The sequence below is a fragment of the Heloderma suspectum genome, chromosome 6, assembly GCF_057233095.1.
Source record: "Heloderma suspectum isolate Gila_16-S chromosome 6, 16-S_ref, whole genome shotgun sequence".
NCBI lineage: Eukaryota > Metazoa > Chordata > Lepidosauria > Squamata > Helodermatidae > Heloderma > Heloderma suspectum.
In genome coordinates this window covers 115378342-115481111 of record NC_139463.1, presented here as the reverse complement: position 1 = coordinate 115481111, position 102770 = coordinate 115378342, and the positions used below count along the sequence as shown (strand labels likewise).

The 102770-nt window shown below is 47.3% G+C and overlaps 5 protein-coding genes, 8 non-coding genes and 1 pseudogene across 16 annotated transcripts; 8 read left to right on the top strand and 6 right to left on the bottom strand.

The window, feature by feature from the left end:
- The first annotated feature begins 12613 nt into the window (after positions 1-12613).
- On the top strand, positions 12614-29984 carry CLDN15 (claudin 15). The gene is made up of 5 exons (XM_084806242.1): positions 12614-12990; positions 22084-22248; positions 24836-24917; positions 27480-27590; positions 29218-29984. Exons 1-5 carry the CDS (start codon positions 12774-12776, stop codon positions 29339-29341), a joined length of 699 nt encoding a protein of 232 aa, XP_084662368.1. The 5' UTR covers positions 12614-12773; the 3' UTR covers positions 29342-29984.
- Positions 29985-31435: 1451 nt separating this feature from the next.
- LOC146342671 (dnaJ homolog subfamily C member 3-like) lies at positions 31436-51127 on the bottom strand. 2 transcript variants are annotated; one of them, XM_084806237.1, is made up of 12 exons: positions 50942-51127; positions 49543-49653; positions 48260-48384; positions 46503-46577; positions 45831-45974; positions 45064-45245; positions 43293-43412; positions 41169-41274; positions 40547-40667; positions 39557-39689; positions 37669-37817; positions 31436-36609 (listed from the first exon to the last, which is right to left on the bottom strand). In XM_084806237.1, the coding sequence occupies exons 1-12, from the start codon at positions 51027-51029 to the stop codon at positions 36467-36469; spliced, it is 1497 nt and encodes a 498-aa protein (XP_084662363.1). In that variant the 5' UTR covers positions 51030-51127; the 3' UTR covers positions 31436-36466. The 2 variants fall into 2 exon arrangements, with proteins under 2 accessions (XP_084662363.1, XP_084662362.1); XM_084806236.1 differs by having other exon boundaries at positions 31438-36609; positions 50770-50947.
- Positions 51128-51241: 114 nt separating this feature from the next.
- On the top strand, positions 51242-56638 carry ADAT3 (adenosine deaminase tRNA specific 3). 3 transcript variants are annotated; one of them, XM_084806239.1, is made up of 2 exons: positions 51242-51351; positions 52567-56638. In XM_084806239.1, exon 2 carries the CDS (start codon positions 52595-52597, stop codon positions 53645-53647), a length of 1053 nt encoding a protein of 350 aa, XP_084662365.1. In that variant the 5' UTR covers positions 51242-51351; positions 52567-52594; the 3' UTR covers positions 53648-56638. The 3 variants fall into 3 exon arrangements, with proteins under 3 accessions (XP_084662365.1, XP_084662364.1, XP_084662366.1); XM_084806238.1 differs by having other exon boundaries at positions 51242-51355; XM_084806240.1 differs by having other exon boundaries at positions 51242-51563.
- Positions 56639-59014: 2376 nt separating this feature from the next.
- LOC146342668 (uncharacterized) lies at positions 59015-61989 on the top strand (annotated as a pseudogene).
- TRNAM-CAU (transfer RNA methionine (anticodon CAU)) lies at positions 61286-61357 on the top strand. Its single transcript has one exon. It is a non-coding gene; the product is annotated as a tRNA-Met (tRNA).
- Positions 61990-62183: 194 nt separating the features above from the next.
- On the bottom strand, positions 62184-62256 carry TRNAK-UUU (transfer RNA lysine (anticodon UUU)). Its single transcript has one exon. It is a non-coding gene; the product is annotated as a tRNA-Lys (tRNA).
- Positions 62257-62526: 270 nt separating this feature from the next.
- On the top strand, positions 62527-62609 carry TRNAL-CAG (transfer RNA leucine (anticodon CAG)). The gene has a single exon. It is a non-coding gene; the product is annotated as a tRNA-Leu (tRNA).
- Positions 62610-65032: 2423 nt separating this feature from the next.
- Positions 65033-65541, bottom strand: LOC146342665 (histone H2A type 2-C-like). Its single transcript, XM_084808628.1, has one exon. It carries the CDS (start codon positions 65467-65469, stop codon positions 65080-65082), a length of 390 nt encoding a protein of 129 aa, XP_084664754.1. The 5' UTR covers positions 65470-65541; the 3' UTR covers positions 65033-65079.
- A 274-nt stretch (positions 65542-65815) lies between these two features.
- On the top strand, positions 65816-67509 carry LOC146342663 (histone H2B 7-like). The gene has a single exon (XM_084808627.1). It carries the CDS (start codon positions 65931-65933, stop codon positions 66309-66311), a length of 381 nt encoding a protein of 126 aa, XP_084664753.1. The 5' UTR covers positions 65816-65930; the 3' UTR covers positions 66312-67509.
- Positions 67366-67438, bottom strand: TRNAM-CAU (transfer RNA methionine (anticodon CAU)). The gene has a single exon. It is a non-coding gene; the product is annotated as a tRNA-Met (tRNA).
- A 368-nt stretch (positions 67510-67877) lies between the features above and the next one.
- Positions 67878-67951, bottom strand: TRNAI-AAU (transfer RNA isoleucine (anticodon AAU)). The gene has a single exon. It is a non-coding gene; the product is annotated as a tRNA-Ile (tRNA).
- Positions 67952-70994: 3043 nt separating this feature from the next.
- On the top strand, positions 70995-71067 carry TRNAM-CAU (transfer RNA methionine (anticodon CAU)). Its single transcript has one exon. It is a non-coding gene; the product is annotated as a tRNA-Met (tRNA).
- Positions 71068-71479: 412 nt separating this feature from the next.
- On the top strand, positions 71480-71552 carry TRNAK-CUU (transfer RNA lysine (anticodon CUU)). The gene has a single exon. It is a non-coding gene; the product is annotated as a tRNA-Lys (tRNA).
- Positions 71553-71918: 366 nt separating this feature from the next.
- Positions 71919-71990, bottom strand: TRNAM-CAU (transfer RNA methionine (anticodon CAU)). Its single transcript has one exon. It is a non-coding gene; the product is annotated as a tRNA-Met (tRNA).
- Positions 71991-102770: the final 30780 nt, after the last annotated feature.

The following is a 102770-nucleotide window of genomic DNA, read 5'->3' as shown; positions in this document are numbered from 1 at the left end:
TAGGGGTGAAAAAAGAAAAAGGAAATACTTCGCCAAAAAAAGAGGGTAAAAGAGGACACCAATTTGCATAAAATGTGCTAATGTAGATGTATAAATGTAAATTTAGAAATAAATACTAAAATTTAAATAGACATACAATACATCTCTCCATCGTGGAGAAGACTAACCAGGTGACCTGTATGCCTGGTTAGTTTGCCATTCAAGTACTAACTGCTGACAGGCCTCTGCTCTCCTTTCTTATCGTTCTTTATCTTTCAGTCAGACTTGGACTGGAGAGGCCTTCAAAAAGAGGACACCTCTGACAATTCCCTGCATCTAAGATGTAGAGCTACGGTGGCCATATGTCCTACTTCACAGAAGACCATCCTGTCAGTCTCTTCGTCATAGAAAGCAACAACTGTGGAACTAAACTAAAGATCTGGGGCTGTAACCCAGTGGTAGAGCACATGCTTTGCATGCAAAAGGCCAAGAGTTAAATCTCTGGTGTTTCCAAGTAGAGATTAGCAAAATTCATGTCCGAAACCTTGTGTAGAGTCAATGCATTAGGTGTGGAGAGTTGCTGCCAGTCGGTGTATGCAACACTGAACTCGAAGGGCCGATGGTTTCCCTCAGTACAAGACAGCTTCGTATGTGCAGCGCTCATGATAAGAAATATGATTTTATTGCAGTGGTAAAAGGGTGTTGTCTTGTGACATCTTCATATATTTGGGGTGATAGTGGTATTGAGACTGGACATGTGCAGGCCACCACATATACCACAGCACAGCAGGCTTCTAAGATTTCTAGAACATTCCAGATATGCAGGGAAGGCACTCCTCAGGCCAATGTATATCTTGCTACTATTGATATAGATAATGGGTTGGACATGGACTAAGGGCGCAGTTCTCCGCCCACTTACCTGGGAGTAAGCCCTAATGAACGCAGTGAAACTTACTTCTGAGTAAAACTGCATAGGAGTGCTATCAATTAGTTATACTTGGAATTCCCATTGGAACCAATGAGACGTAAGTCATGACTAACTTGTCCCATTGATTTCAATAGGAACAGAGTGCAAATAACTTAGTTTGGGTCTGTGTGCGTGCATGCATTCCTGTGCAAACTTTCCTGAAAGTGTGCCCCTTTGAACACAATGGGAATTCCTTCTGAATAGACATGCATAGGAGTGCAAAAGCTGGCTTCTGTGACCTGCATAAAAGATGCAAATTAATAAATTTGGCGTATCGATTGTTTGGAACACACGGATCTTTCCTTTCTCTGCATCACGGACTCCCTCAAGGCAGCGAAAGACAACAAAAACAAGATCCACAGTGCCAAGTTAAAGCTATAAAAACTGATAAGCCATAAAGCGGCAGATAAGGGAAAGGCAAGAGCTAATAAGATTGAGGGCAGGCTCCGTTCATGTACTAACCCCAGATGCTGTCTTGAAAAGAAGCGTGTCCACTGAGCACTGTTGTGGGTCTCCGGGAAGTGTTGGGTTGGCCATTATGGGAAACAGGATGCCGGATAAAGGACCATAAGATCTGTTGCCCGTCAACAGTTAGCTCCTGGACAACAGACTGATGTGGGTCACCTAGTAACAGTCCTCCACATTATCGTGAGATGTACTGTATTTCTATTTAAGTTATCATTTCTACATTTGCAGCTAGACATATAAATTAGCAAATGCAAATTTGTGCTGTTTGGGGGGGGGATTTGTAACTGGTGACCCTAATTTTGCCTAGCAGCCTCCCCTGTAACTCTGTTCCCCTGTGTTCAGAAAGCCTCTTCCATGAGGCATCAGTCACGTTGCTGCTTTTCCTGCTGCATGGATAATCTGGGCCCAAGCTAATAGCGATGCTTAGAAACATTAACTCCCAGGAGATTATCCGTGAGACCTTTTCTCTTCAGGCTTCTTCAGTATTGCTGTTACTTTAGTACAGGGGTGTTAGAACTCAGGCCTGTGGACTAAACCCAGCCCTCTGGGGTTCATTAGGTGGCCACACGCACACCCATTTTAAAGGCCAAAATCCCTCCCTTAAGGGTTCATTACTGGCAGTAAGCACTTTATGCTAAAAATATGCTGGTACTTTTGGTATTTTGAACCTGCCCTTTTTGCCTTTGGCTCCACCCGCTACTGGAATGTGGTCCCCACAGCTTCTCCAAAATTAAACTCAACCTTGGGCTGAAAGGGGCTCAACACTTCTACTTTAGTACTTAAATTGGTAGTCTTTATTTTCAATAATACATAATAAAAACCCAGCCCAAACTAACCAAACATTTTGTATTAGTTTAAAAACACACACAGGCCAAACGCCAGTCGCCATTGATAGGGCTTTCTGCCTTCACCCCTTTGGAGTTTGAATCGATGCACCAAAGCCAACTGTGCCCGAATCTTCCATGTAGTTGCACCCCCAGGTGTTGTGGGTGAGGAGTGAGTTTTGTGTTACCTGGATATGTCCACAACCCATTGCTTGACAACTGCTTGGGATTTGTCTTGAAAAACCCGTCTTGGAGGGAGGATTCCTACGAAGGCCTTCGATTTGGCCTTGGTAGAGGCAACTAATTATTAACTTACTTTTATTTATTAGTTATTAACCTTGACTGACGCAGACATACTTTCTCACCTGTTGAGTTTTCCAGAATTTCCTCCACACCCCCTGAAAAGGCAGGATAAAGCTAAACAAAAGAATCATCCCTGTGTGTAACCTCTGAGGGGATGGGGTGGTGTTATGGTTCGATCATGGTGATGGCACGGCAAAGTCCAGGGGAACTGGTGTAACATTAGCCTCACCAAGGGTAAGGTTTATTCTGACAGCCCATGGTGGTGTCTTTGCAACAAAGAGTTGGATGTGGTGGTCCCTTAAATTGGGCAGGGGGAAAGAGGAAAGCACTTTAATCCCCTATAACATGCAGGTTTGAAGATTCCAAATAGAGTTGGTTCTGGCTGAACTGCAGAAGTGCTGGACAGAGGGCACCTGACCAGCCAATCACAACTCTTGAACTGAAGACATTGGAGCAACTCTGCCAATGGCAGCCCAGGACCAATATGTCTAGCCAGGGCTACTCTGACATCAGAGCAGCAAGACCAATAGCAGCCAAAGGGGGTGGGGCCCTTATGTCTAGCCAGAGCCACTGTGACATCAGAGCAATCAGCCAATAAGAGAAAGGCAGACCTGAGAAAGAGATTGCAAGAATTCAGGAAGATTTGATAGTACTCATGTTCCTTTCCACAGGCAGGACCTTAACTAGAGGTTACATAGCAGAGGAACAACAGTTTAAATGGGCAACAGCAAATATTCACATGCGAAAAGCAAAACAAAAAAACCACCTCCCTCAAATCTGGCACCAGCGCACAGGGAAGGAAGCATCCTGTTTCACCCCTCCTGTGCTATTAGAAATGTGATGCCCTTCAAGTGGTTCTTCTTTCTTTTTGGCTTCTGCTCTGTTCAAGGCCTAATCCAGTGGGGGAGCTGAGCACTTTCCCTCCAGCCACAGGCAGCAGCAGGAAATCTTAGAACCCAGCATATCCAATTGGGAGCACTGGTTGTGCAAAAGGGGCAGTTTCCTTGTTATTTTAAGCTTCTGATTGACAACACCTAAACACACAATGTGGGTAAGTGTACAACCAGAGTTTTTCACTAGGGCCGTCTGAGAACAGAAGTTTGGGATTTAGCTGTATGCCACTTTGGGAACCAATCTTGTCTGTAGATCGAGCTGCTGTTAAAGGCACAGGAGCAGACCAGTCTTTCTTTTTGGGGTCAGTGGGCAACCTTGTAAAACAGCCAGCGGAGCGATCTCTTCCCCAAGACTGAAAAGGTTTGGGCAAAAAACACTTTTTCCTAAAGATCACACAGACAGACATACACACACACACACACACACACAATATTTAACTAACTTTTTCCCATACGTGCCAAATTCATATTGTGCCAACATCAGACCTATTATTCACTTGGGAGAAATTAAGATCCTTCTGTTTATCCAGTGTGTTTTTCAGACTTCCCGGCTTACACGTTTGTTTTAAACACAGACATTATGTTTACCTGGAAATGTTCCAACATTTGTCTCCATCCTGAATTGGGCTGACATGTGGGAGGACTGGAGGAGTATCTAATCCTCTTTTGGTAGCTGGCTAACTTTGAAATATGTTGCTGCTAAAATATAGTTGGGTGGAAGTATCCATTGGGGTGTTCTTGCCAGTCATGAGCATGCTTAAAATTCACTTGAGAAGCAATATTTGGGACAGGTGCTATATTTTCATCCAGAAGTGATGCAAAAGGAAATGGTGAAAATACACTGCAGTGTTTTGTTAAAATCTTATAGGCTGGATTACATCCCATGACCTGAACCTAAGTAGAGGCAAGAGAGAAACTCCTCAGCCTTGCCACACAATCCTAAATGAACCATTCGATGCATTTGACAAAGTCGATTGCTGCCTGTATGAAAGCTCATGCAATTCAATCATTTAGGACGTGTGCCATTTGGGTCTGTTTTCTGTCTAAGTGGTTCTCCCTACCATGAAGACAGGCCCACACACAGGGGAGTTAAATGCTCCCTCTTTCCTGCAACGCTTTTCCTGGTTACCGTGCAAGCTTTTTGCCAGTGCAGTATCGGGAGATGTGTTTCAGAAATGCGATGTATTTAAACCCCTTTGTCCATGTATAGTAGGACGCATCCAAATCCACTCGCTTTGTTTTGGCCCCAGGATCACGTATTTTGTGTCTCAAGAACCAACAGGACAATTGCACATACCTGTCTTCCAGCAATTCTTCTGGCTACTTGAACAGCTCCCTTATTGTCTGAAACCTTCTTCCTGCATAGGTCCTTCTATACTTCAAGTCATTCCTTTCTTCCTCTTCTCTTAAGTAAACATTGCTAATGCCTTTGGGATTGTGCAATGCACCTCTCAATGCCCTCATACGGGAAGCGGATGTCTGCGGAGGAGTCTGCCATTGGCACCCATCCTTCCCCTGGCATATCCCAAGAGGAAAGGAAAACAAAATCGGTCATCCCTCCTCCACGGTGCTCCAGTCCTCAGCCAGGAAAAGGACGTGATGTGTTTGCTTAGTGCCTGTGCCAGCCTGACGAGGAACCCAAAAGGAATGCAAACCCATCCTCTGCTTGTGAGATAGCGGTGCATGGCAAGCAAGCAAGCAAGCCTCTCTCCCCCCCACCCCACCCCACCCCAAAATATTTTGAGATGGAATGGTGAGGATTGCTTTCCCCACTACTCAGCTGTAAGGTGGCCACGAGGCCCCCCCCCAAAGAGGAAATGCACCACCCTCCCAAAAAAGAACACCAATTTGTATAAAATATGCACGTGCTAATTTTAGGTGTAGATGCACATTTAGAAATAACTGCTCAAATAGGAAAAGAAATGCAATACACCTTGCCATAGTGAGGAAAAAGGTGGCCAAGTGACCTGTGTGCCCTCCTCAGTCTGCCATCCGGGTGATGACTGTGGATGAGCAACTTCAAGGCTCCTGCTGTCCCGTTTGGTAGTTTTTTATTGTTACACCAGACGTAACCCTTCAAAGAGGGGATAACTTCCAGTTGAGGACTGGTCTCTGACAGCCCTTCAGATACAGGCCTTCCTCTCTAAAGCAGGACACTTGGCAACCTTACTGTGCTGTAATAATGCCACCATAGCATTGCTATCCCCATGTACATCCCCAATATCCACCTTCAGTGGCCTCTACCACTTTCCAAGCTCCGAGTGAGGCATCAAACCACCTTGGGGACTTCAGGGGTACAACGTAAGAACATAAGAAGAGCCCTGCTGGATCAGACCAAAGGTCCATCTAGTCCAGCATTCTGTCCATGCAGTGGCCAGCCAGCTGTCGACCAGGAACCCACAAGCAGGACATGAGTGCAACAGCACCCTGCCACCCATGTTCCCCAGCAACTGGTGTACATAGGTTCACAGCCTATGGTCCTGGAGTTAGCACATAGCCATCAAGGCTAGTAGTCCTTGACAGCCTTCTCCTCCAGGAATTTGTCCAACCCCCTTTTAAAGCCATCCAAATGGGTGGCCATCACCACATCCTGTGGTAGCGAATTCCATAACTGTGCGCTGCATGAAGAAGTCCTTCCTTTTATCTGTCCTGAATCTCCCACCAATCAGCTTCAGGGGATGACCCCACTGGGTTCTAGTATTTTGAGAGAGGGAGAAAAAGGTCTCCCTATCCACATTCTCCACACCATGCATAATTTTGCAGACCTCTATCATGTCTCCCCTTACCCTCTTTTTTTTCAAGCTGAACAATCCCAGCTGTTGGAACCTTCTCTCAGAGGCGAGATGCTGCACCCCTGGATCATTTTAGTTGCCCTTTTCTGCACAGTGTAAGCATGCCCCTCTGCTGTGCTGCCTGTGCCCCACCCATAAGTCTGCTCCCTTGTAGCCATTCCACTGATGGACTGTTCTGCCAGCATTTCTGGGGGAGTTCCGCTGGCATATTTTTCATGGATGTGGTTGTATTCTGCCAGCACAGCAGGGCTTCCACCCAGTCCTAAAACTTCTCAGCCAGTGGATAGACTGTACGACAATGAGTGGTATAGAAGTGTAATAAATGGAATGAATGGTAAAAATGAATCTTGACTCTAGGATCGTGCCCTGAATTTGCTGAGGAAACTGTAATGATAATGAAGAGTCTTATGGCACCTTGAAGACTAACAGACTTGTTATTGCACAAGGTTTTGTGGAGTGTGGCCCACTTCATCACGTGGATGAAGTGTTATCTTAAGTTACTTACGCACGCGCGCGCACACACACACACAGAGAGAGAGAGAGAGATGGTTAAGGGGCAGAGGGAAGGGATGTAAACATTGAAGGCAGAGGGAATTGAAATGAAGAAAATACAGACAGTGATAATTATCTTATTTACAACAGTCATTCACAAAACAGTTGTTGGGTGATAACACAGATATCCTTGCATTGGTGAGCTGATTAACCCAGGTAGTGTGATAATAAAAAACAACCCACCTTTGTCCCTATTGAATCCATAGAAGATAGTTAAACCTCTTGCTGAATCTTGATGATGTACCTCAGCTGTTTCAGATTGAATATGTTTTTCAAGTTCCTTTGTTCAAGAATGACCACCTTAATATCAGTCCCAGGCTATCCTGGGAGGCTGAAAAACTCCCTCTAGTTTTTGAATATTGCCATTTCTGATATCAAATTTGTGTAGTATTATTATTATGAGCATAGCGACAGGCCCTTTGTCCTATGTGGAATGCAGAAGGGCATTGCTGGCAAATGATGGCACATATCACATGGGAAGATAAGCAGGTGTTTGAATAATGGTGATGCAAAACGTGACAGTTTTGCTGTGACCACAGAATCTAGTCTTGATGGCTAAAGCCAAGACCAAATGCTAGGATGAGGTGAAATTTGGATATGAAAAGTTAAGATATTCAAAATGTGACCCTCCATCACTGTTTCCCTGGCAAATGTTTCTTGTGGATAAAGGGCTGGCCCAAGACATTCGGCAGCCTGAGGTGAAGGACAAGATGGCGCCTGTCCTCCCATTCCATGGACAAAAGCTGAGATGACTGGAAGCTGAATATTTCTTCTACACTGGTGATGGGACAGTGTTGTACCTGAGGGCAGCTCCACACAGCTCCACCCTCCAACACTTTGTTGCTGCTTGCCACCCCCAGCATCTGCCACCAGAGGCAGCCACCTCTCTCTACCTAATGGTAGCGCTGGCCCTGTGTGGAAAAGGGCCTCAGGTCTCAGAACCCTCTTCAGATGCTGTGATCTTCAGGCATGTGGCTTCAGTGCTAAAATGAAATGGAAACACCCCCTGCATTGGGTTAATTTTTCTACTGGGCATATGGCCTTATTGATCTGGGCTAAGGTTCAGGCATAACTGGAAGTCCTGCTGTGGTGAGTCAGCAAGGAGGGAAATTCTATCTGCACTCACTCAGAGGCACCCTGTCAGTCTGGAGGCAGTCTGGAGATGGAGGTAAATCAGTACCTAATGGTACTGATTTATGTCATAATAGAAGCCTGACATTGCAGGCAGAGATGTGCCTGAAAAAGGTTAAGCGTTGGTAGCCGATTAAAAAAGAAGAAAAGAAAACATAAGCATGAGAGGAAGAAATCACATGGCAAACAGCACAATTATCTGGAAAATGCATGTAAAAGCAAACACAACTTCAGTGCTAGGTTGAAACACTAGGAAGCAGATGGTCACACACACCCAGCCTAGATGCTGTGCACCAGGTCACCGAACATATGTGGCTCAGTTCTAAGAAATGCTGACCTGCTGACCCACCACCCACCTCCCCCTGAAAGAGAGAGGGGGAGAAGAAAAGATAAGATAATCCAAAACAGCAAATGTGGGACTCGATCCCGCTAAAGTTACACCTGTAAGCCGGCTCCAGGTTTTTGAGGGCCCTTGGCCAAGACAGACTCCATGATCGCCCTCCCTCAAGAGCCTACCTTTTCATGGCCATGATCACCAGCTGCTCTTGCTCTTTGTCCTCTTTCTCATCATTGCTACCACTCGCTTGCCTGACAGGCAGGGAGCCAGTGAGCAAGCAGGCCATGGCATCTGCTGCTTCTCACCACCACCACCACCACCACCACCGTCTGGGCCAGAGTGAGAGACAGATGAACAACCAGGTAGCAGTGTTGGAGGAGCAAGTCTAAGGGGCTGTGGGCAAAGGACGCTGCTGGGGTGTGGGCCCTTGGCAGGTTCCCCTATGCCTACTCTTGATGCCATCCATGGCTGTAAGGACACAAGGAGAGCCCTGCTGGATCAGACCAAAGGTTTATCGAATCCAGCATTGCATTTCTCACCGAGGCCAACCAGATGCTTGTGGGATGCCTAAAGGCAGGGCTTAAAATCAACAGCTCCCTCCTGCTGTTGTCACCCTTGACTGGTATTCTACCTCTCACTATGGAAGTCCCCATCCTTTGCTCATCATGACTACAGTATCCCTTGATAGACTTCTCCATGAATTTGTATTCATCTCCCTTTGGAAGGCATCTAAAGCAGGGCTGGGGAGACTTCAGATTTGCAGGATCTGCTTTGTCTTTCTTCTAGGACGCCGAGATACATCAGTTGGAGCCAAGTGCAGAATAGAGGTTTTGGAAGCAGGGCTGTGCATGGCGGGGTGGAGAGACACGCGTTCCTAGAATTAAGGAACGGGGGTGTATCTGAACACATGCTCAGCCCATGAAATTGTTTTGCATACCAGGCCTGAGCTCACAGCCCGGTCTGACAAAAATCCCCTCCTGGTTTCATGCCCATGCTGACTTCCATCTCAGCAGCCTAATTTAGAAAAGTGGCTGGGAGCCAGACACCTTCCGTGATCCACTGCAAACCATCATGAGATCTACTAGTAAAACCTGGACTTTCTTCACACGGAGCTTTTATCCTGTGATTGAGATTGCTTCCTCACCCAAGCTTGTGGGCTCTTTACATGATACTATGACCCTCCTGCACTAAATGCCCTTTGTTCCGTTTTTAAACAGATCACAGATAATGAGCTATCAAATTACCCCCTGTGTTCAGCTTCAGTTTCCTCTGTGCAAAGAGTTAAAGCGGCAAGAAGAGAAGCAAGATCAATGGAAGATAATGGAAGACTCAGATACTGGGAGAAGCGGGTTGCGGGGGAGGAAGTGTGTGTAAAGGGGGTCAGTGGTGATCCTGCATTTAAAACGGAAGCAGAAAGCCCCGTTTTAAATGCAGGATTTTAGGCTGGTGTAGAAATGCCTAATGAAAGATAATGGAAGACTCAAATACGGGAAGAAGGAGGGGGAAAGGAGAGGGGGGAAAGGAAATGTGTGAAAAAGGGAGTCGTTGTGATCCTGCATGTAAAACGGAAGGAGAAAGCCTCATTTTAAATGCAAGATTTTAGGCTGGTGTAGAGATGCCCCTGATCTGCCTTCTGCCAACCCTGATCTAAAGCAGTGCCCATCAGCATCACTTCCGCTGACAGTGAATGCCATAAATTCATTATAACCATATAATGTGTATACTTTTGTCTGTCTTGAATCTCCCATCAGTCGGCTTGACTGAATGAACCCTAGTATTTTGAGAAAGGGAGCGGCGCGGTGCGGCGCGGCGCAGCGCGAGGCTGGGGACAGCCAGAATCTGTCCACTCTCTGCACCATGCTTAATTTTTTCTAAACCTCTCTTATGTTTCACTCCCCCTGATCTATTCCCCAAACTTAAAACTCACAACCAGGTTAGCCTTTCCTCATCAGCATGGTGCTGCAGGCTCATGATTCTTCGTGTCGCCCTTTTCTGCACCTTTTCTCTGAGAGAGAGAGAGAGAGAGAGAGATGAAATGGGATGACCAGAATAACTGTGTATTGATTTCAAAGGATGGGAGGTTGATCTGTTTTTCTGACCTTCCCCAGCAAGGTAGCCTCCAGATGTGTTGGACTACAACTCCCATCATCCGTGGCCAGCATGGCCAATGTTGGTTGGACATTATGGATGTTGCAGTCCAACACATCTGGAGGTCCACAGGCTCCAGATGTCTGTTCTATTTAGTCTTCTTCCTTTAAAAAAAAAGTATACTGCTCCTTTCTTTAAAAGTTATCTCCTAGGCAGCCTAAAGTGAAAACTGATTACAACAATACAAGAATAAAATATATCCACATGTACATTATTGCTCGTTCAGCAAAAGGCCACCACACTCCATAGACCAAAAGAGCAATGCCATAAAATGTCACCAAAATATAAAGTACTTAAGGGTGCAATCCTATGTGTGTTTAGACAGAAAAAAGTCCTACAACTCCCAGCACGCTGGGAGTTGTAGGACATTCTTCTGTCTAAACATGCATAGGATTGTGCCCTTATTTATTTAAAGTATTTCCTGGGCACCTTTCAGGTCAGAAACCCTTCCAACACAGCGTACAACAGTAAAGCACATAATAACCAATATGGTCTTAAAAAGCAATAAATACATAGTAAAAACAGCAAAAACACGATGAAACAGCCATAAAACAACAGTAAAAGCAGCAGCAACAGCAGTCATACCAGGGGAAGGGCAAAGTAAAACAATTGTTTTCAGGGCCTCCTTAAAAGCCTACAATGATGGGGCCTATATCCACTTACCCTGGAGTAAGTCCCATTGACCTCAATGGGACTGACTTATGAGCATAAATGTACAGGACTGTGCTGTGTTCATCTGCATTCCTAGGCATATACTTACACGGGAGTAAGCGCCATGGACTACAATGGGACTTATTTCCAAGTCACCTTCATAGGGCTGCGCTGTAAGTCCTCGGTGAACAGGACAGCATCTGAGCCATAAGCGGCACGTTTTCTAGCGCCTCTAGTTTTTCAGGAGCGTGCGCAACCAAAACAGCGACCTGTGGCGAGCATCATGCCTTACTCTAGTGAAGAATTGCTGGATCATCACCACCGTGTGGCACAGGACTGTGAAATACCCGCTGCTGTTTGCTAAATATAGCACAGGGCCCTGAAGTGTGGAACAGTCGAATATTAATGCTCTCTGTACTGAGGTGACTCACGCCGCCCACACGTTTCTTGCTTGGAAAGAAGGTGCTTGTGTGACCCCTCAGAGAAAGGCAGACAGAGAGCGAGAGAAGCCGGGGCGGGGGAGGGCAGAAGAGGAAGTGAGAAAGATGGAGATGCAGAGGAGGGGGTGCGGGGAGGGGAGGCGAGAGAGGGAGGGAGGTAGAAGAGGAGAGGAGAGAGAGAGAAGGTAGGAGAGAGGGAGATAAAGGGAGAAAGAGAAGGAGGCGAGGGAGACAGAGAGAGAGCCAGAAGAGGGGAAAACGAGAGAGAAACGGAGTTACAGGGAAGGGTGGAGGGGGGGAGAGAGAGAGAGAGAAAGAAAGAAAGAGATGGGGGAATGCTGGGGGAGAAAGGCACGGGGGGGGGGAGAAAGAGATACTGTGGGGTGGTAACGGGTAAATTGAGAGAGAGAGAGAGAGAGAAGGGGAGAAAGAGATACAGGGGGAAAGAAGCGAGAGAGAAGGGGAAACTGAGAGAGAGCCAGAAGAGATGAGAGAAGGGGTGGGGGAGAGAGCGAGAGAGAAGCGGGAAGAGAAAGAACGAGAGAGAGAGAAGGGAAGCAAGAAGAGGAGAGGTAGATAGTAGAAGAGAGAGAAAAATGGGGAGAAAGATGAGAGAAACGAGAGAGAGTCGATATATATAGATGCCGGCACCCACCCACCCACACTCGCCCACACGTATATATCAGGGAGTGGGGAGCGTTAAGGGGAGGGGACGTTTAAATAGCTGTGTGTGAATGGGCTGGGTGAGCGATGTGTGCGAACCTGGCCCGGTCCATGTGGATGGACGGATGAGTCAGTGTGCTTGTGAGGCACCTTGCCCCAAAGATCACTCCTGAGCATGAGCTCACACCTCCGCTCGGTTTCTCTCTGTCGCCCTCCTTGCACCAACTCCGAAGCACTAGCACATGTGGAGAGATGGGGGGGAGCGCTGGCTCCCCCGCCCCCTCCCAACAGTCACTGTCCTGCCCCCCTCCTCACAACACCCACCCCCAGCGCCTGCCCTCTCGCTCCTTCCTCCTCCTCTCCCCCATCCCCGTTAGAGGGTGGACTTTGGTCCAGAGGCTGACGTCATGGGGGGGGGGCGCTGCCGCCTCTGCCTTTACCTGCCGGTCCAGCCCGCCCCGTCCCAAAGGAAACTCGAGGAGAACCCTCGCTCGCTCGCTCGCAAGCGCGCGCCGGCCGTCGCTGCGGGGCTGCTTTCTTCCTTTGCCCGCCTGCCCAGCACGCCTCTGCTGCGTCCGCCAGCCTCCTCCTCGCCGTCGCCCTCGGCAGCAGCGTCGCCAGCGCCATGTCCGCCTTGCTGGAGACCGTCGGCTTTTTCCTGGCTACCATCGGCTGGGGCATGCTGACGGTGACCCTGTTCAACAGCTACTGGAGGGTCTCCAGCGTGTCTGGCAACGTGATCACCACCTCCACCATCTTCGAGAACCTGTGGCAGAGCTGCGCCACCGACTCCACCGGCGTCTACAACTGCTGGGAGTTCCAGTCCTTGCTCGAGTTGCCAGGTGTGTGGGGCACCGCGGGGCGCGCGCGCGCGGAGCGGGATCTGGGGGGCGATGCCCTCCGATCTCCCCGGTTTCGGGGTCGGGGAAGGCAGCGGAGCGGGAGGCGCGCGAAACCAAGCGGATGTCACCGAATGGCCGCTGGGTTGCGCCGGCTGCTTCCGAATGGCCCCGGGGATGCGCAGCGATTCCGAATGGAGGTCCGCACGCCGGCGGGAGATCGGCAGCTCGCGTGGAGAATCCGCGAGTGGAAAACACCCGTTTCTAAGGGTGCAATCCTGTGCGTGCTTAGACAGAAAAAAAAAAGCCCCGCAGCTGCCTAAGCACGCGAAGGATTGCACCCTACACAGGCCTGGGATTCGGACGGTCTCCTTCGTTTTCGTATCTCCCGTGCGGAAAGGGCCTTCTTCTGGCAGGTGCTTTGGCGTAAGGAAGGCCCCTGCCACAGTAAAATCCCATGCGATGCAAGCACCCACCCACCCCGGCCTCTGTTTTCTACACACCTCGCAGTGCCTCTGGGCATCCCAGAATAATTCCTCTCCCACCCTCCGCACCTGCTACGTTCAGTGGGGGCTGGTGGCGCCGACGTCAGCGGGGCTGTGAATGCGCTCTGGGTTGCAGTCAGAACTCGAAAGGAGCTCTCTGGGTTGCAGTCAGAACTGTAAAGGAGCTATCCAAGGTGCTGAACCCTATCCCCAACACGGGTTCAGCATCTTGGATAGCTCCTTTACAGTTCTGACTGCAACCCAGAGCGGATTCACAGCCCCAATGACGTCGGAGCCACCAGCCGCCACTGGCGACAGTCGTTGTATTTTCGCCCCCCCCCCCATCCCACGCCCCCCGCACAGGGCGCCTTCTCTCCGCTCGCCAATCTTGCAAACGAACAGGGAAGCATCGACTGCATTTCTCCTAGGCAAAACTCCCCTGCGCAAAGTCCCTCCTCGCCCCCGCCCCATACCTGCTCCCCGTTGAACCTGCAGCACAAGCAATTCCTTCTTCCCTGCCTTGCCCCCCTCCCCTCAACTCCTTTCCTCCTGCCTGGTTCTTTGGGGTGGGGCGGCAAGATGCCTCATTTTTAAATGAAATATAGTGGCAAGAGCCAGACCTGCCTGGAACTGGCCATGCCATCTGCCCCAGAGATGCTGGGCTGGATGCAAACGCCAAAGGTTGGTGGTTATTCAGTGGGCAGGATGGTGGTTATAACCACCAAAGGTTATAACCACCAAAAGGTTATAAACCACCATTTATAAACCACCAAAGGTTATAACCACCAAAGGTTGGTGGTTATTCAGTGGGCTGGATGCAAACGCCAAAGGTTGGTGGTTATTCAGTGGGCTGGATGCAAACGCCAAAGGTTGGTGGTTATTCAGTGGGCTGGATGCAAACGCCAAAGGTTGGTGGTTATTCAGTGGGCAGGTTCAACCACTTTGCACGTGCTCAGAGGTGCTGTTTTACTTGTTAGGATCTCGGAAGCCAAGCAGGGTCCGCCCTGGTTAGTACTTGGATGAGAGACCGCCTGGGAATCAGGCTTCTTGCACTGAGCAGGGGGTTGGACTCGATGGTCTTGTAAGCTCCTTCCAACCCTATGATTCTATGGTAATTGCGAAGAGAAACCTTGCGAAGTGAAACCGAACTCTGCCCCTGGGAGAAAGTGTCAACTTAGCAACCCCTGTGGCCAGTTGAACTATATATTCTGTTAGGCCATATAACTGACAGTCACCCCCCCGCCCCAACCCCACAGTGCGCAGGGCTTAAACTGAGTCAAGGGATCAGCTGAGGATCATGATAAGAATGCTTGGGTCATTCCCGGGCACGCAAAATCATAACAAACATTCCTCTGAGCATAGGCAGAGTAATCTTTTACCACTGAATAGTCACAGCCAGCTCAGAGGATAGGGCTTCTGTGCAAGCTTGAGACTTTCTATTACATCTTTCTGTTGAGGTTAGGTACCATCCTGCCTCTCCCCCCCCCCCCCCCGTGTATCTTTAAAAGCTGCACAGTGGGCAGAAATTCAACAGTTGCAGTTTCCCAAAGCATAAATCTACAGTGATACGAAGTTTTACTGGTTGAATTTCTGAAGGCACAAGAGACCACCTAGGGAATCCTCTTTCCCTTTCCAAGCTGAGTGTTGTGTGAACTTGCTTCCTTTGCCGTCTGGGAACAGAGATGCTTTGGACTTCATTTGCATTGGATTGGCCCTTAGTTTCCAATGCTAATGCTCAATTGTGAACCATGTGACATTGTGATAAAGTGTTCTGGGGCATGTGCAGAGTGCAGTTTCCCCCACTACAGCAGAGTAGCCCATCACCCCCCCCACACACACACATCTGGGATTGTTGGAGCAGGGGAAGCGTCCAACCTAGAGGTTGTTTCTCTAGGCTAGACAGAGTGCCACCATGTATGTGTACATATGAAGGAAGGAAGGAAGGAAAACAAGACCACGGATGCTGATTGTGAACATTTCTCATAACATCCTGCAGGGGGCAGTGATGAGCAGTGAGCAGATTGCTGATAGAAAATGGTTACGAATACCAGTAAACAAGCCTCCTGGCTGTACTTGTGGCCCCACATGCCAAGGGGTTTGTTGTGCTTGTCAGCATCCTGGTCGGTTGTTTGCAGAAGGTTTCTGCTCATTGCAAAGTTTCAAAAACAGCTGTGTTCCAACTGCCACATGGGCAGGGGTAGGGTGACATCCTGAAATCCCAGGCTCAAGGCTTAGGTTGATTGCAAGCACGCAGACCTTGCCAACTTTTGGAGCCAACATGGAGTAGTGGTGAGAGTGTTGGACTGGGAGTCCGGAGATCCGGGTTCTGGTCTCCCCTTGGCCACGGAAGCTCACCGGGGACTTTGGGCCAGTCGCAGACTCTCAGCCCAACCTACCTCACAGGGTTGTTGTTGTGAGGATAAAGTGGAGAGGAGGAGGAGAAGGATTATGTACGCCGCCTCGGGTTCCTTAAGGATGAAAAAAGGCGGGATATAAATGTAAGAAAATAATAATAATAAATAAATAATAAACTTTTCAGCCGGGCTCTGTAGCCGTGGCACAACCATGGCTTGACAGAGCAGGAGTTTCCAACATTTCTCCAAGGAAAACATGGGCATGGCAGTGATAGATCCCTAGTGCTTGCGTGTACCCCCCACCCCCTTCACACCCAATTATTTCATATTGCTGACGGTCCTATCGGTGGATGCATGAACTTGCTCTGCAATGGCCCCTCCTGCACTACCTTAAAAGCAAAGTGAGGATTTTAATTTCTTTTGGGGGGGGGGGCTGGTGGGGACAGTCCAGCTAGAGCAAGCTGTTGGTGGTAGATGGTCCTGCATGTGGGGTGTGGAGGGAGGGACAGTCCAGTGGGACCCTTGGTCTCCGGTTCCGTCCCGGGGGGCGTCTCTTACCAACTGCACTGTGGGATGGGTCGGACAGGCAGGGGCACCAGTCTTCAGCTTCAGTGATGCTGTTAGTTTTGAGTGTGTGGTTCTTAGTGTATCAATATAAATCAGAATCGTCCTACAGTATATTATCAGCTGTTCAAAACAGAGGGCTCAGCTGCTGCAATTTGGGAAAGGACGAGCCATGCGACAAATGTGATGTCTTAGTGTTCATAAGAGAATAAGAAGAGCCATGATGGATCAGACCAAAGGCCTCTCTAATCCAGCATTCTGTTTCCACAATGGCCAGCCAGATGCCCAAACGGGAAGCCCACAAGCAAAGACAGGGGAAGAATTTAGCGACCTCCTGGCCATGTTCCCCAGCCACTGGTATTCAGGGGTACACTGCCTCTGTTACTGGAGATAAAATGTAGCCATCAGGACTAGTGGCCATTGACAGCCTTCTCCTCCAGGAATTTGTCCAACCCTCTTTTAAAGCTATCTAAATTGGTGGCCATCGCTACATCTTGTGGTAGCAAATTCCATATACTTTAACTGTGCGCTGCGTGAAGCAGCCTTTCCTTTCATTTGTCCTGAATCTCCCACCAGTCAGCTTCAGGGGATGACCCCGGGGTTCTAGTATTATGAGAGAGGGAGGAAAATGTCCCCCTGTCCACATTCTCCACACCATGCATAATTTTCTAGATCTCTATCATGTCTCCCCTTACCCTCCTTTTTTCCAAGCTAAACAATCCCAGCTGTTGTAACCTTCTCTCAGAGGGGAGATGCTCCAGCCCCTGGATCATTTTAGTTGCCCTTTTCTGCACAGTGTAAGCATGTAATTTTGTACACCTCTATCATGTCTCCCCCACCTGCCCCTCACCTGCCACCCACTTTTTTTCTAAGCTAAAAGGGCCAACACTGCAAATTGTTCCTCATAGGGGAATTGCTTCAGTCCCTTGATTATTTTGCTTGCCCTTTTCTGCACCTTTTCTATCTCCACAATATCCTTTTCGAGGTGCGGCAACCAGAACCACACAGTATTCCAAATGTGGTTCCATCATTTCTATTTGCATGTTCACTGGAAATAAAATATGAACATCCTTCTGAGATTTAGCAACCCAGTGGAGAAAGCTGAACCCTGACAAACAACAGCTTGTAGCAACTCATGCCAACGAAAGAGGGACAAGAAATGGATGGTGATTTACCAAGGACAGCTACTGGAAAACAGGGACTATCCCCTTGGTAAATAAGGAAAGCTGGACTGTATGGAATTTGCAGGCGAGGCTTTTCACAAAATGGAAAGAAATGTTATCATTCCCTCTATTTCTGATGATCAGAGGTGAGTGTCGTTGTTTATGTAACCAAAACGGCACCATCCATTCCCAAGAGGGAGGTATCAGAAGGCTTGGGGAAGACCTCAAGGCTTGCAAAAGTAAAAAACAAACATGGCACCTAAATCAGTGAAGGCTGGTGGCTCCTATTTCAGTGGGGCAGTTAATTCACTCCGGGTTTCAATCAGAACTCTAAAGGAGCTATCCAAAGTGCTGAACCCTGTCCTCAAATGGGTTCAGCACCTTGGCTAGCTGCTTTAGAGTTCTGTCTGGTTCTGACTGAACCTCAGGGTGGATTCACTGCCCCACTGAAATAGGATCCACCAGTCTCCATTGACCTAAGTGCTGTGTGTTTGAGGAACCCTAAAACAGCCCGATGAGGACTAGAATGGTGACTGACTGCTGGGGGAGGGGGAGACAGGAAAACCCAATGGGAGATGGAATAGCATGGAATATCCTGGAAAAGGCCATGCTGACAGCACCATCTTATATTTGTCTACTCAGAAGGAACCATTGTGGGTATAGGATTGCTGCCTGAAACTCTGAGCAGGAGCATTCCACATGCTGCAACATTTTGTTGCAGGTGTCATGGTTCACTTCCCAATTGCTGCAGCTCAAGCTGCTGTTAAGAGGCATAGTGGTATAGCCTAGTCGAAAAGTTGGTGGTCCTTGGCTCCTTCACATTGAGCTTTTATCCTGCACTTGAGATTGCCCCTTCACGGAAGTTTGCAGGCTCTTTACATGATGCCCTGATCATTCAAGGCATCTCCTGCACTATAAATGCCCTTTGTTCCGTTCTTTAATAGATTGCAGATAACGAGCTATCAAATTACCCCATTGTGTTGCGCTGCAGTTTCCTCCCTGAAAGGAGTAAAAGTGGCAAGAAGGGGGGCGAGATCAATGAAAGATGATGGAAGACTCAGATGTGGGGAGAAGGGGAAGGGGAAGGGGAAGGGGAGGGTGGAAAGGAAACACCACAATTACAGCAGTCCGTTGTGATCCTGCATTTAAAACGGAAGCAGAAAGCCCCGTTTTAAATGCAGGATTTTAGGCTGGTGTAGAGAATCTCCTTGTCAGCATTCACTGAAATGGGTGCTCAACATATGTGTGAGTCAACCACAGTATATTTGAAGCAGGAAAGAAGGGCGTGGGGAGATGGCAACATGTATTTTTAAAATCTTTATGCGGCTGCTGGTTTTTACTTTGGTTTTGTACTATTGTTTTAAACTTTTTAAAATTTAAGCCACAGTAACCCTATATGGTTCTGGCCCAGTCTGTCTTAAGGAGCGCCTCCAACAACACCAGGAATGCAGCTCAACGAGATCGGCCTCAGAAGGACTTCTCTCTGTCCCATCAGCCAGGACAGCGAGGCTGGTGAGGACTAGGGAGAGGGCCTTTTCTGTGGTGGCCCCCACTCTGTGGAATTCCCTCCCTAGTGACCTCCGCCATGCCCCCTCTTTGATGAGCTTCCACCGGGCTTTAAAAACCTGGCTGTTCAGGTGGGCATTTGGGGTGAGTTAGGGTTTTTTAGAGCAGTGTTGTTTTGTTATGTTGTTTTGTTCAAATTTACATAAATTTGTTGCTAGTATTGTATGCCGCCTAGAGTGGCCGGGTAGCCGGCCAGATGGGCAGCTAATAAATCTAATAAGTAAATAAAATAAATAAATTTAAAAATGTAAATTGCTGTCTCCCTGCACCCTTCTTTCCTGTAAGTTTCCTATCAGTTTTATTTTATATTTTATTGTGCTGTACCTTTATGGCTTTAATTGCTGTGAACCGCTCAGAGAGCTTCGGCTCCTGCGCGGTATAGAAACGTGATAAATAAATAAAAGTCATACATCAGCCCTGCGACCAGGAGTTGGGAAGGGACTGAAGATGGCAGAGCTGGCCACCGATGGGTTGATACTAGAATCCGGGCCAGAGGAGGAGTGCTGTTGGTGCCAGAGGATGGAAGCATAGGGCAAAACCTGTTGGTTGCTTCCTTGTTTATTTTCATTGTCATGTCATCTCCAGCACAATGAGCCTCTTCTTCTTCCTTCCACAAAGGGATGGAATTGAAGCAGAAACCGTTCTGGAAGGGGGTGTGGATCTCTCATGGAGCAAAGAGTGGGGCTGACTGCCAGTGCCAAACAATGGCCCAGAAATGCACTGGTTTGGGACCTTTGTCATACATCAGGGTTCCATAAAGGCAGGACTTTGGGGCAGAGGTTTAGGGCCCAACTCCACAGAAAGGAGGCTGGCTTACCATGGTTTTAACTAAGGGCGCAATCCTATGCATGTTTAGACAGAAAAAAGTCCTACAACTCTCAGCATTCCCCAGCCAGCCAATCTAAAGAGGGAGCCCGTATGAGAACATTATATCCAGAGTTTAAAATTACTGAACTGCAGCTGTGCAAGACTTAGCTTTCTCTCCAGAAGTTACATCTCTGTCTGTCCATCTGCCTGCCTGCCTGCCTGCTTGCCTCTGTGTGTGTGTGTGTGTGTGTGTGTGTGTGTGTAGGGTAGCCTTTCCTAACATGGTGCCCATCAGATGCTTTGGACTACAACTCCCATCAGCCCCATGCCCCACGGCCAGTGGGCAGGGATGATAGGAGTTGTAGCCCAAGACATCTAGGGGGCACTAAGTTGGAGAAGGCTGGTGTAGGAGGGAGATAATCCATCTTGCCTCTAACCCACAACCCTGTAAATCCCGTGAACCCTAAGGCTGCGATCCTCAGTTACTTGGGAGGAAGTCCCATTGGACTGAGTGGGACTTTCTTCTGAGTTGAGACATTCATAGGATTGCACTGTGAGGCAAACAGAGAGTGCACATCTGGACGAGGCTTATTTTGAACAGTGGATAACAGATTTTTGGACCTCAAGGTTTTGCCAGTATAGTTTTAACCTAAAGAATAAAACGCCTTCTTGGTCTTTGAAACAGAGCAGGGCAAACTAATGTAGAGTAAATGGAGGCAGCAGATATACAACTGCCTTCAGTGGCATTTTATTTATTTATCTGAAAGATTTATATAATACCCTTCAGTGGAGTTTCTAGGGCAGTTTACAAAATCAATATCAAATACACTAATTAAATATAACAACACATTAAGGGCACACTCCTATGCAGGTTTAGACAGAAAAAAGTCCTACAACTCTCAGCTTTCCTCAGCAAGCATCTGGCTGGGGAATGCTAGGAGTTGTAGGACTTTTTTCTGTCTAAACCTGCATAGGATTGCACCCTAAAATACATAATACATTTTTTAAAAAGCCAGCTCCACTAAGGAGAATAAAAAACAAGCCAGGGAAAATAAACATATCTTTGTCTGGTGCTGAAAGAATAACAATATGGGAGCAAAGATGCTTTCTCTGTGGAGGGAATTCCACAAGTGGGGCCACCACAGAAAAGTCTCTTTCTCTCTCTGGTCTGGTCACCACCTGCCTTACCTGGGGACACCTGGAGGAGAGCCTCTGAGATGACCTCAGTATATGGGCAGGTTGGTATGGGAGCAGGCGTTCCTCAAGCCACATAGGGCTTTTAAAAGTGAGCAGTGAGCAACAGCGTTTTGAATCATGCTTGAAAACCAGCTAGAAGCCAATGAAGTTTTTTCAGTACCAGCAAGATATTTTTGCACTGACCAGTTCCAATCAACAGAGTAGTGGTTGCATTTTGAGCTAGCTGAAGCTCCTGAATAGTCTTCAAAGGCAGCCCCATGTACAATGCATGACTGTAGTCAATCCTAGATGTCACCAGAACATGGATAAGAGACATGCCTATTTCCACCTGTGAAACGTTAGACACTGTAAGTATCTCAGCCATGAATGTAGCCAGGGTCGGCCTTACCACGGAATAACATGAAGCGGTTGCTTTGGGTGGCAAATTCCTGAGCAAGAGGCCATTTTGCGCATGTGATCTCCATCTCTTTTAAAAATGGAGATGTGCCAAAAAGAAAAGCAAGAAAAACAAAAAAGAGAGAGGACATTTCGAAGAGCATTGCTTGTATTTATTTGCTTATGTGACATGCAACAATGTTATCAACAAGGGCCAAACAGCCATCACTCTTCAATAAAGAAAGGTAAAGGGATTTGTGGTTTTGGCATGCACAGGTAGTACACAGGTCCATTCTCATTGTTTATAGCACCAACTAGAAACAGTGCGGTGGGCCACAACCTCCAGTGCTCTGAAACACTCCCTAAATAACACCCTTCCTCTGAACCGTAGCTTATTTTTCAAGACTGGGGACAGGGAAAATGGCGCTCTGTCTCTCCAGAGCCTGTTGCTCGAAGCGACTGCTTCATGTGCCTCCGTGATAAGGCTGGTCCTAATTCCAGGACTGAGTTCTCGACTGTGCTGAAAGCTCTGGCTGAGACAGTGCTGATCATCTGGGTTCACGACTCTCCCTTTTCCCTCTCTAGCCTACCTTCAAGCTTCCCGGGCACTCATGATCAGTGCTTTGGTGCTGGGCTTCTTAGGGATCCTGTCCAGCATGCTGGGGCTGCAGTGCACCAAGGTGGCAGAAGACAACCCCAATGTGAAGGCCAAGATGGCTGTTTTGGGGGGCTGTATGTTCGTCTTGGCAGGTAAGTGGAGCATTGAGGGACTCCTTGGGGGAAACATCCGAGGAAACGCAGACAGGCATTGATCATATTACTGTGGTGTGTAGGGTTGCTAGGTTCAAAGCCAAAGAACGTTCATCTGCCTTTAAATCACTCTGAGAGCCAGTGTGCCATAATGGTTCAAGTGTTGGACTGGGACTCGGGAGATACGGGTTCTAGTCCCCAGTTGGCCATGAAGTTCACTGGGTGACTTTGGGCCAGTCACTGACTCTCAGCCTATCCTACTTCACAGGGTTGTTGTGAGGATAAAATGGAGAGGAGGAGGAGGTGTACCATGCAAGCTGCCTTGGGCTCCTTGCAAGAGGAGAAAAGGCAGGATATAAATAAATAAATAAATAAATGTGGCAGGGGATAAGATAGCCACAGCATCTCTTCTGCTTGCTGTGTGGCATACCCAGAGTAGGACTGGCCCAAGATATTTTGCTGCCTGGGAGGGGTGGGGGAAACAATAAATGGTGCTCCCACCCCTTCAAGTCAAGGTGCATCATACCTAAAGGTCAGCCAGGTTATTTTGGCACCTGACACAGACAATCCCACAAGCACAACACCCTGGGAAGAAGAAAAAGGAATGACTAAAAAACAAGCAAACAATGTGCTCTCCTTTCATGGCACCTACGATCAGCCACCTGAGGTGGCCACTTCAGTCTGCCTCATGGCGGGAAGGCTGGCCCAAAGTCGATAGCCCTGATAATTTACAGCAGGTTCTGTGTTTGGGATAGACAACAGAGTGAGGAGGGAGCAGACAGGAGAGGCTGTGGCTGTCTTACCTCCTGCCACATAAGGAGATGGAAAGGTATACGAACGTTCCCTGGCTTTCACTCTGGCAACCCTAGTGGTGTGCACATAAAAGTTTGATCGACTGGTCACTTGTGCTGCCTTGTCAAGTGCTGAGGAGAGCGTTACCAGTTCCCTGCCCCTTCCTGGGATCTCAGGTCAAGTGTAGAAGTGTGGTAAAATTTTCCTCAGTCACCAGTGGGCAGGACTGTACAGAGGACTAACACACCGTGGTAAGTTATCCCTTGATAAACAGCCACCTGCATGGGTCCATAATTCCTCTCTAGCTTTGTTCAGGTGTTAAGCCTGAAGAGGGCACAGAAACCCATGAGTTGGGGAATGGGGATGTACATGCTGGCCCTGCCTTCTACATCCCAGTACACATCACCCGCCGTCTCCCCAGTTCCCGACATCCCCATGTTGAGTGACAAGGTCTGAAGAGGAGTTCTACTCTCATTCTCTCGAACCCAAGTAGGACCTTGAATGATCAGGGACCTTGATAAAGCAGGGGCCCGGATCATGCAGAGAGTTCTACTCATGTGTAGAACCCCTCTTCAGACCCAGGCTGGGACTTGGGGCTGGGGGGTAGGCCAGCGTGTGTGGCCCCATAACCCTACACACCCCTTTGGTCATGCTTAACGCCTGAACAAGGCTCCATTCAAGTCCTGACCAGCAAAGGATTTTCTGCACAACAGAACAGCATGCCCTGTGCGTGTGTGAGATATATATTCCCAGAGTGATACTCCCACAAGCCCTGATCCAATGCGAGTTGTGTGGTTTCTTCATGCTGTGGAGAAGGCTGGGTGGCATTTACCTTGCTGTGGGATCGTGTTGATCGGGGTTGCAGCGATTATTTGCCCATTTTTATTTGGGGCCCCGAACCAGACATTTCAGGGGGAGGGTATCAAATGTTTCCTGAATCCTCCTCCCTCATAATTCTTTGAGAGCAGTCACCGTTTTTTCTCAAACCTGTTTGTTTCCTCGGTCTGATTCTGCGCCACTGTCTCCCCGCCCTCCCCATCGGTTAAGGTTCCTTTTCTCTTCATAGAGTGATCCCGGTGCTCAAGGATTATGAAAGGAACACGAGGGTGTCAGACCTCCGTGTGGCCAATCAGATTTAGCCACATCACAGAACCAGTGGTGCAGCCGTAGATTTTGACGTGCAGGCGCTCATCGTGACAGTCGCCTTAGCCATGCCCCAAGGAGAGGCCAAAACTGCAGGCAGCCAGGTTGATTCATTTCAACGAAGTCGTTCCAGCAGTTTTCATTTCGACTGGGATCAGCTTTTATAAAGCTTTTAGTAGCTGTTAGGTTTGATAAGGCTACTAGAACTTAATTGCCGTTCAGCATCAAGACCAAGACACATCAGAATACTTTACATTACAACAGGAATAGTTCAGAATTATATATTGTGGCTGAAAAAAAATCACCTCCCTCCCTGCCACAGCTACTGTGAGGACTTAAATCCCATTCATTTCACTGGGTTTACTCTAAGTAGGGCTTATGTTGGATTTTGTCCAATGGGGCCTATGCTATCCAATGCTTACTCCGTAAAAATTATTTCAAGGGGGATAGTTGACTTGCTGGGGAAGCAAGCCCCGTGTTCTGGTGTCCAGAAAGTTCCCATTGTTTCTTTCCCATGAAGGCTTTGTCCCCGTCTACTGTTGACTATTGGCTCATGCACCTATTTGCTTGAGCTCCCAAAGCCAACTTTAAGCTCACCTGGGCGCATGCATCTTATCCTGATTAACCTTTCTTCTTCTTTCATCCTGCTCAGGTCTCTGTGGGATGGTGACGGTTTCCTGGTATGCCTTCAATATCACCCGTGATTTCTTTAACCCGCTCTTTGTCGGCACAAAGTAAGTTTGCAAAGCAGTGGATGATGGGGGTGGGATGTCAGACCAAAGGACTGGACAGCCATCTGTCATGGATGCTCTGACTTGGATTCCTACATTGAGCAGGGGGTTGGACTCGATGGTCTTATAGGCCCCTTCCAACCCTACTATTCTATGATTCTGTGACTTTTAACAATACTGAACTAGGGGGATGGAGGTAGCAACATATCTAGGCTGTCCGTGCCTGCGTTGGTTTCTCTTCTCTTCTCTTCTCTTCTCTTCTCTTCTCTTCTCTTCTCTTCTCTTCTCTTCTCTTCTCTTCTTTATAGCACTTTACAATACAAGCATAAAATTAACTGCAACCCAACATGTTAAGTCTTGATCGTTCAAGCCTTAAATGGCTCGGGATCTGGGTACTTAAATGGCCACCTTATCTCCTATAAACCTGCCCAGAATTTAAGATCTTTTAAAGATTTTTAAGATCAGATTTAAGATCTTTCTACCTATCTTTCATTCAGAGGTTAGGTAGGAAGGTGATCAGGGAACGGACCTTTTTAGTGGAAGCTAAAAAGGTTTGGGAAGTGCTAACCCTTTATGGGTCTCTCTCTCTCTCTCTCTCTCTCTCTCTCTCTCTCTCTCTCTCCCTCCCTCCTACCTCACAGGCTTGTTGTGAGAGGAAGAAAAATGTGGTGGGGAGTACTGCATATGCTGCCTTCAGCACCTTGGAGGAAAAGTGGGATATACAGTACTGTGCAAAAGTCTTAGGCCACCACCAGCTTTGTTGTTTTAGCAAGTTTTAATGACCATCCATAATTATTTTTTTGTCTCTGTATTAAGATACAAACAGAAAATACAGGAAATATGTACAGGCAAAAGTCAGTATTGAGGTCAGTGTGACCTCCCTTGGCTCTAAGCACATCTTGAACTCTTTTGGGGAGACTGTCCTGAAGTTTTCTGAAGTAATCTTCTGGTATATTATACCAGGCTTCTTTCAGCACTTCCCAGAGTTCTTCTTTAGATGTAGGTTGTCTTTATTTCTTTCTCTGTCCAGGTGATCCCATACTGCCTCTATAATATTCAGGTCTGGACTCTGTGGAGGCCAGTCCCTGACTGTCAGTGTTTTATCAGCTGTTTTCCTCGCTAAATATGATTTTACTGCAGTAGCAGTGTAGTGGGATCGTTATCATGCTGAAAAATGAAGCCATTCCCAATCAGGCGCTTTCCAGAAGGAATGGCATGATGAATTAAAACCTGTCTGTACTTTTCAGCATTCATGATCCCATCAATATGGACAAGATTGCCAACACCACTGGCATAAATGCAGCCCTAAACCAGGACAGACCCTCCACCATGTTTCACTGAAGGCTGCAAACACTCATTCATCCATCTCTCTCCAACTCTTCTTCTCACATGTTGTCGACGATTGGACCCCAAAATTTCAAACTTGGATTCATCACTCCATAATACTCTTTTCCACTGATCCTCATTCCAATCTTTGTGAGCTTTAGCATATCTTAGCCTTTTCACCCTGTACCCCTTCCGCAAAAGTGGTTTCTTGGCTGCTACCCTTCCACGAAGACCATTCCTGGCCAGGCGCCTGCTGTTACTCTAGTGTAAGGGGAGGTCACGCTAAATACTTGCCACTTTAGCCTATGGAAGCTGGTTTTTCTGATTTTTTTTCTGTTGTTGAATACTGCATACAAATTTCCTGTATTTTCTAGTTGTATTCTAAAGAAGAGACTGAGAAATAATTATATATGGTCATTATACCATTGCTAAAACAACAAATCTAATGGTGGCCTAAGACTTTTGCACACTACTGTACATTAAATAAAATCATGAGATTAGGGGAGATTCTTCTACGGTTTGGACTGTGTTTTGCCACTGCTAGATTTTTTTTATTGTATTTTATGTTGATGTTGAAGATAGGTAAATAATAGATCCTTCACTCAAGGAGCTGACAATCTACATTTCAGAAACAGGGGAAGATAATAATAAAGAGAGGAAAAGAAAAGGCTCTGTGTGTTCAAAAACAGCCCCCAAACATCTCTTGGCTTTAACACAGCTTTCCCCCACCTGAGGCCCTCCAGAAGTGTTGATTACAGCTCCTAGCATCCCCAACCAGCCTGGCTGAGGATGCTGGGTGTTGTAGTCCAACACATCTGAAGGGCCTCAAGTGGGAGAAGGCCGCTTTAAAAACAATAAATTTTATTCAGCAACATAGAACTTACTCAGCTAACCATCTGGACCGGAGTGAATGCTTCTCACCCCCTCTGGTAGCTTTATTCTCGCCCCCTCTGGTAGCTTTAGACAACGCACTCTCGGCATCATCTGAATATTACAGAGGCGAGAGTAATGGATTTTTAAACAGGGCTTTTGTGAACAGGCACCTGATTCTGTTGGCTTACGAAGCTGATGCAGTCCTTCGGGAACAGAGAGGGTTAAAAGTCAATCTCTCCCTCTTTGCATAGGACTTAGATCTCCCTCCCCATCTGCCACAACTAGCTAGGTGGAAAGAAGCTGCTCCAAAGCAAATTTCCTTTGGGATGGCCTCCATTTTCCAACGTCTCTTCTTTGGCTGCACAGGTACGAAATTGGACCTGCCCTCTACCTGGGCTGGAGCGCATCGCTGCTGGTGATGATTGGGGGAGGCTGTCTGTTCACTTCGTGTAGGGCGCCATCATCGCAGGACAAGAGGTGAGCGCGGTATTGGCTCGAGATGTTTATTGGTGAGCAAGATGCCATCAATGCCCCCTTTCCCTCAGTGGGTCCACCCATTGCCCATTGTCTTGCTCATGCCCTCTGGGCCCAATCTGCACCACTGCTCAAAAGAAGAAGACAACGGGAGCAGGACCAAAGAGGAGCGGGGCCAGGTCAGCACTGGACCCCAGCGATGGCCACACTCGGTGCTGACCATGATTGAGATATCTTCTTGTGTAGTTGCGGGTGCAGGAGGTCTGCATAAAACAGGGCACAGAACCCCTTTCAACCCAAGGGCCAAATTCCATCCCAGAAAAGCTTTTGGGGGGCCACATGCATTTACCCCTTTTGGTTGGAGGGACTGAAAGTAAAAGGGGAAGAGCCAAAATCCCCAAAATACCAGCATATTGTAGATTAAAGCTCTTCTTGCCAGTAACGAATCCTTAGGAGAGACATTTTGACCTTTTAGAATGGGAAAAAAATTAACAAAAGCCGGAAAACCAGCAAATGACCGGTGGTTAAGGGGAAAGGGGGTGGGGCCATAAGAAGGGGCATGGCCATAAGAAGGGGCGTGGCCATCTGGGAAACCCCCTGAAGGCCAGATTGGGACCCTAGGAAGGCTGGATTTGGCCCCCAGGTCTCAGGTTCTGCACTATAATAGAGCAACCTGTGTGGGCAGGGTGACCAGGTGCAAAAGGGGACATGACCAGTGGAGGCTGGTGGTTTTGTTTTTGGTGGAGCTGTGCATCCATTCCAGGTTTCAGTCAGAACGCTGAAGGATCTATCCAAAGTGCTGAACTTATTTTGGGGATAGGCTTCAGCACCTTGTATAGCTCCTTTAGAGTTCTAGCTGGCTCTGACTGAAACCCAGAAGGGATCTACAGCCCTACCAAAACCGGAGCTGCCAGCCTCCACCGGACAGGACTCTTTAACCTTCGACAATTGGGTTCAAGATGGAAGAAAAGGGGCATGGGGCTTATGCCCCACTTCTGGCTAGGTTGACGCCCATAGCCAAACGGAAAGGGCAGCTCAGAACCCTTTACGTTGTTGCTGTGCCAAGGCCCCTGACGGCTCTGTGGGCCCCGCTGCAAAGAACGCAGCCGTCTAAAGCAGGGGTGGCCAAACTACCGCCCCAGCCTAATTTGGCCCCACCCACCCCTGGCACATGGACCCCAACAGACCGCTCCTGACTGAATGAGGCCTTTGACAGAAAAAGAAAGCAGTTCCCCGCCCCTGGCCTAGATCTTCATGCTGGTTTTGTCACAGGCAGCACCAAAGCAGACAATCTTTATCTAGTTTAACACTTCATTAAATACATCAATAAAATATCCAGCCCTGTCCAGTTATCCATTTTATAGTCCAGGCTGACTCCCCCACTCCCCCAAAGGGTGTGAAGCAAAGGGGAAAAGGTGTGGGGGCAACTGTGAGCGGAGGCAGAGGCCCAAAGGGGCTGGCCAGCCCTCTGAGGCCTTTTCACCAGCTTTTGAGGAACGCAAGCCCTAGTTTGTGCAGGGTGGGGGCTCCTGCCACCGCCACGTCTTTATATCAAAAAGTTCTCATTGCAAATACAACACTGGAATGTATTGAATGGCAATGCTGATGTCCCGCTTTTGTGTCTCGACAGTTACGTGTATCCGTACAAGGCCTCCAAGAGCGCTATGTCGGCCCCCGCCACTGCAGTTCCCCGGCCCCGCATAGACTCGAACGCCAGCAGCAGTGGAAAGTATGGCAAGAATGCTTATGTTTAAGCCTACACAGGAAGGGGGTGAGCCCCCCTCCACAAAAAAGACATTTTCAGATGCTTTTCTGGTGGCCCAGAAGGCTCTTAGAGAGATGGCAAGTTACAGGGGTAACGTACTCCCTCTTGCTTCGGACATTTCTTGGAGTCCCGATGATGCTAGGAATCAGATGGAGGGGTTGAATCCACATTCCTGAGTCTGACCCTGACAGATGCTGCATGGTGTGAGGTTATTTATTGCTGAGGAGAGCTGTCTAGGTGTATAACGGTTTTGCCCTCTTTCTCTGCTGCACGGGTCGAACCAACTGGTTTTTGGTTGCCCTGTGGTCAGGAGTAATTGATTTTGAAAATGAAAGGTGTCAGGGCTCAGTCAAATCACATCTTTTCAGCCAAGAGCCGCTCTCTTAAATTCTGTGTGTGGTTCATCACTGATCGGGGGGAGAAAAATACATTGGGAACATGCTCACTGGATGGAATTGATTTTATCATTACTATATGCCTATACTCCAAAGCTGAGAACCAGCATTGATAAAGTGAGGGGGAAATCTGAACTCAAATCTGCTTGCAAATATTTAAAATGCTATTTTCCTAATATTACAGTGGTTTTGTGTGTTTGTTTCCTACCCACCTCCCACCAAGATCCCCCATTCCTGATGTTGCTGCACTGTGAGATGGGATGGAGAGCTTTGTGGGGAAAATGGGGTGTACCCATTTTGAATGGAATGAGCTGATACATAAACACGATTTCCTCTGAATTTTTAGGGCAGAGGTGGGAACCTGCAGCCTGCCAGATGATGTTGGACTACAACTCCCATTATCCCTGACCACTGGCGCTGGTGGGAGTCCAATACCATCTGGAGGGTCATAGGTTCCCCTCTCCTGCTTTAAAAATTTATGAACAGTTTAGGCTGGTATCCTATAAACACTTTCTGGGGAATGAGTCCCACTGAAGACAGTAGACCTTATTTTTGAGTAGACATGCATAGGAATACGCTGCCAAGGCCTAGTTTTTTAAGAGAAAAATCCCCCAAACCACAGTAGGGTAATATCTGTATTAGGGCTAACCAAAATGCCACCACATATTGAGCAAGCTTTAGAGTTCCCTAGCACTCTTCATCAGGCTCAATGTTAGGTAAAATGTGTGTGTGGCAAGGAAGCATTATAGAGAACTCGAAAGCTTGCTCACTTTTGGCCCTAATAATGGTATTCCCCATCTGTGGATTTGAGAAGTTTTCTTTTGGACCAACACTGCTGCCTTTGCTTTTTTAAAGAAGCATCCCATAAAGTCCACTTTCAAAAGCAAAACATGAGGGGTTGAAACATCAAAGACAAATCCCAAGATTCTGTAGAGTTTCAGGCAGGTGCAAAATTTCACGTCTCATTGAAAAACAACCCAGCCTCTCTTCTGAATCCCCCTTCCTGGGCCCTGATTGCTAGTCTTAAGAGGCTATTGCCTTTTTGTCTCCCGATAGGGTCATCTGGTAGAGGAGCTTTCCCCCCAGATGTCTTTCTAACTGCTAACGGCTAGCCTGCTGTTCACAGAGCTGTCAGCCGTTTATCCATCCCTTGCAGCCTTCCCTTTAACTGCAGCCTCCATGGCATGGAGATCCATATTATCATCAGCTCACACTGCTGTTAGAGGCACAGCTACAGGGACTGGTGGGAAAGCTGACAACCCTAGCTGCTCGATATTCCTTCTTCTTCGAAGACAACATGGATTTGTCAAAAACAAGTCCTGCCAGACAAATCTGATCTCATTTTTTTATCAAGTAACCTCCCTTGTAGACCGTGGGAATGCTGCAGACATCATATACCTCGACTTCAGCAAAGCTTTCGACAAAGTGCCCCATGATATCCTGATGAGCAAACTAGCTCAAAGTGGGCTAGATGAAACAACGATCCGGTGGATCCACAGTTGGCTACAGAATCGGACTTAAAGAAAAGAGTGCTTATCAATGGGACCTTCTCAAACTGGGCAGAGGTAACGAGTGGGGCACCGCAGGGCTCAGTCCTGGGCCCAGTGCTCTTCAACATTTGTATTAATGACTTGGAGGAGGAGGTGCAGGGAATGCTGATCAAATTTGCAGATGACACAAAATTGGGAGGGATAGCTAATACTTTGGAAGACAGAAACAAAATTCAAAGTGATCTGGATAGACTGGAGCGCTGGGCAGAAAACAACAGAATGACATTTAATAGGGACAAATGCCAAGTTCTGCACCTAGGAAAAAGAAACCAAATGCACAGTTACAAGATGGGGGATACGTGGCTCAACCACACTACAAGCAAGAAGGATCTTGGAATTGTTGTCGATCACAAGCTGAATATGAGCCAACAATGTGATGTGGCTGCAAAAAAGGCAAATGCCATTTTGGGCTGCATTCATAGAAGCATAGCTTCCAAATCCCGGGAAGTACTAGTTCCCCTCTACTCAGCACTGGTTAGGCCTCATCTGGAGTACTGTGTCCAGTTCTGGGCACCACACTTTAAGAAGGATGCAGACAAACTGGAGAGGGTTCAGAGGAGGGCAACAAAGATGATCAGGGGACTGGAAACAAAGCCCTGTGAAGAGAGACTGAAAGAACTGGGCATGTTTAGCCTTGAGAAGAGAAGACTGAGGGGAGATATGATAGCACTCTTCAAGTACTTGAAAAGTTGTCACAGAGAAGAAGGCCAGGATCTCTTCTTGATCATCCCAGAGTGCAGGACACAGAAGAATGGGCTCAAGTTTCAGGAAGCCAGATTCCGGCTGAACATCAGGAAAAACATCCTGACTGTAAGAGCAATACGACAATGGTGGTGGGCTCTCCCACACTGGAGGCCTTCAAGACGAGGCTGGACAGCCATTTGTCAGGGATGCTCTGACTTGGATTCCTGCCTTGAGCAGAGGGTTGGACTCGATGGCCTTGTAACCCTACTATTCCATGATTCTATGATTCAGTACCTTGTCGTGGCCGGGCTTCCGAAACAGGGTAATGTAGAAATCCAAGGAACTGCCTTATTCTGAGTCAGACCATGGGTCCACCTAGCCCAGTATGATCAACACTGATGGGCAGTGGCTCTCCAGGGTTTCAGGCAGCAGTTTTTCCAGCCCTACCTGGCGAAGGAACCTGAAATCTTCTGCTTGCAAAGCAGGTGCTCTACCCCTGAGGCGCAGCCCTTCCTCAAGGGAAAGTTAGTTTGACCTCTACATTTTCTTCTCTTTCTTTTAAATGGTTAGTTCACTCTTTCAAAAGGGATGGCAGTGCGGAGATTGGGAGTGTGCATGTATACACAACCATCCCATCCCGTAGCAGACGCGGGCTGACTGCTGCCCCCATCACGCGTGCTGGTCGACCTGTTTGAGATTTGAGCTAAAAGGCCCCGTGTTGGCCTCCATCCCTGCAGGAAGGGAATTGAAATGCAGCCTGTGGCGCGTAGCACCGCTTCACATTTCCAAGATCTGACATGCCAGCCATTGAAACACCTCGCTGGGCCCTAGTTTAAAGGGAGTTCTACTTCTGACAGTTATGCACAAGGAGGTTAATCCTACATCTAACCCTTGGCCTGTACAGAAAGTGCAAAAGCACCCTTTCTTTATGAGTGAAGAATTACTCGAAGAATTACTCAGCGTGGAGACACAGTGGCAAGTGGAATTTGGCCTCCCTCCACCCAATGCCCAAGAGGAGGAGCGCCTGGATTCCCACAGATAAGGAAACTTGAACTTTGCTGTGGCTTTGAGCTAAGAGTCTTTGCTCACTTGATGCCGAGAGGTACAACTCGAGGCTTTTTTTTAGAACAAAGATTCTGCTTGCCCTTGACCTGTGTGCAAGAAGCAGTAGCTTGTGTGTTGCGGACTGTTTTGTATAAAAAGGAACTTCGTTTGGCACTGCAATGGCCAACGTGCGCCGTCTTTGACTTTCAACTAGTTGCATTAGAGCACTAAAACAAAACAGCATTTTGGGGGAAACGGGGGGTTTCTTATGAACAGTGCTGGCCTCAAAGCCAGGCACGGTTGGGCACTTGCTGAGGGTCCCCACACCACAGCAGGGCCCCAAAGGCAAGAGCCCCCTGGAGATGTGCCCCCTCTTTGTCATCACAACCTGCATGTTCACCTGCCTCTCACTCTGGCCCAAACGGCGGCGGAGGTGAGGAAGGTGCTACTGCCTACTTGCTCTCTGCCCATCAAGCAAAACAGTTATCGCAATGATGAGAAAGAGGATGGGGACCAATAGGAGCTGGTGACAACGCCAGTGAGAAGGTGAGCCTTGCTGAGAGAGGGGGCTCATCGAGGATGTCTTGCCCAAAGGCCTTAAAAATCTGTGAACTAGGCCAGCCCACCCACAGGCCAAGTCCTACAACCAAGTGTTTCTAAAACGATAATTTCACAGAATCATAGAATAGTAGGCTTGGAAGGCGCCTACAAGCCCATCGAGCCCACCAGTTTCATTGGTGATGTTCTACGTGCAGGTTTTAATCTCAAGAGGCACTCCCAGGCCCATATTTACCATGCACGTTAACAAGCACACACACCTCAGCATGTATAAAGCACGTGAACAGCCTAAAGTGCCATGTTCTGTAATCCTAACTGCCACCCTGCAAGGTAGCACTGGCATTCTCCGCTTCCTACTGTGGAATAGCTGGGGAAGACTTGAAGCAGGCCACAGAGACATCCTGCTTCCTCACAGCTTGATTCTCTACGCTGCGATACTACACTAGTCTCCAAGGAGGAGAATAAACGGCTTGCTTAAACAAGTAGTTTGACTCAATCCTGCCTTAGCCCTTGCATGTAGGACAGAGGTGTGCAATCTGTGGCCCTCCACTTGTTGCTGGATTCCAACTCCCATCAGCCCCAGCCAGCAGGGCCAGTGGCAGGGATGATGGGAGTTGCAGTCCAACAAGAGGTTCCTCACCCCCTGATATATGGGGGAAAGCCTTCTTGCAACACAGCTTCCAGCTGGTACAAAAGCTCATCAGGTAAAAGGTAACCCTAGAAGAGGTATCTGTCTACCTAAAAAAAAGTCTAGCGACTCCCACTCCTGTGCTGCATGTAGGCTTCTGGGTAGACTCTGCTCCCAACCGGGGTCAGGCTGGTATCCTCTTGCACCAGTGCAGAGTGCAAAGCCTCCCTCTGATTTGCTTCCATTGGCTCACGCAGAACTAGGCCTTGGAAGGTATTCCGCGTTCCCTAACACACATAGGTTGTAGTTCAGAGAAGAGCACACTTAAGTTATCTGAGTTTTAATGACACACAGTGCACTATTGTGCATGTCTACTACGAAGTAAGTCCCACCAAGTTCAATAGGAGTTACTCCCAGGTCAATGTATAGGATTGCAACCAAAGGATCGGATCCAGATTTACGCTGGGTGAACTGCGCTGACAGAAGTGGACTCCTCCCCACCCCCTGAAAATGTAACAGAGAGCCATGGGGTGAGCTGTGGTATGGGTGGAAAGGCCTAAAAATTGGTCAGAAAGACCTTCCAATGAGTGGAACCCTTCCTCTTGAGGAAGGCCAATCCTGGCTCCAAGCCAGCCCTCCGTTGCAAACAACCACACAGAAGGCTTGAGCAGCACTCATGAGAGGGAGGGGTCACAAGAGGCCCCTCTCTTCCTAGTCTACGCTAGCTAAATGATGCTCGATACCAGCCTTTGACTCCTCGTGAACACTCATCCCTTGATTTCGATCTGACTTCTGCACAGTCCACTTTCTCTGGCTCAGGGCCAGTCCACAGAAAGGGATGAAGAGGTGGTGGAGGTGGTAAGACAGAGCCCTGGCCAATGTGGCCTACTGTTGCTTCCTCAACCCTTGCTCCAGCAAAACAGTAAAGGTGACGGAAAGAGTGTCAATGGTTTTGCAATACAAACGTTTAATCTTGACACTTTTGGTGAAGGTGGAAGTTAACGCCCCTCCTTCATGTTCCTTCTCTCAGGCGCTGGAAGATAACTGGCGCACACCAGGCTTTATAATAACTACTGTGCTGGGAGGGTGGGGAGCAGGAAAAAAGAAAGCACTTAATTTTGCCTAACCGTAAAAAATTGTGGGGAGTGAGGCCTCCCTGCTCCGTTGTAGAATATTAGTCTTGCAAGTCACATATGAACACAGTCAAACACTGGCAAGGAGGGGAACGTCATGGGATAGTGGGGTGGAAGGAAGCTCCGGTCTCCCAAATCCAGACTGGCTTCTTGGGTATTATATCTCCCCCGTGTTTGAAGAAGAGAGCAGTCAATGTGCAATACCAGAATCCACCCTACGGTGATAAGACAAATCTCACCACTTCAGAGGGTGACTTACAGCAATGAAACCAAGACAGCAACCTCCGTTTGGCTTTTCTGCCTAACCAACATGGTCCGGTAAGGGTGCTGCTCCCTGCCTTTTCAGTATTAACAGTCATATCAACTCCAAACCCCTACAGAGACAACTCCCCCGCCCCAACACACCAGGGATGTTGCAATGGAGGAAGATATTTTCAGGACTCCATTGTGCTTTGGCCATCAGCATCATCGACACGAGATGGTCCCATACATCGCATGACTCAAAGCCTGCATTTTCTGCCAAGGGTTTCTCGGGAAGGTGAACTCAAATGGCATATATATGTGTGCGTGTATATATATATATATTTTTTTTATAAAGAAGGGAATCTTGGACGGAAGATGAGCTGCTCAACTGGGGTTATAGGGTGGCGAAGGGTTTTGGACAGATGGCTGGGGGAAATAATCATTTCACCAGCTCACGCAGACAACTCACGAGAGGCATAACCGGGGTCCTGCCGAGTGAGGGCACAAAGTCAATTAAACTCAGCCTAGCTTTTTGAGGATCGCTGTGAAAGGTAGGATTTCAGGGAGATCTTTAAAGCTCGTCATGCATGGTACATCCCACACCTCAAAGCCGCCGCTGCTTGGGAACCACGGCTAGGAGCAAAGCGTCACCATCTTTCTTGAGGCCTCAGCTCTGTTAAGCAAGGAGCATCCGGAGAGCTGACAAGGGACGCCTGAATATAGACGGGAAGTCACCCTATCCCCCCCGTTGTGTAGCGGTTGTTTCCAGCAGGGGCCCAACACTCTCATAGTCGCTGCACCGCTTAAGCGTTGCCCAGAGGTCGAAGCATCTGTTCACTGACAACAGTTTTTGCCTCCCCTGTTCTGGGCTCAGCCGAGTTAATTGAAATGGAACTTGAAGTGGAAGTTCCCAGACCCAAAGGGGTTGAATTCAAAGGGCCACTGGTGTTGGTGGCCGCTCCCGCCCTGCTGATTCTCTGGGTCCAGGGGGTCTTCACCAGAGTCGAACTTCTGACGCATTTCTGGAAGGGGGTAAAAAAAAAGGAGAATGAAATGTTGCAGGGGGGGGGGGAGGGGGAGACAGAAGAGATCATCTGTACCAAGAGGAATGGGCAGGCCTGTCTGGGCATGGACACGTGGATGGGAAGAAAAACAGGGAGGCTTTCATACCTCTCCCAATTATTCCTTGCTAGTTTTAAAAGCTCTATTTGGGGATGTCTCAAAATATGTCATAACGTTAGATATGTCCTTTGTGCTAGGAGCTGTACACAAAACTACAAGCCCTGTCCAGGAAGGCTTGCAGTCTGTGCAAACCAGTGTGGGACCGGGCAGATCCAGGTTCAAGTGCCCACTCAGCCTTGAGGCGCCTTGGGTGACCCTGGGCCGGCCACCACCTTTCAGCCTAGCCTACCTCACAGGACTGTTGTGAGGCTAAAAGGAAAGGGGCACATACACCGCTTTGAGCAACTTGGAGAAAAGGTGGGGTGAAAATACAATAAATGTAAGGTTATTAGATGCAATCGCTTTTCCAAGCCACTGTTAAGCCCACTCTCTAACCCCTTGTGCTTTTACTCCACCTCCTCTGTCTTTGAATAGCAGATAGTGTCATTACTAGTAAAAGGAAAGCCGGTGGTTATGACTATACCCTACGTCTATTTCTTTTTCACTGCTTCTGTGGATGCGTTTTGCTCATGCTCAGGGGCTGACTGATTGCTGTATTTGCTATCAGGAACAGGACCTGGCATTCCTGAGCAACTGAGCTTTCACTGGAAAAAAAAATTAAGTTCCTAGCCCTTTTAAGTGAGAAGATGTGTACTACAACGTCAGAGGAGGTGTGACCAAAACAGAGTAACTTACACCAAAGATGCAGCCTTATGTGCTGTGTTCAGATCACAGACGACAAGTTATTGCAGCCTTCCCCAACCTGGCGCTCTCCAGATGTGTTGGACGACAACTCCCAGCATCCCCCTCCTGGGGGATGCTGGGAGTTGTCGTCCATCACATCCGGAGGGCGCCAGGTTGGGGAAGGCTGGTTTACAGCAAAGCAGACATGATCCTGAACTTAATCAGAGGGATTTTACCTGGATCTGTTAGGACCTCTTTAGCAGCGGCAATATCGATGAATTTCTTCTCAGCTTCCTTTTTCTCATCCTCTGACTGGAAATTGTCAGGGTGCCATTGCTGAGCCAGCTTCCGGTAGGCCTTGATGATTTCCTGCTTGTTTGCATTCCTGGAAAAGGGAAGGACCGGGGAGAAGAGACACAGACAGGATTTGTTCCTGACTGTTCAACGAAACATGGAAAAACAAATCTAGGCGAGAAAGCGGCAGGAATGTTTTTGCAGGCAACATGGCATGCAGTTCAGACTTGATTACCATGTCAGTTCCAGAAGCACAGGAAAAACAAAGGAGGCAGGTAAAGTGATCTTTTTTGTTTGGCCAACTGAGCTGGACATGTGCATATGTAAACTTTTGGTATGCACAGAGATCTTCACTGTGCCTGGCAAAGACTTCAGTGAAAACCCACACGTTTTCATATTCCGACCTCAGCCTAAGTAGACCTGCACAGGATATCATTTTTCCCCTCTGCTGCCATGTGATAAAGAACTTTTTTGCAAACATACCCATTCATCCAGCTTGCTGCACCAAGCTTTCCCTGAACCCAACCAGGCTCACAACTTTGAGTGAAAAAGAGGTTGAGCTGGTGGTAATGTTTTACCACTCTGTGATTTAAAAAAAAAAAGGGGGGTCAAGAGTTGATAAGGCTAGCTGTAGTCAAGATTGACATCCTGGTCCAGTCAATGGTTAGTCTCCTTGGTAATCAACAGACCGGTGGTGGATGTGGTCTGGAGCCCTACTGCCTGGTTTCAGCTGGTGTGCCAACTGCGGCCTTTAATGGGGAAAGCTGATCTTTCCAGTTGCACAGATCCAGGTTACTTCTAGATTAGGTTGATGGAAAGAGCTCTACGCACAGCTGCCCTTGAAAACCGCCCGGAAGCTTCAGGAAATGAAGTACCCAGGGTTTGTTCGGAGCCCAGTAGCACAATGCTGTATCAATTACACTCATTTGTTTCTGGGCCCAGTTCAAGATGCTTCTTCTTCCTACCTTTCAAACCATAACTGGTTTGAGCTCAGGTTATCTGACAGACCCTCTCCTCCCACATAAACCTGCCCACAGAGGTCCCGTAACGCTTCCCTCTGTCTTGCGAGACGCAGAGGGCACGGACGTGAAATCGGGCCTTCTTCTCAGCAGCGCCCAAGGTTACGGGATTCACTGCCCCAGGAGATCTGGTCATCTCACTGAGCGTGTTCAGATGGCAGATTAAAACTGCCTTTGCATTTTACGGTATTTCTGGTATTGCTCATGGCTCTTGATGCCATCTTTCCTGCTGTTTCATTTTTAGGGGTTCCTGTTGTTTGTGTGTACACAGACAATATAGGTGGAAGGGGCAGGATAGAAATATTAAAAACTGAACTGAAAAAGCTGTCCACATTTAATGAGACAGTGCCCATAACAACATGATGTCTCGGTATTTACAGTCGCAAACTTTTAACTCAGTAATTCTTAACGTTGGCCTGGTCGGTATCATTAACTCCCATATTACAGATGGTGAGGGCTCAGGCTGGACGTGACCACCTAGGAGAGCCTGGGGCAGAGGAAAGACTTTACAGCTCAGCTCCTACATGACACTAGCACCTCCCAAAGGGCCTTCTCACGGAGTCAGGCCAGACAGCGCACCATAGCCTTGCTGGCTGCAGACTCGCTGGGGTACAGAGCCCTACAGAGTCACAAACAGGGGCACTTCCTGGCCCCGCTGTCCAAGATGCTTTAAATTAGAGACTCAACTTTATGGGCAAACTGGCCAATCCCCCTCTGCAACTTTCACTAACAATGTACTAAGAAAGTGTTTGTAGGCCTGGGTGGCTCCCCCCCGGGCTACAAAAGAGCTACAGAAGGCGGGATGACACACCTCCGGATCCCAAGGATTTTGTAATAGTCTCGCTTCTTGGACTGTTTCAGCAGCTTCTGTGCCCTCTCCAACCCTTCTTTTAATTCCTCATTTTCACCATCGAACTCTTTGGCTTCTTGATAGTCCTCGACAGCTACAAACAAGACAGAGTTGGTTTTAACTAAGAATAAAAATATAGCCAGCCTTTTCAATTTTGCAACCTCTTTTCCAGTGTTGTCTCCGAGGGCAGGGCTGGTAGCTCTTTGCGTCTGGAAACTGGCAGAACGGAATCGAGAGAGCACCAGTTCCTGCTTTTTTGTTGGGGTGGGGGGAGATACACAGCCAAGTTTCTAGCCCTTATGATTAAAATACAATAAAACTGAAAATGCTCGGGCAATCACCCCGTGTTTGGTCCAGTGTGAAAGGGGAGCTTCCATAACAAAGTACTGGGTTGGGGTAAGCGTCTCTAAAAAGTTCTCACATCCAAGAGGTGGGAAGCCTGTGCCCCGCAGGAACAACCCCACCCTCCCCATCACTTACAAAGATCAGATGCTCCATATACCATGCCTACATAGATTAGACACAGATCTGGAAGTGACCTTCTTGGTGACCCATATGACACTGGAATGACAATCCAACTACTCCAGGTTTTTTACACTTGTGATCACTTGGGGGTGGGGAGGAACAGTCCAGGATCTTTCTCTACCCACCGCAATAATTACATGTGACAGATAAATAGGACCTACAAGTCTGGGAGCAATATATCACTGAATGCCACTTGCTCAGGAGCAAGAGTGGAAAAGGGCTATCGCTTTCATGTCCTGCTTCCTTGCGATATCTGGCTGGCCGCTGTGAGAAGCAGAATGCTGGACTGGATGGATCTTTGGGGGTTGGACTCAATGGCCTTATAGGCCCCTTCCAACCCTACTATTCTATGATTCTATAATTCTTCCAGGAGGGCTCTTATATTCTTATGAGACATGCTCCCCTACCAACAACTGACCCTCTCACCTTTATCAAACTCCTCGTTCAGGATGTAGGCTTCAGCTCTGTCACGCAGAATGAAGACATTCCTGGGGTCGAGCTGGTGAGCTTCTGTGCAGATGTTGATGGCTTCCTGAGGTTGCTTGCTCTGGGGCAGGAAAAGGGGAAAAACAACTGCATCTGCAGCACTCTTTCCCAGGAAACAGCTTCCCCCCCCCCCCCCCCCCGTGTTCTGTACCATCAGTCATTCCAGCCCACTGGATCATGAGCAAAAGTGGTTCAAATCTTTCCTTAGATATAGGCCAAATAACCCCACTGTTACAGGCAGGAAGCAAAAAGCCCAAACAGGCTGGAGAACATGACCAAGGATGGACAGAGAACTGATGGAAGAGCAGGAAACCAACTGCAGGTAACTGGATTTCAAATGAGGCCTTTCTTTTCTGACCTCTAAGGCTGAGGCTGCCAAAACTCACTCAAAATGTCAACATTACATTGTGGTTAAACTAAGTTTTACGACTTCTTTATTCATTTTAAAGACTATTACATTGAATACTCAACTTACAAGAAACATACATTCCCTTTTTTTACTAAGACAAATTGGTTTTAGTTCTACCCCTCTTCCTAAACATGCTGGGTGCTCCTGCCTCACCTTGGACAAACAGTGGCAGATGCGTCCTTTGGCCTTAGTGGTATAGATCTCCACACTGGGCTCCGTTTTCATGGCCGCTTTATACTTTCCAATGGCGTCTTCATACCTGTTGCCAGGCAGGAACACAGAAAATAACAGCATTTGGACGGAAATGCCCCTAGCTAACCTCGAGGGCCCACAGTGCTCGTGTCAAAGAAGGCGAGAGAGCACAGCCCGATTTTGTGGTCTAAATAGTAGAAGAAAGGCAGTGTGATCACTGAATAAAAATAACCTATGTGCAGAAAGGGGACTAACAGCTGCCAGGCTGCATAGGTTCGGTGTGTATGTACAGGATTAGAATCTACTGGAAGTCCCCTTAAGGCTCATTTGACTGACATCTTCTAAATAAAAGAGAACCTGCTACTGGACCCAGAATTCAGCACCATTACATTCTCAAGAGAAAAAAAAAAATCTCCCATGTGGAAAGAAAGTAGAAACCCTGCCATGGTTCATCCCTATAGCCCACTGAGGGATCTGTCCATGCCATTCCGCCGAAGGCAGGTGGTGGCAGTCCCATGTCAGGGGGGGAAGGCATGTATAACTCTCAGACTACCCCGCTTCTCCCCCACCCCCCAGCTTCAAACTATAACGACTGCAAAGCCCTGCACTGGTTAAGGACCAAAAGACGGTACCGTAGGCTTCAAACACACAGACACGTTTAAATGAACTGAAATTAATTAATACGTTGTAAAAATCAAATAACCCAGAGCTGCGCTCCCCTAGGGTCACCTTGGTATGCATGCCGATTTTCAGGTGCTGTGGATTCATGGTTTTGGAGCTATGGTGCTGACAGACAGACCTGCTCCATTATTACAGAACAATGGTACTGGAGAGAGGAGATATTCCTTCTTTCATAACACTAGAAACACAGGGACACCCAATTAACTAAACTACCGGGCAGCAGGTTCTGGATGGGAAACAAAGTACTTCTTCAGGCAACACAAAAAATTCATTGTCTAGAATTTATTACTACAAGATGCGGAGATGGCCGCAGGCTTAGAGAGCTCCGTAGCTAGCTGATAAGGCCTTTTCCTCCACAAAGTTGTCTAATCTCCTCTTTTAGAGCCACAGACAGCTGCCTTATACCAAGGCACGTGGGTCTTGGTTGCAGAGCATGCGCTTTGCATGCAGACAGCCACAAGTTCCATTCTGTCCACCTCCAGTTCAAAGGATCTGGGGTTGCCAGGATGGGGAAGACCCCTCTGCCTGAGTTCTCAAGGGAGCCACTGGAGTCTGCAGTCCAGGGCGAGATGGCGCTATGGCTGACTCAGCATAAGGGCAGCTTCAAAGGGCTTTAAAAAGGCATCAGGCAAACTCCTGGAGGATAGGTCGGATCCATAGCAGACCTCCATCTTCCATGCTCCAGTTACTGGGAACGGACAACAGGGAGGGCTGTTTCTTTCAAGCTTCCCAGAAGCAACTGCTGGCCGCTGTGGGAAACAGGACGGTCGACGGGGTTGGATTCGATGGTCCCTTCCAACCCCACCATTCTATGATTCTATGACTAAATGGATCCTTGGTTGGACCCAGCAAGGCGGCTCTCACCCCAAGCACCTTGGCTTACATTTTCTAGCCTTAATGTGCTGCACATATAAGCTTGAAGGTATAATCATAGAAAGTTTTGTAGAATAATAGGGTTGGAAGGGGCCTGCAAGACCATCGAGTCTAATCCCCTGCTCAGTGCCGGAAGCTTGATTCCCAGGCGGTCTCCCATCCAAGTACTAACCAGGGCTGGCCCTGCCTAGCTTCCGAGATCAGACGAGATCGGGCGCATCCAGCCCTTTGCAGCACCTGCGAAGACCTCAGAAGCTGTCTGCACAGGTGTGGAACTGGCACAAACGAAGAGCTTCAGTATCTCGCAGGGATCTCTTTCTTTCCCCATGGAAGGGGAAAGAAAATGTATCTATACAATATATACAAACTGGTTTAACCCGCATGTTCACAAACGCTGAAGAATTCAGCTTCTCTCAGCATGCTGTTGGAGCAACTTTAGCACATCATTCTTTGTGTGCAGAGGGCGCTCCGTATAACCTGCTAGCGTAGCCCCAGCACCCTTGCGAGCAAGAAACCCGGGAAGGTACGCACCTCTGAGCTTTGACGTGCTCCTCGGCAGATTCCAGCTGCTTGGCCAGCTTCTTGACTTGCTTGTAGTGCGAGAAGCAGTCCTTGTCATCCTGGTCCAGCTTCAGGCACTCCCGCACTTGGCTGCGGAGAAAAGCACCAGGTCTAGCTGTGGCAGGAGGGGCCCAAGGCAGCATGCCCTTCCCAAGTCTCTACTGGGCAGAGTGGGGACCGACGCTGAGAGAGAAAGCAAGGCAGCCACGGACACCCTGAAAGTTAGCGGGCTGAGCTGGATTGCTGCCTGGAAGCCCGATGTCGTTCTTTCCCTTGTACGTGGTTGAGTGTGCTTGCATCCTACCTTTCTTCCATCACGGAACTCAAGGCTGCGTACACTGAAGTTCCCAAGCGGTCTCCCATCCAAATGCTAACCAGACCCGGGCCTGTTTTGTTTCATCAAAGCTTAGCTTCCACCACAGCCCTGGGCCAGTACCCCTTCCCCTAGGACCACATGGAAGCAGCAGCGTGGCTACGTACGGGGAAGGTAGCAGGCCATTCCATGCTACATAACCTTTTCTCTCTCTCTCTCGGGTGCTACCTGCCCTCTTCTGCCCCTCTTGCCTGCTTGCTTTCCACAGGAATTGGGGTGGGGGGAGACAACACCTCTCAGGGTGCTGGATTTAGCACAAGGGGTGGTGGATGCTCCCCTCGCCCTCTAGTAACTGGCTTAAATTTTAGCTCATCGGGCTCGTCCTCCTTCTACCACAGTGCCACGCCTGCCTCTGGCTACTGCCCTTCTCCACGCACGCTCTGCTTTAGACAGAAAACTACAGGAGATACCTTCCAGCCATTTGACCTGGGAATACGTTGCACCATTTAAGAACATGGTGTGTGTGTGTGTTTTTAATATACGTATAAATAAGGCTGGGCTGAAATGCTGTCCCATTCCCCCCACCCCCATTTTACTGCCCCATTTGTAAGTGGTAAAATGTAGGGGGGATTTCTGGGGGTGGGGATGCAAATTTAGGTTGCCTGTAAAACTCAACGCTTGTGGAGTTTGTCCTCCCAACACAAACCCAGAGCATGCCCTAGGGCAGGGGTGCAGAAGCCCTTTCAACCTTACGGCTGAATTCTGTTTTGGAGAAGCTTTTATTATTAATTTAATTTAATTTCTATACCACCCAAGAGCCGAAGCTCTCTGGGCAGTTCGCAACAATACACAGATAAAATAATTAAAATATACAAAATGTAGAACAACGTAAACAGCTAAAAACAAGTATGACAGAATACTGGATGTGCTCAGACAGCAGGCACAGATGCCCCACCATATGCCATGAAATGCCTGGAAGCAGACGACACGTCTTAACCTGGCACCAAAACGGTGACAATGTTGGTGCCAGGTGGGCCCCATTAAAGCGGAGAGTGGGGCTGAAAGCAAAAGGGAGTGGAGCCAAAGGCAAAAAGACCCTAGAATACCAGCATATTTTAACTAAAAGATGTTACTGCTGGTAACCAAGCCTTAGAAGAGACATTTCAACTTTTAAGAAGGGGGGGGGGTAACTACACAAAAAACTGGGAAACCACCAAACAATTGTTGGTTTGGGCCAAGGGGTGGGGCCAAGGGAAGGGGCGTGGCCATCTGGGGAACTCGAGGGTTTGACTTGGCCCCTGGGTCTAAGGTTCTGCGCCTCTGCCTTGGAACGACGCTATGAAATGATGCAAGAGTTTCTGGATAAAAAATAAAAATACCCCCCCCCACGTGTGCATATACATATATATACACCCCCCCCCCACTCACTTTAAGGACTCCTCGTGCTCTCCCAAGTTGTAATAGAGCTTGCTGAGCTTAAGGAAAGCTGCCCTATTATCGTTACGTAGCTTGGTGGTGGGTTTCAGGTCCAGGATGGCTTTGCTGTAGTCGCCGAGGTACAGGTAGCACTCGGAACGGAGCTCTTTCGCTTCTGGGTCCCAGGGAGAAATCTGAAGCAAAGCAAGGAGGCAATTATAGTCCTAAGCCCCTCAAACTCCATTGCTGTTCCTTTAAAACTTCAAACAGCAACTCATTTTTCCTTGGAGCCACTCTGATAAAATAATTGTTTTAAACCCCATGGCTTGTTATCAAGCTGTCAACATTTTGCTACTTTCTCCCTCCATTTCATGGAATGTGTCAGAAGAGAAGCAGGTCAAGGAGTGGGTTTCTCTTGCTCGCACCATCATCTCTCCTCCCCAGCTGTTTCAACTGAGGGACAGGTAACACCCCTAAATTGTAGCTGTGCTTCAAAATGGCCAGATGTGTTCAGATGCCTTGGCAACCTCATACCACAGGCATCTTTCTGGTCTAGTTTCTCAAGAGGGAAACTACCCTATGTCGATTATTTCATTCTACAGCAATGTTAAGTATGATATGGAAAGTTACTCAGGCCAAGAGAGCAACCAGTCCCAAGGCCCCACAAACTCGGTCCCTGCTTAAATGAGAATTTAAAGCAGGATATCCCAGAGCTGTCACACAGTGCCCTGTTGGCTAGGCCAAACTAGCTTAAAGAGGATGAATTAAGGACGAAGTACCTCAATTGCTTGATCCAGATAACCAATTGCTCCCAGGTAGTTTTGCCCCTGAAAGGCAGTCCGAGATGCTTGCATAGAAAGTTCTAACTCGGTGACACGTGCAAGCTGGTTTTGGGCCTCTGTGTTATCCGGATTGCTCCTGAGCTGATGAAATCGTTTTTTTTTTTAAAGCAAGAACAAAAAGTTTCATATTAGGTCACTGCTTACATTAAAGGCAATTCTAAACTTGAGCAGATCTGGAAAGGCTCAGGTAGGTGGTGAAGGGACAAGAAGTTGTGCCCATAAAGTCGAACCTCTAATTTTACTAATCATACGTAAGCCGCTCCAGGAGCCTTTTGGCTGAGGACAGGGATAAAAATGCTATAAAAATAAACTGATATTTGCACAGCTAAGATCTGAATCCAAGAAATGGAAGTGGTCCCTCTCTGACAGTGTTGGTTATTCCAAGCGCCTGTCTAGCTAGAATGTATAGCTGGAGAGTGTGTGTGCGCGTGCGCAGAGAGAGACTGAACTTGGAGGTGGGCACTGCTGAGGGTCACTCTGTTGCTGATGGACCAGAGATGGGTTTGGAAGGAGGCTCCAAAGCATCTTTCACCGAATGTCCATTCCTAGCCCTGGAAAAACGAGCCTGCCTCAAAAGCCACTATTTCTAGATGCAGGCATGTTGCTTACCACTGCTTCAAAGTCCTGCCTGGCCTCCTGCGTGCTTCCTTGCTTCAAGAGGATGTTCCCTCGTTGCAGCCGGGCCTGTGGAGCAGAAGAGGCCAGACCCTTTAGAAGAGGGCTGAGCAGAAGGTAAATCTGGATCTACTGATAGATCTTTGAGTGATTTGTGGTAGATTGGCAAGGATTTAACTCACGATTGTTTAACAGTAACAGCCAACAATAGGACACCCCCCCCCCCCCAAGCTCTAAATTATACTGGTGAAATGAAGAAAGCTTGGGACAACCAGGAGTGGATTTTTGTGTGAAAGGACTGTCACCTGCATTCAGTTCTACACGAACTCCTGGGCTCAGAATTCTTTAGATATGTGTATGCCGTTTGCACTTCAGGCTCTGGTTGGTGGATTTCGGGGTTCTAGTAAAAAGCAAGTCGATCCTGTGAGCCTGAATCTGCCCAACCCTGCTTTAGAACACAGCAAAGGTGATGCAGACGCAGACTCTGGGGCAACAGCAATCACTTCCTATTTGGAAACAGAAAGCTGATGAGTTCTCTCTGCGCACTAACAATCCCCAGGGCTTTGATTATATATAGCACAAGAGTGCAGAAACTCTTTTAGATGGCGGGCCAAATTTCATTTCAGAGAAGCTCTTGAGGGCCATATTCCAGTGGTGGGGCAACACCCCCCTCAAAGATACCAGCATATTTTAGCTTAAAACTCTTACTGTCAGTAACTAGGAGCCTAAGAAGGGGGCATTTCAATGTTTTAGAATGGTGAAAAAAACGCACAAAAAACAGGAAACCATCAAATGATTGGTTGTTTGGGAAAAGGGGGAGTGGACTTCTGCCCCCTGCCCCCAGGGCTGGATTTGGCCCCTGGGCCAGAAATTTTGCACCCCTGATATGGAAGAACAGGGGCTCACACTAATCGACCCACCACATCAAACTGTTTCTGCAACCTCCTTTTCAGGAAGCACACGACGGCAAAGGGAAGACCAGCCTGGCCCCAGACATCCTGCCACAAGAACAGCAGCTCCAGGGACCTTTCTTCCCCCGGCATCAAGAAAAAGCTCTACTCTAACAGCCAGGACTGCAGAAGTGACGGGAAGAAGGGCATTCTGGTCTCTATGACAGAGAATCAAAGGCTGCTGGGAAATTTTTTAAAAAATGTCTTTTGTATGGTTTTAATGTGCCATAGGTTGCTGTGCGTGAGGCGCAGAGTGGTAGGCAGCGGTATTGCAACCGAAACTCTCCCCATGACCTGAGTTCGATCCCAGCAGAAACTGGGTCTCGGGTAGCCGGCACAGGTCGACTCAGCCTTCCATCCTTCCGAGGTCAGTGAAATGAGTACCCAGCTTGCTGGGGGAAAGGTAGTCACGACTGGGGAAGGCAATGGCAAACCACCCTGCTATAGTCTGCCATGAAAACGCCAGCGTAATGCAGGTGTCTCTCTAGGGGTCAGTAATGACCCGGTGCTTGCACAGGAATGTGCCATAAGTCAACCTTGCCTTGATTGAAAGGCAAGATGTAATACCTTTCAAAATTTAGATAATGACCACAGATTTGTTATTAATGCAGAATGACAACACCCACCTGGTCTGCATGTAAACCCTCTCACATTTCAAAGCCACCTAATAAAACAAGCACTGCAAGAAGGAGGGAAATCAAAGCCTGGTCTTCCCCCTGCATCCTCCCCCCCGCCCCCGAGGTAGCCTTACTGCTTCACTCAGAACTGCAGGGGTGAAAAAGAAAAAAGAACACGCCTTACCGCCAGGAAATCTGGCTTGAGCTCAATTGCCTTTGAGAGGTCTGGCAGTGCTGCTTTGAACTTGCCCATGGCCAAATAGATGGTTGCACGTTTGTAGTAGGTAAGGTAATTTTTGGGATCACTTTCTGGGAGGGATGGGGAAAAAAACAGGAAAGACAAACAAATTAAAATAGTGGCATTTATTTCTGTTATCAGGAATAGGGATCTTCACCTGTGCCCCTGCTGCTACAGCCTTCTTAGCAGCCTTGCTAGAGTTCCAAAAGATGATACACCTAAAGGAAGTTTTACTAACTGACAGGCCTACACATCTCCATTAGGGACGTACCACACGTGGGCAGCACGAATGAACCATCAGCTCTCCCCCACTTTGCAAAAGCCTTTCCCGCCTATTCCCCTTGAGGAGATACTTCCCTGCCACGGGCAAGTGGCTACATTTAGAAGCTGGCCCTGAGCTTTAACAGTAGTTGCGACAGCCACAAATCCTACAGAATAGTGGGGACCTGGGTTCGAATCCCTGAGCACCCTTAAAGTTCACTAGACGTCCTCGGGCCAGTCACTATCTCCCACTCTGACTTCCCTCACAGGGTTGTTGTGAAGGTAAGAGGGGGAGAGAGAGAAGAGAACTACATACACCGTGCCAAGCTTCTTGGAGGAAGTACAGGATTAAAATGTAAATAATAAATACCAATTAGAGCAATCAACCAATTAAAGAAATCTGGACTAACCAGATGAGTCTTAGTTAATTGATTGCTGTTTTTACATATGCAAATATAATCAGTCTTGAAGCAAGAAATGTACTCCTCTATGTAGGTGGTGCTTGTAGCCATACAGCATATGCTGTAGGACCATCATGTTAGAAAAGGCATTTTCCCCTATGCGAGAGCTTTGTTTAAGACGTTGTTATAAGTACTTCTGTTCTTAAAAAACATGCCTGCAAATTCATCTGGGCTAACTGTTCAGTTGGTTATATGATTTTAAAAATGGCTTAATCTCACTGATACACCAATTAAAAGTTGCAATCAAAGTAACAATCACAGCGCCAGGCTCTACCTACCAAACCTACATGTATTTTTCTGAACTAACTGCAGCTGGTTCAGAGAGTTATACCAAAAATAATGGTAACGAATCTGGTAGTTCTCCTTCAGTGGCCTCTAGCTGAGGCCTTGAGAGTGCTTGGGAAGTCAAGCGAAGCTCCTGTATTAATATGCATGTGTCAGCCAATGCGACACCCACCATTTCGGTGCCTGCTCAAGGAGTACAATCAGACAGGCTGGGTTACTCACCCACTGCAGAGTGGTAGTGAGACAGTGCCTCTGCCAACTGCCCAGCTGCCAACAGCTTCCGCCCCATTTCCAGGTGGTTTTCAATCTCAGCTTGCCCAGCAGCCAACAAACCTGTAACACATAAAGCATTTTTTGCAAGACCAATCACTGATGTAAAGAGCAGTGGCAGAGCACCTGCTTTGCACAAGGCTGGTACAGTGGATAGAGGGTTCAAATGGCTGGTTCTATATAGACTGTAGTTCTCTCACAAGGACAATCCTAAAGTTCTTCTCCTCTTCTGGTTCTACCCAGTAACTAACCTCTACAAGTCAACCATCAGTCATTTTGTTTTGTTTAGATTGCATAGGTTTCTGCTAACCCAGAAGGTGTGTGCTTCAGAAGAAAGCTAGCAGAGCAAGATTTTTTTTACTGTATTCATGAATCACTTACCTATAAGAAAAATAGAAGGACTAAAGGCTACCTATAATAAAAGCAAAGAATGTATATATAAACATGCATATCACGGCAGCGGGGAGTGGGTGGGAATGACAACTTTGTGTACAATAGGTGGCTTCCATCTCTTAAAAGTAAGCTCTTGCCATGCTGATCCCTTCAATCAGGTTATTTGACAGATCCTGCTTAGACTCTCCTTCCTTCAGGTCAAGGATGATCCTCACGCATCCTTATAGGGGTGGGCAGGGATGGGAAACGTGCGGCCCGCCAACTGTTGTTGGACTGCAACTTCCATCATCCCTCACCATTGCCTATGCTGGCTAGAGCTGATGGTAGATGCAGTCTAACAACATCTGGACACGTCCCCCAGCCCTGGTGGCCTGAGGGACCACTCCAGGTGGAATCACTGAGAGCTGGTTCATGAGCAGCCCTTAGCAGAGCAAACTGTCAAACTCACGAGGAGAAGTTGTGGGAGAAAGAGAATGTATGCAAAATATAAGAACACTGAGGACTAGAAACAAAGTAAGGCTGAGTGGGAGGGGCCAAGTGCGAAAAGGCGGAGAGGAATGTGGGCGGGGTCGCAAAGTGCATCAGGACGAGCGGGAGGGGCCGAAGGGCACGCGATGGGCGCGGCCTGGGGAGTGGGCGGGGCGTTCGTACAAGAGAAGGCCTGCAGCGGAAGAGAAGCGGCAGTGACCGAGAGTGACCTATAGCGACGAGGGGGCGGGGCCAGCAGAAGCGCCGTTGCCAAGAGCCTGGAGGAAAAGCGGTTGGGCTCGCGGTTACCATGGTTACCTGGCAGCTGCAGATCCAGCAGGACGCACAGCAAGGACGCGGCCCACAGCAGCCGCCTCTCGCAGCCGCCAGGGCCCAGCCCGGGGCTCTCCCCGCCTCTCCCAAGCAGCCCCAGGCCGCGCCACACCGGCTGCTGCCCGGACTCCATGTCCCAGCTCCGGAACCAACTCACTTCCGCATCCGTTCCCTCCTCTGCGAAAACGACTTCCGGCCGCTCTAGTCTCCTGCTTGTCTTTCCCCCGGTCGCCTGATGTCTTCATTCAGCGTGGGGGGGGGGAAGAGAGGGGAGCGACCGCTCTAGGAGGCTCTGTCCCCATGGGCTTGTGGAAGCGTTGTGACGCTGTCACTCCCTCACCCAATCGCGGCAAGGGAAAGGGGAGAGAATTAGTAGCCAATCAGTTCCCTCATCCAGTAGGCCGTAGAACTTCGCTAGCCAATGAGCGCTAGAGGACGTCACGCCGCTCCCGCCGGCGGGGGCTGCGGGGAGCAGCTCGTCGGCGAGCGCGCGCCGCGGAGCCGAGTCGGGCCGCGATGCCTCCGCGCGCGGGCCGGGGCGCGGCCGGGGCGCGGGAGGCCGTGATAGTAGGTAGTGCTTCTGTGGGGTCGGTGGATGGGCACCGTTCCTGGTATTAATATTGCTAATAATTGTTCCAATAATGCTCATCATCATCATCATCATCATTAATTGCAATATTAATTACATTAAGCATCCACGTGCGTATCCGCAGCGGGAGAAAGGGGACAAGGAAAACGGTGCAGCAGGGCTCCTCTCCCCTCCCTGCGCATCGTGGGAGGTAATCCTAAAGAGCGTGCTGCTGAGCGTGTGCAGAGTGCCTCTTGCTTGGGGATGAATAATTACATCTTCTCCGCCACATCTGAGGGGCTGGAGCCTCAAGTATCTCTCATTAAAAGAAAAAAATAAAATGAAAACTAAGCACCGCGTATGTCTGCGTGCGTGTCATAAATATATATATATATGAGAAATAGGCAGGAGTATTCTTCTTATATTGTTCTAAGGGTCCTACAACTCCCAGCATTCCCCAGCCAACATGGGCGCAATCCTACGCATGTTTAGGGTGCAATCCTATTGCATGTTTAGGCAGAGAAAGTCCCACAACTCCCAGCATTCCCCAGCCAGCTATATTATACTGGCTGGGGCATGCTGGGAGTTGTAGGACTTTTCTCTGTCTAAGCATGCATAGGATTGCACTAAATGTATTTGCCAGTGACTGGCAGTTAGATGAGCCACTGGCCCAGGAGGTGAGAGTCTACCTGCCCCGGTATCGATTTGCTGACAGTTCTCATTTCTGTTAGATTGTAAGTGTGCAGACAGGGGCTGTGTTATTTTTTAATCTCTGTGCAGCATCTAGAAAATGTTAATATTAAATATTAGAAAATATCTATGCATCCAATGAGTAGTGACTGGATATTAATTGGGAGACACTAAGGTTAAAATATTGAAGTTAGACATCGTAAGTGAGGAATAAGTATAATACATAATATTGGCCTGTTGCCTACTCTTAAAGAAGAATGAGACTGCAGGGACTGCAACTTTTGTGGCTTCAACCATTGTGCATTTATTTATGTCATTTATTTATTTTCAGCATTTCTCCCCCGCCCCGCCGCCCCCAACTTTCTGCCAAAAAAGTTGACATCAGGGTGCTGGCTAGGGAATGCTGGAAGTTGTAGGACTTTTTTCTGTCAAAACATGCATAGGATTGTACCCATACAAAGACGAATAATAAGGCATTTGTTAGGCCCCTCTATTTTGATACCCTGCTCTTCTCTCTCTTCCAGAGGGTGTGCTGGGAATGCATCTAGCCCAATGGAGCCAGACTGTAAGCGCCGGAAGACGGTGGAGCCCCACGATTCCTGCCCTTGGGAAGTGCTGCCAGTTCTTTCGGAGAGGGAATCCCAGGAAGTCACGTTAATGCCAGTCTATGCCTCTCCTGTCCTGGACAAGAAGGAGGCATGCCGCCTGGTGAAGGAGGTTTCTGCTGTCTACCCACTGAGCGACCACCCACACTTGAAGCGTGTCCGTGCCTGTGCCTCTGTGGACAGCCCGCATCCTCTGGAGATTATCCTGTGCCTGGCAAGCCCCAAGCGAGAGCAGAACGTCTTGCCGTCTCTCGCTGAACTCTTCCACGACGGTCAAGTCGGCCTGTGCGGCTTAGGGGAGCCTTTCTTGGCTCAGGTACCGGTCTGCCCGCCCTTGACGCGTCCCCAGTATGAGGAAGCAGCTTTGCATTGGCCTGTCTCATTCCATGAGAACAAACACATCAGCCAGGCCATCGACGGCTCCCTCTTCACTTGCTCGCAGAAGGCCGCCATGCAGAACCACATGGAGTTGGCTGTCCAAGCTGCACAACAGGGAGCAAAGCAGGGCATGAAGCCGGTAGGTGCTGTGGTGGTTGACCCAGCCAGTGGGAGGGTTTTGGCAGTAGGGCATGACTGCAGGAGTGGCTCTAACCCACTGCTTCATGCTGCCATGGTCTGCATCGACCTGGTGGCCCACGGCCAAGGAGGCGGAGCATATCACTACAAAGATTATCCAGCCTGCACCTTCCTTCGGCTGGACAGCAGCTTGGGCAGTCCTTCCTTCTGTGGTGATGGGCTCCCGTATATCTGCACCGGCTATGATATGTACTTAACGCAGGAGCCTTGTGTCATGTGTGCCATGGCGCTGGTGCACTCGCGCATCGAGCGGGTTTTCTACGGGGTGCCATCCCCTCACGGGGCCCTGGGGACCAAGTATCACATCCACAGCCGCAAAGACCTCAACCATCGCTACGAGGTGTTCCGGGGCGTCCTAGAAGACCAGTGCCGCAGCTTGGTGCAGATTTTGGCTCTCAAGGAATTGGCGAGAGAGACTGCTTGAGGGGGGCGGCAAGGGGGGGCGGGGAGGTCTTTTATTCTTACGCTTTCTTTTTTTCCAAAAAAAAATACAGTATCTTAAGAACAGCCTGTGTGTCTGTGGTAATTGAGAGTTTGGAGGCCTGGAGATGGATTGGCGAGTTCGCCCAGGTTTATGGTACTACAGTGCATGGTGGAAAATGAGCAGCAGGAAAAGATGGCTGCTTCAGATGCGTAAACTGCTGCTTACAGGTGGAGTTTAGGACTTTGTGAATGAGAGCTGCAACAAAATCTTGCAGCGTGGAGTGTTTGTATTCAAGGTTCGAGGCAGCCAGGCATGTTCGCTTCCACAATATTCCATTCCACTCCCCCACTCCAAAAGTCAGTCAGCATTCCACGGCCACTGAGCATGCTCAGTCCTCACTGAGCTGTTTGGTCCCATTTCTTCCCCCAAAGTCTGTGCTTCTGCAAAGCTTGGTGTTCCTTCAGTCCTGCTGTTACCTCCCTCTTGTGCATGGATGACACCATTTTGGCTGCATAATCATCCACACTCAGAGTATCAGTTCGCTATTAGGATTTAGCAGACTTTCCCAGCCTGGTGCCCTCCGGATATTTTAGACTCCAACTCCCATCATTCTTGACTGTTGCCTGGGCTGGTTGAGGCTAATGGGAGTTGTAGTCCAAAATGGCTGCAGGGCAGCAGTTTGGAAAAGACTGGACAGGGACTCTGTTTGGAGGCGGAAGGCACACAGTGGCACATTGTTGCCTTAGTACCTTCAATGTAAATATGTTGATAAATCCTAACAAAACAGGATCGGCTTCATAACATTACCTGTGATGCTTAAATATGTGGTCAAGGCACGATGACTTCAGAGACTCTGCTTTAAGAGCATCTTTACTGCTGTGGTTCAGGTGATGTTAAAACTCTTGACTTATTCCCTCTGAAGATCTAACAAGCAGGTACACACTCCCACCTTTCTTTCAAGGTAGACCAGGCTGGGAGGCGCCCTGTAGGTTATTGTTGTAGGGCAACTGCCACCATGACATGAACTGCCCTAAATCTGGGTGTGTGGAATCCAGATCTGCACTATTTTATTTCTGGAGAAGGACAGACCTTCTAGCAACCTTCCATCGATCTCTCCTTAAGAGCTTATTATAGAATAGATGAATGGTTAAGACTGGTGAGTGAGGACAGATGCTACATTAGTCAGATGCTTAGTCACTTCCGAAGTTCTAAATTCAAGACTTTTATTAAGGATTTAATATATAGCAAGTGAGAGAAATGGGAGGTTGCAATAAAATAAAGCAGGAATTCCTAACTAATTCTAGTATGATAAAATCTTTGAGGGTGCAATCCTATGCATGTTTAGACAAAAAAAAAAAAAAGCCCTACAACTCCCAGCATGCTCCAGCCAGCATGGCTGGCTGGAAGGATGCTGTAAGTTGTAGGACTTTTTTCTGTCTAAACATGCATTGGATTGCACCCTAAGGTTGTTTCAGTAACTTAAGGCGCAATCCTATGGGGATAGTCGGCTGCCTCCGAACTCAGAGGCGTCCGACTATCCAATGCAGGGTGGGCGGAGCGTGGAGGGGATCTTTTCCTCTGGGCTCCGGCCACCCTGCATTTGCAGCTAGGCAGCCAATTTTTGCTGTCTAACCAGGGCGTGTCAGAGTGAGAGGGGCCGGATGGCGCATAGGAAGCATTGTAATGGCACTTCTGCGGTCCCCTCCCTGCCCCCAGGAACGCCCCCTTTTTGCCCACTCCGTGCTGCTGTTACGAGCGCGGAGGCAGGGGTGAACCGCGCCACCTACAAGGCGGCGGGAGTCAGGTTTCTGGGAACTGAGCTGTCTAGTGGCCTTAGGATTGCGCCCTTAGAATGTCTTCAGCTGTCTCACTCCCACCATAAGGCTTGTCTGGAGGGGGGAGTAGTAGAACTTCCCCAGGCAATCGGGGATGAAGCAAAGTATACTCAAATCCACCCCATTTTTATGTGGTGTATTCCAGATCAGGTCTGTGTAGGTGTGGTGGAAGCAAAGGTCTTGCATTTTATGGTTTTAATTGTGAACCGCCCAGAGAGCTTTGGCCATCGGGCAGAATAGAAATAAATGAATTAAAGATCCAATGAATTAGGAACCTGGCTGGCTCAGCTCCTGTACCATTGGTTATTTATTAATTTATTTACTATTAGTATTTCATCCCGTGCCTCAGCCAAAAAGACTTCCAGTGCGACTTACATGTAATCAGTTAATTAAGGTAGCCCCTACCTGCAAGCTTACAATCTAAAAAGACATGACACGCAAGGAAAAAGGAATGGGAAGGGAAGAGAGGGGAAATGCAGTTGATTGCTTTGGGGCTTGTGGGCGAAGGGAGCCTTTGCGATGAAATGGGGGTATTCCCAAGAGAAGTGGGGCAGTTGGGGGTAGGATGGATTGGGGTTTTACAGGATGTTACAGAAGGAGCAATCAAGACTGAAGAAGGAGCAGTCAAGGAACCAATGCTTTCCCCTTAGCACTGGTGGTATTTGGTTATGTCTGCCATGGCCAGCAGTAATCACAGAGCTCCATCACCATCTCTATACTTCCCCATAGTTGAAGGTCTCTGGGCTTTTTACAGAGATTAAAAAGCATTAAAGACGCAGTATACAAAGTTTAAAAACGATTTGTATAAAAACACACAGACAGTACATACAGAGACAGCATACATCTAAAAACAACTTTAAGCAATCAACCATAAGACAGATCCAGGACCTGATTAAAACTCATCATATGCTGCCAAATGCCTGAGAAAAGAGAAAGGCCTTAACCTGGTGCCGAAAAGATAACACTGTTGGTGCCAGGCAGGCCTTGTTGGGGAGATCATTCCACAATTGGGGGTCCACCACCGAGAAGGCCCTCCCTTGTTGCCGCCTTCTAACCGCCTTCCCTTGGAGGAGATGCCTGGAGGAGGGTCTTAGATATTGAACGTACAGCTAGGTTCATGTTGGGAGAGCCACTCGTCAGGCAAGCAGCAGATACCTGTCCATGAAACTGATTAGCATCAATCCTCAATGATGGAGGACTGTACTTGACAGCTTATTCTGTGCATGTACAACTCGCCAATCATAGCTACGAATGGCTGAGCCAGTAGCAAAAATCACATGGGAATTTTTATTTATTTATTTGCTACATTTCTATAATGCCCAATAGCCAACATTCTCTGGGTGGTTCATGAAAGCTAAAATACCCCAAAATACAACATGATAAAATATAAACATTTACATGTTTATAAAACGGAATAAAGCCAAAGTAAAAACCAGAGAAAAAACCCTGAATGCTAACTGGGGACGCTTAACTGAGGTGTGAGTGTCCAGGAGTATCTGGCAGGTCAATTTTGGGCACAGAATGCTACACTAGATAGACAGTTGGACTCGCCCAGCAAGGTGGTTTTTAGGTTAAATGTAGAAATGAGTTCATTTTCACACTGGCCACTTATCTGTGTCCTATCTGTGTCTACTCGGAAGCAACATTGAATTCAGTGAGATTTACTTGCAGAGGTGTGTGTCTAGAATTGCATCGGAAGTGTCTTCCTGAGCCTCCTTTGAGCAATTTGTGTGCGCGCATGGATGTTTGTTGACTGATGCAGGAACACCCCAAAGCTGGATTTTATATTTGTGTCGTAGCTGCGGGAAATGCCAAAAGCCTATTCAGTGTTGTGCATGAAAATGCTTCTGTGCTGGTTAGAATATACACACAGCTGTGTGTATGTTTTTATTGTCTCTCTTTTGCTCTCTATCCACTGCCACCCCATTCTCATGACACACCACCTGGACAGGTGTTTCTAAATGTATTAGTTAGCTGCACTGGGTGTCAAACTTTAGCCTGCCACGTTGTCATGTGCAGGCTGAATGTGTGTGTGCGTGGGAGCAGAGTTGGGGCACATTTTTCCCTGCCCCTGACCTCTGCATTCAGTGGGAAGTGGAAGTTATACAGCAGGGGTGCTCAACACAGTGCCCACAGGCACCCAATTTTAAAAACATTTTTAACCCCCTACCCCCATTTTGTAACTATAGAGACATGGATTTGTATGAAATGCATACAACTTCCTAGCAATTATACATTGTTGTTGTTGTTCAGTCATGTCTGACTCTTCGTGACCCCATGGATACATGGGAGTTCAACAAAAGTGGACCAAATATTCAAATACGCATCCATTTGAAGGTGGTGTCTATATGCCACCGGTTCAAATATTGAAAAAATTGTAAGGTCAGTGAATGATAAAACAACTTTTATCCAGGACTTGATCCTGGATGAACACACTGACCTGGCCTGTATTGAAGAGACCTGGTTGGATGAAGCTGGGGGTGGGGGGTTAACCTCTCTCAGCTCTGCCCTCCAGGATTCTCTGTCCAGCAGCAGGCAAGACCTGGGGGGCGGGGAGGTGGAGTGGCAGTGGTCTATTGGGATTCGATCCCCCTGACCAGGTGCCCTATCCCACAGTCTGCTGGGTTGGAGTGTGTGTATTTGAAGGTGGGTGCCTGGAACAGAATAGGGATTCTGTTAGTGTACCGTCCACCCTGCTCCTCAACAGTCTTCCTTCCTGAGGTAGCCGGGGTAGTCTCAGGGTTGGTGTTGGAGACCCCTCGGCTTGTTGTTTTGGGGGATTTCAGCATCCATGCTGAGGCTGCCCTGTCGGGAGCGGCTCAGGACTTCATGTCCGCCATGACAACCATTGGTCTGTCCCAGATGGTATTTGGCCCCACCCATACTGCTCGGCACACTCTAGACCTTGTTTTCTGTGCTGGATGGGGTGATAGTGATCTGAGACTGGAGGAACTCTCTAGAGTTCCATTGTCATGGACAGATCACTACCTGGTGGGGTTTAGACTTGCTGGCATTCGGAACTAGGGATGTACGAATCCCTTACCTGGTTCTGGTCAGGGCATCCACTGCAGGGGGGAGGCGATCCGTCCCTCCCCCCCAGAATCTTCCCTGGCCGGCTCTGCTCTGTGGAGCCGCCGGCCAGGGCCTGCCACAGCTGGACTTCCGGCTGCTGCTTCTGCGCTGCGGACTCAAATGGCGGCCGCTATGCCGGCCGCTATTTGCTTCCCTGCCTTAGGCCATGATAGGCTACGTAAGTATTTATGTAGTCTATCACGGCAAAGAGCAGGAACTCAAATGGCTCCCCTTTACACCCTTTGCGTCCCTGCTCTTTTCATGAGAGGCTACATAAGTATTTACGTAGCCAATCATGGCCACAGGCAGGGACGCAAATGGCGGCCGCTATAATGGCCGCCATTTTGTTCCGCAGGCCGGCTGCGGAAGGAGGACAACCTGACCCAGAGCATCTGCCGCCAGGTAGGGTCCATCCCGGGGGGATTTTGGGGGGTGGCAGTGGGGGGGGTAGTCCGTTCTGCCACGGACTCCGGCGGGCTGGATACCAAAGAATCCGGCCTCACTGGAGTCTGTGGTGGATTTCTCCAACATCCCTACTCGGAACCTCTGCAGGGGTGGAGGGCCGATTAAGATGGTCCGCCTCAGGAGGCTGATGGATCCAAATAGTTTCCTGAGGGCTCTTGGGGATTTTCCTGTTGCCTTGGCAGGTGATTCTGTTGAAGCCCTGGCCGATCTCTGGAACAGAGAAATGACCAGGGCCATGGACACAATCGCTCCTGAGCGTCCTCTCTCATGAAGCGTAGCCACACCAACACTCTGGTTTTCTAGGGAGCTGGTGGTGATGAAACGGGTGAGAAGACAACTAGAGTGACGTTGGCAGAAAACTTGGAGTGAATCTGATCGAACACGGGCTACAGCCTATTTGAAGACCTACTCTGGCAATATGGGCGGCAAATAAAATATTTTTTTATGCCACTATTGCGTCTGCAAAGAGCTGTCCAGTGGAGCTGTTTTGAGTGATCAGGAGTCTTTTACACACCAGCCCACAAGAAGATAATTTAAACCTCTTGACAGCCCGCTGTGCACAATTTGCCCAGCGCTTTGCAGCCAAAATCGCTCGGATCTGCTCTGACATGGATGCTATATTTGAAATAGACTCAGTGGATGTAACTGTGGCCCCTGCTTGTCCAGTGCTGTTGGCTACTTTTCAATTTGTACAGCCTGAGGATGTGGACAGGATCCTGGGAGAGGTGAGAGCCACCATGTGTGTTCTAGATCCTTGCCCTCCCTGGCTCATAAAAGCAGCCAGAGGTGGACAGGCCAAGTGAGTAAGGGGAGTGGTTAATGCCTCCCTTAGGCAAGGCAGAGTTCCAGCCTGCCTGAAGGAGGCGGTGGTGAGATCTTTGTTAAAAAAGCCCTCCCTGAACCCCACCATATTGGATAATTATTGGCCAGTCTCCAATATTCCATTTCTGGGCAAGATGTTGGAGTGCATGGTGGCCTCCCAACTCCAGGGATTCCTGGATGAGACAGATTATCTAGGTCTATTTCAATCTGGCTTCAGACCCGGTTATGGGACAGAAACAGCTTTGGTCACCTTGGTGGATGACCTACGCTGGGAACTAGACAGGGGGAGTGTGTCCTTATTAGATCTGCTGGACCTCTCAGCGGCTTTCGAAACCATCGACCATGGTATCCTTCTGGGCCGCCTCGCTGGGATGGGACTTGAAGGCACTGTTTTGCAGTGGCTCCATTCCTTCTTGGAGGGGCGGGCCCAGAAGGTGGTGCTGCGGGACTTCTGTTTGACTCCCTGGCCTTTGGCCCGTGGAGTTCCTCAGGGTTCCATTTTGTTCCCCATGCTATTTAACATATACATGAAACCACTGGGAGAGGTTGTCAGGAGTTTTGGGGTTCCGTGTCACCAGTACGCTGATGACACCCAGCTCTACTTTTCCTTTCCATCTAATTCCAAGGAAGCTGTTGGGGTGCTGAATTGGTGTCTGTCGGCAGTAATGGACTGGATGAGGGCAAATGAAGCTTAATCCAGAGGTGCTCCTGGTGAGTCGAAAGGTAGATCAGGGAATAGGGATTCGGCTTGTGCTGGATGGGGTTACACTCCCCCTGAAGACACAAGTTTGCAGCGTGGGTGTACTTCTGGATCCAGCCCTGAGCCTGGATGCCCAGGTTCCAGCAGTGGCCAGGAGTGCATCTGCACAGCTCAAGCCAGTGTGCCAGCTGCGCCCGTTCCTTGAGATGTCTGACTTGGCCACAGTGACACATGCCTTAGTTACATCCCGTTTGGATTACTGTAACACGCTCTGCGTGGGAAACTTCAAACTCGGAAACTTCAGCTGGTTCAAAGAGTCACTCTGTCTGTCAGGTCTAATCCCTTAAATCTATTCGTCACCTCCACTGTATATTCATAAGGGATATGATTTAGATCATACCTGAATGGTTTAGTGGTTTTCCCTACGTTCTTCAATTTCAGCCGAAATTTTGCAATAAGAAGCTCATAATCTGAGCCACAGTCAGCTCCAGGTCTTGTTTTTACTGACCTTTTATTAGGACCAGCCAAAATGCCACGAAAGGGTGTACAAACTTACGAGTTCTTCAGCACTCTTCATCAGGTTAGATGGTACAAAAAGCAGGGGTTTGGGGGGTGAGGAGGGAAAACAACAACAACTGCAAATATTGGGCCGGATGCTGTGGCTACAAGGTTCTAATTTCAGAATTTGTTACAGTAGTGCAACACGCAAAGTTAGGAATGTAATGCAACTGATTTTTCTCAAGCAGCAGAGTGGCGCAGCGGAAGCGTGCTGGGCCCATAACCCAGAGGTCGATGGATCGAAACCATCCTCTGCTAGTTTGGTCTTTTTGCGGGTGGGGGATTGACATCTGAATTTGGTAACCATTTGGGGAAAGGTTGTCTTTAAATCAATATCTAGACAAACCAAGTTTAATATAGCTACCATAGTTCTCAGGCTGGTCCTTTTTCTTTCACATCGTTTAACTGGTTTGATAGGACTACAGCCAATGTTGCTCCTACTTAGAGTAGACCCATTGAAATGAATGGGGCTTAAGTGAGTCATGCCTTACTTAAGCCCCATTCATTTCAATGGGTCTACTCTAAGTAGGAGCAACATTGGGCTCAACTCACAGTTAGCTAGGGCGCCGCAGAGCCGCCAACTGCTCACCTGAAGACAAATACTTCAGATAATTTCTGTATTAACTTTTAATTCATTGGACGGATTAATTGCAAAGATTGAAATCAGTTATGCTTGTAACTGATTGCAATCGGAATGGCCTTAGCATAACACTCAGACTGATCGTTAAAAGGATGGCTACTGGCTTGGAGAAAACACTTAGGATCCATGAGGGTTTTTTAATGTAATATCGTGTTTTTAATTACGTATTTTTAATACGCTATTCACCAACACAGCTTCTCTGGTTACCGAGGCACGTCCGTTCACTTTTAAGCCAGATACGGAAAATTAAGTGCAAAACAGCAAAGTGCAAAATGTAAGAGCAACATTTAATTGCAAAATAGCACTTGCTTTGGTTCTCTCAAAGGCATTATCTGAATGGTTTTGGGGTATTCCTTAGGACTTCAATACCAGCTCGCTAAAAAACTTTAAAAATAACGGAACAAAAGACATTCTTTTGGGGTTGGGGAGGGGAAAAAAAACCACCGCCCGAACAGGGACTTGAACCCTGGACCCTCAGATTAAAAGTCTGATGCTCTACCGACTGAGCTATCCGGGCCCTGAGAAAGGGCTGTTTCAGAACTAGTGTAGTGTAGACATTACGCCTGCGGAGTCTCTGATTCTTCGCAGACTGCTTTCCTTTGTTTTGTTTTTCCCCCTAAAGTGTAACGTTTTCTCTGTACTTTGCAACAATTTGCTCCGTCTTCGTTCAGTAGCCAAAACGATTCACAAACGCGGTGCAAGAGAGTAAGCAGTAGGCATACGCTCATTACGTAGAATTGTTAACCCTCATACTATTATTGGAAGAGTGAGAGATAAAGGTTCAATTGTCAGGATGGCCGAGCGGTCTAAGGCGCTGCGTTCAGGTCGCAGTCTCCCCTGGAGGCGTGGGTTCGAATCCCACTTCTGACAAAGCTAATTTTGTGTGTCTGTCAATCGATTAAATTTCTGGCCTTTGCCAATAATGCGTTTGATTTATTTTTCGCTTTTGCAATTAAGTGCAGTTTTGATGCCCAATAGACCACCGCCATAATTTCTATGTATTTTTAGGATGACAAAAAAAAACAGAGCTACCCGAGATTTCAATGTAGCTGGGAATGGGCACAAATGTCTCCCTGTCTCTCTCTCTCTCTCTGTCTCCCCCCCAATAAACAGGAAAATAAAACAAAAGGAGATCGTCGCCCCCAGAAAGTGAAGAGGATCTAAAGAGCCTCTTGTTGAGGGTGAAAGAGGAGAGTGCAAAAGCTGGTTTGAAACTCAACATTACAAAAACGAAGATCATGGCTTCTGGCCCCATCATTTCCTGGCATATAGAAGGGGAAGAAATGGAAGCAGTGACAGATTTTATTTTCTTGGGCTGCAAGATCACCGCAGATGGTGACTGCAGCCATGAAATTAAAAGACGCTTGCTCCTTGGGAGGAACGCTATGGCAAACCTAGACAGCATAGTAAGAAGCAGAGACATCACCTTGCTGACAAAGGTCTGTCTAATCAAAGCTATGGTTTTCCCAGTAGCAACGTATGGCTGTGAGAGCTGGACTATAAGGAAGGCTGAGCACTGAAGAATTGATGCTTTCGAACTGTGGTGCTAGAGAAGACTCTTACGAGTCCCCTGGACTGCAAGGAGGTCCAATCAGTCAATCCTAAAGGAAATCAACCCTGAGTACTCCTTGGAAGGACAGATACTGAAGCTGAAGCTCCAATATTTTGGCCACCTAATGCGAAGAGAAAACTCTCTGGAAAAGACCCTGATGCTGGGAAAGACTGAAGGCAAAAGGAGAAGGGGACGGCAGAGGATGAGATGGCTAGATAGCATCACCGATGCGATGAATATGGACTTGAGCACACTCCGAGAGAGAGCGCAGGACAGGAAGGCCTGGCGTGCTATGGTCCATGGGGTCACGAAGAGTCGGACACGACTGAACAACAACATGCATGGAGGAAAATTCTGAGAGTGCCTTGGGCTGCAAGAAGATCAAACCTGTCCATACTCCACGAAAGAAAGCCAGTCTGCTCACTTGAGGGAATTATATTAAAGGCAAAACTGAAGTACTTTGGCCACATAATGAGAAGACTGGACACCCTGGAGAAGATGCTGATGCTAGGGAAAGTGGAAGACAAAAGGAAGAGGGCCGACCAAGGGCAAGATGGATGGAGGATATTCTGGAGGTGACGGACTAGATCTTGGGGGAGCTGGGGGTGGTGACGGCCGACAGGAAGCTCTGGTGTGGGCTGGTCCATGAAGTCTCGAAGAGTCACAAGCAACTGAACGAATAAACAATGCATGTGTACTCAGAGGTAAACCACATTGAATTCAATGGGATTTACTCCCAAGTAAAGTGGGAGCCTTTGCAGCCTTAAGCTGCAGGAATACTTAGGAGTAAGTCTCCTTGAACTTATTGGGGCTTACTTCTGAGTAAACTTGCATAGATTAGAATTATTAGTCAGTGTTAAAAAGCAGATAGTGAATCTACTTAAAACAACCTATTTTTTGTCTGGATCCTCAGTCATCTGTATCTTTTCTTTTCTGCTTCTCAACTATTATGAAAGAGGAACAAATTGCAGCAGTTCAGACCTTAAAGGGTATCTAAACTATTACCTGGAGCAATAATACATTATACCTGAAAGGAAAAATAAAAATAAATCGCACACACAAAATTGCCGCTTTTCTTAAACCGGTTGACTAAAACTCGCGTACTTGGGTATGATTGGTGTAAACTCTACGTTGCAAAAGTGCCGCGCTTGCTGCAATTGGTTTAAACTGTCTCCAAACTTCCCGCGCTAATCAGATCTTAGCCAATGATTGCCTCACACTCAGTTACCTGTTTTTACTCATATGCGGAGGGGGGCGGAGAGAACTGTTATATTTAGGGTATCTTCAAAAAATCGCGGGGAATTTAAAATGAGTCCGATTATTCGAAGCTGTTGCTTAAGTATCAATAGCTTTTTATTTAACATTCTGCCGGCCCTCTTACGGCAGTAGCGCATGCCGACGCGTGTGTGTGTTTAGACTGAAAACGTTTTATCCTTCAGAACTTCAGCTCTATTGCTGCAAAGTTCTTGCCTTGGGGGTACTTTTTAAATGCCCCCCATCCCGAAGATTACGTATTTTACGGCGCATGTGGCCAGGAAAGGAGCACATAATACTTTAGACTGGAAACACAACTGTAAACCCTACCTACCGAGAGGACGAAGATCCACTTGAGAACTAGAAACTTACAAATACCAGCTCCAAACTTTGCCTGGGTTCAGACACAACCGCTGTCTATCGGTAGGGTTAGCAGAAAAGCAGCTCTTTCCGCGAAACTGTGGGTGGCTCTTAAAAGAGCCTTTTTTTGAGGGGGGGGGGTTGTGTTTAAGAACATCGCCCTCCAAAACCGCTTCATTTCCCTTTCGCCTTGTGGCTTTCGGTCTTCTTGGGCAAGAGAACAGCCTGGATGTTCGGCAGCACGCCTCCTTGGGCAATGGTGACTTTACCCAGGAGCTTGTTCAGCTCCTCGTCGTTGCGGATGGCGAGCTGCAAGTGGCGCGGGATGATGCGGGTCTTCTTGTTGTCCCGGGCGGCGTTGCCAGCCAGCTCCAGGATCTCGGCAGTCAGGTATTCCAGCACAGCGGCCAAGTAGACCGGCGCCCCGGCGCCGACGCGCTCGGCATAGTTCCCCTTGCGCAGCAGACGGTGCACGCGGCCCACGGGGAACTGCAACCCGGCGCGGGAAGAGCGGGTCTTCGCCTTGGCCCGAGCCTTGCCGCCTTGCTTCCCGCGTCCGGACATCGCGAGATGGTTCAATAAGCCTAAGCAGAGGAAGCGACAAGAAAAGGGCTCTCAACCACAACAGTGAGAGAGGCGGCCTTTTCTCAATCCTAATATACTTTGCCCAGGTCTCATGAATGCAGATTCTGATTGGCCTGCCTTTAAAACTCTAGGTCCAGTGGACGGCTGGCTGCCAGATTGGCCAATGATAGAAAGAATCCCAGTTAAAAAAGCACACCAGCCAATAGGACAGCACGATGCCAAGCAGTTGGCCAATGCCACGGCGCCGACTGAAGGAGCAAAGTTCTGAAACCCTTGACTCGTTCTCTTTTGCGTCATTGCGCATTGTAGCCAATCGTGAGCAGAATATTGCAGGGGCCTCCTTTGCATATGGGCCCCTATAAGTAGAAGAGCTCAGTGCTCGGGCTCCCATTCGAGGGTCTCTGCTTCTGCCGTGCCGTAGAGTAGGTGGACTTTCGAAGATGCCTGAGCCAGCGAAGTCGGCGCCGGTTCCCAAGAAGGGCTCCAAGAAAGCCATCACCAAGACCCAGAAGAAGGGCGACAAGAAGCGCAAGAGGAGCCGCAAGGAGAGCTACTCCATCTACGTGTACAAGGTGCTGAAGCAGGTGCACCCGGACACCGGCATCTCCTCCAAGGCCATGAGCATCATGAACTCGTTCGTGAACGACATCTTCGAGCGCATCGCCGCCGAGGCTTCCCGCCTGGCCCACTACAACAAGCGCTCCACCATCACGTCCCGGGAGATCCAGACGGCTGTGCGCCTCCTCCTGCCGGGGGAGCTGGCCAAGCACGCCGTGTCCGAGGGCACCAAGGCTGTGACCAAGTACACCAGCTCCAAGTAACTCCTTTTCCCCCGGGAGAACTGACTACGTGTTCTTCAAGACCCAAAGGCTCTTTTAAGAGCCACCCACTTTAGCAGTAAATGAGCTGATACCGCTAAGTGGGCACTAGCCCGAGTACATAAAAGTTCTTGAATATCCGTAAAGACTCCATTTAAGTCTTCATTTAAGTTGGGCAACGTGATGTCTCCAGGAAGCCCCACAAATAAGGCGTGAAGCTCTTTACTCTTATTTGTCCCCCAAGCAATATGGGTTTTGGTGCTCTACTGCTTCTGAACCGGGAATCTATTTAGCTGTCACGATGAATTGCTATTGATGGATGCTTTTAAGCCACTAAGCACATCTTGTGCATGTTCAGAGGGGGGAAATCCTACAGTTCCCAGCATTTGCCAGCCAGCCATGGGAGTTGTAGGACTTTTTCCTTTCTAAACATGCATAGGATTGCACCCTAACCATCTCCACAGCTTTATAGTAGCGAATTCCAGAAGTTGTTAAGTGAAGAACTTGCTTTTTCTCTTGTGTGTCTGTGTGCGTGCTTTGAATCTATTGCCAATCGGTTTCTCTGGGTGACTTGAGTGTTAGTATTAACAAGAGCGAGGAAAAAAGCTTTATCCAGTAGCTGCAACTTAAAATGAGGGCTTATTTGGGAAAGGGAGAGAAAGGCAATCCTATTTGCCAACTTCTCAAAGAGAGGAAACCTAAAGACGTTCCACAATGGAGTCATTGGATTACAGCTTCCCCCAACCTGGGCCAGGCCTTCCAGGAGACGATAAGAGCTGTACGCTAGCCCATATGGTGGGCACCAGGTTTGGGAAGGCTGGAGTAGAGGTATTTTCAGCCTGTATAAACTTTTTCTGGCAACTTTTCTGTGGCTTTGTTTGAAAATGACAGCACACAAAAGGTTGTTTTCAAACTGCAGCCAACAGAAAAAGGCATCTGCAGAAATAAAAGAGAGGAAATTGCTCGTACCCGCTTGAAATAGACTGCAAGGAACCGTGGCAAGTCGCCCTTTATTTCTATGGGATAGTCATTCATTTTGCGTTTGTGAAAAAGGCACTGCTTTCTCTGAGGATCGAACTCAAGACCTTCAGATGATGAGACTGACGCGCTGCCTACTGCGCTAAGAAGGCACCTGCAAAAAAAAAGGTTTTCAGAAACTGCCTGGAAATGACCATTTCGATTAATAATGTTTATTTCTTCTTTTGCCAAATGATCTTCGTTGGACAAGAGATACCAGCTTCATCTACGTTTCGTGAATGGCATACGTTTTCAAAGCGGGTTTATCTCCCTTGTCCCAACATGCACCCATATTCTAACCCGGTCAGAAACGGGGGAGGCAGGGGGAAAAGAGCCTTTACAAAAGCGAGGAAGATGAGGGCTACACGTCAGTGCACACTGTAAACATCTAAAAACACGCGCATAGGCTCACACACTTAAGTTTTCCATTCAGTTTTCTAGGGGTTTATCAGAAGTAAATGCCTGAGCAAGCTCTGACGGAATGAGCGAAAATGCTGTGTGAAGCAAGGAGGGGAAAGAGGTCTGAAATAGAAAAAGTTCGGGGACACCCGCTGGCCCGTACGGGGATCGAACCCGCGACCTTGGCGTTATTAGCACCACGCTCTAACCAACTGAGCTAACCGGCCAGTTGCACCGCCTTTGTTCCTGGCTGCCTACTGAAGGTTACAGAACCTGGTTAAACTCTTGAGAGAGAATGCTAGCTATTAATGGCTTGACGCCGTTAATACTTTGGAGAACAACACGACCGTCAACACGACTATTCCCTCTCCTTGGGACTCTTAATGTTATGCTTAGAGAAAAGGAGTCTTTTGAAAAGGCTTTTTTCCAGTTTGAGTCCGAGTTTTACACCATTAATTTCAGCTGAAGTTACAAACAAACAGGACTATTCTACGATTCTATGGATGTCAAATTTCGACAATGTTCTGCAGCAGAAAGGAAGTGTTGTTAACAAAACGCCAAAACAAAAAGAGCAAACAGGCCCCTGCAACAAAATGTTGCAGTGTAGAGTTTTTCTGTTCAGAACTCCAATCACTCCGCTCTCTTCCTCCTCCTCTCCGGGTTTCCCTCCCCCACCCCCTTTTCAGCAGTCAGTCCAGCATTCAGTGCTCACTGAGCAAGCTCAATTGTCGTTGTTGTTCGTTCAGTCGTGTCCGACTCTTCGTGACCCCATGGACCATAGCACGCCAGGCCTTCCTGTCCTGCGCTCTCCCGGAGCGTGCTCGAGTTCATATTCATTGCATCGGTGATGCTATCCAGCCATCATCCTCTGCCGTCCCCTTCTCCTTCTGCCTTCAGTCTTTCCCAGCATCAGGGTCTTTTCCAGAGAGTTTTCTCTTCGCATTAGGTGGCCAAAATATTTCAGCTTCAGCTTCAGTATCTGTCCTTCCAATGAGCACTCAGGGTTGATTTCCTTGAGGATGGACTGATTTGACCTCCTTGCAGTCCAGGGGACTCGTAGATTTTAAAAGAGCAAGCGTCTTTTAAAATCTTAGTTTTTTTTAATGTTGAGTTTCAAACCGGCTTTTGCACTCTCCACTTTCACCCTCAACAAGAGGCTCTTTAGGTCCTCTTCGCTTTCTGCCATTAGGGTGGTATCGTCTGCGTATCTGAGGTTGTTGATAATTCTCCTGGCAATCTTATTTTCGAGCTGTGATTCATCCAACCCAGCATATCTCATGATGTACTCTGCACATAAGTTAAATAAGCAGGGCGACAATATACAGCCTTGTCGTACTCCTTTCCCAATTTTGAACCAATCAGTTGTTCCATGTCTGGTTCTTACTGATGCTTCTTGACCTTTGTACAGATTTCTCAGGAGACAGGTAAGGTGGTCTGGTACTCCCATCTCTTTCAGAATTTGCCAGAGTTTGTTGTGATCCACACAATCAAAGGCTTTAGCATAGTCAGTGAAGCAGAAATAGACGTTTTTCTGGAATTCTCTTGCTTTCTCCGTGATGCAGCGAACGTTGGCGATTTGATCTCTAGTTCCTCTGCCTCTTTGAAACCCAGCTTGTACTTCCGGTAGTTCTCGGTACACATACTGCTGAAGCCTAGCTTGTAGGATTTTGAGCATCACCTTGCTGGCATGTGAAATGAGCACAATTGTACGGTAGTTTGAACACTCTTTGGCGTTGCCCTTCTTTGGAAGTGGAATGTAAACTGACCTTTTCCAGTCTTGTGGCCACTGCTGAGTGTTCCAAATTTGTTGGCATATTGAGTGCAGCACTTTAACAGCATCATCTTGTAGGATTTTAAATAGCTCAGCAGGAATACTGTCATCTCCGCTAGCTTTGTTGTTAGTCATGCTTCCTAAGGCCCACTTGACTTCACTCTCGAGGATGTCCGGCTCAAGTTCAGTGACCGCTCTATCCTGGCTATCTGGGGCATTCAGATCTTTCCTGTATAGTTCTTCTGTGTATTCTTTCCACCTCTTCTTAATCTCATCTGCTTCTGTTAGGTCCCTGCCTTCTTTATCCTTTATCATGCCCGTCTTTGCACAAAACGTTCCCTTGATATCTCCGATTTTCTTGAAGAGATCTCTAGTCTTTCCCATTCTGTTGTTTTCCTTGATTTCTTTGCATTGTTCATTGAAGAAGGCCTTCTTGTCTCTCCTTGCTATTCTCTGGAACTCTGCATTCAGTTGGGTATATCTTCCCCTTTCTCCCTTGCTTTTCGCTTTCCTTCTTTCTCAGCTACTTGTAAAGCCTCATCAGACAGCCACTTTGCTTTCTTGCATTTCTTTTTCTTTGGGATGGATTGAGTTGCTGCCTCCTGAACAATGTTACGGACCTCCGTCCATAGTTCCTCAGGCACTCTGTCTATCAGGTCTAATCCCTTAAATCTATTCCTCACCTCCACTGTATATTCATAGGGGATATGATTTAGGTCATACCTGAATGGTTTAGTGGTTTTCCCTACATTCTTCAATTTCAGCCGAAATTTTGCAAGAAGCAGCTCATGATATGAGCCACAGTCAGCTCCAGGTCTTGTTTTTATTGACTGTATAGAGCTTCTCCATCTTTGGCTGCAAAGGACATAATCAATCTGATTTCAATATTGACCATCTGGTGATGTCCATGTGTAGAGTCGCCTCTTGTGCTGTTGGAAGAGTGTTTGCTATGATCAGCGTGTTCTCTTGGCAAAACTCTAGTAGCCTTTGTCCTGCTTCATTTTGTGCACCAAGGCCATGCTTGCCTGTTAATCCGGGGATTTCTTGACTTCCTACTTTAGCATTCCAGTCCCCTATGATGAAGAGGACATCTTTTTTTGGTGTGAGTTCTAGAAGGTGTTGTAGGTCTTCATAGAACCGATCAACCTCAGCTTCTTCGGCCTCAGTGGTTGGGGCATAGACTTGAATTACTGTGATGTTGAATGGTTTGCCTTGGATTCGTACTGAGATCATTCTATCATTTTTCAGATTGTACCCCAGTACTGCTTTTCCCACCCTTTCATTGACTATGAGTGCTATTCCATTTCTTCTAAGGGATTCTTGCCCACAGTAGTAGATATATGATATAGATATATAAATGTCCCCTTCCTGGAGAGGGAGAAGTCTGAATGCTTTTTAACCCACTCAAGCAGTCGACCCCTGTCGAATTCGATACTAAATAGTCCTAGCATGCTTTGTAACCTCTCCCAAGTTGCTATAACCCGGACCCTAAAACGTGTGCCTTCTTAGCGCAGTAGGCAGCGCGTCAGTCTCATAATCTGAAGGTCCTGAGTTCGATCCTCAGAGAGGGCATGTTTTTGGGGTGGGGGAATTTAACTATTCGGTTTTTCTAAATGGCTTTTTTAAGGCTCCACAACACAGAAATCGCCCACCCCGATTTCTCTGCGAGCCTCCGAAGGGGGCTATTAGGTGGTTTTGCAGAACGGGCATCTCCGCTTGAAAGAATCAGGTATCCAGTTAAGAGAGCTGGAAATCTTGTGCTGGCTGCAATGTACCGGTAGTCCCACCTGATATAGCTATGTTTCTGTGCCGTTGCCTGTCCACCGTCCGCTCCTCCTCAGCGTACACAGAGATTGTCCAACTTCTAGAGATACAGAGGAAGGAAAAAGAGAAGTGCTCTGAAAAAAACAGTTTCTGTATCCATCCACCTGCACCCCCTAAAATTAAGCCTATGTAGGAGGATATTCACCTAAAGGAACCAAGCGCCCGGCTAGCTCAGTCGGTAGAGCATGAGACTCTTAATCTCAGGGTCGTGGGTTCGAGCCCCACGTTGGGCGGAAATTTTTCCCCCTCCTTCTCCCTCGCTAATTTGTAAAGGGAAGGCATCTGCTTCCGCTGTTGGGAAAGGAGCGAAGCTTTTTGCATTACAGACTACAACTTCTGCCCTATTGATTCCTGTTCTCGTTTAGTGCTACATGTATGTTTATAGTTGGTTATATAGAACGTGCAGCTATTGAGGAAACGAAATGGTTACGCTCCCCCAAAAGCAATGTTCGGATCTTCCATGCATTCAAAAAAAATAAAAATAAAACGATGGCTACATAGTATCAGGAAGCGGTCACAATAAAAGGGCAAAAGCAGAAGAACTAAAATAAAACAGCAAATTGTGCAAAGTTCGGTCTTGGGAGGAAAAAAAGCAATCTTAGCAGAGGATGGTTTCGATCCATCGACCTCTGGGTTATGGGCCCAGCACGCTTCCGCTGCGCCACTCTGCTTGATGGAAATCGCTAGTTTATCAAAACTCTTAAAAAGCCTATTCTGTCTGTAGCTTTACATTTTGATCATGACATAGGAAGCCAGGACCTTTCCCCTACACCTTACAAAAGCTCATCAGCTCGTCCTCTCGGAAGGGAAATATTTCAGCAGCTATCCATACATCAAAAACATACAATAATAAGAATAATAATCTGAAATTCGTACGTGTGACACGGAAGTGTATTTCAATTCATTACTAATAAACAAGACAACAGTACCACCAAGACGGAACTAATAGGGAACTAATTAATTAAAGTACTGCAGAACCTTGTGATTTAGTTTTCATAGAATCATAGAATAGCAGGGTTGGAAGGGGCCTACAAGACCATCGAGTCCAACCCCCTGCTCAATGCAGAATCCAAGTCGGAGCATCAATCCAAGTCAAAGGTAAATTAATTTTGGATTAATTTAGCATCCCATAGCTTGACTTACCTTTTCTTGATCAGCTTTGTCAAGGTAGGGAGCTTTTCCAGAAAGTCAAAAGCGGCAGTTAATATCCCAAGAGTGTTGGGTTTTTGTTTTAATATGGAAAGTAATTGTCCTTACTGTACGCAGGGACGGAGTAAAAGCCGGAATGGAACAGGCTGCAATGTCCTCTTTATTTAAAAAACAACAACACACACCATGCCAAACACTATAGTATGTTACTAGATAGGGGTGATACAATACTCCATACAGGAACACTACCGCTCAATATTAGAAGTAAAAGCCATTTTTAATGCATATTAATGCATTAATATTTTTTTAATAATATTAATAATGTAATAATATTAATATTACAATAATATTACAATAATATAACAGAATCAACGCCCTCTCAAAAATTACCCGCATGTGTCTTTAACATTTAGCTCTACCAAGTAATATTTAACATCGAATCATAGAACAGTAGGGTTGGAAGGGGCCTATAAGACCATTGAGTCAATGCAGGAATCACAGAGTGCTCCAAAGGTCACATTTAGCTTATCTTAAGCTGAAATGGACCCTTATAGTGCTCCGTAGGAGTTCACTGCTAAATTTAAAAAAATTGCAGGCACCCACTGGTAGGGTCATAGAATCATAGAATCACAGAATAGTAGGGTTGGAAGGGGCCTACAAGGCCATCGGGGTCCAGGGGGGCAAAAATGGCCAAGTTGCCCACACATGATGTAGGCACTGGGTTGGCCACTGTGGGGAAAAGAATGCTGGACATGATGGATCTCTGGCCGTCCAAGGTTCGGGTGTCCCCACGCTCAGCCAGGAAGGCCCAGAGGGCCCTGCTGGGTGTAGCCTGGCCTGGTGCTTGGCAACCAGGAAGCTGCTGCTGGGCCCTTCTGACCTCAGCTGTGTGCCAAGGCACCACATCCGAGATCATCAAATTAACTGCGTCCTGTAGTACCCTATGGCTGCGAGAGCTGGATGATAAGGAAGGCTGAGCGAAGGAAGATAGATGCTTTTGAACTGTGGTGCTGGAGGAAAATTCTGAGAGTGCCTTGGACTGCAAGAAGATCAAACCAATCCATACTCCAGGAAATCAAGGCAGACTGCGCACTTGAGGGAATGATATTAAAGGCAAAACTGAAGTACTTTGGCCACATAATGAGAAGACAGGATACCCTGGAGAAGATGCTGAAGCTAGGGAAAGTGGAAGGCAAAAGGAAGAGGGCCGACCAAGGGCAAGATGGATGGATGATATTCTGGAGGTGACGGACTCGACCTTGGGGGAGCTGGGGGTGGCGATGGCTGACAGGAAGCTCTGGTGTGGGCTGGTCCATGAAGTCACGAAGAGTTGGAAGTGACTGAACGAATAAACAACAAATTGTTAGACCAGCATAATGTATATTCAATGATTCTTTTAAAAAACCCTCTGGTTGAAGACCAGAGTTAAAGCTATCTCATGTTTGCTCAAGGTCCACGAATCCAGGAACTGGGAAGTTAAGTCCAGTGCCTTAACTGACGTGCCCTGTGATCAGTGATGATGTTGTGCAATGTCATGAATTATGCTTGCTTACAATTTGCCCTCCATGCATCCACATTTCTCCTAGGTCTATCCGGCCCAAATCCAGACAGGGAGGATGGAGTGCCTGGGACCAGCAAAGATGCCCCATGTTGTCCTAGTCCTGTATTGCCTTATGAAGCATCTGAGCCTTACTCTATCAGTAGAGGAATCCTCCTGTGAGCTGAGCTAGGCCTGTTTGTTCATTACATCAGCAGCTGGCAGGATGGGTTAACAATGAGAGGGAGACTTCTTCCAGCAGTCACACTAGATGCTTCATAAAGCAATATAGGACCAGGACAGGGGGGATGCTGGGAGTTGTCATCCAACACATCTGGAGGGCACCAATTTTGGGGAGGCTGATCTAGCCCAACACCTCCCCCCTCCCCATGCATCTGGGAAATCCACAATCAGGGCATAAGTTATCAGTCCATCACCTTGTTTTGTTCTCAGGCTATTACTAATATTCCTAAGCACCTTGTCTTTCTCAGTGTGGAAGCTCCATTTGGCTACCACTGCTGGCAAGAGTGGTAGCACCACAAGCAAGGGCCCTGGTAGCTTGCCGTGGTCGTATTGTGGTTAATACTCCATGTTGTGGCCGCAGCAACCTCAGTCCGAACCCGAGTCATGGCGCAATTGGGTTGCTTTCTTCTTTTGAAGAGCCTGGGTTGTGTGTGGGCCCTAGATGGTCAGATGTGGACTGGAGAGGCCCAGGTTTAAATTGTACTCCCCCCCCACCATTAAGCTCATGGGGTGATCTATGGGGCTGGATCCAGATGTAGGCATGTGTACCTGAGGTGATGGAAGTGGACTTCCTTACCCTCTTCTTCTCAGGGCAGCTCTTCCAGCCCCTCTGCTTCTCAGAGCAACAGGGGACCATGCTTGGAGGCTGATGGGGAAGACAGGAATCCTCCAAGACTGGGCAGAGCCACTGTCTGTCTGTCCAGCTTTCTAGTATCCTCCTGCCCACAGCCTACCCTGTCCAGCAGAGTCCCCTGCAATGGTGTAGCTAGGGTTGAATCTTCGGGGTGAAGTCTGGGGACCCTAAATTACTACCCAGAGACTGGCAGGTGATGGGGGCAGCAGCAGCAAAGGCGTGGGGGCATCAGCACCTAGCCAAGCATGGGCACCCTGGGATGCTCCAAGGCTGACGCTGCTCTCCACAGCATCCTTCCTTTCTTCTTAATTTTAAAAATCCATTTTATAGTCAAGAGGTGGCCAGCCAGGCATGTACAGGGTTACACAGATGCCATTCTTATACTTTAAAATACCTTTTTTGACAACACGGTGCTTATTCCCAAGTAAATGTGTGCAGCATGAAGGAAGCAGAAGCAAACTCCATTTTATTCTTGTAATCGTGATGGCGCTATGATTTCTGTTTAAAATGCAAAATGGTACATGCTCAGAGTGTCTTTCTGTCTTTCTGTCTTTCTAAATCCAGGCTGGCAAACAGCTTTTTATTTGTTTGTTTTGCTTCAACATATCAGAAATACAGAAGTAGTGGTAAAGCGAGGAATGGCAGCTGGTTGTGAGTTTCAATGACTGATTAACCCCCATAATGCCCCATCAGACATTAAGTCCAGGGTCTAACATGACCTGGCTGTGCCACTGGATCCCAGATGGTCTCTCTATCATTTTTGGGGTGTGTGTGTGTGTGGAGGGGCTGCCGGAGAAGTCTGCTTCTGCCAGCACATGCTTAAATCAGGATCCAACAGAATCTCTTAGGGCTCCTTCACACGGAGCTTTTATCCTGCGACTGAGATTGCTCCTTCACGGAAGTTTGTGGGCTCTCTACATGACGCTGTGATCCTGCCATGTCCCTCCTGCACTAAATGCCCTTTGTTCCTTTTTTAAATAGATTGCAGAGAATGAGCTGTCGAATTACCCCGCTGTGTTCTGCTTCAGTTTCCTCTGTGAAAAGAGTTAAAGTGGCAAGAAGAGGAGCTAGATCACGGAAAGATAATGGAAGACTCATATATGGGGAGAAGGAGGGGGGAAGGGGAGGGGGGAAAGGGAGCACATGTAAAGGGAGTCCGTCGTGATCCTGCATTTAAGACGGAAGCAGAAAACCCCATTTTTAATGCAGGATTTTAGGCTGGTGTAGAGATGCCCTTAGTCCAGGATTGCAGTGAGGGGATAAAATGGGCAAGTGGAGAAATCTTGGATGCATTATTGGTATCATAGAATCATAGAATAGTAGGGTTGGAAGGGGCCTACAAGGCCATCGAGTCCAACCCCCTGCTCAATGCAGGAATCCAAGTCAGAGCATCCCTGACAGATGGCTGTCTAGCTTCATCTTGACTGCCTCCAGTGTGGGAGAGCCCACCACCTCCCCAGGGAATTGGTTCCATTGTCGTATTGCTCTTACAGTCAGGAAATTTTTCCTGATGTTCAGCCGGAATCTGGCTTCCTGTAACTTGAGCCCATTATTCCGTGTCCTGCACTCTGGGATGATCGAGAAGAGATCCTGGCCTTCCTCTCTGTGACAACCTTTCAAGTACTTGAAGAGCGCTATCATATCTCTCCTCAGTCTTCTCTTCTCAAGGCTAAACATGCCCAGTTCTTTCAGTCTCTCTTCATAGGGCTTTGTTTCCAGTCCCCTGATCATCTTTGTTGTCCTTCTCTGAACCCTCTCCAGTTTGTCTGCATCCTTCTTAAAGTGTGGTGCCCAGAACTGGACACAGTACTCCAGATGAGGCCTAACCAGTGCTGAGTAGAGGGGAACTAGTACTTCCCGGGATTTGGAAGCTATGCTTCTATGAATGCAGCCCAAAATAGCCTTTGCCTTTTTTGCAGCCACATCACATTGTTGGCTCATATTCAGCTTGTGATCGACAACAGTTCCAAGATCCTTCTTGCTTGTAGTGTGGTTGAGCCACGTATCCCCCATCTTGTAACTGTGCATTTGGTTTCTTTTTCCTAGGTGCAGAACTTGGCATTGATCCCTATTAAATGTCATTCTGTTGTTTTCTGCCCAGCGCTCCAGTCTATCCAGATCACTTTGAATTTTGTTTCTGTCTTCCAAAGTATTAGCTAACCTGCCCAATTTGGTGTCATCTGCAAATCTGATCAGCATTCCCTGCACCTCCTCCTCCAAGTCATTAATACAAATGTTGAAGAGCACTGGGCCCAGGACTGAGCCCTGCGGTGCCCCACTCGTTACCTCTCCCCAGTTTGAGAAGGTCCCATTGATAAGCACTCTTTGAGTCCGATTCTGTAGCCAACTGTGGATCCACCGGATCGTTGTTTCATCTAGCCCACTTTGAGATAGTTTGCTCATCAGGATATCATGGGGCACTTTGTCGAAAGCTTTGCTGAAGTCGAGGTATATGATGTCTACAGCATTCCCACGGTCTACAAGGGAGGTTACTTGATCAAAAAATGAGATCAGATTTGTCTGGCAGGACTTGTTTTTGATAAATCCATGTTGGCTTCGAGTAATCACGGCATTGTTGTCAAGGTGCTTCCAGATGGATTCCTTTATCATCTGCTCCAGAATTTTCCCAGGGATTGATGTCAGACTGACTGGTCTGTAGTTCCCAGGTTCCTCCTTTTTACCCTTTTTGAAGATAGGGACGTTAGTCCTCCTCCAGTCATCTGGCACTTCACCCGTCCTCCATGATTTCTCAAAGAGAATAGACAGAGGTTCTGAGAGTTCTTCTGCCAGTTCCTTTATTACTCTAGGATGCAGTTCATCTGGCCCTGGAGATTTGAACTCATTCAAAGTAATTAGGTGTTCCTTGACCATATGCCTATCGATCTCAAGCTGCAATCCTGCCCCTTCAGCCTGTACTTCGCCTTTGCCAGGGGGGTCATAGACCCTCTTTTGGGAGAAGACTGAGCCAAAGTAGGAATTGAGCACCTCTGCCTTTTCTTTGTCATCTGTTATTGTTTTGCCATCCTTATTTAATAGCTGAACCACCATTTCTTTCCTCTGCCTTTTACTATGCACGTAGCTGAATAAAGCCTTTTTGTTGTTTTTAGCATCCCTTGTTAACCTCAGCTCATTCTCAGCTTTAGCCTTCCTGACGCCATCCCTGCAATTCTGTGCTATCTGCCTGTACTCTTCCTTTGTTACTTGGCCTTCTTTCCACTTCCTATATGTGTCCTTTTTTGTTTTCAGGTCATCCCTAAGCTTTTTGTGAAGCCACATTGGCTTCTTCTGTTGTCTTCCACCTCTTCTTCTTGTTGGAATTGTTTGTGATTGTGCCTTGAGAATTTCCTTTTTTAAAAGCTCCCACCCATCTTGGACTCCTTTTTTCGTTAGCGTCGCTTGCCATGGGACCTTATTGATCATTGTTCTGAGTTTATTAAAATCAGCTTTCCTAAAATCCAGGGTACGCGTTTGACCACACTCAGCTTTTGCTTCCCTTAGAACCAAGAACTCAAGTACAACATGGTCGCTTTCCCCCAGAGTTCCTGTAACTGCTACTTTATCCACTAAGTCATCTCTGTTGGTTAGGATCAAGTCAAGAATAGCTGATCCTGTAGTTCCTTCCTCTACTTTCTGTAGGAGGAAGTTATTCGCCACACAAGTCAGGAATTGCCTGGAGGGGCCATGTTTTGCAGAATTTGTCTCCCAACAAATATCGGGGAAATTGAAGTCCCCCATTACTACTACATCATGCTTCCTTAAAACATTGGCTATTTGCTTTTCAAAAGTTTCACCCTTGTCTTCTCCTTGATTGGGTGGCCGGTAGTAGACTCCGACCACCAGATTCCTTTTATTCTTTGCTCCATTTATTTCAACCCAGATGCTCTCGATGGGGCTACCAAGCTCATTGTCCTGTATTTCTGTGCAGAGAGAGGTATTTTTCACATACAGTGCAACCCCACCTCCCTTTCTGTTCCTCCTGTTCTTTTTGAACAAGTTATATCCTTCAACTGCTGTATTCCAGTCATGAGAGTCATCCCACCAAGTCTCAGTTATACCTATCAGGTCATAATTTCCCTCTTGTATTAAGAGTTCAAGTTCGTTCTGTTTGTTTCCCATACTCTGGGCATTAGTATATAGACATCGAAGACCATGTGCTTCATAGTCTGGCTTTCTTCCTACATGTGTCTGAAGACTATTATTGGGCACTATCAGAGCTGTTCTCTCCATTGCAGTGCATGCGCCTACGTCCATTGTTACCCCCAACATTACATCTCCCTTCCCCGTAGGATTCAGTTTAAAGCCCTCCTGATGAAGTTCTTCATGCTGTGGCCAAACACATTCTTCCCATCCTTTGTGAGGTGCAACCCGTCCCTAGCCAACAGCCCATCTTCCAGGAAGTATCGCCCGTGGTCCCAGAATCCAAATCTCTCTCGTCGGCACCACCTTTGTAGCCAGTCATTCACCTGGAGTATTTTTCGTTCCCTTTCTATCCCTCTTCTAACTACTGGAAGGATGGATGAGAAAACTATCTGGGCCCCCAAATTCTTGAGTTTCCTTCCCAAAGCTTCAAAGTCTGACGTGATCTCTTTGTAACCCTGCTTGGCGGTATCATTTGTTCCCACATGGATGAGAAGAAAGGGATACCTGTCAGTGGGCTTTATGAGTGCAGGCAACCTTTCAGTCACGTCTCTAATCTGTCCTCCCGGGAGACAACATACCTGGCGAGTCCACGGGTCTTCGCGACATACTTGGGTCTCGACCCCACGCAGCAAGGAGTCTCCCACTACCACCACTCTTCTCTTCTTCTTGTAGGCCTGGGTTTCATCGCCTCTGTTTGACTGACCTTCAGCCTCTTGCTCACTCTCATGCAGGTTCCCCTGTGATTCTTCCTCTGCAGGCTGTCCTCCAGTCTCATCTGCAAGTACCTGGAATCGGTTCCACAGCTCCACGGCTTCCACTGGTGCAGAGTGGCGTCTAGTTCTTCTTCTCCTAACTGTCACCCTTTTCCAAGGTGTATCCTCTACTCCATTTTTCTTCACCTCAGCATTTCCCACTGCCTCAGCTTGCTGTTGCTCTTCAAGCTTCTGGTCTTCCCTTTGCTGCTGTTCCCCTATTCTGTCCAAGAACTCTTCGTGTTCTCTTATTCCCCGGAGGATCGACAGTCGCCGCTCCAGTCCATTTACTTTTTCTTCCAGCAGCGTGATCAACTTGCACTTGTTGCAGGTGTAGGCCATGTTGTTCTCAGGCAAGAAAACAAACATTGTACACACCTTGCAGGTCACCACCACTGGAGAGTCTTGTCCTTCCATAGCCTCTTTTCCCTTTTTGTGTCTAGCTTTGTGATTGTTCTAGACTAGCCTGTGCCTGCTCCTCTACTCAGTAGAGGTTAAAAGCAGAGTCCCACTGGTGTGGAAGTGTGTGTTACAAGACAAATAAATGGAAAAAAGTTAGTTAAAAAAAATGTTAGGGGCCTCCCCCTTGACCTCCCCTGCCGAACTCCCCTGGCCAACTCCTGTTTGCTCCCCCTGTCCGCTCGCTCCGGTCGCTCACTCTCTGGGAGCTTGCTTGCTTCTGTTGTCCCTGGACCAGCTGGAGCAGCTTTTATCCCAGGTAGAGGGCTGGGATAAAAAAATGCAATAAACAGAATATTATGGGGAATCATTACTTTAGCTGGTCAGAATTATGCACTTATCAACAAATGTATTGTTACGCTCCTGTACCCTAGTTCTGAGAGGGGAGAGCTTGAAGGGGCTTCAGCGCTTATGCAGACTTCAGTTTCCTGGAAGGAGGACACTGGAGACGTGTGGCATGTCTTTTATAAAGGTTAATTTACACTGTGCTCAGGATGGTGCTTGCATGGGAGGAACCTTTCCTTTTTTCCAGGATGAAGGCCTACAATATCACAAATCCTCCCAGTCTCTGCTTCCTGTCTGCTGCCCAGCGATCTTCCCCTGCAAGACAAAACCTGCTCTCCTTTTGTCTTAGATCTGCCCTTCCCCCAGATCTATTTCCTCCTACCCCCTCAGGAGTTGTAGAACAAAGATGACCAATTCAAGATAACCTTTGGGTAACTTGCCGCAAAGACTACATTGGGGGAAATCCTCAGGCTCTTTGTACTCAGCTGCACTGAATGGCAACGGATCTCTGGAGGTAATATAGACTGACCCCAAACACACAACAGGATTCTACATCAAATGCATTGCTATCTTTTGTTATAATGGTTGTATGTACTCTGGGTAAAATGCTCCTCAATGGTCCAATAATGGATTGTTGTTGAATAAAAAGAACAAAATGCAGAACTTTCATAAATATGAAAGCAGAACGGCCCGTAAAAATCAGTTTCAGGATGGCACCTACTTTGTCATTCCTGATCAAAACTCTCCCGAAGGACTCAGTGCAAAGCTCGCTTTCTGAATTATCCCTGTATTCTCTCCAGGGCAGGGATGGGGTGTGTGTGCGCCTCTCCAGATGTTGTTGGAGGGCAACTCCCATCTTCCCTCACCATTAGCTGTACTGGCTAGGGCTGATGGGATTTGCAGTCCAACAAAGTCTGGAGGATATGTTCACCAATATTATTATTATATCTTTGCAGACTGAATGCATGACGGGTCAGGCGGGTGACCCTACCTGCTTGGTGACAATGAGAGTATCAGCCACATCCCTAGCTAATGCGTGGTTGGCTAGGTCTGAACTTGGTTTTGCTCTTTTAAGTTGCCTTAATGGCATGTTTGTTGTTATGAGCCCTCTTCAGGTCAGCCCACACTGGTCTCTTTGGGGCTGGTTCCCAGTGGTGGGCTCTTTCCTATCATGTGTGGGCCCAGTGGGACCCTTCCTGCTTTGGTGAGCCTCTGTGGGCTTTCCTGGTAGAGGTACATAGGAAGCTGCCTTATACTGACTCAGACGATTGGTCCATCTAGCCCAGTATTCTCAACACTGATTGGCAGTGGCTCTCCGGGGTTTCAGGCAGGAGCTTTTCCTGTCCTACTTAGAGGTGCCGTGGGTTGAATTTGGGACCTTCTGCCTGCAAAGCAGGTGCTCTACCACTGAGCTACTGGCCCTCTCCTGTAGGAGCTGGTGGGCAACTGTGAGTAGCCATTTTAATGTCCCACAATGCCTCAGAGTGATGCTATGTTGGGCGCATTGTAGGAAATAAAAATGGCAACTCCCAGCTGGCCTGGTCATGCTCACAGCCATTTTTAAAACCAAAATAAATGGAAGCTTAGAGGTAGGTGTCAGTAGTGGGCCCAGCGCACTTCACGAGGATGTAACACGCTGATACCAAGCCTTGGTTACTTTTGGGATGGAAAGGTTGCATCTAATTCAATGCACTAATAAATAAGTAATGAATTCACTCAGCAGGTTAGTCCAATGTGAACAGAAATTGTATTATTTATTTTCAAAGAAAAATGAAATGGGAAGTAAGAAAACACCATTTTGGTGAGCCACGGACAAGTTCCAACTTCTTCTCACCAAGGAAGTGGCTAAAGTCCCCATCCCGCCCAGTACATACTTTTGGATCACGTGATAGCAATGTACTCTTTAACGTCCCTGAACTGATGATCAACAAAGATGGCTTGAGATACTTCATACCAGAAGCACAAAACCCCCAAAGGTGACCCTGGTGATAAAAATGGTGTTATAAAATGCAATAAGGCAACAATGCTTAAATCCTACCTTCCTGGAACTAAGTCCCATTGAACTCAGCAGGGCTTAACTTCTGAGTTAACATGCATAGGATTTCTCTGCAAACAAAATAATTGAAAATTTGCTGCCCTTAATGGTACCACAAAATATAGTGCCTGAGGTGGTTGGATCACTCTGTCTAATGGTATTGCCAAACAGGGCAAATGGGAGATTTCCCCACCATCCTCCTAGTGCATACCTACATCTGTGTCATGACAGGTAAGGGCCACAACAGAAATAACTCTTAGGGTGCACTCCTATGCATGTTTCGACAGAGAAGGCTCCTACAAGAAGACTTGTAGGAGTCTTCTCTGTCAAAACATGCATAGTAGTGCAGCCTTACGGTGCAATCTCATAGCACGGGTGGGCCACGTGCAGGCCACATGTGGCCCCTGGCCTCTTTTGTGGCTCCTACCATCTGCTGTTGCCACAAAAATTCAGTGGTGTGGCAGCAAGGAAGGGTCTGTCTCTCTTGTTCCTTAAAAAACAAGCAGTGATTTGCTGCTGAAATTCAGCAGGGGGCAGCAAAAAAGGGCTGATTTTAAACAAAAACGTTTTGTAGGAGTGGAGGTTTCCAAGCCCATTTCAGTGAACTGCGCACATTTGCCATACGCCAGTTTGGAACCGGGCAAGGCCTGGGTGACAGTGGCGAAATCTGTTTCAGTCGGTGTAAAGCTGCAACAGACGCGAGTGGTGACCCTGCAGAATAAAACTGCAACCTGGCTAGGACTACATCTTCCATCTTCCATGACCATTGGCCATGCTGGTCTGGGCTTATGGGAGCTGCAGTCCAAAACAACTGGAGGGTGTAGGTTGCCTGCCATATGCTTCTAGTTGTCCCTAGGCTTTTTGCTTCTAGTTGTCCCTAGGCGTTTTGTCTTCAGCAGTCTGCAAAGAAATGAAGTTTCCATCCGTCTGTTTATGTCATTCAAGTTTTGACACATGCTCCCCTCTGTTGTGTGAGGAGCTGTTGCAGGGGCAATGATGCAGAATTTTGTTTCCTTTGGATGAGCGGCATTGGGATGTACAGTCCCTCTGTGGTATTTGCTTTGTTTACAAATATACATGTGGGGAGAAAACGGAGAGAAACACACTGTAGCAAGCCGACAGCATGACCTCCATCATGTTTATGGGGAGCAACTTATGTGTTTTTGGCCAAGCCTGCAGCACAGTTTCCAGGTAACGCCAGTCTGAAACACCTGTCATGATTGATTCTGAGCATGGGGAGATAGTGAGCGGCTCAGATTCAGAAGAGGAACAGCCAGAACCGGGGGATGCATTTTCCCAAGCCAGTTCAGATATGGGTAGGCGTGCTTCTCAGGTTACCAACTCCCAGATGACCGGGCCTGAAGCCCCACCCTTGTCCCCCTCTGTGAGAAGCTGGGAGGAAGAGAGTGGGAGTGTGACCTAAGAGATGCTAGACTGTGGTGCAGAGCTAAGACGGAAACGACAGGAGCGGAGCTCGGATGGTCCACCCAGTTAGTGATGCATGAAAGGCGACGTAGGGAAGCATCACTGGAAAGGCGGGACATCCCTCCCTAAGCCAGCCTAGCCAGCAAGCCTCACTGGAAAGGCGGGACATCCCTCCCTAAGCCAGCCTAGCCAGCAAGCCTCACTTCAAACTGCAGGCGAGGTTGTTGTCCCCACTCGAATCCCCTGGAGGCATTCCTTTGTAGCCTGAGAGTCTTTGAGGATTTGCATCTGTAATGAACCTGTTGATAATGAATTACAGGCCTGAGACTGAAGCCTCTCTATTTGTGTGTGTGAGTGTGTGCATCGGGAAAGAGGGGGCCCAAGGGAAACATGACAACACCCCTTTCTCTCGTCCTTCTTGAATTCAATGGCAACCCCTCCCTCTTTCTTCGCCCCTCCCCACACCCCCAAAGAGAATGCAGGAGCAGTGACAGATCCTCACAGAAGTTTGCGGACTGCTCTGTACTGCCACCAGGTGGCCAAAAACGAACAGAACAATATGAATAAATGAGAGCGGCGTTAATTTCTTGGCCGCTTCCCTCAGTGCCAAAACAACTGTGATGTGACTAGTTCTTTCCTCCTGCTGCCCCTATGAGAAGCCTTCAAAGGGCTGAGTGGGTTCTTTCATTGGGTCAAGTGTACTTCCTGGATAGTTTGTGGAGGAAGGATGAGTGCAGGAGTCTGGATATTTATTACTCTTACATTTATGTCCTGCCTTTTTTCCTCTTGCAAGCAACCCAGGGTGGCTTATATGATGATCCTTCTTCTCTTCATTTTATCCTCACAACAAGCCTGTGAGGTAAGTTAGGCTGGTAGTCAGTGAGTGGCCCAAAGTCACCCAGTGATCTTCATGGCCAAACGGGGACTAGAACCCAGACCTCCCGAGTCCCAGTCCAACACTCTAACCACTGCACCATGCTGTCTACATCATAATTTTCTGGAATTTGGGGTACGGATGGCTGCTGATTGCCCAGTTGCCCATTTTGGAATCTTTCACCTCCAGCTTCCTTAACTCACCTTCTTTATCCACTTTGACAGCAACTCTAGAAAATATGCATCATTTTGCGCCGAATTGTAGTCTCAGTCTCCTACCATCTTTGTCTGAGATCATCCCTTCTGGACATGGAGCACAGTCATAACAACAAAATCTTGCCCCCTCCTTTGTTTTCTTGCTGTAACCTGGATGACATTTGTCATTACACACAGAAAGGGGTGGTACCTGTCCACAATACAAGAATAAGAATTGTCACACATTGCTGCAAGTTTTGACATGGTTGGTTATCCACACATACAGAAAGCTCAGCTTCCAGGTTGACTTAGGCTGCAACTCAGAGCCCGCCCCCAACCAACTCTGAAATAACATAGCCTTGGTTTGCCAGCAGAAAGCCAGCAGTTAAGGCCTGACAGGGAGGGAGTTCCCTCAAGGGGGAATTCCAGAGTCTCAGTGGCACTATGAAAAAGAACCTGTCTTAGGTAATGCCCTGCCATAGCTCAAAAGGTGAGGAGGCCCAAACAAGGCCCCATTAAGAAGATCTTAAACCAGGGGAAGGCAGCTTGGTGCTCTCCAGATGTTTTGAACTATAACTCCCACAAGCCCCAACCACATGGCCAATTCACAGGGATTATGGGACCTGTAGTCGAAAACTTCTGGATGGCACCAAGTTGCCTCTCCCTGCGGCTAAACAATGGATAGTTTGATATGAAAGGTGGTGGACCTTCAAGTACCCTGGACTCAGGCTATTTAGGATTTTAAAGCTCACGACCAGCACTTGCAGTTGGGCCCAGAAACCAAGCGGAAACCAGTTACGACTTTGTGTTCTGCAGCCTTCTCCATTCAATAGCCTGCTGGCCACATTTTATACCAATTTGTAATAATGCTGAACCAAAACTCCCTTCCCCCTCCTTTTGGGACATTTGTCTGGCATGAAGCTGTGTGGGCAGGGAGAATTTCTGTGACTTTCACTCTCGTCAACAAAAGTCACAGCACTTTTTGGGTGGGGCCCATGGAGGCTGGTGGCTCCAATGTCAGTAGGCTGGTGAATCCACTTGGGGTTTCAGTCAGAACTCTAAAGGAGTTGTCCAAGGTGCTGAACCTATTTTGGGGATAGGGTTCAACACCTTGGGTAGCTTCTTTAGAGTTCAGACTGGTTCTGACTGAAACCCCGAGTGGATGCACTGCCCCATTGACATTGGAGCCACCAGCCTGCACTGGTGGGGGCACTTACAAAGAATAGTGTAAGTGGTCTTTCTCATCTTTGTTTAACTTTAACCCCCCCCTTAATAATTCTAGAAGCGCTCCATCATGGGGTAGCTTCACTGCAGCACAGAACGCAGCGGCTCGCCTGATTAAAGGCAGCTGCCGGCGTGATCATATCACTCTGGTGCTGAAGGAGTTGCACTGGCTACCAGTTGTTTTCTGGGCCAAATTCAAGGTGTTGGTTTTGACTTTTAAAACCCTATATGGCTCCGGCCCAGCCTATCTCAAGGAGCGCCTCCAGCAACACCAGACAGGCCGCTCAACAAGATCAGCCTTGGATGGCCTTCTCTCTGTCCCATCAGCCAGGACAGCTAGGCTGGTCAGGATGAGGATGAGGGAGAGAGGGCCTTCTCTGTGGTGGCCCCCACTTTGTGGAACTCCCTGCCTAGGGAACTCAGCCATGCCCCCTCTCTAATGAGCTTCTGCCACGCATTAAAAACGTGGTTGTTCAGGCAGGGATTTGGGATAGGTTAGGGTATTTTTAGAAATATGATGTTTTAAAGTAGAATTTTATTGTTTTAAAACTGTTGTATTGCTGTACATTGCCCAGAGTGGCCGGGTCACTGGCCAGATGGGCGATTAAGAAATTCAATAAATAAATAAATAAATAAATAAATAAATAAATAAATAAATTAATTTAGAGCTGGAGACTCAAATGCTCCTAAGAACAATGGCCTGTGATTATCCTCCCCCCCCCCCCCACTGCCTGGTACAATGACTTGGGGAATAATGATACATCTTCATGTACTGTTGGTTTCAGGACATTTGAGGTACCAGTTTCAAAGTGTGTGACAGCCCAACTATGTCATGCTTTTTTTTAAAAAAAAGAAAATAAATGAGAAAGAACAACCAGCCACCTTGTGTAATAGTAAGTACCCCCATCTGAACTCCCCCTCCCCAAATATTCATCCCCTCTCCCAATCTTCAGGAAGGTCTTCATTTCCCACCAACCCCCTGTGAAAGAGTAGAAGTTTCAAGGAGAGGAACGTTTGATTCAGCATTAAGCTGTAGTTTCTGATAAGCCTTCAAAGCCCACCCCATATCGGGGGCTGGAATCCAGATTTGGGCATGTGCAACTGGGCTGGTGGAAGACTTCCCTGCCCCCCCTTCCCTCGGCAGCCTCTCCAGCCCCCTGAAAACACTACACAGAGAGTCAGGAGACCCTGCTGAATGGAGTGATCTGTGGTGTGAGGGAAAGGAGATTCCCCCAAAATTGTGTGGAGGGACATTCTGTGAGTGGAAGGCAGCTCCTGGATCCAACCCAGGGTGTGTTACCATTAACAAATCAGTTATACCTAACCTTGGTAAAGATTCTATGCCACTTGATTTTGTCTTCATTAACAGTGAGCTCTCTGCCCCAAGTAGCCCAGACTTCTAACCTTTGGTCTAGTAAAAGAGTAATTTGAGAAAGTGATCCAGTTTGTGACATCGAATCCAGCTATTACTTCTCTGTTTTCATCAAACTGTCCTGTGTCTCAGGCGCTGTTGTTGAACGTGATGCTTCTTAGGAAGAGATGGAGCTAGGTTGAGAGAGAGAGAGAGAGAGAGAGAGAGGGCGGGAAAGGGATGAGTGCTAATAAGTTGTGCCTTTTTGCTTAGATCTGTAAGCACCTGGCTGTGTTGGATCTGGTGGTACTTTCACGTAGGACAGAGAAGCCCACAAACACAGCCGATTTATTATGATGGAAAAGAACACCGACGATGTCCATGCTGTACATCCCAGATGAAAGTGAAGGAAGGCAAAGTATGAACAACTTAAGTATTGTTGTAAGATTGGGGGCTGGGGCAGGAGATGGTTAATGGAGCCAGGGTGACTGTGGATGCTTTTCAGTGGTCTGCTGCAGGACAACATAGCAGACACATCTAGTCTTCAGGGAATTACAGGTAAATGGTTTATCATGACTAGGAAATAGCTGGAGAAGCCTTTGAAAGATGAGAGCCATTTGGCTATTGGGCAGCATGGAAATGTAATAAATAAATAAATACTTTTTGCGAATGTCCATGCCTTTCTCCCTCTCTTCCCACTCCTGACTGGGATGTTATAATTAGGATGGCCAGATGCAAAAGAGGACAGGCCTCCTGAGTAGGGATGGATCAATGTGTTGATTTCAGTCTGTATCATTTTTCTTACCTTTATTTTTTTTAAGTCATTGTAAAAACACACACACATTAACTTCATTGTAAAAAAAGAATCCATTACATATATTTTGTATCAAATTTTATACAAACACACAAAAGATCATAGCCTACATTCTCTTCTAATTACAGTATATCAAGAACAGTGTTCTGTCAAGATTTATATGACCACAGAACTATTCCATTTATCTGTGATATTAATTACACTTGAATTTCCCATGTTTCTATGTATTGTTGTTGTTGTTCAGTCGTTCAGTCGTGTCCGACTCTTCGTGACCCCATGGACCAGAGCATGCCAGGCCTTCCTGTCCTGCGCTATCTCCCGGAGTGTGCTCAAGTCCATATTCATTGCATCAGTGATGCTATCTAGCCATCTCATCCTCTGCCGTCCCCTTCTCCTTTTCTATGTATAGCCTCCATTAATGTATCCATTTGTGCACTATTCAAACACTCAGGGTGCAATCCTATTGAGATAGTCAGTAGCCTCCGAACTTGGAGGCTACCAACTATCCAATGCAGGGTGAATAGAGGATGGAGGAGATCCTTTTCTCTGCCCTTTGCCCACCCTGCATTTGTGGCTAGATACGCGTCCAGCTGCAGCTTCAGGGATGGGGAGGGAAAGGGTCCCATCCCCTTCCCGCCCCGGGGAATGCCTCATTTTTGCTCTCTCTGTGCTCCACTTACAAGCATGGAGACGGCAGTGGCATGGAAAGATCTTTGCCAGGTACAAGGGGGTGGCAAGCACAGTTTCTGGGAGCCGAGGTTGGATGACCTTGGTTCCCAGAAACTAAAAACTCCTATGGCTGTCTAGACAATGACTAGTAGCCAGAGGATTGCTCTCTTAGCTTTGCTGGCTGGGGAATGCTGGGAGTCGTAGGACATATTTCTGTCCAAACATCCATAGGATTGCACCCTTGCTCAACCATTCCCAGAAGTTCACTTTATCCCCAAATTTGAGAATTTTCCCATTCTTACATGGGTTTATCATGATTTTTTTCTTTTAAATTTGCAATGAAAATTTGTATGCATTTTTGTTCACAGTTCTCTTAACATATGCACTTTTGTATGCAATATTTCCTAATATACACATTCCTTTGCAATTTTCCTAATATAATGCATTTTTGAACTCTGCTTTCATTAATATATTCACGTTTGTACGCACCTTCCCCTAATGCACACATATCTGTACGTATTTTTTTTAAAGTTGGAGAACTCTATTTGAAAATTCAGGGAAGTGCGAATGTCTAAGGATAACTGAATTGTGTTTTGCATATTGGTTTGAAATTGCAAAATCAGGTAAGTTCACATAAAAATGCAAACTGAACAAATTTCTCCCTCACTCTTACTCCTGGGGCACCATGCAGTGCATAGACAGCCATTTTGCACACTGCAGTAGGTGTTGTTGTTCAGTCGTTCAGTCGTGTCCGACTCTTCATGACCCCATGGACCATAGCACGCCAGGCCTTCCTGTCCTGCGCACTCTCCCAGAGTGTGCTCAGGTTCATATTCATTGCATCGGTGATGCTATCTAGCCATCTCATCCTCTGCCGTCCCCTTCTCCTTTTGCCTTCAGTCTTTCCCAGCATCAGGGTCTTTTCCAGAGAGTTTTCTCTTCGCATTAGGTGGCCAAAATATTGGAGCTTCAGCTTCAGTATCTGTCCTTCCAATGAGCACTCAGGGTTGATTTCCTTTAGGATGGACTGATTTGACCTCCTTGCAGTCCAGGGGACTCATAAGAGTCTTCTTCAGCACCACAGTTCGAAAGCATCAGTTCTTCGGCGCTCAGCCTTCCTTATAGTCCAGCTCTCACAGCCATACATTACTACTGGGACAACCATAGCTTTGATTAGATGGACCTTTGTTGGCAAGGTGATGTCTCTGCTTCTTACTATGCTGTCTAGGTTTGCCATAGCTTTCCTCCCAAGGAGCAAGCGTCTTTTAATTTCATGGCTACAGTCACCGTCTGCAGTGATCTTGGAGCCCAAGAAAGTAAAATCTGTCACTGCTTCCAATTCTTCCCCTTCTATATGCCAGGAAGTGATAGGGCCAGATGCCATGATCTTAGTTTTTTTAATGTTGAGTTTCAAACCAGCTTTTGCACTCTCCTCTTTCACCCTCAACAAGAGGCTCTTTAGATCCTCTTCACTTTCTGCCATTAGGGTGGTATCGTCTGCATATCGGAGGCTGTTGATAATTCTCCCAGCAATCTTAATTCCGACCTGTGATTCATCCAACCCGGCATTTCTCATGATGTACTCTGCATATAAGTTAAATAAGCAGGGTGACAATATGCAGCCTTGTCGTACTCCTTTCCCAATTTTGAACCACTCGGTTGTTCCATGTCCGGTTCTTACTGTTGCTTCTTGACCCTCATACAGGTAAGGTGGTCTGGTACTCCCATCACTTTCAGAATTTGCCACAGTTTGTTGTGATCCACACAATCAAAGGCTTTAGCATAGTCGATGAAGCAGAAATAGACGTTTTTCTGGAATTCTCTTGCTTTCTCCATGATGCAGCGAATGTTGGTGATTTGATCTCTAGTTCCTCTCCCTCTTCGAAACCCAGCTTGTACTTCCGGTAGTTCTCGGTTCGCATACTGCTGAAGCCTAGCTTGTAGGATTTTGAGCATCACCTTGCTGGCATGTGAAATGAGCGCAATTGTGCAGTAGTTTGAACACTCTTTGGCGTTGCCCTTCTTTGGAATTGGAATGTAAACTGACCTTTTCCAGTCTTGCGGCCATTGCTGAGTATATTTTAAATTGTTGATAACATATTGTAGGTAGGATGGGTTTCTTTCTAGCATCATCTTTAGGAACCAAGGAACAGGCATCATCTTGGCTTTTAAATCAGCGGAAGTCAGGGCGATTGAACTGACTAACTTAAGATCCACTGATTTCAATGGGTGTACTATAAGTATGACTAAATCTGGATCCGACCCAATGTACGGCAGGTGAGGAAGAACCTTCAGTGATGTGTAATAATACTATAGAACATAGAGCTCACAAAGTGATCCTTGGCATGCAAATAGCATTGTAACGAGCGCATCCCCTATTTTCTTCTGTGAAATGTTGGAGGTGAAATACCTGCCATGGCTCCAGATCCTGGTGTTCCCATCTTCTTCCACTCACGGTTGCTCTGTGTTCGGATCTAAACAAGTACATGGAATGCAAAGCATGTGCCACAGCATAGAAAGCATTGTACACACTGTTCAAAGAAGGTCCCAGGAAGGCCTTCCAGGTTCTCCTCCCCGTTGCAAATATTCTCAGTGTCTTCATCCAGGTTTGAACCTGGGAAGAAACAGTCAAATGCTTGCTTCCAGAAGGCCTCGATAAAGCCATCTTCTTTGGTCCAGGAAGGATTTATGACCTTGAGGAAATGTTGGAACCCCAGAGGCTCCTGGGAGTGAATGGCAAGGGCTAAGGCACCATAGAAGGCTTGCATGTCCATTGTCCTCTGAAAGATCAAAGACTGTAAATCCCACTGGGAGGTCAGGATCCACACTTTACCTAGAGAGGCTTCTGGGGACTGGAGTATCCACCTGAACCCCAGCAACGACTGAGCATCTCTCCATAGACAACAACTACATTGGCTGTGCTGTTGAGGAGAATGGAATATAATTGTTTTCCACTTAGGAATCAAGGTGAAAACATCAAATATATACACTAATTTTGGAGTCTTTTCAATTAAGGCAAAACAGATGCCATTCCCCAGAAGAACTGGCATCAAAGCCTGTAAGAAATGTTCCCCATTGTCATCGTCTGCAGTTGTGATCCCAACCCATGTCCACCCAAAATGCTGAAGAAAGTGGACAATCCCATGGCACTGATGAAGTTCATTTGGGGCCATCCGGTACAAGGAAGGGAATTCCCTCTTATCTCTCACTGTGGTGGAAAATGAGCTGTAAGAAAGCTAAAAGGCAATGTACAGATGTTGTTAAAAAAGATGGACTCATGATATCCGGTTGGAGCCATGGCGTCCTGCAGTGACTTGCAAAGCTCCCCAGGTTGCTTATCTCAAACAGCTGTGAAAAGGTTGAGAAACCTTTTTATCTTCCCCTGGAATTAAAAGGGGAAGCTTACAACATCATCCGGATGAAATCTTGGAAGAACAGCTGCTTCTGTGGAGAAAGAGAGGGGCTGAAATCTAAGGTTAGTTGCTGGAGTGTCATCTACTGAAAGCTGTTTGAAACTCCTAAGCAATTAGGAGACATAAGGACAAACGGCTCCAAATAGTATTTCTGAATTTAAACTACCAGCAATATCTGAGGACTTGTAATTAAATCTGCGTGTTTGTTTGTTTTTGTTTCTGCAATTATACTTGTTTGTTGTGCTTTTGAAAGTGGAGGATGGCAGTACCAAAGGAAAAAAAAGAAAGGCTTGAGAACGCCACTTATTTAATTTATAAATGAAATAAAATAGTGTTTATTTCATTTATATAATTTTTTTAAAAAATAGATTAAAAAAAAGATGGACTCACACTCTTCCCTGAATGATAAGAAGTTATCATATTAGATACATTATATATATGAATAATTCTGGCCTTTTGTAATCTTGTCCACAACCCTCTGTAGCTGAACTAAGTTGTTTCTAAGCAGTCTCCAAGGGGACCCCCCACATATAATACTTTGCAGTAGTCTAACCTGAAGCTAGTTCCCTGTTCACAGCAGCAACAACAAATATATGAATAATTCTGGCCTTTTGTAATCTTTTCCACAACTCTCTGTAGCTGAACTACAAAGGTATTAACAATCTCATTTTCCAAGCTTGACTGAAGACTGATAGCCCTGGGAGGTGTTTTTTCTGTGGCTATATACATAAATGACATTCCATTTAGAGGAGTATTTCTAATATTTGCACTATAGCAGCACTTTTTCTCTGCTTAGGTTTGTTTGGTGAATGAATATCAGACATAGTCTTTGCATTTGTGCCAGTCATATCTCCCCTTCCCTCTCTGAACTGCAAATCTGCTCTTAAAAATATAAGGAAAGGGGAAATGAGTAGGATGCTTTTGAAACTCATCTTACCTGTGCAATATTATAGATGCTTAGGATGGCTGCCATGTGGAGGGAGGTTTCAGAGAGGAGTCCTCCGATGACAGCTATCAAATTGTTTTGGGTGCCACATTTGTAGTTTGGGGTAAACTTATGCTGGGTAGAGAGCAAGGCCAGGGTAGCTTGGTAGGTCATCCTTCCATCAGAGTAGCTGTCGTAAATGTGGAACCCCAAAGTGATATTGGCTAAGAGCTTGGAGTTTTCATTGTTCTCCTTGATGGCAAACTCCAAGGCCAGGATATGCTGGTAGTTTTTGGGCACCGCTCCACAATGGAAGAGAGAGAGAGAGAAAGAGAGGGAAGGAGGGAGGGAGGATGTTACATGATATTTATTAAAGCGGGAACTGTCAGTGGGCCACACTCCACTCCCTTCCTTTATTTATTCAAAGGTTCTTAGAGCTGCTTACATGAGATCAATAAACAGATAAGGTAGTCCCTGCTGGCAGGCTTACAGTTTAAAAGACGAAACATAGAAGGAAAAAGGGATAGGGAGGGAAGAGGAAAAAAGAAGACGCAAACTCAGGAACAAGCTCTGTCTGTGTTTTGCCGGTTATCAGGTGCCTATTGTTCTGTCGTCTGCTCACAGACGGGTGCGAATTTTTTTCCTCGTCCTGCGGAAAAATACACAAATAATTACGTAAGAAGTTTTGTAACAATTGACATAATTTACCTTAGTACGTAACATTTAGCATATTGTCCTCCATCCAGTTCAACTTTTCCTCAGCAGAAACCTGGGTATTTTCCTACGAATAAATATGTGTACATTTCAGGCAAGTAAAAAAAAAATCTGAAAGTCCATGGACTCTGCGGGTCTCTCCACAGTGGATTCCACAGGTCGGATTCTTAGAAATCTGAGCTCATTTTAGTCTGTCTCAAATTTCTCCAGCATCCCTAGGAACCAGTGTTTAAAATTACAAAGTCCTCACAATGTACCCACTTGAATGGAAACAGCCGAGGGAGAGGAAGAGCACAATGGAGCTGATAGCCCTGCAGTTTATTACTCCTTCTGCTGGAGCCTGGCTGATGCTGGATGACCATGGCTCCTCTTGTGGGATGCCTGGGGTCAGCAAGACCCTGCAGGTCACCATAGCATTGCCACTCTCTGCTTCTCCTCCAAGACCATCTGCAGCATTCTCCATAGAAAGAACACAACCTAAGAATGTTGTACCTGGGATGTTATTGTGTAGGGTGCCGTTGTCTTGGAGACCAGTAACCATCACCATGTCTTAGTCTAGCTAAAGTTACATCTTCATTTGACAGAGATAGCTAGAAGATGCTTATTCAATGGATTTGGATGGCTGGTGGCTATTAGCAATTGTGACACATCCCACACGATTGGCTGTGGCTGGACAGAAATACTTCGCATGTAGCCAATGAAAGATGTGTGACTTCTTTAAAAATTGCAGCTGACTAGTTGAGAGCTCCCTTTAACAACATGCTGTTTGCTTTGGGAGGAGTTGATGTTGTCTGAAGATGATCACTCCATCTCTGAGTGACTGACTGCTCCCCTGTACTCAACTTCATCAATAAAGAAACAGATATTGCAGAAACAGAAACAGATATCCTACAAAGACCCTTCTGGAACCCCAATCCAAAGTAGTGTGAGCAGAGAAAATATGGAGCCCCTTTAAAAAGGCTGAAATCTCAGTTATCTGTCATTTGGTGGGGAAGGAGGCATGGAGGAAACTGAGGCTTCAATCCTATGCCCACTTACCTGGGAGTAAGCCCCACTGAACACAATGGCTGGGTTCACACATAATGGTAATCCATGGTATGAGTTGTTGAATTCTGGGTTGTCGTGATGTGTGAACACACCTGTGCTAACAAATCATGGTTTGTTAACGATGAACAACCTAGAAAGAGAACCCATCATTTGTTGTTGGGTTGTGAACTCTGGATTGTTTAAATCATAGGTTGTCATTACATGTGAACCCAGAGCTGTGGGTTGTTTGTGGGTTGTTTCACCAGGCTACAGAAGCAGTGGGCAAGCGTGGTAAAAAAAAACCAAACCCATGCACTCCACATGTCAGTACTATAGAGCTGCCAAGGATACAGGGAAGGATCAGGCAGAGGAGAAGAGAAACAAACAATCTAGGGACTAAGAAAACAAACCATAGTTTGTTGGCTCATCTGCCAGACAAAACCTGGATAGGGCAACAAAAGATGGGTTAGTGTTATGTGCAAACCAGGTCAATGGGATTTACATTTCAATAGTCATGTATTGGATTTTGCTGTGGATTTCAAAAATTAATTTCCTTATTTCCCTGTTGTTCCGTATTTAAAGACATTTTTCTCCTTCAGCTTTTCACTTATTCTCTGTCCCATCTCAGGGCCAAATGGCACATTATGTGATCTCACAACATTTGGAGTTTTACCTTACAGATGCTGCAAAGGTCCCTGCAGTGAATCTGAGCAACAGCTATGGGGCTGGAGGTGTCTAAAACTCCCCCCCCCTTCCATGCTTTCCCCCCCTGATTGCACCAGTTCAGTTGGAGGGCTGCTTGTGATCATTTTAAGTGAAAAATCAACATGTCCAGAGACCTAGGCTTAGATCTCCCATGTAACTTGTAGTCTGGCCCTGAGACAAGACAGGGAAGAAGGAAAAACTTAAAGGAGAATCATGGGTTTAAAACATTCACAGTTATGACAGGGAATAAGGAGAGTAATACAAAATATTATGCAGAAGCAGGGCAGGTAAACAATGAAAAAACAATATCTTTTATATTTCATTCTGAAGTTTAAGTTCATTAAAAAAAAAACCCACTGTGTGGCTTGTGTGATCTATTCTGAGGGACTGATGTGGTCTTCTACTGCAGCCTTCCCACCCGTGGGTAAAATCAAATGTAAGTCCTACTTAGAGTAGACCTATTGAAATGAATAGGACTTAACTTAGTCATGACTGACTCAAGTGTCATTCATTTCAATGGGTTTAGTCTAAGTAGGACTTATGTTGGATTTTACCCTATGTCTCCAAGTGCTTCTAGTCTGCATGTAGGAATTCCTCCAGACTCCTACAACTCCACAACCACCACTGGCAGCTGGTGTAGTAGTGTTGCAGAACCCAGAGTCAGAGAGACCACGGAGTGAAGGAAAAAGAGATTCTTTATTTAACGTGCGGGCTTAAGGCTGGAATAATTTCCAAAGAGCCAGAAGCCCCGAAATACATCAGCACATTGTTTTTATAGACATTGTGACACATATGAAACGGCTCCTCCTCCCCCTCCCGCGTGGGGTTGCAGTCCTCAACATTTATTCTCCTAGCACCATTGTTTATAATACAAGAACTGGGTTATAGGGTAGCCGTGATAAGGAGAGAACAGAAGAGAACAGCAGAGAACAAGATATACGATTGTATGACCTTTGACAAGATAAGGAATTCCTGTGTCTCGTCAGCTTACAACAATATATTCAAGGGAGAAAGAGCTCAGCAAGAACATGAAGCATGAGACTGCATGAGGCTACTTAGTCTGACCCCCGATATGGCTGCTACAGTAGTGCTCAGTTCTGAAGTTCAGGTGCTCATCAGGACCGTCCCCATAGCCACATCCTTCAAGATGAGTCCAAAACTATAGGCAGTGGTGTCGATCCGTAACTGGTTCTGGCAGTTTTCTTTTCATCTCGACTAGGGGCAGGTCTTTTGTAAAGTGAATGGTCTTAATTAGCCATTTATAAGAAGATAAGAAGAGCCCTGCTGGATCAGACCAAAGGTCCATCTAGTCCAGCATTCTGTTCACACCGTGGCCAACCAGCTGCCCAGGGGAAACCCACAAGCAGGATATGAGTCAACAGCATGCTCCCACCCAAGTTCCCCAGCAACTGTGTAGACACCCCCTCCCCATACTTTGTATTAAAACAGAGATAGCTCACAACAATATATTTTTGTTGGGGAAATCCATCCTTCCCACCACCCCAAAGGACTGAAGTTAAGCTCAGAGGGAACAGGGAAGTCCGATAGGGATGGCAGATGATGTAATCACCCCTGCTAATAAAAAAAAGTGCTGGTGCTACGTTCCTGTATCCCTGGCTCCATTAGACCACTGCTGGCAGCCCGCACATTACAGGTAAACTTGTGAGAGGGCTGCATATGCCTAACTGAGGATGTCGTGGGCTGGCTGGATCACACCCCTGCTCACACAGGCACATGTAATTATTATGATTTGGCTTTGTGGGTGTTAGAGGAATATGGACATCTTACATTGGCTTGTCGTACCGCTTCTTAGTCGGGTGTTCATTGAAGGAAACGATGTCATGCATCAGGTACATTTGACTGGTGATCTCACCCATGATGAGGTTGCCTGGCTGATAGAGGTCGTGAGGAATAGGAATGGGTTCATTCATGATGCCCTTGCTGGTGGCTGCCTCAAACACAGGGATAAGAACTAGCAGCAACACCACCAAATCTTCCTTCATCCTGTGGACAGCATTTCCCACTTGGACACAAGTTCCTTCCATCTTTCTAAAGTGTCGCCTTTAGAGTAATCTTAGTGAGCACCAGCCTGCCTTGAATGGCAATTCACACCACTGACACACCAATCTGGATCCTAGTTTACGAAAGCAAAGAGCAAGTTGACAGAGGCTATAAAGAATGCCTTATATGAAGTGACAGCCTTGGTGCATCTAGTTTACTTTGGTTACTATCATCTCTCCAAGAGATCCTTGCCAGGCCTGCTACTTTTTAACCAGGGATTCTCTGAATGAAACCTGACTTTGTCTATATCTATAGCAACAGTAATCAACAGTTCTTTCCTGTCTCTAGCAGCCTACCCTTTGTTAGTCCCTGGACTCAACCTGAATGCCATGGGATTATTTTTAAACAGCATATTTGATGCCCTTTTGTTATTGGTTTTCATGGTGACCTCGGAAAATCCATTGGGTCTCCCCAATCACAGTGGTTTGAGAAATTATAAAGGCGATAATCACCCCATCCCCAAGAGTTGCAGCTGCTTTGGCACCATGCACTGCGAAGCTGCTAAACATTTCCCCCCATCACTGAGGTCTTAGCATAACATGAACCAGACACAGAAAGGCTCTTTGTCCAAAGCTGGAGATAAACTCAGGTGACTGTCATGGCCTGGGCACCTCTGTAGCTCAGTGGCAGAGCACATGCTTTGCCAAAGGTCACAGCTTCAATTCCTAGCATCTCCAGAGAGGTTTGGGAAGGACTACTGCCTAAAACCACAAAGAGCCAGAGCCAGAGCCAGTCAGTGTAGACAGATAATTGAGTTAGATGGACCCATCTTCTGACTCAGTACAAGGCAGCTTCCTATGTCTATACTTCTCATGAAAGTGCTTGTATTTGATATAATGTGTAATTTGCTTCCACATAAAGGGCATTTCTGCATGAGGCTTTTATCCTGCATCTTTACTGGGGCTTCTGTTTCCAGTTTATTTGCAGGATTAAGATTGGCTCCTTTATATATGCTTTTTTTCTGGGTGTTTTTCTTTCTCTGCTTTTCTGTATATTTCATTATACAGCCACTAGACGGCGCTGTGGTATAGCAGAATTGCGCAGTCACAGGGGGCTTTATAGCATGTTTTCGAAATAGTCGCAGACTTTCTTGTTAGGAAAAAGCCCATGATAATGGTTGCAAAGAGCAGGAGAGGCTGTGGAGGATGACGACATCGTCTATAGGAGTCCCACAAACTATCATGAGTGAGCAATCATGAACGCCCAATAAAAGCCTCATGTAGAAAGGCTCTAGAGCTCTTTAGTGCTGCTGAGACATTGCCTTGCTGCCATCAGCTAGAAGTAGAACACCAGCTGGGGTGCCACTCAGCTAAGGACATAGCACTGTTTCATGTGTCCACATCCTGCAATGCTCCATCTCTCTTCAGAGATGTGTCAGGGCTGGGGGACAGGCTGGTGCTCACTCTTGCTTCCCCATCCCACCCCTTTAAATATTTAAAAGACATACACTAAAGCATTACCTTTTGTATGCCTCTCTCTATATCAAGGCGCAATCCTGTGGGGATAGGCAGCCACCTCCAAGCTCAGAGGTGGCCAACTATCCAATGCAGGTTGGGTGGAGTGCAGAGGGGATCTTCTCCTCTGCACTCCGGCCATCCTGCATTTGCAGCTAGATGGCATATTTTGGCTGTCTAGCCAGGGCACTTCAGAGCGGGGCGAGGGGGAGTCCAGACAGCACATAGGAAGTGTCATAATGGCGCTTCCGCTGTCCCCTCCCTGCCCCACCCCACCCCCAGGAACACCCCCTTTTCCCCTGCTCCATGCTGCTTTTGTGAGTGCAGAGCTGGGGACAAACCGTGCCACCTGTGAGGCGGCGGGGGAGGGGGCAGGGAGTCCATTCCCAGAAAATGAAAAATCCTATGGCCATCTAGTCACTGTAAAGTGGCCATAGGGTTGCACCCTAATAATACTTCTATAATATAGTTCTGTATACCCCTATCCTTCCCCTGTCTCCCCAGCTAACCACTTATTTATTTATTTATTTATTTATTTTATAAAATAACCATATTTTATGGTTATAACCATACTTGCATCATAGAGCTATTGCATAGATCGAAATACGCCCCCCGCCCATGCTATTTTGCACATTTTACACCTTTAGCAACGTAGACATGCAAACTGTTGTAACTTGAGGAATTGGAATATCAGCCTTATCAACTTTGAGTGGGTTGGTTTAAAAGATGTATCACTCCTGGAGCCATGTCTGCCCTGTTTATCACCTGGATCTCCTACCGTTGTGCTTTTTCCTGTGTGTGTAGTATACATTCCTTTTCGGGGAAACAAAGTGTGCAAAGAGGCACTGCATGGACCAGTGCTGGAGGCTTGTAGTCTTATATTTTTTATACAGTGCTGCAAACTGTTTAGGTCATTTTAAACAACACCTACTAGCATTTCTTTTGAGAGATTCTTTTCCAGATGTCTCGTGTAATGGCCCGGTGAATATTAAGCTGCCTTATTCTGAGGCAGACCCTTAGCCAGTCTAGTTCCGTATTGCCCAACCTGATGGGCAGCAGCTGTTCAGCGTTGCAGGTAGAGCGAGGTCTTTCTCAGCGAATGGTGCCTGAGATTCCGCTAACTGCCAGTACTGAGGATCGAACCTGGGCCTTCTTCTCGCAGAACTCTTGTTCTGCCACTGGGGAAACACGGGCAGCCATGGACTGCAAGTTATGCAAATGAGTAATATGGAAAGAAAGAACGAACGAACGTTGTCAAGAACTCCCTTTTCTTTTTTGTGTCCTAGCCATTTGTACATTTCCATTTTGCAAGGCTTAAGCTGCACATAGTGAAAAGCCACCTTTGTGTGTGCTAACTCGTGATGTCTCTAGCTCCAAGGCCAGAACAGGGCCTAGGTAATTGGACTGAGTGATATCAGCTGCATTCCTGCTGGAACTCTTTCCCCTTTTGGGGCTTGGGAAAACTGTTCCAGCCAGCTTGTGATTGGCTAGCGTTGATCACCTTGGAGGGCCAGGGGCTCCAGCATGTAATCAGGGGTGTTACAGCTGCCCATGGTCTCCCCGCCCCCCCTTTTTTACTCCAATTATTTCTGCCTGGGTCCTGTTCTAGTTGGAAGATCCGTGCCTTTCCCAATAAACTTACTAGCTCTTAAAGCTGGTTGTCTGTGGGCTTCACTGTAAATTGCCTCAGTACTAAATCCAGAGTCTTCGTCTTGTTTAATGCTTAAGGTTTCAGGCCTAAGCCTTAGAAATGGAGGGTGCTAGTTTGCCCTGTTCCAATTTTATAGGCCTTAGGGGTGTTGTGTAAGGTCTGAGAGTCCCCTGGCTCAGGCTGCGTTGGATGTAAGGGGTGATGGCAGCCTACTTTGCTGGGCTGGTGTTCAGCCCAAGCAATTTTTTGTCCCTGCCGACATTGCTAGGAATTAGGGCAACCCCCATTCTCCCTTGGCAGACATTAATTAAGAATAATCATCCATCATACAATGCACACACACAATATACGTGTGTGTGTGTGTGTATGTATGTGTATGTGTGTGTGTGTGTGTGTGTATATATATATATATACACATTGCATACCCAAATGAATTGTACAGTGTTTGGTTCAGATATGTGACTAGAATTGATAGTAATACTACATAAATTAACCCTACCTAACCTGTCACCTTCCAGATATGTTAGACTACAACTACCATCTTCCCCAACCAATGCAGAAAATGGTCGTGTTGGCTGGGGATGAAGGGAGTTGCAGTCCAACATGTCTGGAGAGTGCCAAATTGGGGAAGGTTGACATAGAAAATCTGGGCAAATGTATTGAGTGCCATTTTTCTTGGTAAAAAGACAGGGTACAAATCAAATAAATACATAAAATAGAAAAGAATTCTGAATCACAGTTTCCTCCCATCCTTCCTCTAATAAATTCAGCAAGGCATGCATGAACCCCCATCCTTTCCCCCCCTCACAGCAGCCCTAACAGCTTTTCTACACAAAGCATTTATTTTGGGCTTGTCATTCCCTACTCATGGTTGTTTACAAGGTGACATCATGACCTTCCAGTTTTGCTTCTGTTTGTAAACAGCACTTTCAGTTAATTTTTTTAAGAGCAGGGGAAATATGGTATTTAATTGTAAAAGTGAAAGAAAAAGCTTTTTTCACTTGTATATTTGTGCTATTATGCTATATCACAGTGCCACCTAGAGGTTATGTAGTGAAAAAGCAGGAAAAGAAATGCTCCTCATGTAGTGCTCAGATCTCAATTCTGCAACAAAACTGAAAGTAAATGCAGCAGTTTAACAGCCCCGTCTAGAAAAAGTCTAAGATATAAATTAAGTTGGCTGCAAGAATAAGTGGCCTAAAGTCACACAGTGAGTTTCATAGCCAAGCAGAGATTTGAACCTGGGTTCTCAAGGTTCATAGACCTAGCCTCTAATCCAGCCTTCCCCACCCTGGTGCTCTCCAGATGTGTTTGACTACAACATCCATCGTTCCCAGCCAGTATGACTAATGGCCATGTGTGATGTCACACGTATGTAAATAGTGAACCTGTAACTATAGAAATATATTCTGTTAGCACTCTGTATCTCTGGTGAATATCTCTGGTGTGAGAGGGAGAACAGTGACAGGAAGAATGGTGGATTTGCATATGGGTGACGACTGGCTGAGTGAGTGAGAAGAGGGTGAAGTGTGTGTGTGCTATATAAACAGAGTGCTGTGCTTAAGTGAGACAGACAGAGATAGGGATTTGATGTGAGAGGGTTTAGGTCAGAGATAGGGTTTGTAAAAGAGATGAGATAGGGACTAGAGGAAAGTGGGTTTAGATCAGAGATAGGATTTTTAGGACTGAGAGAGAGAGGTCTGTGGTAATTGTGAGG

Excerpts from the sequence above, each read along its gene's own strand:
- ADAT3 (XM_084806239.1), top strand. The coding sequence starts at position 52,595 with ATGGAGCCAGACTGTAAGCGCCGGAAGACGGTGGAGCCCCACGATTCC.
- CLDN15 (XM_084806242.1), top strand. The coding sequence starts at position 12,774 with ATGTCCGCCTTGCTGGAGACCGTCGGCTTTTTCCTGGCTACCATCGGC. Across the intron at positions 22,249-24,835 it reads CTGTATGTTCGTCTTGGCAG|GTCTCTGTGGGATGGTGACG; the intron begins GTAAGTGGAGCA and ends CATCCTGCTCAG. Across the intron at positions 24,918-27,479 it reads CCGCTCTTTGTCGGCACAAA|GTACGAAATTGGACCTGCCC; the intron begins GTAAGTTTGCAA and ends TTGGCTGCACAG.
- LOC146342665 (XM_084808628.1), bottom strand. The coding sequence starts at position 65,469 with ATGTCCGGACGCGGGAAGCAAGGCGGCAAGGCTCGGGCCAAGGCGAAG.
- LOC146342671 (XM_084806236.1), bottom strand. The coding sequence starts at position 50,917 with ATGGAGTCCGGGCAGCAGCCGGTGTGGCGCGGCCTGGGGCTGCTTGGG. Across the intron at positions 48,385-49,542 it reads TCACTACCACTCTGCAGTGG|AAAGTGATCCCAAAAATTAC; the intron begins GTGAGTAACCCA and ends CATCCCTCCCAG. Across the intron at positions 39,690-40,546 it reads GAACGAGGAGTTTGATAAAG|CTGTCGAGGACTATCAAGAA; the intron begins GTGAGAGGGTCA and ends TCTTGTTTGTAG.
- LOC146342663 (XM_084808627.1), top strand. The coding sequence starts at position 65,931 with ATGCCTGAGCCAGCGAAGTCGGCGCCGGTTCCCAAGAAGGGCTCCAAG.